Source organism: Carya illinoinensis, chromosome 8 (assembly GCF_018687715.1).
Source record: "Carya illinoinensis cultivar Pawnee chromosome 8, C.illinoinensisPawnee_v1, whole genome shotgun sequence".
In the NCBI taxonomy this organism is placed as follows: domain Eukaryota; kingdom Viridiplantae; phylum Streptophyta; class Magnoliopsida; order Fagales; family Juglandaceae; genus Carya; species Carya illinoinensis.
The window spans coordinates 4,539,049-4,678,855 of record NC_056759.1 but is presented as its reverse complement, the minus strand read 5'-3'; the positions used below and the strand labels follow the sequence as shown (position 1 = coordinate 4,678,855).

The 139,807-nt window shown below is 35.3% G+C and overlaps 16 protein-coding genes, 1 long non-coding RNA gene and 3 other non-coding genes across 29 annotated transcripts; 11 read left to right on the top strand and 9 right to left on the bottom strand.

Moving 5' to 3' along the window:
• Positions 1–479: 479 nt before the first annotated feature.
• On the bottom strand, positions 480–1,262 carry LOC122318742. Its single transcript, XM_043136334.1, has one exon. The coding sequence runs from the start codon at positions 1,260–1,262 to the stop codon at positions 480–482; it is 783 nt and encodes a 260-aa protein (XP_042992268.1).
• A 24,091-nt stretch (positions 1,263–25,353) lies between these two features.
• On the bottom strand, positions 25,354–28,573 carry LOC122319175 (probable trehalose-phosphate phosphatase J). Of its 4 annotated transcripts, none has more exons than XM_043137119.1 (13): positions 28,392–28,571; positions 28,042–28,131; positions 27,596–27,909; positions 27,335–27,475; positions 27,161–27,232; positions 26,971–27,066; positions 26,804–26,860; positions 26,604–26,705; positions 26,416–26,493; positions 26,189–26,258; positions 25,951–26,021; positions 25,748–25,840; positions 25,354–25,593 (listed from the first exon to the last, which is right to left on the bottom strand). In XM_043137119.1, the coding sequence occupies exons 3-13, from the start codon at positions 27,887–27,889 to the stop codon at positions 25,534–25,536; spliced, it is 1,134 nt and encodes a 377-aa protein (XP_042993053.1). In that variant the 5' UTR covers positions 27,890–27,909; positions 28,042–28,131; positions 28,392–28,571; the 3' UTR covers positions 25,354–25,533. The 4 variants fall into 4 exon arrangements, with proteins under 4 accessions (XP_042993053.1, XP_042993055.1, XP_042993057.1 ...); XM_043137121.1 differs by having other exon boundaries at positions 28,047–28,131; XM_043137123.1 differs by lacking the exon at positions 25,951–26,021 and having other exon boundaries at positions 28,392–28,573.
• Positions 28,574–40,280: 11,707 nt separating this feature from the next.
• Positions 40,281–47,542, top strand: LOC122318688 (endoplasmic reticulum-Golgi intermediate compartment protein 3-like). Its single transcript, XM_043136254.1, has 13 exons — positions 40,281–40,724; positions 41,628–41,701; positions 42,320–42,403; positions 42,722–42,802; positions 44,116–44,196; positions 44,549–44,641; positions 45,648–45,827; positions 45,972–46,039; positions 46,172–46,223; positions 46,430–46,483; positions 46,575–46,667; positions 46,830–46,896; positions 47,002–47,542. Exons 1-13 carry the CDS (start codon positions 40,583–40,585, stop codon positions 47,091–47,093), a joined length of 1,161 nt encoding a protein of 386 aa, XP_042992188.1. The 5' UTR covers positions 40,281–40,582; the 3' UTR covers positions 47,094–47,542.
• Positions 47,543–48,201: 659 nt separating this feature from the next.
• Positions 48,202–53,832, top strand: LOC122318687 (pentatricopeptide repeat-containing protein At3g18110, chloroplastic). 2 transcript variants are annotated; one of them, XM_043136253.1, is made up of 4 exons: positions 48,202–51,958; positions 52,071–52,271; positions 52,583–52,673; positions 53,153–53,362. In XM_043136253.1, exons 1-4 carry the CDS (start codon positions 48,306–48,308, stop codon positions 53,219–53,221), a joined length of 4,014 nt encoding a protein of 1,337 aa, XP_042992187.1. In that variant the 5' UTR covers positions 48,202–48,305; the 3' UTR covers positions 53,222–53,362. The 2 variants fall into 2 exon arrangements, with proteins under 2 accessions (XP_042992187.1, XP_042992186.1); XM_043136252.1 differs by having other exon boundaries at positions 48,204–51,958; positions 53,173–53,832.
• A 385-nt stretch (positions 53,833–54,217) lies between these two features.
• On the top strand, positions 54,218–55,934 carry LOC122318690. Of its 2 annotated transcripts, none has more exons than XM_043136257.1 (3): positions 54,218–54,415; positions 55,028–55,153; positions 55,236–55,934. In XM_043136257.1, the coding sequence occupies exons 1-3, from the start codon at positions 54,382–54,384 to the stop codon at positions 55,445–55,447; spliced, it is 372 nt and encodes a 123-aa protein (XP_042992191.1). In that variant the 5' UTR covers positions 54,218–54,381; the 3' UTR covers positions 55,448–55,934. The 2 variants fall into 2 exon arrangements, with proteins under 2 accessions (XP_042992191.1, XP_042992190.1); XM_043136256.1 differs by having other exon boundaries at positions 55,209–55,934.
• A 454-nt stretch (positions 55,935–56,388) lies between these two features.
• Positions 56,389–59,390, top strand: LOC122318689 (60S ribosomal protein L13-1). The gene is made up of 5 exons (XM_043136255.1): positions 56,389–56,538; positions 57,741–57,854; positions 58,018–58,151; positions 58,743–58,901; positions 58,988–59,390. The coding sequence occupies exons 2-5, from the start codon at positions 57,749–57,751 to the stop codon at positions 59,207–59,209; spliced, it is 621 nt and encodes a 206-aa protein (XP_042992189.1). The 5' UTR covers positions 56,389–56,538; positions 57,741–57,748; the 3' UTR covers positions 59,210–59,390.
• Positions 59,391–60,226: 836 nt separating this feature from the next.
• LOC122319285 lies at positions 60,227–64,108 on the top strand. The gene is made up of 4 exons (XM_043137278.1): positions 60,227–60,704; positions 61,659–61,712; positions 62,303–62,428; positions 63,642–64,108. Exons 1-4 carry the CDS (start codon positions 60,312–60,314, stop codon positions 63,822–63,824), a joined length of 756 nt encoding a protein of 251 aa, XP_042993212.1. The 5' UTR covers positions 60,227–60,311; the 3' UTR covers positions 63,825–64,108.
• Positions 64,109–65,937: 1,829 nt separating this feature from the next.
• Positions 65,938–69,757, top strand: LOC122319278 (metacaspase-1-like). The gene is made up of 5 exons (XM_043137272.1): positions 65,938–66,673; positions 67,479–67,809; positions 68,019–68,139; positions 68,222–68,425; positions 69,566–69,757. Exons 1-5 carry the CDS (start codon positions 66,277–66,279, stop codon positions 69,623–69,625), a joined length of 1,113 nt encoding a protein of 370 aa, XP_042993206.1. The 5' UTR covers positions 65,938–66,276; the 3' UTR covers positions 69,626–69,757.
• Positions 69,758–70,790: 1,033 nt separating this feature from the next.
• Positions 70,791–72,546, top strand: LOC122319283 (probable pterin-4-alpha-carbinolamine dehydratase, chloroplastic). Its single transcript, XM_043137277.1, has 3 exons — positions 70,791–71,252; positions 71,927–72,119; positions 72,286–72,546. Exons 1-3 carry the CDS (start codon positions 70,914–70,916, stop codon positions 72,375–72,377), a joined length of 624 nt encoding a protein of 207 aa, XP_042993211.1. The 5' UTR covers positions 70,791–70,913; the 3' UTR covers positions 72,378–72,546.
• A 1,402-nt stretch (positions 72,547–73,948) lies between these two features.
• Positions 73,949–76,858, top strand: LOC122319280 (superoxide dismutase [Fe], chloroplastic-like). Of its 2 annotated transcripts, none has more exons than XM_043137275.1 (9): positions 73,949–74,143; positions 74,219–74,271; positions 74,383–74,454; positions 75,079–75,267; positions 75,481–75,652; positions 75,795–75,913; positions 76,044–76,070; positions 76,190–76,213; positions 76,348–76,858. In XM_043137275.1, the coding sequence occupies exons 1-9, from the start codon at positions 74,080–74,082 to the stop codon at positions 76,555–76,557; spliced, it is 930 nt and encodes a 309-aa protein (XP_042993209.1). In that variant the 5' UTR covers positions 73,949–74,079; the 3' UTR covers positions 76,558–76,858. The 2 variants fall into 2 exon arrangements, with proteins under 2 accessions (XP_042993209.1, XP_042993208.1); XM_043137274.1 differs by having other exon boundaries at positions 74,219–74,289.
• A 1,187-nt stretch (positions 76,859–78,045) lies between these two features.
• Positions 78,046–79,376, bottom strand: LOC122319284. Of its 2 annotated transcripts, XR_006245045.1 has the most exons (3): positions 78,901–79,198; positions 78,371–78,483; positions 78,046–78,278 (listed from the first exon to the last, which is right to left on the bottom strand). It is a non-coding gene; the product is annotated as an uncharacterized LOC122319284 (long non-coding RNA). The 2 variants fall into 2 exon arrangements; XR_006245044.1 differs by having other exon boundaries at positions 78,371–79,376.
• A 1,596-nt stretch (positions 79,377–80,972) lies between these two features.
• Positions 80,973–86,857, top strand: LOC122319282 (polyadenylate-binding protein 2-like). The gene is made up of 6 exons (XM_043137276.1): positions 80,973–81,243; positions 81,328–81,430; positions 82,745–82,815; positions 85,520–85,711; positions 85,793–85,914; positions 86,557–86,857. The coding sequence occupies exons 1-6, from the start codon at positions 81,112–81,114 to the stop codon at positions 86,600–86,602; spliced, it is 666 nt and encodes a 221-aa protein (XP_042993210.1). The 5' UTR covers positions 80,973–81,111; the 3' UTR covers positions 86,603–86,857.
• Positions 86,858–89,671: 2,814 nt separating this feature from the next.
• Positions 89,672–93,509, top strand: LOC122319276 (glutamate dehydrogenase 2). The gene is made up of 9 exons (XM_043137271.1): positions 89,672–89,962; positions 90,078–90,191; positions 91,088–91,309; positions 91,386–91,460; positions 91,538–91,654; positions 91,770–92,020; positions 92,747–92,822; positions 92,901–92,987; positions 93,120–93,509. The coding sequence occupies exons 1-9, from the start codon at positions 89,855–89,857 to the stop codon at positions 93,303–93,305; spliced, it is 1,236 nt and encodes a 411-aa protein (XP_042993205.1). The 5' UTR covers positions 89,672–89,854; the 3' UTR covers positions 93,306–93,509.
• A 1,542-nt stretch (positions 93,510–95,051) lies between these two features.
• Positions 95,052–100,601, top strand: LOC122319275. 3 transcript variants are annotated; one of them, XM_043137268.1, is made up of 8 exons: positions 95,053–95,483; positions 95,801–95,940; positions 96,084–96,183; positions 96,354–96,452; positions 97,600–97,947; positions 98,893–98,985; positions 99,270–99,476; positions 100,021–100,601. In XM_043137268.1, exons 1-8 carry the CDS (start codon positions 95,139–95,141, stop codon positions 100,282–100,284), a joined length of 1,596 nt encoding a protein of 531 aa, XP_042993202.1. In that variant the 5' UTR covers positions 95,053–95,138; the 3' UTR covers positions 100,285–100,601. The 3 variants fall into 3 exon arrangements, with proteins under 3 accessions (XP_042993203.1, XP_042993204.1, XP_042993202.1); XM_043137269.1 differs by lacking the exon at positions 96,354–96,452 and having other exon boundaries at positions 95,052–95,483; XM_043137270.1 differs by lacking the exon at positions 99,270–99,476 and having other exon boundaries at positions 95,052–95,483.
• A 216-nt stretch (positions 100,602–100,817) lies between these two features.
• On the bottom strand, positions 100,818–105,621 carry LOC122319279 (protein ORANGE, chloroplastic). Its single transcript, XM_043137273.1, has 8 exons — positions 105,325–105,621; positions 105,127–105,241; positions 104,521–104,637; positions 104,256–104,342; positions 104,013–104,089; positions 102,376–102,503; positions 101,554–101,690; positions 100,818–101,177 (listed from the first exon to the last, which is right to left on the bottom strand). The coding sequence occupies exons 1-8, from the start codon at positions 105,543–105,545 to the stop codon at positions 101,100–101,102; spliced, it is 960 nt and encodes a 319-aa protein (XP_042993207.1). The 5' UTR covers positions 105,546–105,621; the 3' UTR covers positions 100,818–101,099.
• Positions 105,622–124,564: 18,943 nt separating this feature from the next.
• LOC122274890 lies at positions 124,565–124,655 on the bottom strand. Its single transcript, XR_006228428.1, has one exon. It is a non-coding gene; the product is annotated as a small nucleolar RNA snoR31 (small nucleolar RNA).
• A 117-nt stretch (positions 124,656–124,772) lies between these two features.
• Positions 124,773–124,873, bottom strand: LOC122274896. The gene has a single exon (XR_006228433.1). It is a non-coding gene; the product is annotated as a small nucleolar RNA R30/Z108 (small nucleolar RNA).
• Positions 124,874–125,043: 170 nt separating this feature from the next.
• On the bottom strand, positions 125,044–125,147 carry LOC122274881. The gene has a single exon (XR_006228420.1). It is a non-coding gene; the product is annotated as a small nucleolar RNA Z107/R87 (small nucleolar RNA).
• Positions 125,148–127,621: 2,474 nt separating this feature from the next.
• On the bottom strand, positions 127,622–130,194 carry LOC122318102 (cyclin-U4-1-like). The gene is made up of 2 exons (XM_043135241.1): positions 129,598–130,194; positions 127,622–128,130 (listed from the first exon to the last, which is right to left on the bottom strand). Exons 1-2 carry the CDS (start codon positions 129,930–129,932, stop codon positions 127,860–127,862), a joined length of 606 nt encoding a protein of 201 aa, XP_042991175.1. The 5' UTR covers positions 129,933–130,194; the 3' UTR covers positions 127,622–127,859.
• A 3,243-nt stretch (positions 130,195–133,437) lies between these two features.
• LOC122318549 (peptide methionine sulfoxide reductase A1-like) lies at positions 133,438–137,841 on the bottom strand. Its single transcript, XM_043136007.1, has 2 exons — positions 137,219–137,841; positions 133,438–133,941 (listed from the first exon to the last, which is right to left on the bottom strand). The coding sequence occupies exons 1-2, from the start codon at positions 137,759–137,761 to the stop codon at positions 133,690–133,692; spliced, it is 795 nt and encodes a 264-aa protein (XP_042991941.1). The 5' UTR covers positions 137,762–137,841; the 3' UTR covers positions 133,438–133,689.
• Between the last annotated feature and the right edge of the window lie 1,966 nt (positions 137,842–139,807).

The following is a 139,807-nucleotide window of genomic DNA, read 5'->3' as shown; positions in this document are numbered from 1 at the left end:
CTACGATATAAACTAACATTTAGTCTAAAGCTGACCGTAAACTGCATTGATGGTGCAATTAGATAACATTAATATGGATCGGTGCAGCTAACAAAATATTTATCAAACATGCACTGCACAGCTAAGATCATATGCATGAGAATGTTCTTAATTTTTTTTTTAAGGACATTAAAACTAGGTGACAGTAATTATTCATCACGAGAATGTACATGAAAAGCAAAATCTTCTCCAGGAAAAGGAAAGAAAAGCTAGCTGTACAAATGTGATGTGCTTCTCATGTCACGGCAGGAATATTAAAGACGACAAAGGTTACCATAATGGGACTGTTGGATCTTTCAGTTTTCCCACATGAGATGGGAAAAAAATAAAAGCCAAAGAAAACTTATATATATTCTTGAAAAGGGGTAAAAAGGTTAAAATATGAGTTGGGAAAATTTAAATTTGAAACAGATTAACAGGTGAAGTCAAGGCCAAGATCATCATCTTTTCCAACTTCGACTCCTTGAAAATGGCTGATCTCTCATTCCACCGGTAATCCATGTCTCCTTTGCTACATCAGACGACGAGATTTGGTAGAAATCAGAATCGTATTTCATCACAACCATGTTCTCTTTATTCGTTCTCTTTTCTCCCTCTATTGAACACTTTAAACTCTTTGCTTTTCTCTCTCCTTTTCCTGTACCCTTTTCGTCTTCGTCTTCGTCTTCGTCTTGCCTCTCTTCTTCTTTCTCTTCCAACCAACCTTTTGCAGGAGCAGATCTACAGCGCATAAGCAACAAAGCATTTGGTGGAGGAGCAGCAATACATTCATCATCAGATGGTCTCTCTATCTCCTTTTCATCATCTTCTTTGCACAACATATTATTCTGGTTTTCCTGTAGAACCACGAACCATTTGGAGAAGGCAGTTCTTGAAGCCTCATTGCCATCACTACAATCAAAGCCCACGTGATTTTCCCGATATTCACCATCTTCTTCGCCGTCTTCATCCTCAGTAGTTATATCTGACTTACGAAATGTCCCAAAGCACCGACAATCAAATCTTATGCTTCGTAAACACGTCAAGAATTGCATTATCTCTTTCTTTAACCCGAGCGTTTCAACCCAACTGGGTCTCTTTTTCTTTTTTCCGTTGATATGAATTCTTTCAACTTCTTCCATGACTGATTGCCAGCTATTGCATGCACTGGTCTTGGACCTGACCTTGATCTGCCCGGCGCACGTGACTTTCGGGGACGTCGGTTCCGAGATCTCCGAGCCCATTGGCTTGGTTTTGGACCATAGCAGAGGGCTGTCCTGGACGCCACCTCTGGTGCTCGATCTCCTGAGGTGGCAGCGATGGTGCCTGTGATTGTGGTGGCGCTTGTTCGTCTCGGAAGGTCTCGCTGGGCTGCATATGGGCTTGGGCATTAGGGTTAGGTGGGCTCGAGAAGGAAAACATACTAGCAGATCAGCCGAAGGAGCTGCTTTATTGGCTTCTCTTCCATTCATGGCACTTACTTAAATCTCTTCTATCTACCCTTTGCTTTTCTCTCTTTTGTTAGATCTTCTGCTTGATGAACTACTGCATCTGCAAATGGTTTTTGGTTCTTGTAATTGAGTGTGTTTGGATGGTTTTTAAAAGAAAGGAGTGACTGAGGGAGAGGGAGGCAAACTTTTGATCATTTGCTTTTCTCTTTAAAATGGGGTACAAGATCAGGGCTACTTTCTTATATAATAGCGGCCTCTACTTTCTTTGTAATGCTTGCAGCTAAAACATCTTAAAATACATATATATACAAAGAAAGGTGAATGGTAAAGTTAATCGAACCACGATCGAGCCTCGTTTCATGATTCAAATTATATCCAACTTTTACATGATGTTTTTATTAGTATAAATATTATACATTTATCCTCCTCTTGGGTAGATATTAGCTGTATAGAAGCATCAAGCATAATTGAGGAGTTCATGCAATGTGTCTCTGATCGGTACGGTATGATACGAGTAAAAGTTGGAGAACATATATAAAAAATGTGTTTCCTAATACAAGAAGGTAAAAGGAACGCCGAAAGTCGTAGAGGCGGCGAAAACGGGACTAACTAAAGTGAGGATGCCATTATTAAGGTAGTAATGCACTTGAGAGCAATGGTGGATATGGTCCCCGCCAAAGTCCAAACCACACATGACCCATCATCATGATAATAACGAATATAAATCATAGACGTCAAAAACAAATTATCATTATAAACATAGAGATTAGAGAGAGGCAAGATATATAAATATATATATATATATATATATATATATATATTTATATGCATGGCTTTGTGGGGACCTGCCATGCATGGTATCCTTAAAGGTTAATGTAGTTAAGGAGATTTTGATGCTTAAAAAATTCAAATATTTTCGTTAAAGTTTAAGAAGGATAGAAGACATGATTAGTGATGAATCTATTACTTACGTGTATAGATTTGAAGTAACGTATATGATAAATGATAGTCGTAATGATGAATGCACAAGTGCGACATAATTATTTTAAAAAAATAAATAAATATAGCTAAATTTACATAAAAATAAATTAATTTTTTAATAATAAATTTTACACTTTTTCAAAATTGCTAAATGGCGCTTGTATATTTTATAACAGTATGTAATATTATTCAATACATATATCGTTTAAATTTTGTTATTTGTACTTTTTTTTTTTTTTTCTATATAGCATCACTACTGGGCACCAAATTAATATCGTGGTAGGCCACTTCCGCAAAGTGGCAGTGTCTAGAAAATTATTAGCCCAACCTTCTTATGATAATGACATGACCTTGACAAAAGGGAATTGTGCTAGAGCTAGCTAATTTATTCTTAAAAAATTAAGGCTAGCTAATGGTTGCATGAGGGCGGGGAAGACTCACTACAAGAAAATTGACTTTTTGCAGTTAATTTATAGCAATAAAAAGATTATTGGTTGTTAATAATCTTTTCGCCGCTATAAATTGATCGTAAAAGGTCAATTTTCTTGTAGTGACTGTAATCGGTGAATATCCTAACAAAAATTGAAGAGCAATGAAAGAGGCGTAATCATTTATACTAGAAATAATATTTGCAATAGTGCAGTACGTACTATATAATTTATTTTTAAAAAATGAGTAACAACAGATTTTATGTAAAAATAATAATTTTTAAATAATAAATTTTACTATTTTTTAAAATGACTGCTCGACGCTTACTACTTTATGACTGTATCTAATATTTTTTAGAGAATTAATAATTACAGTCATAAGTGTGCAAGCTTTATGAAATCATTTTAAATAAATAAATAAAAATAAAACTGAGATATAAAAAAATTAATTTTTTAATATTAACTTTTACCCTTTTTTTTAAACAATTACACCAGACTTACTATAGATAGAATTGATCGTGCCTGTGTTTAGAGTTTTTCTAAGTGGTGTTAGCTATGAGAGCTAGGGAAAAGATGATACCCAAGACAATGAATTTGATGTGTCTACGATTAATGGCAGCAGCCCTATTCCTAGTCGTCTTTATAATTATTTAATTTTACCAATTTGTTAAAAGTAAAATTGTCTATGTCTATGGTCTTATCATTAGGAAATGTAGTTGAAATTAATAGTGTCGAATCAACTTCAATTTCACTCAAAATCCAAACATAAAATATGGAAAATCAGTTGGCAATAGCAGAAAACAATAATAAATTAAGAAAAAAGTAACCATAATTAAGAATGAAAAATAATAAAAAATTTACCTAACCACTATAATAAGTTGATGCCTTGGTCGTTCGTTTGGTAAAAATTTACCGGAAAAAGTATCAAAGCATTGGAAATTAAGGGACGCAACTAACCATCCCACATCCTCAACTACAGCTCTCTATCAAGGAAAATAGTAATATATTATATAGCTGGGGACCCATCCATTTTTTAAATCATTTTTTGACATGTTTATGTCTTGTAAGAAAAGGATGTTTGGGCTCTAAATGTATTTATACCCATGGGCCAACTACTTATTCTCAGGTAGTTAAATGGGCCTCGTTGAAATGAACTCTTCATGAGATGAACCCATTGTAATTGAAGTCAACAAGTCCACTAAGCATATCAGGCCTCACCCTGCTCGGGACTGTGACTAATTAACGGAGACGGAGATTCATGCATGCTAGATTACTGGATCCGAGCCCATGCCCTACAGAGCAACATCATAAACGGAGACGGAGATGAACCCATGGGCCAACTACTTATTCTCAGGTAGTTCGATGGGCCTCGTTGAAATGAACTCTTCATGAGATGAACCCATTGTAATTGAAGTCAACAAGTCCACTAAGCATATCAGGCCTCACCCTGCTCGGGACTGTGACTAATTAACGGAGATGGAGATTCATGCATGCTAGATTACTGGATCCGAGCCCATGCCCTACAGAGCAACATCATAAACCTGTGATTTTTTATAAATTAAACCTCACTGTAACAAAAATTATTTTTTGAGACGAAATTACTTTAAGATGAATTGGAAATTATTCCAAAAAGTGGAAATTTAGAACGAAATTTAAATTTCATTCCAAAATAACGACAGAATGCCAGACCGTTCGAACTCGTTTGAACGCTATTCTTAGGGACGAAATTTTTTGTCCCAAATAAGTTAACCGTTCGACCGTTAATGATTAACCATTCGAACGTTTAATTGTTACCGTTTGAACGTAATATTGGCGCGATAGGCAAAATTATTTTGGAGCGAAATTGACAAACCGTTCAAACGGTAAATTATAAACGTTCGAATCATGCATATTCACCGTTCAAACGTTATTTAAAGCGTTCGAACGGTATTAACTGAAAATTAATACCCTTCCCTAATTAATCCAAATTTTATGATAATAAATGTTATTTAAATGCAATATTCGGTATTAATTATATTAAATATAATAATTAATTCAATTATAATATATTTTAACTGTTAAATATATTAAATGTAATATATTTAATGCGCTTATATATTATTAAACACTATATATTATATTTATAATTTTTTATATATATAGTATATATTATATTATATTTAATTAAAATATATTATACTATTGAATATTATATAGTATATAGTATAAGTTATATTATATAGTATAATTAATATAATATAGACTACTATATACATGAAACTATGTTCATGTATTTATATAACATATATATTATATGTGATATTAACTAATATATATATTTAATAGTATATGTATTACATGACTTGTTTAGTATATTTTTCATATTAAATTGCAGTTATAGGCTAATTAGATGACACTCTCTATTATAGCACTATAAATGACACTATATATACTCAATTTTAGTTTTTGTATCATTATAATACACTCTAATTGCTAGTAGTATAGATGACACTATATATAATAGTAGATATCCTATTATTAAATAATATTATAATAATAATATAATATAATAAACACTATATATATATGCATATGATACATATAACCCTATGCTATGATACCATATATATGTTATATATAATAGGTTAATATATGTACTTGACTATAATACTAGATGTAATATGATATTTTATACTATATATGTTACTAAACTATATAATATATGTTTGATTATATATTATATAGTTATATTACTCTGTCTCTAAACTATAGTATATTTACAAGTTATTATATTAAAATATATAGTGCAAAAAAAATACAATAAGCAACATTTTAATTTGACGTTTAAACGGCTTAAAATAACCGTTCAAACGTATAAGAAAACGTTCGAACGGTAATTTTCACGTTCGAACGTTTAATTAGAGGGGGAAAATTTTCCCGCTAATCTATTTGACGTTCAAACGTTCATTAAATAACCGTTCGAACGTCAATGTTCTACATTTACACGACAGAACCTCACAATCTCACACTCGTTCCAGTCGACTTCCAATCTCTCCCACGCTCATTTTCTTCCAACCAACGCCATTATTCTTCAATCCAGCCCTCAAATATTACTAACTTCTATCAATCTCTTATATTTTCGGATTAAGAGGTTGTTTTTACCGTTTGGTGAAGAGTATTTAAGTTTTGGGCATTGGGTACGGGTGGATTTTCTGGTTTATCTCTCCAAATCAGGTATTCTCCTTAAATATATTCTCATTTTAGATTTTATATAAGTGTTTTCGTTTGCTATAATGAGTTTGTCATATAGTTTGCTGTCTTTTGATGTAATTTAGACTGTAAATGTTGAGGTTTTCGGAGGTTGAAGACGACTGTAATCTGGAATTAATCCGTTCGAACGGTATTCGTGTGCCGTTCGAACGTATGTCCTTAGATCGAACGGTGACTAGCACCGTTTGAACGTTATGTTGGTCAGTGTTAAAATAATTAATACTTTAAATGCAGGAATTGAATTAAAAATTAATTATTTATAATCTACATTTAATAATACTTAAATACTTAAAAGATTAAAGGAATCAAATGAATTAAATTACAAATCATCTAAGATTTAATAATACTTAAATATTTAATAGTTGAATTGTTCAACTATAGGTTAATACAAATAGTTTTGTTTTAATAACACAAAAATACTTAATCTTTGAATTAATAAAATGAATTTTAAATAAAATACAAATAATCTAGATTTAATAATACTTAAATACTTAAAAGTTAAAAGTAATCAAATGAATTTGAATTAAAATATAAATTCTGAATTATAATTAATAAAATGAATGTTAATTACAATACAAATAGTTATAATTATTAACTAGAATGTTAATTACAATACAAATAGTTATAATTATTAACTAAAATGTTAATTAAAATACAAATAGTTATAATTAATAAAATATTTTGAAAGATATAAAACAACTATCTAATTATTTAATAATATAAATACTTAATTAACATATCTTGCATTGTTTGTTTGATACATGTTATATTGAATAATTGGTTGCAAAACAACAAGAGTTAGAGGCTCAATTGGCGAGACAAGGAGACATGGAAATGCGCCTCAAACAACATGAAGAAGAACAAGCAGAGTTCAGGAGAGATATGCAACTCCAAATGCAACAGCTTATGCAACAGTACAGGCCTCCAACCAACTGATGGTTTTTTACGTCTAGCTTATGACATTATCTAATTATGTATGAACAATGCTAGTATCATGGTTATTTATTTCTTCGCACTTATTATAAAACTTTTGTGAGTAATTAAACAGTTCCTAATTTATGTTTTTCAAATATTATGGATGTCTATTTAGTTTTTTTTATAATTATTGATTTTAATAAAAATAATATCCGTTCGAACAACCGTGTCACGTTCGAACGATAATGTACCGGCCGTTCAAACGATAATGTACCGTTTAAACATTAATGACCAAACCGTTCGAACGATACCAGATGCTCAAAAAAACGTTCAAACGCAGGTCATTACCATAGCGTTTGAACGTTGATCAGCACCATTCGATCTCTTCTACCGTTCGATCTGTTCCTTTAACGTTCGAACGTAATTCTATTGATCGTTTGAACGTATCTTGATAACCGTTCAAAAGATACATTAACGTTCGAACGGTAACTAAGAAGCATTCGAACGCCATTCTGAAACGAATTTTAACCGTGACAAAAAAGGTCATCGTTCGAACGGTATCGAACGGTCAATTTCAAAATCATTCCAAAAGATATATTTTGGGACGAAATTGTGATTTTCGTCCCAATATATCTTTTGGGACAGTGATGTTGGGACGACCTTGGGACAAAATTTTTTCGTCCCAAAAAATCTTTCGGAATGAAATCTATATATTTTGAGACGAAAATTTTCATCCCAAAAAATGTTTTTTGTTGTAGTGCCTGTGATTAATACTTTCTTATAAATTGATGTAACAGAATTTTATATTAATAATATATTTAATATATCAATAATCAGACTTGAAAATAGATTTATTCTTTTTTTTTTTTTTGCAAACAATAAGTAGTAAAGTGGCCAAACGAAAAAAACACGTACAGTTGCTTGCTGCAAATTTTCAAATTAATATAAAACATCGTATTTTTTTTTTTATATTATTGATGTGATAATATAAATTAAATTTTGGAGATGTGTCCTCCATGATGTTATGCTATTATAAATTGTTTCTATAAGAATAGTCACGTTCTTTTGAATCAACTTTGAAAAAAAAATTAAAAAACTTATTTTCAAAAGAAAAATGCTTCTTGCAAGCGCATAATGCAAACGGCTTACGATTTAATAAATTTTTAATTTTTTTCTTTCCTCTTTCCCTCACAATGCCTCCCTCCCTTCATCTTTCCATAGTCCTTTTGGAATACGGCATTCCCATCATCAGGTGTGTATATTGTATAAGTTTTTCTTTGTACCTTAAATCTTCATGGCTTTTCATGATTAGATCTAGTTTCTAGCAAACCATATTCTCTTCTTTCCCCTTGCTTGTTTCCTGGGAAACAAACAAGTTCCTTATTTTCTTGTCTCACTACAATAGAAACATTTTTTTGGGATGAAAAATTTCGTCCCAAATTGTAGGTTTTTTGTCCCAAAAAATATTTTGGGACGAAAAAAAATCATCCCAAGGTCGTCCCAACATCACTGTCCCAGAAGGTATTTTGGGACGAAAATCACCATTTCATCCCAGAAAATATCTTTAGGGATGATTTTGAAATTGACCGTTCGATACAGTTCGAACGGGCTAGTTATTTGTCACGGTTCAATTTCATTCCTGAATGACATTAGAATGGCAATACATTGGGCGTTCGAATGAAATTACATTGATTGAACGGTTATGAAAACACGTTCAAACGATCCCAAATTTTTATAACGTTCAAACGGTACAAAAGAAATTTACGTTCGAACGTTAAAAGAAGAGATCGAACGGTAAATGGATTGAACGGTGTTGAGTTATATTCAAACGGTACGATAATGAATTGTGTTCAAACGTTTTTTGACCAATCTGATTTCGTTCGAACGACCATATCAATAATGTTCGAACGTTATATGATCGTTCGAACGAAAACTATTTTATTAAAATCCAGTAATAATAAAAAACCAATTTTATATTCATAAGATTTAAAAAATATATATTAGAAACAATTTAGTACTCACGAAAGTTTTATAATAAGTGCGAACTAATAAATAACCACGAGACTGACATTATTCATACATAATTAGATAATGTCATAATCTATACGTAAAAAACCATCAGTTGCTTGGAGGTCTGTATTGTTGCATAAGCTGTTGCATTTGGAGTTGCATTTCTCTCCTGAACTGTTCTTATTGTTCTTCATGTTGTTTGAGGCGCGTCTCTATCTTTCTTTGTTTCGCCAATTGAGCCTCTAACTCATGCTGCCTTACAACCAATTTTTCGATTCTGCAATTCGAATTCTCTTGCGCTATAGAGGCCGCATAAGCAGACCCGGAAGAGGGGTAAGGTTTGACACAGCGACCCAAACCCCTCAAATATCCTGAACGTTGACCCAGAACTTGTGTGAAAATCTCAACTTCATTTGTTGAGGAGTTTTGATCTTACGCAGATTCAGGACATATGGCAACCATTTTATCTTACACATAAGATAAATAGTTAATATCATCATAAATATTCTAATATATTTATTTAGAACAATTTATAATATTTACATAATTCTCACGGGCATGCAACAGGATGACTCCACTCTCCATTATGATCAGTATGTGATGCAGCATATAATTTTGTCAGATCATAATTGGCATCTGAATCTTGCTATAATAAATATTTGTTAAGATATAAAGTCATTAGAATTCATATATTCAGTTAACTATATACAAATAAAAAAAATTAGCAATACCAATTTCTTAGAGAGGCGGTGGAAAGATTTTGAGCCTGCATGATGAGTAATCTTCAGTTTCGATCTATTTGTTTTGTTTATAGAACTTCGCTCCTACGTAGAAATTGAAAATATTAGAAAGCGAAATTAAAAACTCTTAATGACTAAAATAATTAATATAATTATATCTTATATGATGGATCCTTAAACATCTCACAAAATTTTTTCCAATCAGAAGGTTTGATATCTTGAAAAGGATGTTGGCGTGCATCTTCCATATTTTCAAACTTATTATAGTGCTCATGACACTATAAGTAATATAGTATTTAAGTAATATTAAATCTTAATTATTTGTATTCTTTTAAAATTCAGTTGATTAATTTAAATTTTAAGTATATGTTCAATTATAAACTCTTAATTATTTGATAATTAAACTAAATTCATATACTTAATTTAAAGATTAAGTATTTAAGTATTATTGAATTTTAATTATTTGTAGTTTAATTAATATTGAAATTGATAGATTTCAAGATTAACATGGATATTCTAATTTGTAATTAACATTTTAACACTAACCAACATAACGTTCAAATGGTTAACTTGACCGTTCGAACATATGACGTACGTTCGAACGGTAAATGTGTACCGTTCGAACGGGTCTGGAATAGATTCCAGTCGTCTTCAACCTCCGAAAACCCCAACATATATTAAACTCATTACATCAAACGAAGGCACACAATATCACAAACTCAGTGTAGCAAACGAAAACACTTATATTCAAACCAAAATGAGTAAAATATAGCATAAATACCTGGTTTTGATAGATGAAATTGCAAGAGTATACGTAATGCCCAAAACCTTGAAAAAACAGTACAAATAACCCCTTAATCCGAAAATATACGAGATGGATGAATGCAAAAAATATTTGGAGGCTAGATTGAGAGAGAATGGCGTTGGTTATATGGGAAATGAACTGGGAGCTATTTTGGGAGCGGTGAGACGAGCGCGAGATTGTGAGGTTCTGTGGTCTAAATGTAGAACATTTACGTTCGAACGGTAACTTACTAACCATTCGAACATGAAATTATTTTGTGGGAAAGTTTTCCCCCGTGATTTTAACGTTCGAACGTGAAATATTTCATTCGAACGTTAATATCCTGGGTACAAAAACGTTTGAACGCATAATAGTACGCGTTCGAACGATATTCAAACTCAGATTTAGTGTAAATTTTTATTCGATTAAAAATTAGATTTGCACTAGATTATAGCTACTGATGTCCTATAAAAGTTCCAAGCCAAACTAAATCAAATTAAAGTGTATTTCTTTCTGAGAGTACAAAACTTAAGACATTCTATGTAATCAAAATGAACTGTTTTTTATCTGATTAGATTTACAAATTCGATATGTCAAGTAAAATAATAATGTTAAATTGCTAAATAAGACGGAGAAAATGCTTACAAGCTTCTGATCTCAGAGACAATGATTAAGAATTATTTTTAAAAAATGCATATCTTATTCACTGCAGAGTCTCTTTGCCATACGATTGTTTAGTTTGATTTAAAGAATAATTGACATCAATAGCTATAATATATATACTTGATTATATATTATAATCAAATATTACTATATATGTTAATATATTCTAATATATATAACATATATACTATCATATAATATAATGTCATCTATAGTGCTAGAATAGAGAGTGTTAGGTAATTAGCTTATAACTAAAATATAATTATCTTAATATACTAAACAACTCATAACATGCATTTATCATAACACTATTATATGTTACCTAATATTATTATATAGAGAACTCTATATAGTATACTATATTATACTACATCATATTCCCAATACTATATATAAGTTAATATAATATAATATAATATTATTACCTAAATGAAAATATACTATATACTATATTATAAATAATAAATATAGTAATAATGAAAAATTATTACTATAATAAACAAATCTTTTAATAATAACCGTAATTGGCAATAAATTACAGTTAATACGTTCGAACGGTATTAACTTACTATGCGAACGGTATTGCATATATAAATTGCCTCGGACGTCATTTTTATCATAGATTTGCTTTAATCCTTTGTACGAATGTTTATTTAGCTTTGCATTTGATTTATTTAGGTGAAAAATCCATGAAATCGAAGGATTCCATGGATTTCAATGGTTGAGTCGACTCGGCCTGGAAACCAAATAGATTCAAATATTGTTCGAACGATATTCACTAACCGGTTAAACGTTTGGTTGGGCATTCAAACGTTAATCCCAACCGTTCGACCGTTAATCCAAACCGTTCGAACGGTATTTGAATGTTTGAACGTTGTTTGAGATGTTCAAATGTTTGGGCCAAGTAGTAACCCGTTCGACCGTTCATTTAGACGTTCGAACATTAGATGGACCGTTCGACCTCTACGTTGAGTGTTCAAATGGTAAACGTTAAACATTCGAACGTTGTTTTACACGTTCAAAGGTACAGGTTTACCGTTCGATCACTATTCTAGAAGTTCGAACGGTATAAACTATTTTAGTAATATTTGTTAATTGTTTTTTTTTTCCATATTATAGTTCCAATCAATTTTAATTAAAAATAATTTCTATATTATAATACAATTAATGTCATAATTTAAAAATATAAAATTTAATATTAATATTTCTATTAATATTAATCACATTAATATTAAATAAAGTGATATTATTTATTAAAAGTTATTTTAATAGTATTATTTTATATTTTCTAAACTAATTATTAATTTATATTATTCCTATTATTTAATTAACCAATTTATTATATTTATTAGTTAATATAAATATAATTCTGCAAACAAATTAAAAAATAAAAAATTGGCTACCCCTGGTCACCGTTCGAACGATAAAAATAAAAAATTAACGTTCGAATGGTATATATTTAGTGTTTGAACGTTTAACTAATTTGGGAATGAAATTCATATTTCGTTCCAAAATCTAACTTTTTGGAACGATTTTCATTTCGTCCCAAACCAAAATCGTCCCAAAATCAATTTTTTATTGTAGTGTCTGTTCCTTACTTTCTTTTCAAGGACTTTAGTAAAAGATTATATTACTATTTTTGCTCTTTTATGTTTAATTTCTTTAAAAACTAACTTTTAATAAATATTTTCCGACAACCTTTTCTCTTGTTCACACTCAAAGCCTTACTCAAACCAGCCACCTTTCCACTAGTCATGCATTTCATGTAAGTTATTTAGATCTCCTTCTCGATAAAAACTCAGTCTCTTTCACTTGTTCTCACTTTCAATTAAATTTTGTAGATCAAAACTCCGTATCGTGCCAGGCAGAGACTCGATCATTCCTCCGAGGCATCGATGTGAACCTGCTACCTTCCTTGGGCGCTTAAGGAGAAGAAGCAGGTGTTTCATCCCCTAACAGTATCTAGCTTAAACAAGAAAAAAAAAACACACACGCTTGGTTGGTGAAGAAGGAGATTGAGGATTGTTGGGTTGGTGAAACGGGGATTGTTGTTGGGTTGATCGAAAAAGACCACAAGACCATATGAAGGACCAGACGAAGACTCTCTCCTTTAACTTACTCTCACACGAAGACCGACAAAGAACCAAAACAGATGGGCTTTGGCTGTTTTCATCTGCTTTCTTGACTGCTGTGTGTTTATATATATATGGGCTGAAGTGGCCCCATGCCACATTATCCGATTGCACAACGACTCTATTCAGTGCTTGTACGTAGAAAAACTGTTTTCAAAAAGTTTCCAACAAGTATAGTTGTGACACGTGCAATTTTAAGTGCTAGTGCGTTAATTGTAAGTATCAGACCTAGCTCACCTCTACGAGTTCCATATTGATTAGTACCTCTCTAGATCTATCTCTTGCTCTCTTTGCATGAGCATTATAATTTTAAGTGCCCATGCACATAGCTGCATCTCGATATATGCTTGTCCCAAATCACTAGGCCGGTAGCATGTAGGACTGTTTATCCAGGCTGGATTTTTCTGACCCGATCTGGAACTTGGATAATCGGGATCCGATTGTGGGTTCCAACTCAAGATTTTATCTAGGCCGATGACTATATCACAAATCTAGGTATAAGCCAGTCCGATTACGGGTTTTAAATTTGAGTATCTGGTTCTAAATTTGATACCCAATTTATTTTTATTTTTTTAAAAATCCACATCGCAAACCCCTTCGTTCTTTCCTTGTGTTTATTTTTACCTCCACTCTTCAATTTGGCCCCCAAATCTCTCTCTCTCTCTCTCTAGTCGTGTCGAAACCCTAGCTACTGCATCGAGTGCCTCTGCTGCTATTGTCTCTTACCGAACCACTGTAGTATCATGAATTCGCCATCGTTGCTCTCCATCCTGATGTTTCAACCACCACCTTTGATAGAAACTATCGCGAACCACTGTAGTATCATGAATTCGCCATCGTTGCTCTCCATCCTGATGTTTCAACCACCACCTTTGATAGAAACTATCGCTACTCTCTCTCTCTCTCTCTCTCTCTCTCTCTCTCTCTGTGTGTTTTGAGCACCGAAACCCTAGTCATCGTCGCCAGTGGCTAGTAGAGGTTGTTGTTTGGCTAGATCTAGTCCTTTCTTTTTGTTTTGGTTGATTTCACATGTGGTAATGCGTTAGTAGTGATTTGGTTCGCTAGATCTACCTAGATTGTTTTGTTTTTTTGAGGATCTGGGCTAGTCGAACTTGTTCCCTCTTGATACATAGATTTATGGATTGTTCTTCTTCTTCCTTTATTATTATTATTATTTTTTTTTATGGTTTTGTTTTATAGGGTGTGGTTGAGGCATATTGTATCTTCTTGTTATATGGATTGTGGGTTCAATGGTTAGAGATTTTATTTTCTGCTATCTTATTATTTTATCTTTTATATCAAGTGCTACTATATATTGGGTTGTGACTTTGGGGTGAAAGTCGAATCTTGGGATTAATTTTGGATTCAGTGGGTTAGGTTTGGAGAGGGAGTGAAAGTGATGGGTTTTGGTGGGAGAGGGTGAGTGCAAGGACAAACTGTGGAGAAAAAGCAGAAGCTCCTTTTAGACTCTATACCTGGTTGATGAATTAATCTCTCTACTCTAATATCTAGGTTTTAATTAGTTAATATTAGTTATTGTGACTTGGCTTTTGGTTATCTACCAGTTCCTGTAGCCGTTGTTTTTAATTTTATAATCATTTAAAAATATATATGTTATGATGTTGATGATTCAATATGATTATCTAATGTAGATTGATCATTTTGAAAATAAAATAGGCATATTCAATTATGATATGTCCTTCATGATTACAGTGTCTCAACCATTATTGGGGTAGATAGATTATGTTGTAGAACTGTAAAGATGTCATTACATGTAATCCTAGAAGCTTTACAAGAGTGAAAATCCTTCCATAATAATGTGAAATTGTGCTTAGAAAAGTTAATAGAACGATAAACTACCCAAATAAACAATTAGTCCAGCTCTCCATCATGTCCCCAATATTCACAATTAAGGCCCGGCAAATTTAAGAACACAAATTCTTAAACTGATGTAACCTCAAAGAAAAAAGTTTTTTTTCCAACTTAGTAGATAAACGGAACAAAGAAAAGTTTCACTTACTTTAATTTTTTTTCAACATGATTGGGAAGACTGATTCACAGCAGCCTGCTGTGAAGATAAAACTAGATAGTCATCTAAAAAAATATTAAAAAAAAAGAGTTAGATATATAATAAACTAAGTTAGATAGATATTAAAAAAATATTTCAAGTCTCAAACTTACCTTCAAGATCCATCAACTCTATGTATTCTTCCAACTCCCCGATGTCGATAGGTTTGGCTCTTAACCAATTTTGAGTGCAAATGAGAGTTTCGATAGTCTCTGAAGACAATGAACTCCTAAAAGGATCCAAGATGCGTCCTTCAGTGCTGAATGTGGACTCCGAGGCAATAGTGAAAATGTGGGTGGTTAATACATCACGTGCTACCTCAGCAAGAATAGGATAATGAGCCGCATTAACTCTCCACCAATCCAAGATATCAAAACTGAGTGATTTTGGTGCACATCCCTCCGACAAATACATATCTAGTTCTGATACAAACTCCATAAACCCTTACTCCTCAAGGTATTTCTCTAACTTGCTATCAAATTTAGTCGAACTATTAGAAGAAGTAGAAGTAGTGTTTGGCCTCTCTTGAGCCACATTAAAACTCCCTCAACTAGCCACATGAAATTTGTTATACTGCTCAATCAAACGGCTTAACAAGAGTTTAACCTTGGTCTCTATCTTATCCCCCAACTCATCCCCTTTGCATCGTCGCAACCAAAACCTCATTAACAACATTTTGTATCTTGGATCAAGCACAAATGCAACATATTCATCAAGTTAAACTTATCTGTACTATCCCAATACTTTTCAAACTTATTTTTCATATTCGTGCCCATGGTCCTAGTGATGCTATCATTACTCATGCACATATCAATTAATGTATGTTTGATTGTGCATAGTTCCTGAAAATATACATTAGTTGTCACATAGAAAGAACCAGAATTGTTCAATGTAACATCATAAAATATTTTCAGTAACTCTACAAAAATCTGTGCTTTTTTCCAATCATCACTAGTGGGGTTCAATAATTCATTATCCACATACATATAATAGCATTCAAAGGCCAATTTGTGTTTTATAGCGATGCTCAACATCAAGTATGTGGAGTTCCATCTAGTGGAAACATCCAAGCAAAGCATCCTCCTGCTAATATTTTCCTTTATTGCACAAGTCTGGAATTTATATGTGCTACCCCAATACTTTTCAAACTTATTTTTCATATTCGTGCCCATGGTCCTAGTGATGCTATCATTACTCATGCACATATCAATTAATGTATCTTCGATTATGCATAGTTCCTGAAAATATACATTAGCTGTTACATAAAAAGAATCATAAATGTTCAATGTAACATCATAAAATATTTTTAGTAACTCTACAAAAATCTGTGCTTTTTTCCAATCATCACTAGTGGGGCTCATGAATTCATTATCCACATACATATAATAGCATTCAAAGGCCAATTTGTGTTTTATAGCGGTGCTCAACATCAAGTATGTGGAGTTCCATCTAATGGAAACATCCAAGCAAAGCATCCTCCCGCTAATATTTTTCTCTATTGCACAAGTCTTGAACTTGGAAAACCTTGAAGGTGAAGACTTCACATATTTGACGGCTTTTCTAATCGTTGATATTAACTGATTAACCTCTCTCAAACCGTCATTAACAACCAAAGTTAATATATCGGCAGCACACTGCATGTGAAGGAACTAACCATCCAATATGGTACAATCACTATCCTTTATCATCCTCCTCACGTAATCAACATCAACATCATTAGAAGACGCGTTATCAACTGTGATGATCAAAATCAAATCATGCAACCCCAAGTCTAACACCCTCCCAATAATTTCGCCTTTATGATTGAGAATTTGATAAAATTTTATTATTTTATTATGCAATCTCCAATTACAATCAATAAAATGTGCAGTAATGCACATGTAGTTCATATTTTGCATCGATGTCCAGGTATCGGTTGTTAAACAAATTTTTTGATCATCTAATAATTTCTTTAGTTGTATCTCATTTTCGTCATACAGCTTAATACAATCATTTTTTAGAGTGAGTCAGGATGGCAATGTAAATTAAGACTCTAAATTAGCTACATATTCAATAAGCCCTAAGTGCTCCACTAGCCTAAAAGGCAATTCACACCTAATAAAAAACTTAGCGGTTGACACCCTAAGTTTTTCAGTGTCTACTTTACTTGTGGGCTACATACTCTTCCCTCCGCATCCCTTTTACCACTAGAGAATTTACTTTTTCCAACTCTTTTAATCTTAAGAATGGAATTTTCACATATATTATAAAGGTGGTGATTTATAGAAGAAGTGTCATTCCTATAGTGGCAACTATACTGCTTATCATAATAATTGCACTTAACTTTTGGGTTATTGGGGTCAATAGTTAGCACTTTCTCAAAATGTTCTCAAACCACCGATTGGTCACTATGTGTTTTCTTGAATTTTTTGAATAACGGTGGGATGGAATGAGTAGGCTATTGTGTGTATGTGGATGAAGGAGTTGGAAGATTCACATGCTCCTTCACATCAATTGAAAGAGAAAAGGAGTCACTACCAACCCCTTGAGTTGTACTGACATTATAACTCACATAATCTTCTTCCATCTGTTATTGAGTAACAAACATAATAGAATAAACAATCAAACACAGTAAACAAATAACTAAATTTGAAATTACTGATAAATGATATTTGAAATTAGTCTGTTTATTATTAACAAATTTGAAAATATTAGGTAGAACTCTGCAAATAAGCGTATTTAAATAAAGTAATATCAAGACGAGTGATCATCTCTTGATCAAAGTCCTCATATTACACGCCTTGTTTATTTATTAAAAAAATATTAGGTAAAGGATGCAACAAGCTGTAGTGTATTTACAATTTTATAGACATGACTGATCAATTTGTCGATCGAAATATTCATGTTAGACATGTTTTGCTTGGACCTGTGTAGAATCTATCTATGTACAGTACCATTTTATCTGCAAAGTTCTAACCCAATGCAATCAGGTTTCATCTATAAATATATATATAGACTCAGTAAAATATTTTTTAATGCTAGATAGCCTATGTCATATTTTTTTTTTTTTTATAGTGGTTAAGTAATATAATGCTAGATACATACTGATATTTTAAAATGGTAGGTCCTGCTTCATAAAGTGATGATCAGAGTGATAAATAAATAATTAAAAAAAAAAAGATAATGTAGATGAGTGTCTCACCAAGGGGGTAGAAAAAACAATGGATGCATTTTCAACAGGCCAATGGCCATCACTGGCCTGCAAGGCCGAGTAGAAATAATTTCTCATGCTCACTAGATGTATGAAAATTATTTAAGTTCCATGCTATATGAGTTTATTGTGGAATCAAACCATTCAAGAATAGCAGTAAAATATTTGAAAACAAACACAATTTGCATAGAAGTTCAGCTGAATCAGATTAAACTAGCATAAACTTAATACTTTATAAACCTTTACAGGCCATGATTTGCCCATTTCAGATTTGTCAATTATTTGTCCAGATGAGATACTCCACAGATTTTTTTTGCCTTGCAGATACATTGTGATCATGGATTTTCTGCTGACCATAAACATAAAAAGACTTATTTTTCCAAAAATACTTGTTATTGTTAGAGAGGACATATTTTTATTGTGTGTGTGTATAGTTTGATGTTGTTGGAGAGCACATGTTTTTATCCCTCAATCGATGATATGATTAATTTTTCTTGTGATTTCCCTATCAGATTTTGACTAATTAATTTATTTTCTTCTATGATGCACATTTCTTCTTGAAAATGTTTTATACTTCAAGCGTACTCAACTGGCAGTGGGTCCTATATAAATCAGTGAACCTCAATATATAAATATATATTTATATGTTGACCCATATTTAGGAACATAATAACCAACTTGAAGAGGTGTATCGATTTGCAGAAATCAATCAATGAACCAAAAATTGCTGACCCATATTTAGGAATATAATTTTCGTTAAAAATTTTTTACAAATAGTTGGTAGTATGTCTAAGTTTACTATATTATGAAACATTTTAACACAAAAATTAGTTAATTCATGGAGAAATTTTGGTTAAAAGTAATGCACACAAATCAAATGGATCTTCAACTCTTACAAGTTTTACAAAATCTTCAACTCTAAAGTTATCTAACTGATCAAATAGACAACAAAATATAGAGAACAGACAACCCACTTCAATATAAAACTAAAAAACCTTAGTCATTTCATCTCGCACAAGATTACAGCAAGTAAGCATCATTCCGTGAAGACCCAAGTAATAGAAGATTTAACGATAAAGCAGAGGGTAAGCAAAGAACATACCTTGGGCTCTTGAGAGTGAAGAATAAAAACTAGGGCTTCGGAAAGGCTAAGATTGAGAGAGGGACGACCCTAGGGTTTCGGACTGACTGGAAGAAATCTTTCGACTCAGAGATAAGAGAGCGGGAGAGAGAGAGTAATAAAAGAAACTAAAATGAGTCCCCATTTTCGCATTGGGAAAAAAAAAATCCAGGTTCCAGATTTTAAATCCGGTACCCAGCCCGGGTCCACCCGATTTTCATAATGAGGGTTTCGGCCCAGTTTAAAATCTCATCCAGGAGCCCAGTTATCCGGGTTCTAGGCCGGGTTGATTAAAAATGAACAGTCCTAGTTTAGATGTTAATGACGGTTTGAGAGAGGTTAATCAGTTAATATCAACGATTAGAGAAATCGTCAAATATGTAAAATCTTCACCTTCAAGGTTTTCCAAATTCAAGGCTGGTGCAATAGAGGAAAATATTAGCAGGATGATGCTTTGCTTGGATGTTTCCACTAGATGGAACTCCACATACTTGATGTTGAGCACCGCTATAAAACACAAATTGGCCTTTGAACACTATTATACGTATGTGAATAATTAATTCATGAACCCCACTAGTGATGATTAGAAAAAAACACAAATTTTTGTAGAGTTACTGAAAATATTTTATGATGTTGCATTGAACATTTCTGGTTCTTTCTATGTGACAGCTAATGTATATTTCCAGGGACTGTGCCCAATCGAAGGTACATTAATTGATATGTGCTTAAATAATGATAGCATCACTAGGACCATGGGCACGAATATGAAAAATAAGTTTGAAAAGTATTGGGGTAGCACAGATAAGTTTAACTTGATGATATATGTTACATTTGTGCTTGATCCAAGATACAAAATGTTGTTAATGAGGTTTTGGTTGCGATGATGAAAGGGGATGAATTGGGGGATAAGATAGAGGCCGAGGTTAAACTCTTGTTAAGCCGCTTGATTGAGCAATATAACAAATTTGATGTGGCTAGTGGGGGAGTTTTAATATGGCGCAAGAGAGGCCAATCACTACTTCTACTTCTTCTAATAATTCGACTAAATTTAATAGCAAGTTAGAGAAATACTTTGAAGAGTAAGGGTTTATGGAGTTTAGATCAGAAATAGATAGGTATTTGTCGGAGGGATGTGCACCAAAATCACTCAGTTTTGATATCTTGGATTGGTGGAAAGTTAATGCCACTCATTATCCTGTTCTTGCTAAAGTAGCACGTGATGTGCTAGCCACTCTTATTTCCATTGTTGCCTCGGAGTTCGCATTCAGCACTGGAGGACGCATCTTGGATCCTTTTAGGAATTCATTGTCTCCAGAGACTGTCGAAACTCTCATTTGCACTCAAAATTAGTTAAGGACCAAACCTATTGACATCCGGGAATTGGAAGAATATATAGAGTTGATGGACCTTGAAGGTAAGTTTGAAACTTGAAATATTTTTTTAATATCTATCTAACTTAGTTTATTATATATCTAACTCTGTTTTTTTAATATTTTTTAGATGACTATCTAGCTTTATCTTCACAGCATGCTGCTGTGAATCAGCCTTCCCACTCATGTTGAAAAAAAATTAGAGTAAGTGAAACTTTTCTTTGTTCTATTTATCTACTAAGTTGGAAGAAAAAAACTTTTTTCAATGAGGTTACATCAGTTTACGAATTTGTGTTCTTAAATTTGCCGGGCCTTAATTGTGAATATTGGGGACATGATGGAAAGCTGGACTAATTGTTTATTCGGGTAGTTTATCGTTCTATTAACTTCTCTAAGCACAATTTGCTGCAGCACTGATGAGATTTTATGGTTAGTTGGCTGGCTATTTACTTTGACATGCACCAAAGTAATCTTAAAAGTAAAGTAGTGAATCATGTAATTGTTTCCACTTGATCAGCCATGGAACGTCTGTGCTTATTCTTGAGATAATTTATTGTGACTGATTAGTTCTCTGTCATGAAGAATCACTTTGTTGATCCTCATTGCAAGGATTATATGTCATAGCCTTGATTTAACCATGCAAATCATATTTCTTTCCAGTAAACCTAATAACTTTTTACAAACAAAAACATAAATAATTTTCATGTCACTTTTTGTAGGGCTACAATGATGAATCATTAAGGCATCTAGATATCTCTCATGTTGAGAGGTTAGATGGGATTTAGTACTTCCCCTGCTCTGGGTACAAGACAACCCAGAAAAAAGAGTTAGCTTACATGACTATCTGTTAGTCACGAATTTAACTGTATCTATTGAACAATGAATAACTTATTATTCTTAAGACCACCTAGGCATTTTAGAAAAATGTAGGGAGTTCACATTTGGATGCTTGTTGTCCAAAAGATTATAAGGCAGTACAATAGTTTTTGGCTTGATTTGAGCTAATAGCTGATAGTTTTAGATGCCTTTTTGTCTTTCTTTCTTTTTCCTTTTTTTCGTCTTTTTTTTTTTTTTTTAGGAAGAGGAGTTTAAAATTTACCCATTTACTCTGTTTGCATATACACTACAAGTCTAGAGCAAGACATTTAGTTTTGTATGTTCTTACAGGTAATGGAGAGAGTAGGATTTAACTTCCCAATTTTTCTTACATTAATCCATTACGCTACAATATGGCTTTTACTTGCCATTTTTAAGGCATTCTCCACCCCATCTAAAATTTTGCAGTCTGCTCACAGGTTTTAAAAAAAAATACTGGAACCCAGAATCCAGTTTTTTCAAAACCCGGATACATCCGGGTGAATCCAGGTTGCGGTCTGGGTGTACCCGGGTTGGAACCAGGATGAACAGTCTTAGTTTTTACTGCCCAAGTCACAATTTTTCTTGATTATCAGCTTGCTAGGTATGTTTTATCCTTTTCAATCTTTTTTCTTCCCTGGCAGTTTAGGCTTCGTGTTATTACATAAATAAGATGAGATAAAATAAAATAAAAATTAAAAATTGAATAAAATATTAACGTTAGAATATAATTTTTATTTTAAGATTTAAAAATGTTGAATTATTTATTATATTTTATATGAGAGTTTGAAAAAATTAATGATTATATGAGCTAAGATCAGTTGGCAATTGATAACCAATATATGCATATATAGTGGTTAGACACAAAGGCAGTTTGGATTGAGAGACACTTACAATCCATCTCATCTCATCATTCAAACTTTTTCAAATTTTCATGTAAAATATAATAAATAATTCAACCTTTTAAAATCTTAATATAATAATAATATTACAAAAAAAATACTATTTTCATAATATTTTATTCATCTTTTAACTTTCTTTTAAAACCATGTCATCTTATCTCACCATACAAACAACATCGCAGGCATGCAAGACGTATGTGAACGTGAACTCATGTAATAAAGACCAAAATTTTGCATTCATCACGTACGGTTGGAATATACCAGTTGTTGTGAAACGTACAACAATTGCTGATGACTTGTATGAAATAGTCAAAAGAAAAAAATAATAGAAATCAATACAGAGATTTAACGTGGTTCGACGATATACCTACATCCACAAAAGCGAGCGATGCGAAATTTACTATTTATAAAATAGGATTACATAATATATATTTATACTAACCCTAGATGTACAAATGTATTTAAAAAATTATAAAAATACCCCTATACCATTCTGTGTATTCTGCACCCCCAACCAATTAGCGTCTCAAACAATATATCAATCTCGAAGGGTAGATGCCATGTCACTTCATTCGCTTCGACATCAACTTACTTTCAGTGTATGATTCATATACTTCATGACACGCCAAAAATTCTCTGAAATTTAGGTAAGTTGCTTATAGATACATAAGTGAAATAAAGCACGCTTTTGGATAATTAAAGATTTCTCATAAATTTATCAAAAAATTTCTTAGGAGTGGATTTTGGATAAATTACGAGAAAAAAGAATTTTTACAATTAAAATTTTATAATAAAAAGATTATTTTTTACGAAAATGTACTAAACATCATATACAAGTGACGTGTAATTTAATGTCTCTAAGGACAACATTAAATTATGTTTTGAATAAGTATTATATGATGTCGACGGCCCAGACATTATTTTTATTTTTTATTTTTTTTTTCACTTTCGAGTTTCGACCGTCATGTTGATGGAACTACCGCGCTGTATATTAATTTATTTGTATTATTAGAAGTCTATAACATCAACATCAGTCATTGTAGTGGTTCAAAATAGCCAGACAGGTTCTCGGGATCAACAAATTAGTCAAACGCTTTCACGCATGCGCGCGAGAAAATATATGTATTTTAAAATTCATAGAGCACCCGACTTTAATTGCTACTGTTGGAGAAGAAAGCAGAAGATGCTTTCTTCTATTATTGAGATTTTAACACACTACTAAGGACGGCGCACATGATCAGATATCACAAGTTTAAGTTGGTCATGAAACGAAATACTCGGTCCAAGAATTCACGACCGATGATCTGTTCTTTGACTGCATAGCAGTCTGTCCACGTAGTTATTACTATATCTGTAAACTAATAATTAATTAAATAATAATATAACTTAACTTTAGTAGGAAATGCACAAAAAATGTGGTTCTCTTGCACAGTTCTCAGGATCGATCGTCTTCTTGGGGTACGTATTCCACTGCATGTATATGCATGGGAAGACTCCAGCTTACAGGCTTTACGTGCATGAGTCCGTTCTTCTCCAAGTGTGAGTGTGCGTGCCCGTGCATGCATGTGGCCGGGAGTCATGTGCATCTCATGTGTCTGTCTTCTTCCCAGATAATTTACAACTAGATCAATATATATATATTAATCGATCTTATAATACTTTTTAAACCAATATGTATGCACAGTTGAAAACATTACTGATCTAAAATGTTTGCATATTGCAGTTCATGAATGACATATATATAGTGCAGAAATTAATGCAAATTTGAAAAGGTACGCGTAGAAATACATAAATAATTATATAGGAATGTGTTTAATAATTCATGTTCCTAATAATTTACTATCTATATATAGTCTAGATCAGTTGACGTTGTTCGTTAAGTACTGCTATATGTTCATTAAGAAGGGAATTAAATCAGGACTGTTTAAACATCGTATAGTACGTACGTACAGGTAGAAAGCTAATTTTAACATTAATAACCTATATTATTTATTGCAAAATACTTCAGCCGTAAATGTATTATACAAAATAATATATTAATTTAAAATGATTCTTCAGATTATAAAATTAGTTTTATTATAAAGTAAAACTAATAGATGAAATAAAACATATCAATTTATAATATTCCTTTTGTATAATCGGTTTATCACAGTAACATTCCTCTTATTTATTATCTGCAGCTTCAGCTTCATGATGCTGCACTTTGCTGAAAGATGATGCTGCACTTTGCTGAAAGCCCGGCCTGAATCACATGTCAAAGTACTCATATCCCAAGTTTACCGTGTACAATATGTACAACTCCCAATTATTACCTAATGCACGCAGGCAGGCATCATGCTGATCACGTGCTTGCTAGCTTCTGCCGTAATACTACTTCCAATAATGGGCATGCGTATAAAACGGTTGTGCATCTATCATGATACGTATGTATATTGTATGTATGAGAGAGAGAGAGAGAGAGAGAGAGTACTATATATGTTTTAACAATTTTAGGGAGAATTTCTTAATTTCTCACAATTTTGGCTAATTACAATCTCTAAAGAAAATACATATATAATTAGTTATCTCAAGACTTAATTGTAACACGACGCGTACGCAAAAGTTGATCCCACCCAAAGATATTCATGGGAACAATAATTGCCGTACGTAGGTCATGTTTAACCTTGCAGTAACCATCTATTCCTCTCCACCACCAAACGCCGTAAAAACTCCTTAACCTGCAATTGACACGACGAAGTATATGTCAACCTGACATGCAAATCGATCGAAACCCAAACCAAGGTTTCAGCCGGCCATAAGGTTAATTATAAGATAGATCAAACACAAAATTAGTGCGAGTGCATGCATCTTAATTTGGATTGAAAATCTTGCCTCGAATGGTTCTTGCAAAGAATAAGTGGCACTTGTTTCCTTTGCAACTCTAGAAACAAGGATCCCAAACCCTTGCCCTCTGTCGCGCAAAACCTAATCAATTATCGAGTGTAAACAAATGATGAGAGCTGCCGTTTAAAAAAAAATAAAAAATCTGATAACTTATAAGCTGGAGAGATACAGTTATAAAGATATTCAACCACCTTGAACGCATCCTCGTCTGTTTGGTCATCTCCAATATAGATAGGCAAAACGTTACTAGAATTGGCATATCCTTATAAAGAAAAACATTAATTGGGTTAAGATCAAGACTAATAGATCGTGATCTGGACAATAAGTCCTTTAGTCACCTATTTATTTGATACCAAGGTCGGGATTCATGAATCCCGACCTAGTAGCTAGCTGTTTTTTTTTAGAAGAAACTGCCTCAACAGTACTCACCTAGAGACTCCAGCAAGAATTCGAGGGCTTTGCCCTTGTCCCACATGATGGTTGGACGGATCTCCAGTACCTGTTTTAATAATATATTGCCCGCGGGCAGGCATATAATTAACGTACGGAAACTTTGTCCACAGTTACAAAAATCGCTGGATTTTTTCTGTGTCGAATTGTACCATCGATCTTTAAACGATCGAGAATCGAACAACTAAATATCAAGGTGTAAGTACCTTCCTCCCTCGAGTCAGTTTAAGTTTAGGATACGCACTGAGCACCATCTTAACTTGTTCTGTTAATGCAGCCCATCTCTAAGACGCACGCAAGAAAATAAAAAGACCAACTTTGTTATTGTCGTACGTAGGAATTAATTAGGATGTATGCCTGGAAAAAACAATCGAACAAAGTGGGTTTCGATTACCTTTTCTTCAACACAGCGGAAGTGTACGGATAGGCAAAACTTATTATTTTCCACCTTTGCTCCTGGGATGGAACTTGTTTTGTTTAACAAGGTTGTGTACACCTGAAGTAATAAAGTCACTATGAGTCTTTCAAATATTTAACTACCTTTTCTATTCTAGGTGATTTTTGCTTGGAGATCAGAAGTAATCGGATAAAAACCTCGTCAATCATGGGTAGAAACTCAGTAGCAGCTTGGAAGATGACTGCTTGATTTCCCTGGATCATCATAAAATCAAGAGGAAAAGTTGTATAAACGGCAAGAAGAACCGAAAACAAAAGGATTATTATTACTAGGATCATTAATTTTTGTACGCACTACAACTCACTTTATTCCATTTTCGACGCGGTTTGGATGGTCCCTTGATGTCCATTCCGTGGCTACCTGCATAGTATAGTTCTGCTAACTTTACAAAATTATAAACCTGCAAATTTGATTACCAACGAAAAAGGGGAATTAAAAATAATCGTGTGTAGCATAAAAGACTTCAAAACAATTTTATAGTTCTGGAAAATGACCTTATCCCTGCACCTCCCACTCACTATGGCCGTGGGGAAGTATGCAGCAACATCCCTTACAGCTTCTCTCATCTATTTAAAGAAAAGAAAATGTGCATGACATTTGAGTTTACAAATTCATATGATCAACCAAGCATGAATGACTCAGTAGAGAGGATATATAAAACTAATTACATCTTTCGACATAAATGCTTGATCTGGATCATCGACAATCGGAGAGAGGGTGCCATCATAATCCAGAAACATCACAATCTGCTTTCCCTTGGAAGCTGATATTATCTGCTCAAAAGTTTCTAATGCAGATGGATAACGGAGCTGTCGCCAAACCATTAAGAAACAAACACAATCCAAACTTACATGTTAATTAGACACAAATTATAACGGAAGACATTAATACAGTAGGATCATCATCTAGAGATAGAGACTGGCACATACAATCCAGGAGCTTTGCTCTTCCGTTTCAGGCAAAGAAGCCGTGGATTTGATTTGGGTAGGCGAGGAAGATCTCGTCGAATCAACCCAGGCACTGGCCCTGGCTCCTCCTCCTCCTCCTCCAGTTTCAAGACTCTTCAAGAGCTGCTTTTGGCATAAGGCGATGTGCCGGCCACCAAGTGCAGCCAGCGGCTCCGTGATGGCGGGCAAGAACAGGTCTGACTTCGACGCGGCCACTCTAACTTTTCCGATACACGATGTGCAATCCTCAAAAGCCACCACATTCTGCGTAGTCATTTTTTTTAATATCTTCAACCCTGCATTTATAAACACCAATAACCTATTCGGTAGATAGAAAGAAACTACAAAAAAAGGATAAAAATCAAAGATAGACGGCCCATTGGAATGGTTTAACCTAACCGACGTAAGAGTTGTGTTAATTCTAATACCTCACCGTTTTGAGTAGTTTCTGAGGTATGAGAGGTTAACGAAGCAGAGGTTAAAAAACAGAGCTGGAAATGTGTGAGCACGATCTTGAGCTGAAACACATGTATTACAGAAGAAACATCAAAAGCAAAGGAAAATAACAGCAAAAATTGAAAGCCAGTATAAAGGAACCGACGCTGTCTAGTCAGTATACAACTAGGTTTCGTGGCACTCTCACTACTAGGTTTCGATTCCAATAAATGCATTTTAATTATTTTTTCAATAAAAGTAGATATTTATTGTGATAATAAGATCAATTGATAGTGTTAAGATAATATATAAATAACTATGGAGGGAATAAAATATTTCATACCCAGATAAAGAATCCAGTCCATCAAAGAACCCCCACTAGATCGAAGATCGGTAGAGAGGAAGAAGAAAAAAGGAGAAGACAAAGACTGACGAAGGAAATGACAGTGTCAAGAGAAAAAGTAAAGATATGACGTAAATGAGAGAAGACAGGACATAAAGTAAGCAAGGGGGAGATGATAAAGAGAATAGACTAAACCACTTCTTCGACTGCTTTAGATTATTCATCCTCAAGACAGAAACTCCAGTGATGAGATCTTCTAAAAGATAGAGTTTCGATCTTTATTGTACAACGATGATGAGAGAATATAAAACAAAAATATTTATAGTTAGGAGTGAAATTGGTCCAGTCTGGTTCAATTTTGAACAAAATTTAAGATTGAATTGGTATGTACTGATTTTGTATTTTTTTAAAACTGATTACGCACCGATTATCCTCTCAAACCGGTACTCTGGTTTTACCGGTTTATGATCCAGTTCGATCCGATTTTTCAATTTTAATATACTATATACTATATTATATAATATAATACATTATAATATATAATATTATAGTGATAATATATTGTAGTATATTATAATATATATTATAATTGTATTATAGACTATAGTATATAATGATATAGTATCAGTATAACTATTAATACAAAAAATAAAATGATATAAGATTTTAAAATTTAATATTATATTAATTAGTAATTTATCATATAATACAAAATGATTTTATATATAATTATATATAAAAATTATATATAATAGGAAATTTAAAATATATATATAAACCGGTCCAGTTTTAGAAAAAAGAAATAGAACGGATCAATTTTGACCAGTTTTAAGAAAAACAAAACTGGTATCGGACCGAATCAAACTCGAGACCAAATCGATCCCATTGGTTTGGTCCAGTTTAGTCTGGTTTACCAATTCACCAATTGTTTTTCACCCGTCTTTATAGTGGATTCGCCTTCCCAAACAACCTGTGAACGTAGACTTAATGCTGAATCACGTAAATTTGTATGTTTCCTTTTCTTTTGTTTTCTCTGCATATATTTACTATTCATTGTCATGAATGAACGCACGAACGCCATACAACCATACCGGATCACCGTCGGGGACTCCATACAGTACCGATTGATGCCCGAATAATCTCGGCGGACCAGGAATGACTCTTTCTCTCATTTCTGCATGTCATGCCATTTTTATGCATTAACAAACTACATATATATTTTCCATCAATTTATGCTTTTGAGATAAATGACAATTTGATACGAGAATAATCATATTTAATTATTTATAGTTTGTCTTTAACAATAATAAGTACTTTCTCATGTAACAAGAGATCTTTGAATTATATAACTACCGATTAGTTGACACTGTTGTGTTGATATTAGTGCATCTATTGAAGGTGAAAACCTTTTTCATCGACAGTTGAGATCTAGTTTCACCAATTTCTCATTTTCCTTTCATCTCGCTCGTTTCACACGATAGTCGTGGTAATTAAAAGTTTTATATACATGAGGAACAAAGAAAAAAGAGGGCTGAAGTTTTTCCCCTTGGGTGTGCTCCTTTATGGTTTTTAACCCTTCTTAATTATATAAAAATTACAATAATAATTGGAATTAGATCATTACTTTGGCATGAAGATTGAACTGCGTGCAGCATGCCTAGCCTCCAACAAAGACCGCCACTGCATGCATGCATGCACCGAATCGATTTCATCCAATTAATTAGTGACCGACTTGCGACTTCCTAATACCAGACTAATTGATTGAATTTCCAAAAACCAGAATTCTTGAGATCGATGCTCTTTTCAATTTCGACCAATTTGTTTTCCGTAAGCACTACAATAAAAAGGATATATCTAAATAATTTACCATAAATAAAAAGGATGCTTTGATGGCAAACCCCGCCCACGTGACAGGGGGTTAAGGTTTTCAAAGTTAGGTACGTACCTAAAAGTTTTTCAAAAAGATAAGATATAGCTAGGCTATCAAAATAATTAATTATAAAACTCTCCTTGGCTCTCCATTATTGGTATAATGAATAGTGAAAGGAATCTTCCTAGTTAGTAGAGCCAAAAGCTGTTTTTGATACTGATATATATGGAATGAGAAATGAGTTTTGCTAAATACAGTCGGTAAATATAGTCGGCGTGTAGTCGGTTGTATGGAATGAATAAAAAAAATTATAAATTTTTTTTTATATTCAAAGGGACCTACATGAATAAAAAAAAGTTATAAAAATAATTTTTTTTTCATGTAGGTCCCGTATTAATTTACTTTTTTACAGTCGACTACATCTGCCGACTGCAAAAAGTATTTCTCATGGGAAATAATGTTTGCACCAGTGTGCTGATCTCCACAATTTTTTTTTAAAATAAACTAATACATATACATGTAACTCATATAAAAATATTGTTTTTTTTAATGTTAAAAAACTTTATATTTTTTTTAAAAAAATACATGAAACTTACATATCTAAAAATTATATCTAACATTATTTATATTATAGTATTAATTATTCTTGAAAAAGTAGGAGATTTTAATTAACAGCGGGTTGAAATTATTCTGTGGAAAATGTTAAGTAGTCCCTATTTTAATTTGTCTCTTAAGTTTGATAGTATATATTTTATTTTTTCTTAATAGTTAAGAAAGCGAGTACAAGTAAATGTATGTATTTTCTTAAATGTTTAAATATATTTAAAAAAATTTTAAGAAAAAGAAAATAAAAAATGCACTAGAAACACACCTAACAGTACATGCTGGCTGCCCCTAATTATCCTTATTCTATTCCCAACACAAGTAAATTCTGCTTCATATAAGATTAAAATAGAATATATATTTATATTGTATCACAGACTCATAGTTCTTAATTGCTGGACTTAAAAATCAGTCTTTTTGTTAGTAATTGGGTTGAAAATGAAAACAAAGTTATACAAGGCGGATTGAAAGGCAACACACGAAGAGAGAAATACAAATTTGTCGAATATAATAATGGAAAAAAAATGTATCATAAACAGTACATTAATGGTATCATACTGTTTGCCCTCAATCTTTTCGCTGCGTGCACTAGCTACACTACAACAAAATTGAACTTTCCTCACTAGTACTTTTTCCACTATATATGCTCATGAAGAATACTTCTTATTACAAATTGTATTTGTGGAAAAAAAAAAAATGTTCTTTTGCCATGACTGTCATTTCCACAGTTTTAAAATCGTGGGTAAAACTGCCTTTTGCCACTACTTCATGTAGTGAAAAACAAACTAAAAAATGGCCTTTTGCGACGACAAGAAGTCGCCGCAAATAAGTATTCCCTTCAGCTAGTTCCACTCATTATTTAACATTCATCGTTTGATTAAATTTGAAGATCAAACGGTTGACATTAAACTTGAAACCCTAAAATTCCCCCCCAAAACCCGTGCGCCCTTTGTTTAATTTATGTGTTCTCTCTCTCCTCCGACGCCGTAGCACGGACCCCCTCCCCATTCGCTCTTTCTCTCCTCAGCTCCATCCCAGGCCACCGTCGCCCCCACCGAGCACGACCACCTCACCGGACCCAACCACCCCACGCCTCCCTCTCCCTCCCTTCCCTTTCTCTCTCCCCGAGGCAAGCCCAAACCGAGTCCCCTCTCCCTCACTCAGTTCCTTGCTGTCGCCAACCAACTCTGCTGCCAGCGGTTGAGCCGCACCACCAACACTAGCCCCCCACCTCAGCGACGACCCCCTCCCTCCCTTTCCCACAGCCGAAGCCCCCACCTCGGCGATGACTCCTCTTCCTCCCTCGCGTTCGCTCTCTCTCACAGATCCCCTGTTCTGTGCCACCAGATCCAACGCCGTGAGCCACAACCGCCGCCTCTAGCTATGACGCCGCACCAACACGAGCAACCCACCGACACAACAGCAGCAGCTCCCGCATGCTTTCATCACTGTCGAAGCCCTTAAGGATGGTAAAATCCTACCTTCATATCTTTAGTGCTTTATTTTTGAGTAAATGGACGTGTATAGCGTGGTGTTGATTGCTTATACAGATTTATATTCATGGATATGTAGTATTTTGATTGTGTTGTTGTGGAAGTCGGAAGAGAAACAGATTTGGTTGTGATATTGTTGTTGGATTGTGAAGTGTTGGGTGTTGTGTTGTAGTTGTGAAGTTGGGATAAGTGTTGGAAGCACATGTACGTCGTGTTGAGGGTGTTGATGATGTGATTTGTGAAGTGTTGGGCCTTGTTGAGAATGTGTTCGTAGTCGGTAAAGCGTTGAGATTTCCTAACTTCCTTTTGTTTTCATTCTTTTAATTGTTCTGGGATACACTTAATGAAGAAATAATTTACGGCCCAATGAATGGTTGTTTCCATTGTTCTTGTGTTATCAAAAATAAAAGAAATGAATGTTGTGGAGCCCCTGGTTGCAGGATGTGGGTGGGAATTGTTTCTAGTTTGGGGGCTTATTTTTACCTATGTGGGGGGGAATTGTTTCTGGTTCGCTGCATATTACACTTTTTTTAGTTGAAATGAGTTAAAAACAAGCAATATATCAAGAGTTTTTTTTTTTTTTTACTGAAGTTAGCAAATGGGTTTTCCATGAACAAGAGGGCATCTCAAGGTCAGCATCTTATTCTCCCTCACTTATGTTTATTATTTAGTACTTATGTTTGTTATTTAACAATATCTTAAGATGTAGTTTGATCAATAGGCTGTGAATGTACAACACCATAAAGTGTGAATGTACTTATGTGGAGGATGGGTAATGTATCTTAGTGGTGATCTAATAGGGAGGAGAGATTAAATTGTAAGGCTTGATATTATGAAGAGGATTATATTTCAAGGATTAAGTGATGACTTGTATATGTATGAGTTGGAATGTGTTGTGTGAATGAAACTTATAAAGTTAGTGATTGTGTTTGAGTTGTTATATAATTGATATGGATGGAATTATATATTCTGAATATAGTTGTAGGTGAAGTACTTATAAAAAAAAATATATAGTTGTAGGTGAAGTATAATGTTAGCACTCTAATATCACTATAGTATAATGTGATGTGATTGTGTTAATTGAATTAAGTGATAGTAATATATGGATTGAGTATGAGTAGGTGTATGGATTTTAATAGAATTTTCAAATTTGTGTTTAAGTGATTATATGTTGCAAACTTGCACTTGATGAGTTTGAATTAAGTATGGGGTTCTTTTTGTTGGGATGTTTTGAATTATAAACTGTGATTATACTCTAATTAGAGCCTTGTAAACGGGTAATGCATGAGTAATTAACTTGGTGAAATATTTTTGGTGGTTCGACATTTAATTAGCTTGAAGCAAGATGAAATATTTTGAAACCCATGAGCTACTTTCTGACTGATCTGATCTGATCTGGAAGTTGCGTCAGTTTTATGTCAATCCCTTTTAGTGATAAGGCATTTACTTAAGTTCATCAAGCTCCATTAAATTATAACAAATTAACTTTGATTCTCGTCCTCCATTACGACTTTGATCATACAAATTATTTGTATTGGTTGCTCCACTTTAGATTGTTTAAACAGGTTACATCTTAAAAGAAAATAAATTAAGGGTTTTTTTTTTTTTTTTAATATTGAAGAATCACACAAACGATGTCCAGATGAATTGACTTTTCTTGCACAGGGCTGAAAGGAAATCTTTACTTTGTGTTGCTGATAATTATACCTACTGGCTTCATAACTTAGATGTCCATTTTATGTTATTCTAGATGCAGTAGAGGTGATTTTCTGTCAATTTCTTTCAAATGGGTATGTAGAAGAACTGATTCCTTTCATATATGCACCTATTTAAGTCCTAATCAGTCCTTCATTTTGTTAAATGGTAGCCAAACTTTCAATTTAAAACTGTGTTTAAATATTAAAGTGGGAATCAATAACATGCTCTTTTGAATTATGTTTTACTTTTTATTGGAATTAACTTGGATTTGGTTTTATGTTACCCTCATGAGCAAAAGGCCATACTGGAGAACTGGGCCTTGCCCCTGCACAAACAGGTGAGAATTAAAATTGATTCAACTATGCATACATACATATCAGATTAGTGTTATGTTATGCTTTTGGATGTCAGAAATAAATGGAACCTGATTTGGTGTTAGATTAGTGTTGGATTGGATTTGATTAATGTGTATGGAGGAAGGGTTGTATTGGTATGCTTGGTTGGGAAATGTGATTGTGTATGCTTGTGTTACCTGTTTGTTACTTCTAATGCATGATGCAATGCAGGATCTGAATACTTACTACAAAATTTGAGTGTTGTAATTTTGTTGAGTAATACTTGGGTCCTTTCTGTGTCTTAAGGTGCTTTCACTAAATTTAATTGATTTTTTTTTTTTGGATTTTATATAGACATTTTGCTCTCAAATATGCTACTAAAGCTGCTTGCACTATGTTTCGTGTATACCAAGTAATTGAACATGAGAAGGTGCCATTTCACTTTGGTTATATTCTTTTTGGTTGAATTTTTTGTTAGTGAAACTCAAGAAGTCTGATTTTTTTTTTCTTAGAACTATGTGCCATTTCTTTTCTTGAAGATGATGACAAGAGATGTCGTTGGAACTCAAGTATACATTCGAGATCAAAAGACCAGTTAGATGAGTTTTGTCAAAACAATTGTATTTTTGTTCTTTTATATTTCTCTCTTTCCTTCCCCTCTTGTGAACTGCATACATGTTTGTATTGTGATACTTGGTAATTTAGTTGAATGTTGATTAATAGGTGTGAAACAATATCAAATTTTTTTTTCTGCTTTTACAATTATTAATTTTTTTTCCTGAATTCTTTTACCATTTGCTGCGAATATGTCTAGCGGCAAATACTTTTTTTTTTGCCAGAAGACATTTTTTTCCACCAAATGCTCTACTAGACAATACTAATACCCACCAGCATATTTTGTCATAAAATATAGTATTTCTCACCAACCAATCTTATTTGAGTAACATTTTGTCATGAAATTTCTAGTCTTTCTCTACTATCTATTTGGTGAAAAAATGTCACAATTTCCCACGAGTTTGTGAATTGGTGGGAAAAAATACTTAGTGTCACCAACTTTAAGTCACTAGTCTCCCACGGACAAATTTAGTGGAAAAATATATTTTCCCACTAAGACCATAGCTATTACCTTTGCTTCAATCATTTTAGTTATGAAAAATGGTTAATTCATAGATAAATTGTTCTTTGACTACAAGAAAATGAATTTTTGTAAAAATAAAATTATAAATTGACGTGATATATCATATTATAAAATTATTTTTATTGTAAATTATATATAATCATTTATTATTTGAATTCATGTCAATTTAAAAATTTACTTTTATGAAATTTTTTTGTCATGATAAAACTTAGATATCTTTGTTATATATATCTGAATATAAACCTTAGCCTGGATTTGAACCAATCCAATTTCAAATGATTGCAAACCAAATCTATCTGATCAGTCACGTGTATGCACATATGTGTGTGTATATATATATATATATATATATATAGATGGTTGTGTATGTAAACGAACTAGTTTATCTCAAGAGGAGAGTTTTTGAAAGAAAAAATATATTTGTAAATTATCGTGAGGACTCCTCCAAATCATGAAATGGTAAAATTATAAAACTGTATTATAAGTTACATTTTACCTCGTCAGTAGGACGTCCTAGATTGTATCTTTTACCTCGATTTATAAGTATAATGTGAACATAAAGGTTTCATTTCGTGTCGCAATAAGGTTAATTAATCATGAATTCTTTCAAAGTTTCAAAATGATGGAATATTACAAATCTATTTATCTAATAGAAAGCTTTAACACATGATGAAAATAATTTGAGTGTATTATTTGTTGAAGGAGTAATGTTAGGTACAAATTTTAAATAGACAAGTTTAAGGTACAAGTTATTTATTAAAAAAAAAATGGATCATACTAATAATAAAAAAAAAAATTACACTTTTTTTAGATGGAGTTCACTCTTTTACAAGGATTTATATGTGATTTGTTTATTTAAAATTTGTATAAATTATTTATCAGAGCTACGAATGAAACTGAAAAGAGCTAAAATAACATCTTTTTGGTCATCTTTTTTAATCTTTTTCAATAAATAAAACATATTTGTTATGAAAGAGAAATTATATTTGTAATCAAGGAGTGCGTAAATACCGCATTATTCTTTTTAAAAAAATCAGAGATACAAAATTTACATAAAAATAATAATTTTTTAATAATAAATTTCACTATTTTTTAAAAATATTACAAAGAAGTTACATATTCTACAACTACCGTTTCTAACTTTAGAGCATCCTCAATGAATTAGTTAAATGTAAAATAAATGTATTTTTTAACTATTAGGATAACAAAATTGTTTACATTAGATTAGACAAAATGTAACTACAATAACTCTTATATATATTAATTCTAGAACTAAAATCAAATTTGATGTTAATTTTAACACTACGAAATCTTTATTTTATTATTATTTTTGTACACTCTCTCTCTTATCTGACAGATTCTGTGGCTCTTCATGTAGTGCTTGCATGCGAACTGTTTTTGGTATGCATCTTATTTTCATTTATAAATTAAGACATGCCTAGGTGACTTAATTCGTTTATGTCATGCTTTATTATCATATATTTTATTATCTTATTTTCGACGTTTACTAATTAATTTATAATAGGTACTGGAAAGCGGTTGGTGGGCCCGTGAAAGGACTCAGATGGCCACGTGGGTCTTTCTGCTCCAATTATCGCTTGATTTTTCACTAGGTCGGCCGATTAATCTTTTGGAACACTGGAAGGTACTTTTCGGCCTGATATGGATGGCACGGTCGATGATTCTCCAATTTTCTGTACCTTTATTTTCTTGGAGCTTTGCACTAAATATTAAATAAGTACCTTCACTTTTTCAAAAAATCTCTGTTTTATGGGACCCATCTGCCTGGCTTGGATTTCACATTTTTAATATTAAAAAAACCTTAATTATAAATATAATAATATTAATATTTATATCAATCTAATATAATTAATTAAAAAATAAATTTTATTAAAAATAATATTAATTTAAATTTTAAATATAAAAAAATTATTATTAATATCAATCTAATATAATTAATTAAAAAATAAATTTTATTAAAAATAATATTAATTTAGATTTTAAATATAAAAAAATTATTATTAATACATAAATTAATATATAATTTTACTTACATGGAACAAATTTCAAAATATATAACTTCTACAAACACTATTAAGTTTTGATTTGCTCAAATTAGTTCACCATATATCTATTTTTTTTTTAAAGCCAAATTTTTAATGAATATTATATCTTAAAATCAGATTTATAAAGGAATTTAAGGTCTAGAATTAAAAATATATAAAATTCTTTAAAATTAATTTTTATAATATTTATAATGATCCGGTGAATCTTATATTAAAGTGATATCAGCAGATGGGCCTCTTAAAGAGTTGGCCCAAAATAGAAACGGCAATATATAGAAACTGCCATATTTCGGGTTGGCACGTGGACCGCTCGAGAAGGAGGAAAACCGAACAGTGCACTGCGTGCATGGGCCTGCTCTGACCTCCTTGTATTTTTGATGCCATACCAATCATTCACCTTGCCACCTAAATGATGAGAAATAATATAAAATTAATAAATATTAAAAATTTTATATACAGTTATTTTTACATATTTTTTTATAAATTTTATTGATATAATTTATCAAATATTAAAAAAATTAATACAATCAATCATATTAATATAATACACAAAAAATATATAAAAATGACTATATATAATATTATTATAATAATACTCAAGACACCTTTCACAACACTTTTTACAACATATAAAATGAAATAAATGTATATTTATAAAGTGATGTTATTTTATATGGTATTTTACTATAATTCTTCTCATTTTAAAACATGATTATGGAATATATTGTAAAAAATATTGTGTATTTATTATTTTTCATCATATAATCAGAATGAAAAATGCTATTTTGACTCCTTATTTTGATTTTTTTTTCTACTTCATGTATTTTTTTTATTTGTGTATTTATATTTTTTAAAAAATATTTTAGAATGATAAAAAAAGTATGAATAAAAAAATTGATAAACTGATTTTAGCCTAGTAGTAACTTGTAGCGGGCACTTGCAAGCGGTAGAGTAGTACTGCTCAATCATAAATGTTAAAGTGATTTCAAAGATCAATAGTAATTTGCCAGGATCCCCATGTGTAGCTAGAGAGCCACTCATTTATAATCATGGAATCACACAATTTTTTTAAAAAGTAAGAAAATATAAGTATTGATGTTTTGAAAATCGCACAACATGTCAAAATAGAATAAATAGTCATTTTCGACCCATTATGATGATTTGAGTCTCGAGCGATATAGTTTAATGTCCTTGATAAATATTCGGTGTGACTATACGATATCGACGTATATATTCATGACAGTAAAAAAAAAACAAATATTGAAAAATAAAAGAGATGAACAAATGAGTTTACATGATTCAACATTATATTTACTTCTATAAATATTTGAGAAAGAAAAATTTACTATAATATTATTTTTTATAATTTTTCATGGCCTTTTATTTTTTATTGTTTAATAGTGACTTTGGATGTATTTAATGGAGAAAAATACTTTTACTGAAGCTCCTTGTCCGGAGGTGAAGGAGAAGTTGAGCAAGAAGACATCCTGACACCTGAGCTCTTCCTACCTTACCTTTGACCCGCTCTCCCCTCCCTACCTCCCTACTCCCCATCTTATCTCCTAGCTTCTGACCTAGTGGGGCAGGGCTTAATATTCTATCCCCTCATAATAATATTTACATAAAATAAATATTTAATAATAAATCTCTCTCTCTTTTTTTTTTTTTCTTTTTTTTTTTTTCTTTTAATTATACCATGTTGTCGAGTCTAACTGTCCAAACATAACCGCCTTGTTTAGGAAAAAGATCAATGTCACCTCTGTAAATGAATGGTGTATATTGTACACGGATCAAGAAATGGTTATTTACCCACAAAATATTACCGAAATCGTATAGAAAATTCAAAATATTAGAAAAAGAACAAAAGATGGGCAAGCAATGATACTAAATTAAATAACTTAGATCATGCTTACTGCTTAGTTACATGAATTCTTTTAGAATTTTGTAATTTTTTTTAAGTTTTCAACTTTGACCAAAATATATTTAAATCTTGATTTATATATATATATATATATATATATATTTATTCAAACAATTATTTACCTAATTATTTTCTAAATTCTAGTAAAGAATACAAAAATAGAAAATATAAAATAAGTGTTGTAAAAGCAAAGAAAAAAAGCAAGACAATTGATATAAAATAAAGACGACCAAGTGATAATTTGACTGATTTATTTACTAAATCATTACCAATTATAACATTTAAGAAGCTGGTATACAATATCAGAATGTATCAACTTAATAATCTTTTATTATAAACTATTGATGATCTTTTGAGTGAGCGAAATAATAATACAAATTGTACTTTTTTTTGTAATATTTTAACAGAGTAATTCTATAACATTCTATGACTGTATACTATTTTTTACCAGCCGTTATTTTTTATATCTAAATTTTATTTGACAAGATTTTAATGAGATATGTTTTTTATTTATGGTTATTTAATAGGAAGCATTATAAATAGATGCATGAACTTCGTGAATGACCATTAGATTTCATATTTTATAATTTTTTTATCATATTTTATAATTCTATTTCATCAATATATCAACTATTGATAATCTTAAATTCATTAATATATCTTATTAATTCAAGTATGACAATTTCATAAAAAATAAAATCAGTAAACCATAGGTTAATACAGCATTTCCCTTAGAATTTAGAAAGAACAGACATTTTTATTTTTTTAAAAACAGAGAGGGCTTGACAACGTTATCATACGGAAAATGCGGAACTCCGTTACCCCGGTCGGAGTTTAGGAGTAGAACTCCGTAGATTACATGGGGCTCTTGGCTCTGTGTGTTCATCGCCCGTTCGGGCCTTCTCCCCCACAATCCTCAACGCCCCGTTAAGTTATTCCCAGATAAAAAACCCGTCGTCAGGACCAACGAGGGCGTTAAAGCTCACCAATCAGAATTGTCTTTATTTTTCTTCATTTTCGTTCGATTGTAGTTAGTTCTATTTGCGTAAAGATTAGATCGAGGAGCAATGGACGGTTTTATCAATAAGCTTCGGAGCCTGGACGCGTACCCGAAAATCAACGATGATTTCTACAGCCGTACGCTCTCCGGTGGCGTTATCACTCTCGTCTCTTCTGTTGTCATGCTTTTGCTCTTCATCTCCGAGCTCCGTAACTCTCTTTCCATTTCTACGTATATTCGTTTGTTTGTTTTGGTAGGGTTTCAATTTTTGTTCCGTGCTCTGATTATCTTTTGTAGTATTGTGATATAAGCACGACATCTTCCTGATCTGAAATTGATGAGAACAATACAGCTGGAATTCCTCCCCCCCCCCCCCCCCTTTCTCTATTTTATTTTTATTTTTTTACCGTATGTAGTAACAACCAAGGGAATGAATCATTGAATAACCAGCCAAGACTCGGGATCTTTGTTAGTGTTTTTCCCTGCCTTATTTCTGATATATTGGATGTAGTCTATTTTTCTTTTTAAATGGAGAATTTGCATTGGTTTGAATGGTATTAGATTTATTGGTTTGACGTCATTTTTCTGTTCTTCCCAGTGAAAAATGTTTGGCTGGGAAGCAATGGTCCACAAAACTACTTAGTCAGAAGGTTCTAATGATGGTTTGTTCTAACCTTTGTTGCAATTCGAAAATAGTTTGAGGATTCTATGTACTATTGTTTATAGATGTAATGAAAGACGCATATACACATCCCTTAGCTTGTTTTGCTTACCACTTTTGTTGCATTCTCTTGCGTCTTGGTCATCAGTGACCAAGGACAGAATCAAACTGATACAGATAACAATGTTCTGATGAATGAATACTTCATCTCCCTAGGTAATTACTTCCAAGAGTAATGTCTGATTTTTTAGAAGTCAAGTGTGGTGTTGCTTCGAAGCAGATATTTAGAGCTTTTGTTTCCTTCATCTCTTTCTTTCTTTTGTTTTTCTTTAGTTTTATTAATATATTTAATTAAAGAGTAGAATGTATATTATTTGTCTAAATACTTAGAAAAAAAGTATATTATTTGTCTAAATTGCTAACTATTCTTATTGTCATGCAATGGCTACAGGATTGTATCTTCATACTGCAACTGAAACAAAGCTTGTAGTAGATACTTCCAGAGGTGAAACTCTACGGATCAACGTAATGTTTCTGTCTTCTTTAAAAATTCTAGCCTCTTGCTCTCTTTCTAGAAACCCTAGGATTCTGCATAAACTTTCTCTGAGTTTCCGCTGCAACTGTTTTGGATGACATTAGGAGTTACTCTTGTTCTTGAGAGCTCCTGATTCATTAATTTACATAACTTAACAATTTGGAAGATGGTTCCACTATGTTTGTTGTGGTGTATTTGGAAGGAGAGGAATGAAAGAAGCTTTGAAGATCGAGAGCAGTCAATGGATGAGCTTAGAAATCTCTTTCAATACATTACTCCATTGGTCGATTGTAATTGATTTTCATGGCATGAATCTTCATGAATTCCTTGTATCACTAAACTAGCACGTTTAGGCGTTGCTCTTGTTTATGTCGTGTATGCTTGGGCTGCCTATGCTCATGATCAATAAATTTTTGTTTACCAATCAAAAAAAAAAAAAAAAAATTGCACAACCTTCTTTCAATTAAAAATATCTTATCTTGGAGACTGTGATTAGTTATTTTCTGCATATTATCAGGTAATTTATCCAATAAAGTTTGTACTTTTGTAATGCACTTCGATTAACCACTTGAGTTGATTTGTGATCCACATGATGTTTGAAATTGCAGTTTGATGTCACATTTCCTGCCCTTCCATGCTCTATACTCAGTCTTGATGCCATGGACATAAGTGGAGAGCAACACCTTGATGTGGTAGGCCTTGCAAGCAGTATTTTTGCACTTTATGTCAATGACTGTGTATATACAAGCCATTATAAACAAAAAAAAGGATATTGGGGTACTGTCCTCTTCCTAAAAGAAGATTGAGTACCTACAAGCCTATTTATGTATGTATGTTCTCTTTTTTTTTTTTTTTCAATGTAGTTATAAATGCTGATGCTTCTAATTGTGTTTCCTCTCCCCCCTTCTCTCTCTGCACACGCGCCAAGGTGCAGAAAAGCACAAGAGACTGCTTAATGCTTGTGATCGTGTTAGTTATTAGCATTAATTGCTTGTCTATTTTACTTACAGAAACATGACATAATCAAGAAAAGATTAGATGCTCATGGAAATGTTATAGAATCAAGACAAGATGGCATTGGTGCTCCTAAGGTTAGTAATGCAGTATTCCTTGATTTCATCTCTGGCACTAACATCTGTTTTGCTTTTGTGGATATAACTGAGCTTTATATTGGTGGGTGGGCATTGGGGATTTTATCTAATGGCCTCTAGGATTCGTGACTATTGCCATGTTTGCCTGGAGTAGTTCTTTTGTACCCGTATTTTTTTACCTGCCTTTTACCAAGATGAGCCAGGAATTGAAACTCTCTATGCCGTGTTTGCCAGCCAAAATCAAAATCATATGATAAGTTTCTCTATGAAAATGCACTCAGGCACTTTGCTCCTTCTTGAATAAAATTTATTTGCTTTGATCTTGTTTGGCTTTCTGTCTCTAGGATCACTTAAAATTTAAATTTGTGGGAATCAGATAATTTTATTCCAATTATCACGAGTACAGCATCTCTATTCATGCATCTTTGTTCTTTCTAACAATTCATTGTTGGGGAAGTCACTTTGGAGGTATCTAAATAAGAGAGGCATTGTGGAGGTTAACTCTGGACTCTAAGTACTGGTTTTTGAGACAAGGAGGTGAAGACAACTTTCTTTGGCTTCCTTGTAAGAAAAGAATGTTCAATGTTTGTGCTTTCTATAATGTTTTTATTCGTCATAATAATTTACTTGGAAGAATATTACTTCAAAAAAAAAAAAAAAATTACTTGGAAGAGTATTTGGTGGACTAAAGTACCTTTGAGAGTTGCATTTTTTTCTGAGAGTTGCATTTTTTTCTTAGGATTCTCACAATGGATAATATACAGAAAAGACAATATTGTGATTAATTGGTGCTGCATATGTAAGAGCGGTGGGGAGTTCATGATCACCTTTTAATCCACTGTGAGATGGCTGGTGGTTTGTGGAGTGATTTTTCTTGTTGGGCTGGGTTGGGTTGGGTTGGCTTGGCTCGGGTTATGGCCATAAGAATAGTAAACCTTTTTACTCTTGGAGAGGGTTAGGTGGTAGCCCAAAAATCCCAGCAGGGTGGAAAATGGTTCTTGCCTTATATTGTGTTATTAGAGGAAAAAAATGATAAAAGTTTTAAGAATCGTGAACGGATGATGGTGGAATTCATGACTTACTTTTACAATACTATCCCCCTTTAGACAGCTTCTATACAATTTAACAGGCTTAATTTCCTTGATTTTATTCTATGTTTTTCTCTTTCTAGATATGTGTCTTTTTTGTATACATCCTATGTACTTGGATTGCGTCTTTTCCTTATTTTAATAATTTATTATATAAAAAAAATCCCACTCTCTTTCATTTATCTTTTTCTTCTTTCTGCTCATTTCCTTTTTTGCTCAACTCAGATTGAAAAGCCATTACAGAGACATGGTGGTAGGCTCGAGCACAATGAGACATATTGTGGCTCCTGTTACGGTGCAGAAACGGTATGCTTGTCTGGGTAGACCCTTTTGCAGATACGAAGTTTTTTAATCTAGTGTTGGAAGTTGTATCTTGTATGTAGCTTGTTGAACATAAATTGTTGGAAGCTGTTTGTGCATTGTGAGAATATCACCATATGGACTAGTGGATGAATGCCTGCCTATTATTTCAGTATTTTGGTACGCTTCTCTATTATTTTTGTCTAGATTATGGACACTCAAGCACGTTTGAAATCACTGGCTTCAGAGTAAAAATGCAATTGGATATGGAGGGTTGCTAGTTATTTGTTTCCATGAGGCATATTTTCTGTGTTATGTTTTTGGGTTCACCCCCCTTCACCTGTTTCTGTTACTGCAGTCAGATGAAGAATGTTGTAATTCCTGTGAAGATGTTCGTGAAGCATATCGAAAGAAAGGTTGGGGAATGTCAAACCCTGATCTGATTGACCAGGTTTGTCTTTCCTGGAAGCTTATTTGGAAATATCTATCTTGAATCTTCAAATATTTTGTAATGATCTTATGAGAATGGGAAAATTGCTTGATACTATCTTTATTTTTCACCTTAATGGGAAACTTTTATACGGAGCTAGAGATTATTTTTTCCCTGTTCATTTCCTCTGATATTTGATTAAGCATGCACATGACTTAGACTTAGATACTTCTACTGTACTCGATATGTATCTTTATTTTTCACCTTATCGGGAAACTTTTGTATGGGGTTAGAGATTATTTTTTCCCTTTTAATTTCCTCTGATATTTGATTAAGCATACTTTTTAGTATTTGGTTCTTTAGTCTTATATATGCTTGAAACAGACAGTGTCAACCCGCTTGGCCCCTCTCTTTGTAGCTTTCTTTATCTATCTTCTACAAACGTATTCTGTCTAAATAAACAAAAGATGGTCCGCAACTGCTCCCACTAGTTTGGTATTGGAATCTTGAGGGATATTAACTAGCTAAGAATGACTTGGGTTGAATTAAACATTCTTTTTCTAAAACTTGGGCTTTTACCAAAATGCAAGAAGTGTTGCCTTTTATTTACTAAATTTTGTCATGCCTGAACTATGCACACCTCATAAGTGGGGCACTTGATTCATTTGAATCATATAAAATCAGAGGTACATTGTATAGCAGTTCTCTGCAATCTTTACCTGTCAGCCTATCTGCTTTGGACATTGTGAGTTGTTCAATGTAATGCCAACATCATATACCGAATGCTTTAGTGGTCATGGTGCAAGGTGTATTATATATAATACCTAAAACTTGCACTCATACAACGACCCTTGCAAATGCAGTGAACAAGCTACAGTTTTGCCTTGGCTTGGTTGATTCAACTTCTGCATTATAACACAATGATCCTTATCCATATTATCGTTTTGTTAGATATTCCTATGGAAACATTTAATTCTCTTTTTGATCTTATGAGGTTTGTGGATTCTTTAATATTTGTGAAACTTAGTGCAAAAGAGAAGGGTTTCTACAAAGGATTAAAGATGAAGAAGGTGAAGGATGTAACATATATGGATTCTTGGAAGTCAATAAGGTGGCGGGAAATTTTCATTTTGCACCTGGAAAAAGCTTCCATCAATCTGGTGTTCATGTACACGATCTGCAAGTGTTTCAAAAGGATAGCTTCAATGTAAGTTATAGGCCAGACGCTTTTGAATAATTTTTTATTGATCACACTCCATGCATTTTCTTTGTTAATGTTTTTCCTTTGTCTAAACTTTTACCTCCATCATTCTTTATGAAGCATCTGATAAATGTGATATATGTGATATAGATAAGTCACAAGATCAATAGACTGACTTTTGGAGACTATTTCCCTGGTGTTGTGAATCCTCTGGACGGGTAGGCACTTTTTTCTTTTCTTTCATCCAAGTCCAGTGAGCCATCCCATTTACGAAAAACTTAGTTCTACTTTTTCCATATGTCACATTGTATATGTCAAAATGAAATTCTTTTATTCTGTCCAACTTTCAGTGTGCTATGGACACACCAAACACCAAGTGGCATGTATCAGTATTTTATCAAGGTTGGTGTCCTGGATGATAATAATTTCCTTGTTAATATTTTTAAATGTCGTGCATTTATACTAGTTCTAGATTTGGAAGGAGGCTCTCACATTTAAACCAGCTTACAGTTGGAAATGTACGCTGCTAATTGAGTGAAAATTAATGAAATCATTGAGAAACTCTATTGGTTCTAAGGACTTCTACATATTTGCTATTTATTTTGCAGGTTGTACCTACAGTATACACAGATGTGAGTGGGCACACTATCCAGTCAAATCAGGTGCAATTAAGCTCATAGAAGCCATTAGCTCGTGACTTTTCTGCTGTATATTGAAGATGACATGATACGAACTTCAATTTGACTTTTGCAGTTTTCGGTAACTGAACATTTTATGAGTGCAGAACAAGCCCACTTTCAAGCTCTTCCAGGAGTATTTTTCTTTTATGATCTCTCTCCAATTAAGGTGGGATTTTCTCATTATGTCAATTTACAAGAAAGGTCATTCAAATTTTCAAGGATACTGATGGTTCAGGAACTATTGTGTGCAAAGTTTTCCTGTCTGATTCTGGGGCATGGACTTTTACTTTTGGGCTCATTTTTCTTGTATCTGACTTGCACACTGCAGGTCACTTTCACGGAGGGGCATATTTCCTTTTTACACTTCCTAACTAATGTGTGCGCCATCGTTGGAGGTAACTCCAAAACATTCTCCTTGCTCTTTAGTTTATTGACAGAATATGTTTCTTTTTGAATGTTTGTTTTGATGCATAACAATGGTGTTTGAATGTTGTGTTCAGGAGTTTTCACTGTTTCAGGAATCTTGGATTCATTTATATATCATGGTCATAGGGCGATCAAGAAGAAGATGGAAATTGGCAAATTTAGTTGACGATGGATTTGGTTAGCAATTGCTGCAGTTGTATTTGGTTGCTTGGCCAGTAATGGCTTTATGGAGAGGGATTAAATTAAGAGAAGAGGAACTATGCAATTGACTCTCTCCAAATTGTTGAATGGGCCCCGCTGATCACAATTCACAGCTGAAGAGTTCTCATTTATGTGTTTGGTCACAGAAGGTTGAATTCCTTAGTGACAGCTCCTTTTTGCCCATTTTTACCAGTTTGTAACTTCTCTGTTAGGTACTGTTTGGATAGTGAGAGTTTCTTTAAATACCTCATGAATAGTTATGAGAAGTTTTTGATAGAGACCTATTAAGATCATCCGGTTGAAAGAGTTATAGGGTCTTTTCGTTTATTGTTGGTGAGCTAACAGAGGTTTCGAACCGAGACATGTTGAGGATAAATGAAGTTTTTCAAAGTATAATTGTGAATTATACTACAACACGTTTTCTCCTGGTGGAAATGGGAGAGGACAAGTGAGTTATAGTTCAATAACCCTCTGAATTTCAAAACATGGTCATTATATATTTGGGTTTTTTTCCCCTTTCTTTCTTTCTTGGGTAAACCCAGACAATTAAAATACATTGCTGATGTTCGATTTTGAATTTTTTGGCCAACCCAGCATTCTCTCTTATGTGTTGCAATTCGTGCTAAATAGGTAGCTATCTCCCGGAATCTCTCTATTCTGGTACTCCGGCTACAATGGAGTGTGCAAATTGCACCTTTTTCTAGTCCAAAGATAAAGATGTAATTTTAATTATTAATTTCGAAATGTGGATAGTGATATTCCCATTCTATCCTAAGTTGTTATGTTATGAAAATAATTAATTATATGAGTACTTAATAATTCTTGGTGTTAGTCCTTGGTGTTAGTCGGGATAAAAAGCCTACTTTTAAATAGAAATAAAATTCAAAAAAAGTTGAAACGAACTTCAAGCCCACCTTTTCAACTTGCCAAAGGCCTGATGGCTGATGGCATGAAGCCCCACCTCCGAAAGAGAGGTCTGGGTCCCTCCCCAAATCCCCAATATCCTGAAAAAAAACGGCCCACCTTTTCAACTTGACCCGAAGTCCACCGATTTTGTTTTGGTCAAACGCTGCTTCTCCCGTGCCACCAAGCATAAGACAAAGTGTTGTTAATATCTATCCCCCAAGCTTCGGCAGCGGAACCATCCCACCTCAGCCGAGAAACTGGGTCTGGGGCCATGGCTTGCTCCGGAGTGCTGACCTTTTCCTCATCGCCCTTGATACTGCAATCAGTAGACTCTTCTACTTCTAAGGTATGCAAATGCAAAGGCAAAGCCACCTCTCTTTCGTGCTCTTCGAATTCTGCTGCTACTACTACCGCCACTAAGAGTAACGGGAATTGTTCTCAGTCTGTGAATGTCAAGACTAGTAATGATAGTAACGAGAGTGGTGCTCGGAAATTTAGCTACAGTAGAGCCTCTCCATCAGTGAGATGGCCCCACCTAAAATTCACCGAGACGTACCCGTCTTCTCAGGCTCAGTCCACAGTTGCATCTCCTCCAATGACCCATGTCGTCGAGGATGTCGGTTTTCCGGATTCTGGGGCCAAAGAAGAAACCCGGGAGGGGGATGGTATGGAATCTTCGCCTATGAGTGGGAACGATGAAAACCAGCAGGTGTTGGGGAGGCCTAGCAAGACTAGGGTGAAGAAAATGTCCAAACTGGCCCTCAAGAGAGCCAAAGATTGGAGGGAAAGAGTGAAATTCTTGACTGAACGGATTATACGACTGAAGCCGGAGGAGTTTGTCGCCGATGTGTTGGATGACCGGCAGGTTCAGATGACGCCCACTGATTTTTGCTTTGTGGTGAAATGGGTGGGCCTGTCAAGCTGGCAGCGCGCATTGGAGGTGTACGAGTGGTTGAATTTGCGACACTGGTTCTCCCCGAATGCGCGGATGCTTGCGACCATCTTGTCCATTCTTGGAAAGGCTAATCAAGAAGCCATAGCCGTGGAAATATTCACCAGGGCGGAGCCTACGGTGGGTAATACAGTCCAAGTGTTTAATGCTATGATGGGTGTTTATGCAAGGAATGGTCGGTTCGACAAGGTCCAAGAACTGCTTGATACAATTCGCAAAAAAGGGTGTGAGCCTGACCTTGTGAGCTTCAATACCCTGATAAATGCCCGTTTGAAGTCCGGTGCTATGGTACCAAATTTGGCCATTGAACTCTTGAACGAGGTAAGGAGGTCACGGCTTCGGCCTGATATAATTACTTACAACACCCTTCTCAGTGCTTGTTCACGTGAATCAAATTTGGAGGAGGCTATGAAGGTTTACAATGATATGAAGATGCATAATTGTCAGCCTGATTTATGGACCTATAATGCCATGATTTCAGTGTATGGTAGATGTGGACTGCCTAGCAAAGCTGAGCAGCTCTTTAAGGATTTAGAGTCAAAAGGGTTTTTTCCTGATGCAGTGACGTACAATTCTTTGTTGTATGCTTTTGCGAGAGAAGGGAATGTAGAGAGGGTGAAGGAGATTTGTGAAGAGATGCGGAAAGTGGGGTTTGGTAACGATGAAATGACGTACAATACTGTTATCCACATGTATGGAAAGCAGGGCAAACATGATTTAGCGTTACAGCTTTACAAGGACATGAAAAATTCTGGCCGAAATCCTGATGCAATTACATACACAGTTTTAATTGATTCGCTTGGTAAAGAAAGTAAGATAATGGAGGCTGCAAATGTGATGTCAGAGATGTTGAATGCTGGAGTTAAACCCACTTTGCGGACTTATAGTGCTTTAATGTGTGGGTATGCCAAAGTGGGGAAGCTAGTAGAGGCTGAACAGACATTTGATTGTATGCTTAGATCTGGAATCAGACCTGATAATCTAGCATACTCAGTTATGTTGGATATCTTTCTGAGGTTCAATGAGACAAAGAAGGCATTAGTGTTGTATCAGGAAATGGTGCATGATGGCTTCATGCCGGATCATGCTCTTTATGAGGTGATGCTACGAGTACTTGTGAGGGATAACAAATTGGAGGCCATGGAAAAAGTGATCAGAGATATTGAAAAAGTATGCAATATGAATCCACAAGTTATCTCTTCTATCCTTGTCAAGGGGGGATGCTATGACCGTGCTGCTAGAATGTTGAGATTTGCTATCAGCAATGGCTATGAACTAGACCGTGATAATTTGTTATCTATCTTGAGCTCTTATAGTTTGTCTGGTAGGCACTTAGAAGCACGTGAATTGCTTGAATTCTTGAGAGAACATGCTCCTGGCTCAAAGCAGCTGTTAACTGAAGCTCTGGTTGTGATACTTTGCAAGGCAAATCAATTAAATGCTGCCTTGGGCGAATATAGTAATGCTAGGGGGTTTGGTTCATTTAGTGGAAGTTCTACCCTCTATGAAACCCTGATTCAAGGCTGCAAAGAAAATGAACTCTTTGGTGAAGCTTCTCAGATTTTCTCTGACATGAGATTCTTTGGTGTGGAACCTTCTGGATATATTTACCAAATTATGGTGCTCATATATTGTAAGATGGGCTTGCCCGAGACTGCTCACCATTTGGTTGATCAAGCAGAAACAAAAGGCATTTCGTTTGACAATGTCTCCATTTATGTAGATATTATTGAGGCATATGGGAAATTGAAGCTATGGCAGAAATCAGAAAGCTTGGTTGGCAATCTTAAGCAAAAAAGTGCAACAGTGGACAGAAAGATTTGGAATTCTTTAATACAAGCTTATGCTGCAAGCGGTTGCTATGAGCGAGCCAGGGCTATTTTTAATACAATGATGAGAGATGGCCCTTCCCCAACTGTGGATTCCATAAATGGTCTATTGCAAGCTTTAATTGTTGATGGGAGATTGACCGAGCTTTATGTGGTAATTGAGGAGTTGCAAGATATGGGTTTTAAGATAAGTAAAAGTTCTATTCTTTTGATGCTTGAATCATTCACTCAAGCCGGAGACATATTTGAAGTGAAGAAAATATACCAGGGAATGAAGGCTGCCGGTTATTTTCCAACCGTGCATCTTTATAGGATTATGATTGGGTTGTTTTGCAAGGGAAAACGAGTAAGGGATGTCGAAGCCATGGTCAAAGAGATGGAAGAGGCAGGGTTTAAACCTGATCTTTTAATATGGAATTCTATACTAAAGTTATATGCAGGAATTGAGGATTTCAAGAAGACTGTTCAAGTGTACCAGCAAATTAAAGAGGCTGGAATTAGTCCAGATGATGACACTTTCAATACTTTGATTATAATGTACTGCAGGGATCGCAGACCAGAAGAAGGTTTGTCACTGATGCATGAAATGAGAAGGCTGGGTCTGGAACCTAAGTTGGACACCTACAAAAGCATGATTGCAGCATTTGGCAAGCAGCAGCAGCTGGAGCAAGCAGAGGAACTTTTCGAAGAGTTGAGGTCAAATGGATGTAAATTGGACCGCTCATTTTATCATATAATGATGAAAATGTATAGAAATTCTGGAAAACATTCCAAAGCAGAAAAGCTATTGAGCATAATGAAAGAGGCAGGAGTAGAACCCACCATTGCGACAATGCACCTCCTCATGGTTTCTTATGGCAGCTCTGGACAGCCTCATGAAGCTGAAAAAGTGCTTGACAATTTGAAAGCAATGGGCTTAAGTCTTGATACGTTGCCATATAGTTCAGTTATTGATGCTTATGTCAAGAATGGAGATTATAATGCTGGAATCCAAAAGCTCATGGAGATGAAGGAAGCCAGCGTGGAGCCAGATCATAGAATATGGACATGCTTTATTAGGGCTGCAAGTTTGTGTGAGCGCACAAGTGAAGTCCTTGTCCTCTTAAATGCACTGCGGGATGCTGGGTTTGATCTTCCCATCAGGTAATCATTAGTTTGTCAAATGTTTGGATAAGGCAAGGTGTCAACAACGGAATTTTTGTTCTTTTCTATGCATTTTGTGCGTATCTATATCTAAGTGAATATTGTTTTGTAGGCTTCTGACAGAAAAATCTGAGTCACTGGTTTCAGAGGTAGACAATTGTCTTGAGAAACTAGAACCCATGGGAGATAATGCTGCCTTCAATTTTGTCAACGCTTTGGAGGATCTGTTGTGGGCATTTGAACTCCGGGCTACTGCTTCGTGGGTTTTCCAATTGGCGATCAAGAGGAACATTTATTGCCACAATGTATTCAGGTGGGTGCTAGCAAATGGGGTTCTTAAGTATCTATTCATCTAATTTGTTTTGCTTGTTTAGGAATTTGTTTATGCAAATTGATGCTTGAGTGGCTTGGAAGTAACCAAGAAAAATCTGTGGAAGTGAATTAACAAGTTTGTTGTCTGAAAGAGTCATACCACTTTGTAGTGAAGTGAAAATTATTTCATGCTAACTGCATTGGGTTACTTTTATATGGGTATGCCCATGTATATTTGTTTCCATTAGGATTGCTTATTTATTTATTTTTAAGTATTAGGATTGCTTATACCTTGTAGTTCATTGAATGCAGAGTAGCCGACAAGGATTGGGGTGCTGATTTTAGAAAGTTGTCTGCTGGTTCAGCTCTTGTTGGTCTCACTTTATGGCTTGACCATATGCAGGTAAGATCTCCTCTTGATTTCTGTTAAATTTAGGACCCTCTTTGGGTTGCCATGTCAAAAGTTTGGAATACATTTTTGTGGCTATTACTTCTTGTATACACAGGGAGTATTCAAGCTAGAGATACCCATTGTTGTGGCTATTACACTAAATGTCATTATTACTGCTAGGTGTTTTTTGTTTTTTGGGGATAACTTGTTATCACCAGCAGCATCGACATTGTTGTTGCTGTTGCTGTTGCTGCTGCTGTCATTAAGTCAAATCTTGAGCTTCAAAACCCTACTTTCCACGTTATCAAAGACTAGTTTTACAAATAATTTCAAGTATCAGATTTTTTTTCCTTTTTTGACAGAGGACCTACGGTAATATTTATTATATTCGAAATATGCGAAGGATGAAAATATATTTCATAATTGACGAAGGAAAGCTTTAATCCTAACTGCTGGGATCTGCTAATGAACCACTAGCATTGCTGATACAGGTTTTCCAATACTATGACAGGATGCATCGTTGCAGGGTTACCCAGAGTCTCCAAAATCGGTTGTTCTGATAACAGGGACGGCAGAATATAACATGGTTTCACTCAATAGCACACTGAAGGCTTGCCTTTGGGAGATGGGTTCCCCTTTTCTGCCTTGTAGAACAAGAAGCGGGCTCCTAGTAGCGAAGGCACACTCTCTTAGGATGTGGTTAAAAGACTCACCATTTTGTTTGGACCTTGAGTTGAAAGATGCCGCATCTCTTCCTGAGTCAAACTCGATGAAACTCGTTGAAGGATGCTTCATTAGACGTGGCCTAGTTCCTGCATTCAAGGAAATTACTGACAGACTTGGACTAGTTAGGCCCAAGAAGTTTGCCAGATTGGCTCTGCTATCGGATGAGAAAAGAGAGAGAGCTATTCGAGCTGACATAGATGGGGCAAGAGAGAAATTGGAAAAACTGAAGAAAAAGGCTGAGTTTGGGAGAATGAAGAAGAACAAGAAACTTAGAAATAGGAAATATATTGCGAGAGCCCATCTTTCAACTGCTGAAGAGATTTGATTGGAAAAACAAGCTTGGAAATATAGTTTCTCAATGAAAAGATGGCATGAATCTCTTGTAGTCTTACCAAGTCATTCCTTCTTCCTTTATATTTATATTTTACTGCTCAAAATTTACTTACAAAAAAATATATATATTTTACTGATCAAAAAGTTATTCCTTCTTCCATTTCACTTATGTTCTGAATGGAACCAGCAAGCCTTGACGCTGGGGGGTGTTTTCTTGTCTATCATATGATAGATGAGTAAACATGCAATTGAACTTCCAGGGAATCAACAAAATTGAGGAAAAGAGGTTTCCATTTATTCATCGTTGCAAAATTTTCTTTAAAAAGTTTTTGTTCATTCTTTGAATCTTTGGGTTTCTAACATTTTCCATGTTAACTTTTCCTTTCATGCTTTCTATTCATGTGGGTTGTCCTCTGTTTTTTATGACCCTTATCCATAAGAAAGGGAACAATCACTTTTTTTATCAGCCCAAATAGAAGACCTCTCTGTTGTATATTCCTTGGGAGAAATAAAAAAAGATAAAAATTGTTCTATCCCTCGTGATATCCATGTATCTTCTTCATTTTCATTGAAGATCCAACACTTCAGAATGTCTCTGACAATGCTGATGACAGTTAAGCCATGGCAGTTTTCTTGTTTTGAGCTTCAGCCCTGAAAGTCAATGCTAAGACGGTCTCCAACAATGCGAGTGACAGGTAAGCCATGTTGGTTTCCATTTTTAAGTCCAGCTCTACTTCCTGACGTCTTGCTCTAGTTCCAAGGTCCATATGAATGGAATGAATTATGTAACGGTCTAAAAAAAACTGAAGTTGCATCTTGACTTATGTTTAAAAAGAACTTGTGAAGATTACAGTTAGAGCTGCTTTAGAATTAAGTAGGTGTCAATGAACTCATCCTCCCAGACAATGTGGGATTTTATTCATCAAGTTTTATTCACCACTCTTATATATAACCCTCACTCGTATATCTCATGTCCTATCAATTCAATATGTTGTGACACAATTTAAGTCTCATATTTCTGATTGGAATCGACTTTGACATTGTTTGTAACCAACCACCCAAGAAAAACTCAAGCCACATCTAGGATTAGATTTCAAGAGAACTTTGACTAACAATCGAAGTTTTCTTGGAATCATTATGAATTTCAAGATCTTCTCCCTCCTATATCATGGGAGATCTCATTTACAATTCTCTTTCAGAGTTGGTGTATCAGAAATTATATTTGGAGAGACTGAACCAAAAATACTCTAAAGCAGTATGTTTCATAACTTGACGTGTTTTAATGATTCCTGACAGTAATTTAGCAGCACTTACAGTTGAACTTCTTTACTTTGAAAGTTTCCAAACAAGTTGGTGGATGCTTTTCGTTGAACCGGCATCAATCTTGAAATGCTCTGGGTGGGTGGCTTGCTTTACAAACATTCTCTCATTTGGTAAGCATTCTATTTTTCACAAGGTTGTTCTTATATTTACTTCATGATGATGTAGTTTTATGGTTGGCCTTGTGTATATTAGAGGATATGAGGAACAACGAAAAAAGAAAATGGAAGGCAGGTCTAAGGAAATGGCAGTGGCACATATTGATGGTTCCTTTGCCTTTCAGAGTAAAAGTAGGGTATGAAGCAGGTTATGAACCTTCATCAATTGCCACAGTAGCATTCGAAGAACTTACATGCTCCCCGGAATGCATGTTCCTATTCGAGGCATTGCTTGCTGCAATGAGATGACATGAGGCACACCCCGGACCACGTTCTGTTTCGCTGACGACAACAATCAGGATCCCTGTGCTTTCGATGCTGTATATGAAAAAGATAGCCGGGAAACAACATATAGAGGTCTTTATGGCCCGTAAAATGCACAAAAAATAACCAGATGTAGAGGTTCCAAGTCCAACAGATCAATCACAATCTATACTGCTTGTCAGATGTTCGTAAAAAAACTTCCTTTTTGTTTTAAAAGAAAGTGTGTAACTGCTCTCACCCACATAAGAAAGGATGTTGGAGATAAAGAAGACTAGGAGTCCAGTCCATGATTTTATTAACAGAGACAGCACGGCTTTCTCTCTTGGGTCGCTCCGAATCCTATTTGTAAGGCTACAAAGCAGGCTATTACTGCCTCCAACTACTCTATTTCAGGGTACGAGAACGTGTCTTTTTCGAGGCAACGTGAATTACATGTATGTGATGCTTTATACAGTAATAATGTTGGAAACAATATTCATCGTTATCCATATAACTAAATAAGATTTATTAAAATCGTTAAGTAAAATAAGACAGCATTAGAATGTTGATATAGTTTACAACAAAATTGATTTTCGGACAAATATCTTGGAATTTTAAAAAATAATTGGAATTTTTTTTAAATTATAATAAATTTCACTATAAATAGTGTATTAACACACGGATGTGTAGCAAAATTCAGTTCCACCAGAATCTATATTCTTGTGAAGGCGGTCGATATTTCGTTGGTATATGAGATGGTTGAATCGATCAGCCGGCATTCCTCGGTCTTCGGGTTCAGTCCATATGGTTGGGCTGGGTCACATTTTCTTGACCATAATTAATCTGCTAATGTTTTTTTTTTTTTTTTTTTTTCTAAAAAAAGGGGCACAACTGCGGCCCAGCTCTCCTCGATAGAGTTGGGCCGACTGATAAAAAGGGCCCAAAAGGGCGCTAGGGTTTTTCACTAAAATTGTATCCCGATTCCCGACCTTTCATATAAACTCAAGAAACCCTATCAAAGCTGCTTGTGCCCAAGCGGGAGCGAGAACGAGAGGTTGAGAGGCATTAAGTTTAAGCGTCATTTCGTCGGCGGCACTGTAAGTTCAACGTGCTCTCTCTCTCAATTTCTTTCTCATCACTTCGTTTCAATTATCTCTCTATCGTTCTCTACCTCTCTGTTTGGTTGCTGAGAACACTGTATTTGGTTAAGAAAATTTAAGGACCAAGACTTGGTTTCTTCATATTCTAGGGTATAATCGCGTAGCTTTTTGTGTTTTGTTTCTTGGGTTCTGACCCGTTTCTGGATCTCTGGGGCTAATGTCTCCAGATCTGTCATTGTCCTGGTTATGAATTCGTTGACGCCTTATCAGGTGTGCTTGCTAGATGAAACTCGATTCTTATGTTTTGATTAGCCCGCGTCTGGTTGCTGAGTAAAGGGGGGGAAATAGAAGGAAAGGGTGATATTGAATATAGAATTATAGATTCATTTTCCCAAATAGTGAAATAAGGTGGTGAATAAGGTACTTCTTTTATGGTCGTTATAACATAATAAATCTTTTTTGATGTGTCGAACATCACTTGGATAGTGTTGTAATCACGGTATGCTATGTGGTTCGGCTAACTTTAACTAGGTGTTCCTCTTGTATGCGGCATTGTACTTTGGGTATGGAAATTTTTGTTGTCAACTACATATTCCATTACGTATAAAAAAGTATTATGTATTTCGACATATAGCGTACTATCGGCTTTATTTTTCTGTGGCAGCATTCTTTTGTTCTGGTCATTTGACCTAATTAGCACAATTCGGATTAAAACATCTGAATATCTCATGCAGACTTTGCTTTAAATTGTATGCTGTATGAGTTAATTTTTCATTGAAACGTTAATGTGAAGAAACACGATGGTTATTACAGTTACCATGAAAAGCATGTTTGGACTTCCTTTCGAGGGTGCCTTTTAACATCCAATTAGGGACAAAGAGATCTTTATGTGTCCCTTGGACCCTTGTAACTTACATTAATTTCTGAGCACAAGAAAAAGATTTGCACGTTGTTGTATGGTTTTTCATTGTGTGTTTTTTTTATAAGTAAGAAAAAATATTAGTAATAGAAGAGAGGCATAGCCAAAGTACACAGGAAGTATACATGGAGTACACCTAGCAACAACTAGGAGATAGAAACTGACGTTGTTTGGTATTCACTGATTCAGAAGCCTTTCATTGCTCCATATATTGTTACTTCATTGTTCTAACTGTTTGCATATTATTTGAATTTGTTTCTCATCCATTCTGACTTTACAGGGTAAGAAATGAAGCACAACAATGTCATCCCTAATGGACACTTTAAGAAACAGTGGCAGAATTATGTAAAGACATGGTTTAATCAGCCAGCTCGGAAAACCAGAAGAAGAATTGGTGAGTATGTGTATACAACCATATACAAAAATATATTTGTTGCAAGTTCCCTTTTTCTGGTCATTGATAATCCACACAAAAGCACTATGCACCTATCCTTTGTGGTAAATGCTTTTGTTTGGAGATAGTTGATTATATGTTTTATTTGTTCAACTATTACCAGCTCGCCAGAAGAAGGCTGTCAAAATTTTTCCCCGCCCAACATCTGGGCCTCTTCGTCCTATCGTCCATGGACAGACATTGAAGTACAATATGAAAGTTAAGGCTGGGAGGGGCTTTTCTCTGGAAGAGTTGAAGGTAGGTATTTTATGTCAACTTTATGGTCTATGGTGACTTGTAACTACAGTTGAAGCTTTATTTGTCTCCACTGAACTTGTTATCCTTGACAGTCAAGTTATAGTATGTAACTACAACTATGAAAGTATTTATCTTATGAACTTATGTAATGTTTATAGAGAATGATTGTTTGGAAGGAGTCTTGAAGGATAAAATTGTCCTTTGACAACCTTACAGAAGGTTGAATTCTTATCTTCTTTTTCTTCCCTCTTAGTCATGCTTCATGGTGAATATATATATATTTAGCTTCTGCTGTTTTCGTCATGTTCTTTTTACCACATACCATACCAAGTTTACAATTGACTCGTTACTTATCAAAAATAAAAAAAAGTTTACAATTGACTCGTACTGTTGTGTTGGGTATTTAGGAATTTGCCTTTAAATTTTATATGATATATGGATATAGGCAAACCTTGCATATTCTTGCCTGTGTAGAAGATTGGTTTTAGCTTCTGTATTTTTGTAGTCTGTCTCTGTGACTCATCTACTGCCATATTGCTACTTTTATAATGGTAACAAGAGTGTATTTACCACTCTATTTTTCGTTAACAGGCTGCCAACATCCCCAAGAAACTTGCACCAACTATTGGGATAGCAGTTGATCATCGCAGGAGGAACCGTTCCCTGGAGAGTCTTCAGGCGAACGTGCAGAGGCTGAAGACATACAAGGCGAAGTTGGTAGTCTTCCCAAGGCGTGCTCGCAAATTTAAGGTTGGTTTAAATGACTGCAGCCCATTGATTGGACAATAAATATTTGCTTGTGTTGCAGACATTTAATTATCTTGCCTTTGCTGTAGGCTGGTGATTCTGCTCCCGAGGAACTTGCAACTGCAACCCAGGTCCAAGGCTCATACATGCCCATAGTACGCGAGAAGCCATCTGTTGAACTTGTGAAGATTACTGAAGAGATGAAATCATTCAAGGCATATGACAAACTCCGTATTGAGAGGACAAACACACGACATGTCGGTGCAAGAATGAAGAGAGCTGCAGAGGCTGAAAAGGAAGAGAAGAAATAGTTGGTTTGATACCTTCAAGCAGCCTTTGGAACTACTATTGTTGAGAGTTTTTCTGCATTTTGAGTTATATACACTTATCTGGACTCGATTAGAACCTTTTATTCTAAATTTTGTACGGTCTGTTGAATTCATGAATTTTCATGGCGTGATTATGTCGATCTCAATTTGGTAATTGATCCTACTTCTTCTTCCCTTCTTAGAAATGAGTATATTTTGGTGCTGGTAAAAGGTTTTGGCTGAAATTGATGAACGCTATGCCCTCGGATGCACTTAGGCGGGGAATTTCAGAAACTATGGTCTCTTTACCAATCATATTAAACTGCTTTAATTTTATAATTTTGTATAATATTTTTGTGTACCAATCATTTCTCTTTTAAATATTATCACTCATTGGGTCGCAAACTAATACCTAAGTCATCTTAAGGATGGCATTAACAATTGTTGTCTAAAGTGCTGCATGGCAGCTGTGAGATTTTAGGTATCGATGGGTTAATAGTTTGAACATACAAATAATTTTATTTATTTTAATAGTTATACTTAACATATCATTTAACTGAATTTCAGAAATATTATCCTTTTGTATTTCTTATTTATTTTTATTCATTTTTAAAAGACTTTTCAACTGGATTTAAAAAAAAAAAAAAGATCGAAACTGAAAGAATTGATTCGGTAATATAGAATTATCAAATAGTAGGAATTGATTATAAAGAAAAAGAGAAATGATATTTACAGTTGTGGTTGTGTAAGCGGCATGTAGTCGCTTTGAAAAAAATGAATTAATATGGAATCCACATGAAAAAAAATTAACTTTTTAATCGTGGACTCTATTCTTTTTCAGGTTTGCAATTCCACGACTGTATGTAGCATTGCTCAAAGAAAAATCTAACCTATTGCCAGCCGGCCCATCTCATGACCCGTTAAGTTTGCATAGGCCCATCTCATGACCCGTTAAGTTTGCATAGGGCCTTATTGACATTGACCCTTTGGATCCGATCCGATCGGATCGCTTGCATGTGGCGGATTCGATCATTTAACATCGTCTCGCACTCCAAACCTTCGCACAGCCTAGCACCGGACCCAAGACCGAACCAACCCATCCGTCATGGCCACAACTCTGACATGGCAACCCCTACTCTCCTTAAAGCCCCGCCTCCTCCATACCCCTTCCCCCTATCGTCCCCACCGAGCCACGCCCGTCCGCCGCTTCGCTCCCATCCGGGCCTTCAGGCGCAGCGACATCGACGGCTTCGCGCGGCGCATGGTCTCCGGCGAGTTATACGGGAACGCCTGGCGCAGCGCCAACGACGGGATCGAGCAGCTCGTCTTCGAGGCCAAGAAGGCTGCCGAGCGCCTTGACCGCCGCTACTCCGTCACGCGCCGCCTCAGTTCAGTCGCCCGCTCCGCCGCCGACCGCGCCCGCTACCTCGACAGGGAGCTCGAGATTAGGCTTCGATGGCGTACTTTCACCATGGACTTCAACAGAAACTTGCCAAGGGTTTGTTGGAAATGAAATTGAAATTGGAGTATTATGTTTTTTTATTATAGCTCAGAGGGTTTGTGTAGGTTTTTCTTTGTACAGTTTCTTTATCCAAACGACCTTACTTTTCCTAGCTGCGCATTCTATTTGTTTGGGAAGTAGTAGAAGTTACTAGTTTCAAGTTCACAGTTGTTCTTTCTCTCAAGGGAATAGAAAAAAAAAATCGTTATCCATTTGGTTTTTACTCTTTAAATTCGTTTAAACCCCACTTCCTATCCAATTTGTATACGGCCAGCATTCACCCTGGGCCATCGAAACCCCACGAGATTCATAATTGCATGACTCATATCCTTGTCTGTAAACGAGGAGGATTCGGAATTGCCTGTCGTTATATTGCATAACTTGTATCCATGCTCAAAAGACGAAGTAACGCAGAAGAACAAAGTTGAAGCTTGGGGAAGAGAACTTTACAAAATTACACTAAACACAATTTTAATGATGGAATTTATAAGCTCTCTCCCGCGTAGATCTAACTGATTTTTTGCATTGTCGTACTCTTTTGGATGTTTTCTCTCTGTTTAATTTTTTTTTTTTTTTTTTGGGGGCCTGGGGTGGGGGATTGTTATACTGGGCAAAAGAGGAGAGGAATACCTCGCCAGCTCGGACTTAGGAAACAGCAGTGTACGGACAAAATATCTCGAGGAACGATTATAGATGGCGGGCTCCACCCACTAGGCAATACAATATACTGCAGTTTACATTTGCATTTAATTGATCTAATTCTGCTTGAGATAAGGCTTCTAGTCAGGATCATTGGCATTTGTTTGTGCTCTGCATGAAATTGATGCTGTCAGTCTTTAGTTTTCTCTTGCCTTGTTGGGTCTTATGTTTTCTGCTGTCATTAAGGTCACTGATAAATAAATAAAAAAATTGTTGTGTTCACTCATAATTTTTTTCCTTGTCTACTTGCAGTACAGGAAGCAGCTCAATGATTTTCTGGATACTCCACTAGGAAGAAGTTTTGCAGTATGTATCAAGATTATTCTGCATGTTACACTTACAAGAGTTAATGTTTTCTATGACAACTGTTGTTGGGCACAGTTTATATTATACTATTAATTACCCTGATTGACGTTGATGTAGACCAGATTGCCCACAGTTTCATGGAGTACTGTTAATTTTATTGAGTTTTGTTCAATCCAAAGACTTTGCTCAACCTTCACTCGAGTCTGACTGGAGTGAATTTTCTGTATGAACTCAAATAAAAATTTGGCTCAACATTTGCTCAACCTTCATTTAAGCTAATTTTGTTAAGTGTGGGCAAAAAGTTGAAGGGTTGTTAATTTTATCCCGGAGTCATACCATTTCACACTTTGAACACTTGGGCAATTCATTATAAGAATTTTTATGCTTATCTTCTTTTTCTCTTCCACCATGTCTCTGTGGGAGGAGTGGGGTGGGGGTGAGGCAAAGACATTGCATTACTATGTTTCGGAAAAATGGTACTTGAATATGTATTCATGTTGTCTCTTTGTATACATTCTGGGTGCTGAGTGTGCAAACTTTATATTGGCTCACTCAACCTAGTTTTCAACTTTCTTGTTTTCTTTTTGTAGACAATTTTCTTCCTCTGGTTTGCATTATCAGGATGGCTTTTTCGGTTCTTGATATTTACAACATGGATACTGCCATTTGCTGGTCCTCTTCTCATTGGAACTATTGCCAATAACCTCGTTATAAAGGTATGACCAGTCCTTATATTCCTGTTTTTACCGGCAATGTGTGCGCATATCTGCATGTATAATTTTATCATGTTTCACATTACGCTTGGGCTAATTGCACTTCATACCATTATTTGGTTTCTCTTTGTACTTCATAATCTCAGATGAAACCCCAAGGGGTTGGCCCAAGTGGTGAAGGCCTTGGTCTTGGGGTCTCATTCCCTTCAAGGTCCAAAGTTCAACACCTCATGGGTGCAAACAATCCTTTGGGGCCACACCCCCTGGTGAAAAGCCAGCGATTTAACCAGTTCCGTGTAGGGAAACTTCAGAGGGTGCGGTGCACAGGACCGGGGTTTATTCTGCAGGGGTGGGTCCAAAGGGCCCTGCCTTGGAGAGGTTCCCCGACATCAAAAAAAAAATATCTCAGATGAATTTTAACTTGTCAAAAATCTCAGATGAATTTTAGGAATGAAGTCGGACTGATGAGATGACCAAGTGATCATTATTGCTTGTATGAACCTACCAGTTACTGTTAGCATTCTACAGAGATTGTGGTGTTTTTTTTGTATAGCTTTTGCACTCCCTAAATTAAAAGGGAGGCCCGCATTTTTTGTATTTTGGTTTTCCTTATTCTTTCTAGTCATATCTCTTGTATACATTCTGTGTACTTGGGTTGCACTGGGTTGCACCCCTTTTGCCTTTTAATAAAATTGACTTACATATACATACAAGTATATGTAGCTCTTTTTTATCAAACAATTCGTTTAGTTTTTTTTTTTTTTTAATATTTATTTTTATACAACAATTCATTTAGTTTTGAAAAATGATAAATGGTGGAAATAATTTCTGCTGATTCTGTGCCTTATCCTTTAGGTGGATATATTCCTAATATCTTTGGTAAGTAATTTTGTATAGCTTCCCACTCATAAGAAAAATATTTCATCCCACTTAATTATGTCCTCCAACTTGGTTCAATGACTGCATTTGAACTAAATTTCCATGTGTAGCATGTGCAAGTGTCAGATGCTGTCAAAGATAATCCTGTTTTGTTGTCATCAGAGTTGCTATCAATACAAGACAATGGCGATATAAATTTATATACTGCATTTACTGTTTGGCTGGTTTCTTGATGTGCCATGCTGATGAATCTACTATCACCACCTGTCCAAGTATACTTGTTTATTGTTGCAAGTGTTGATTGGCTTATGCATAATTTTGCACCAATAATGGACAGGGTGCTTGTCCAGCATGTAAGAGGCAATTTGCTGGTTACAAGAACCAAATGATTCGTTGTACAAGCTGTGGAAACGTCGTATGGCAGCCGGAAGGGGACGACTTCTTTTCAAGAGATGGGAGAGGCACCACTACTTCAAAGTCTGACCCTGAGATTATAGACGTGGAGTTTGAGGAGAAATGACTGGGATACACAAATGGTGCTGTGGCCACTCAAAGGTGGACTTTGTATACAAAGATTTTAGAAGAAGAGAAGAATGTCACAAACCGACCATGAAACAAACCGCCACAAACTAAACGTTGTGTAGATGTTTGATATATAAGAAAATAGTCAAGGAAGGGGTCGGAATTGGGTTCGATATATGCTTTGTTGATGTGTACTTCTGGGAAGATAATCAAAGATTTCACTGCACATTAGATCTGTATGTAGTCTTTTGTTATTTGTATATATTTCTTTGTTGATGTTAATTGTTCCTGTTGTAATTTGAGAGTGCTTATAAGATTTTGTTGGATAATGTCAATTTATAGACCATTCTTTTCACTAGGAATATCAGAGCCTCTTCTTCGGGATCAACATGATTATTATAACATTTGCCACACATTAAATATTGCAGAAGAAACTTCCAACAGTGTATTTTATTTGCTTACAGGATATTTGTTCATGTCTCGGATACACTTTTTTATTTGCTTACAGGATATTTGTCGGACAATGGCTTTGAGGTTGAGTTTAGATTGAAATTTGAATTGAGATAGAGTTGAATTTTTTATAAATAGTAATGAATTGAGAAATTGAAATGAGTTTTGTAGAATTTATCTAAGATGAATTTATATGTGTTTAGATATTAAGATGAGTTTAAATATTTTTATAAAAATTTAAAAATAGTTGTAAGTCTCGTATTTAAAAAGATTACGAGTCTTATATGTAAAAGGTATTAAGTGACGTTTAATAATTTAAAAATTATGTTTGAATATTGAGTTAAGTTTAAATTTGAATTCAACTCATATAATAGAAGTTGCTATGTTGCAAAGAAAATGTGTCTGGATTTGAAAATTTTTATCAGAAAAAAATAAAAAAAATGAAAAACTAAAAATTGTGTCATCTCACGCCAGATAGATAGATCTAATTTGTCTCCTGTCTCTGAAATTGGATAGATCTAGAAACAGAGCACTTTTGACTTGGCAAATGGATGACTCAAATCACATTTACTAAACGGATAAGATCCGATCATTACGTCAATGAAAATCGTCAAACATTTCATCATTCTTTAATTAGATGTTATTTAAAAAAATACTACTTGCACAATGCACACCAATTGAAGGTAAAAGTATAGCTAACGTAACATTTGAAAATTTTAGTTGTAACTATAAATGTGCATTAATATGTATATTAATTTATTATAATTTATTAAAAAATAAATTTTATTAAAAATAATTTTAATTTAAATTTTAAATATAAAAGAATCAGTATTAATATGCAGATTAATACGCGACTTTATTTGTACATAGGAAAACTCTATAACATGTGTTTAAGAAAACAATTAATAAAAAAATTATATTTAGAAGTTGGGATGGATAACACATATAATAAAGTATTTAGTAATATAATTTAATTTAAAAGAAAAATTTTAAAATTTATATTTTATAAATTAAATTTTATCATTCAAGTTATGTGGACGATATTTTCTATACATAATTAACTTGAAAAAAAGAATAATTCTTACTAAATAATTAAATAAAAAATTTATATACAAATTTATTTATTAATATAAAAAACATATTATTATCATGAAAGTTTCTTACTATAAGAAGGACAATATTAGGGATAGCCTTGTTCACTTTCATAAAATATTTAATCTTATTTCATCTCATCTTATTTAATCATTAAATCTTTTTCAAATTCTCATACAAAAATAAAATAAACAATTCGACATTTTCAAATCTCAATATAAAAATAATATCAAACAATATATTCTAATAATATTTTATTCAACTTTTAACTTTAATCTCAGCTGATCTCATATTTAAAAATAAATGAGGTCTAAATGTACACTTCAAATATGCACACTAATACAAATGACTTTTTTTTTTCTTTTAAGCATTTTTTAAATATTCTTGATTATTAAAAGAAATAAAAAATACAAAATTACTAATAATTATTCTCTTAATCATTAAAAAAAGAAAATAAATAAATTAAATGAATATATATATTTGAAAGTCGTATTTATATATATTAAAAAAAAAAACAAAAGGTAAACGCTGAAAATTCATATGACATCACTATCATTTTCTCTTTCCCGATGGCTCTCTCTCTCTCACTCTGCACAAACATTTGGAACACGAAAGCCTGATCCTAGTCTAGATTCCCGGGGCAGGTAGTGTGTGTCCAGTCAGCTTCCAATAGGCAATAGATTTCCTTCGAAAATTGAGCAAACATCCCAAACTACCTGCCCTTTACAAAGATCGTCTCTTCCCCGCATCTCTCTTCATGACAAACGGAAATGTTGAAAAGAATCAGCAGCCTACCCCCTCCCTCCCATTGATCTGTTATTTCCTAATAAAGCTTTTGATCACAATTCTCTCCGTCTCTCTTTCTATCTCAATTCCTTAAGCTTTTCATCATCATAATCACTTTGTTAATGGCAGTTAACTGCTCAAACTGCCACACCTCGCTACAGATTCCTTCAGGGGCCCAGTCCATTCGCTGCCCAATCTGCCATGCCATCAACCCCGTGATCGACCCAGCCCTCTGCCTCCCCCCGCCATCATCATCATCCTCTTCCTCCTCCTCCTCTGACCACCATAACCGTGATGATTACGCTCACGCCCCACCCCCCATGGCTCCATCCCCTTACAACCACGCGCCTCTCGGTCCCCCTCCCTCCGTCCATGGCCGCAAGCGGGCCGTCATCTGCGGCATTTCCTACAAGAACTCCCGGCGCGAGCTTAAGGGTTGTATCAACGATGCCAAGTACATGAAGTACTTGCTGGTCAAGCGGTTCAACTTTCCCGAATCATCCATTCTCATGCTCACTGGTAACTTCTATCGTAATACTTTGTTTCGTCTCTACGTGGTTATTTAATACTATTCATATCTATTTGTGATTTGGGATTGGAGTATGTTTCGGGGAATTTGTTAATTATTTATAACTGCCCAAAACATTCTCTGTGCAAATGGATCGTGAACGCTGCATCAAGAATATTAGCAATTACATTTTTCTCTCCTCCTATCTTTCTGAGAGACTGATCAGTTAACTTTATTATTCAAACAAACGGAAATTCAGCCATTAAAACGGACTGGATTCATAATGGAACATCCTCCATATCCACAATATTGGTTGACAAAATTAACTTGCCCAGATTAGGATCTGTCCGATGTAAAGCCACTTGCAGGGAATCGCCTTTGAGAAGAACTTTCCTCTAACCAAAATCATGACAGAAGCTTGATTGACAAACCAAGACCCACAATTAAGGGAAATCGGCATATATAAAATATCCTAAAATATGATTAATTGTCACGTTGCTGTCAAAATAGAAGCCTCGCTGCATGAGTGCTTTCTAGTTCCTAGTACTTCAATTTCTTCTCCTGCTATATAAGGAATTTAATGTTTGATTTGATTCTTATGCCGTGAACTGTGATGTTATTACAAGTCAGGTGTGAGGAACACATTTGTCAATACGATCCTCAACACATTGTGCAAGCAGATCCTTTGTGCCTCAAGCTTAGTGGCCCAATTTTCATTTATGCATCTTTCGTATCCAGCTGATGAGTTTTATTCACTTTTATGCACGAGTTATGATTGATTTTTAAGTTTTCAATTGACCAAAAGTTTGTTTACAGAAGAAGAAGATGACCCTTGCAGGCATCCAACCAAAAGCAACATCAGAATGGCACTGTGTTGGCTTGTGCAAGGTTGTCAAGCAGGGGACTCCTTGGTTTTTCACTATTCTGGTCATGGTTCACAGCAAAGGAACGACACTGGAGATGAGATTGATGGATATGATGAAACACTCTGCCCCGTAGATTATCAAACTCAGGGAATGATTGTTGATGATGAGATCAATGCAACAATTGTCCGACCTCTTCCCCTTGGAGTCAAGCTCCATGCAATTGTTGATGCTTGCCACAGCGGTACTGTATTAGATTTACCATTTCTCTGCAGGATGGAGAGGTTAGTCCTTGTTTTAACATTATTGTCATCAAAATTTATCACTTCCGTTTTGCAGTATAAAAAGTTGAAAATTATATGAGAAATACAAAACCATTGCCTGTATAAGTGTTTCTACTTTTTTGTAGGACAAGCTATTTTTCGCTACTACCATTCAATGTATCTTCTGGTTTACACATTCTATCTGTATTTGTTTCTGAGTATGAATGTAGGAATGGAAGCTACATGTGGGAGGACCAACGCCCTAGATCAGGTATGTGGAAAGGAACAAGTGGGGGGGAGGTCATATGCTTCAGTAGCTGTGATGATAGTCAGACCTCAGCAGACAGTTCGGTAAAGTTTTATACAGTTGTTTCGCCATTCCATCAAAAGACAATAGTGAACGAAGAATCAAAACTAATGCTTTTGTGGACAGGATCTATCTAGGATCACATCAAGTGGTGCCATGACTTATTCTTTCATCCAAGCCATTGAGCGTGGACATGGAACTACATATGGAGCTATGCTAAATGCAATGCGATCTAACATCGATAAAAGAGATAATCAAGGGGGTGGTGGTATAGTGTCATCTGTTCTCACCATGCTTTTGCCAGGAGGGAATGGTGGCGGGTTGAAACAGGTATGATTGTCGTGGCTACTGCATTGATTTTTCCAGGTGTATTATGATAACGTACACTGTCAGTTTTAGTTCCTTTTTTTTATTGGCAATCATCACGCAAATTCTGTAGTCTTAAGGTCCGGTTTAAATACACGGGACAGATGAGATGAGTTTTCATTATATGTACCGTACACTAATTTTTCTTATCTAAACACGTTATATTTCATTTTTAAATTTTAAAAATATTCACTTAAATAAACAGTACGTGAACCGTGTATAAACAGTAAAATTTGGCATGAACAGTGCATGAACAGTAGAAAATTCGGCTACCAACAGTGGGATCCACACATTTTTCCAATCATAAAAATTAAAAATTATCTCATCTCATCTCACTATCCAAACAGAATTTTTTTACAAATTATTTCATCTCATCTCATTTAAAAAATTTCACCATTATTCAAAATATCTCATCTCATCTTATCTGAATTGTATTCCAAACGAGGCATAAATAGTTGTAGCAGTTTTTGAATCACATCCCAACCTATTTTGGGATGATATAATGGTCATTATGAAACTTAAAACTCGTAAAAAAGTCTATGGTATGTCTGGTAAAGCCCGTATCTTATTTTTGAGTGTAAGGCTGCTGGAGTACATGAACTGACTCATAAGACTTTCAATGCACTTTCTATGGAGCCACTATATTCTTATGGGCTCATATCTGGAATCTTATATGCATTTGGGAAGTTTCACATGAAGCAACAAGCAAATATTAGAAAGCATGAACGCTCATCCGAGCATATGAGTTTTTATTAAAAGCTATCTGTTTATATCTTTGTATGTCTGCCGATATTTACTTGTAATAATATGTCAATCATGCTTGTTTCGATATGCCAAGAACTGCCCACATCAACTTGCAAGTTTCAACTAGACGGGCTGTTTCCTTTTCTTCTGTAACATTCATCAGAAACAAGGATGTAAATAACAAGATAAAACCTACACCCTCCTATTATGTCTGATAAACTTGGGAATTAATGCTTTTCTACCACATTTTTGTTATTAGTTATTTACGTATTTATAATTTTTGGGCTGAAGTGAAAAGTAGTATTCAGATTCACATTACCACTATCTTTTTAACAATTGCCAGTTTGTCTTTTGCTGCAGGAACCTCAGCTGTCTGCGAATGAAACATTCAATGTGTATTCGAAGCCTTTTTCCCTATAGACATCAAAACTATCTTTCCATCCTAAAGCTCATAATCTTTATTCAATGTGGTCCTTGAGTATGTATGAAAACCGGAAAACCCCATTTCTGCAATCTCGTAATGATTATTAATATGCATTGTTTGGATACAAAGATGGTTTTAATTCATATTATCTCATCATTACAACCTTTTCAAATCAAGCCTTGAGGGTGGTTTTGAAGTGAGTAGAAAACTCAAATGGGGATTGATATTTTGAAGGGGAGCTGACCATCGTTTCAGTTCTGGATTGCAGTTATCTAATTGAAGATCGAAGTTGTTCATCGGATTGGATAAGAATGTACTCACTGAAACTAGAAAAGAAAGTTGGATACGAAAATTTATTAGTTGGATAAGAAAGTTCACTAACAAGGGGAATAAAATGATCAGAGAAATATTATAAGTCCAGCCGCGAACACCTCCATAGATAACAACGCCTCAATCTGAATCGCCAGTTCTCTACCATGAGTTTCTACCCTTGTGCCCTACATGGCATATGCTACTTCAAATATTTAATATATGGATAATGAATAGAATAATTTAATTAGTTTAAAAATAATAAATTCAAATAAAAATAAAGAATAAATGTGATGTGTGGAGGTTGAGATGTTGTGTAGCATAGCTCGTTAAAAAAATCAATAGAAAATCTACATTGGACTAATAATCTTAAAGTTAAAATAATAATATAATATTATATATTTTAATAATAAATTTATAATTTTTTTTAATATTTTACAAATACATTTTATATATTAATTAATAATTTAGTTTTTACTTAAAATTGTTGTTTTCTATCTATTTTTTTCTCAATCTAATTATCCAATAAATACATTTTATTCAATAAAATAATGTTTAAAAGATGAATAGTGGCGGATTAAATTTAGAGAAATAGATGGAAATAATATAGCTTAAAGCTCAACTCATTGAGTTTTGACTAGTTTAATATAGACCAATTTTGACATAATTGACTATAATTGGACGAGTCACTTGCATCGGGCCTGTGCTTTATAGAATCTTAAAATTTTATCGGATACCATCTTTGAAAAATGACTCTTGTTTTAACTGAAACAGTAACTTTTCATGACCCACTAGGACTCGCAAGGACACGACCACCAGGTGGATAAGTGGTTCTATTTTTGGCACCAAACCCACGACGTTAGAACTTAGGCTTGGGCGATGAGCCAATCAGAATCAGAGGATAAAATCAAGATCGGACAATAGGGGTGGCGCAGAACCTCCGAATCCAAAGACAAGACCCACCCGCCAACTCGCATGGCACTCATCGCTCATCTCTCCTCTCCTCTTCTCCTCCCCCGTTATCTTCACAACCCCTACCTAAACCCCAAACCCAACCTCACTCTTGCTTTCAGAAATAGCAGAATCAGGGCCGTTGGGGGCGGTGACATGCTTGGTGACTTTGGGGCCCGGGACCCCTTCCCGGCAGAGGTAGAGAGTCGTTTTGCGGAGAAGGTGCTGGGCAACGTCGACACCGAGCACAAGATCCTCATCCCCAGCATCTCCACTCTCGCTCTTTCCCAGCAGGAGTGCGCCCCCCTCTCTCCTTTCCAGCCCCCCATGTCCACTGATGAGGCTCAGAAGCTCTTGAAAAAAGTCAGTTCCCAAATACCCATATGCTCTTACTTAGCCTTGAACACCAATGATATTGCTCTTTGTAGCTTTTGTATTGGGATCTTGTTTATGGCGTATGTGCTACTGTTGACACTTTTTACACATTTAAAACAACTTATAAATTTGATTTGTTGTGTTAACTGTTAAGTAAGCAGAAAGCTCAAATTTTGATAAATTCACACCTTTCCTAATAAGCCGTTTAATTTTTGCTTTGCTATTTGTGCGTTATATCGTTATTTTGTATGCTTGCGGAAACTAGAAAAGGCTTTGAGCATCAACCATATTTGTTATTTGTTATAATCCCTTGTAATGTAAAGAGTTTCTGCAATCGGCAGCGGTACCAGGACTTCAGGCTTGGGTCCAAGACTCCAAGTTGAAATTATGACTATGCTAACATTGACAAAAAAATTGGATGCCAACCACTTCTAGTACTTAAGTGAGAGTTGGTAATTTTAGACAAGATTTGTACATGTAAAAAATTTAATTTCTGATTGGAGCCACAAGTTCTAAATGTTTGAATCTATTTTTCAAAATAGCAGCTATGATGTATAAAGGGATTATTCAAAATTTTACGGAGAAGGGGGCATGGCTCCCTCACACACACAAACACACTTTTCCTATATGAAAAATATGATTTTTTATGAGTTTTTCGGTAGGTGGTTGGCTGGAGGCTATTGGATGAAGAAGGTGGTCTTAAACTACAATGCTTGTGGAAATTGAGAGATTTTAAATGTGGGGTTGAACTCATTAATAGGATTTATGAGGTTGCAGAAGCTGCAGGGCATTACCCAAACCTCCACTTGGAACAACCAAATCAAGTTAGGGCTGAACTTTGGACAGCTTCCATTGGTAAACTTCTAAACTTGAAAATTTTCCTTTAGCCAATTGAAAAAGATTCTTCTTTTGTATCTCATATACCGCAGTCTGTCATTTCCTAGTTTTATCGAGAATGGGAATGGTTAAGTTCCATATTCTTCTACATGGCCCTTGAAAAAATTTTCTATTTGAATTGCAGGGGGCTTGAGTATAAATGACTTCATTGTAGCTGCCAAAATAGATGAGATAAAAACGTCAGATCTTGTCCCAAGAAAAAGAATTTGGGCCTAGTTGAAGCATTATATTGCTTGGCTGAAGAGGTCACAAAAACAATTTGCTATATGGTTTGCCCGTGATTAGTAGGTTTGGCTTTATTGGAAGAAGAGGAGTCTTGTTGAATGCCTTGTTAGAACTTATCAACTTCAGAATTTTGATGACACAAAGTCAAGTTGTCCTTGAATCCGTAGCCTGATGGTTTGGATGATTTTAAGATTTGGGGTACATTTGGGTACACATTTTATTACAAGAGCACAAGAAATGTGTCAGGCTATATGTGAAATTTCAACTTCATTGAGCTTTTCAAAAACTTCTGCTTCTTTTTTTATAAGTACTTTTCAAAAACTTCTTGCACCATCGAGAGTGAGATTAGAATTTTACTTATAAAGATTATAAAGTTGGGGGACAGAGCCTTCATAGTTAACAATAGGAATAGTTGCTATTTTTTAGAAAAATTTTATTCATCATCTCATGATTTGGCATCAGATGAGGTTACAAGCAAAATATAATAAATAGTCTCCAATCATCTAATGCCACATAATTGGATAATGAGAATTTGAATGTTGAATAACATTACTCATTTTTTTAAGCGACTCAACATTGACATTGAGTTCAACTTCTACTCACGCATTCTAAATTCCTAAATTTTTATTATGTGATTCCTGAATCTGTGATTTGAACGATTCAAGCATTTCATTTATGGGTTAAAAGGGTCAAAACAAAAAACAAATATTTTCTTTTTACTAGATTGGAAGAAATTCATGTCTCCTTTAAACGTGTGAGAAGTATGCATTTCCCTCATAAGTTTAACAAAATGATAGACTGACCGAGAGAAATTTTTTAAAAAATATTATAGGGAAATGAGTTTATGATGAGCTAATTTTATTAATCTTTAAAAAATAGACATCTTTCAATGCTTAAAAATGATAATTTAATAAATTAAATTGGATCTAAAGAGTTAGGAGAAAAAGATGTCCTTAGACTGAACCCAAATATCAATTTGTCTTGCCTGACCCAACGACAAAACAAAGAAAGGGAGATCTCATTAAAAAAAGAAAAAAAAAAAAAAGGAAGTACAACTGTACTCTCATTCCTATTTTATATATTATATTTAATTTTTTATTTTAATTATTAAATATATGGCGTATAGATGATGATAAGAAGAATTTAAATAATTTTAAAAAAATAAAAAAAAAATAATTGTAATGTATGATTTTTAAAAGAGAAATAATATTTATAATTATAAATACATAAATTCTATATAATTATTTTAAAAATATAAATAAATATAAAATTTAATTTTATATTTTTTTAAAACAACTGTATAATACTTTTACACTATATAATATATGAGCATTTCTCTTTATTAAATAAATAAGAGAAATGATATTTATAATCGTGGTTGTGCAAGGGCATGCAGTCGCTTTGAAAAAAATGAATTAATATAGAACTCACATAAAAAAAAACTAATTTTTTAATCATAAATCTTATTTTTTTAAATAATTATACAATATTTATAATTTCACAACTTTATGTAACATTACAAATAATAAAGCTATTCGTTCAACCACTAGATGGCAGTACGAAAGAAATGGCGGTACCATTGTTGTACTTGGCTTGGCTATCATTTCAACCCCTTTTTCCCCCCGAATTCGAAAACTAGTTTGTCTAGCGAAAGAAAGAAAGAGGGAAAGTAAGATAACATTGAGCTTCTGAAATGGCGATACCGGTAGCTTTCTCTGCCAGTAGTTCGCCAACTTGCACCGTTCTACCTCGTCAAGGTCATCGCCCATTTACGATACACTATTCTATATCTCTCTGTTTGTGTTTGTCTCTAACGTGTGCTTTGTTAACAGGGCTTCCTGGAATTCTGGGTTCACCTCGTCCCCTCCAGTGGACAAAGAAAGAGGTCTGCACTCTGCTTTACGTATGTATATACTAGGAGCTGCTTATATTATTCATTGAGTTTTACAGTTAAAACTATGGTTTACCTGTGAGCAAAAAATTGGCATATCTACAGAGACGTTGTAGAAGAAAAATCGGTTTCATGGTTACTGCAAAGTTTGATCTGAAGCCTCCTCCATATGCACTGGTGAGATTTGAAGAGTCCCTTTTTGCACAACTTCTGCTACATAATTGTATCTTTTTTTCTTTCATGGACTTTTCATGAGTATCATCTTTTTTAAAGTTTTAGGGATTTAAGTTTTTAAGTTTTTTTTTTTTTAATATGAATAATGCTAGATACAAATCCTAAATGGTCCTGAACTAGACTAACGAGGACTAGCATGTAGCTTTGCTCACCTTCTACTTGATTATAATCCTCACCAAGATTCTTGTTTGGTATTACTTTGCAACCCTTTTACCATAACATTTTGCGCTTATTTATAGAGCAATGAGGACTTTATGGGATACTGTTCTCTTTAATAAAAAAATTATCAAAGCAATTTGTTCTACATTATCAAGCCTGACCTTTCACTAGGTTGCTCTTGATTCATCATTCCACTGCATTTTTCATTGCTAAATCAATGATTAAAAAAAAACCTGTCTATATCAAATTTCTTTGTTTATTATCAAAGATGAGTAGCCTTATGGATAAAGAAATATTGATAACTAATATCCACAACTGAAATTGGTGGAACTATTCATGGTGTACATGTTGACACTCCGTAACAATCTCAAGTCCTTGTTACTTATGTAATTATTCTACACTTGACAGAATTCTTTGGAGCCACATATGAGCCAGGAGACCCTTGAGTATCATTGGGGAAAGCACCATAGGGGTTACGTGGAGAACCTAAACAAGCAAATAGTAGGAACAGAGCTGGATGGAATGTCATTGGAAGATATCATAATTGTTTCATACAATAAAGGTGATCTTCTTCCAACTTTCAATAACGCAGGACAGGTAAGCTGTGCATTGGTGTTAATTTTCGTCCTTATTTTAAACTGTTTTGAGTTTATTATCTTGTGAGGTTAGATTTTTTTTTTTTTTTTTTTTTAAATTTCATGACAATATTAACGATATTGGAGAGACTACACTATGCACCTACTCATGTTTTCTCTCTTTCTCGTTGGTTTTTTTCACTGAAGTTTCTGATCATTTTTGGCCTATTTGCAGATTTGGAACCACAATTTCTTTTGGGAATCCATGAAACCTGGCGGTGGGGGGAAGCCAGATGGGGATCTTCTAAAACTGATTGAAAGGGACTTTGGTTCTTTTGAAAAATTTGTTGAAGAGTTCAAGTCAGCTGCAGCTACACAGTTTGGTTCTGGTTGGGCTTGGCTTGCATGTGAGTAGTTTCTTCCTCCCAAATCTGGGAATTCTTAGCTGGTGTTCCAAATTTTTTTGAGTGGAGCTTTTGTATTCCTAGATGATATGGAATAACGTATCCTGTTTTGTTGGTTTGTATTTTTTCCCTTTTTTGTTTCTAGATAAAGCGAATAGACTAGAAGTTGGAAATGCAGTAAATCCCCGCCCATCGGATGAAGACAAAAAGCTTGTGATAGTGAAGAGCCCCAATGCCGTCAATCCACTTGTTTGGGACTATTCTGTAAGTATTTGAAGGACTAAAATGTACCTCCCTCATTTCATGTATTGTGAAATCACAATATCACCTATGATACTAATTAGACTCTGATTGTTTGTTGTTGCATCTGATGATTTCTGTCGATTTCTTGCAGCCACTTCTTACCATTGATGTTTGGGAGGTATTTAACATTTTTACACGTTTGTCCTAATTTGATGGGTTTACATGTATGCTTCTTCTTGGACCGAGTTATTTTTTGCCGAGAAATGACTTGATTTCTGCATGTGATTTTCTCAACAGCATGCTTACTACCTCGACTTTCAGGTGAGGCTCAGTTAATAAAACCCGAAATACAATTTGCTCTCATCTAGTAGTAATGGTCATTTGTTCAGACTTATAGACCCATAGAACTGAGTGTAAAGTCTGACATCTGCCTGCTCTATTGTTTCTTCTCACAGAACCGTCGACCTGATTACATATCAATCTTCATTGAGAAGCTTGTATCATGGGATGCAGTCAGTTCTAGACTTGAAATTGCAAAGGCCCGAGCGGCCGAAAGAGAGAGAGAAGAAGAAAGGAAGAAAAAAGAGGAAGATGACAAAATGGCAGATGGCGAAACCGCTGAGATGTATGTGGACAATGAGACTGATGACTCTGAGGTTGAATGAATTCCTTTTGTTTTGCAGTGACAGTCACTGGAGAGGGATATTTTTGGTGAATTGTCTTATTTTCACTTCAATGTGATATAGAGGAAAGTTTCCACACCAGGTAGGTTTTACATTGTTTCCCTTTTCTGGCGTGGCTACCCTTGCTGAAGTCAAGATGGGAAGCACATTGTCTTGATTTACGATGTATTTCATAATAATCCATCCTCTCAATGTGAAGAGATGTGCACATTCTGAAGAGGTCCATTTTGGGCTATGTTTCGGTTCAATAAAAGACAATATCAGTATGTTAAAATTCAGTTAAGTCAATGGTTCTTCACCAGACTCTTTGTGCGATGGCTAGAATAGATCTAGATTTTCTTCCTCACATTTTATGTCTATCTTCCATCTCACTTACAGTACCCGGTTGAGTTTTTCTGTTGTCCTATGAAAGGAACTAAAGAAATCACTGTGCTGTTTTGTACAATAACTGAATATGAATGACAAGAAGGACCCCATATCTTAGGGGTGATGTATTCAGAGACAACAGGCTGTAAAGTTCTGAGATTGGTTTCAGAACTTAGGTGGTCCAAAAACCTCCTAAAAGCAAAGAATCTTATCCGTCCCAGCTGACACCACAGTTAAAACCATCAATCCTCTGCAACAAATCGGTAATTTGAACCAAGTTCAAGCTCTGAAAATACTTGTTAAGTGCCGGAAAGTTGTGCTGGGTGGTGGAGTTGCCGAGGAGGCGATCTAGTGGGAGAGCACAATCTGTTTGAAGTCTCCACACATTTGTGGGTTGATTTAGCAATATACACCAACAGGGTCTTCAAGAGTCCTTCCGAAGGAAAAGAGAATAGGATTTGGCCTTTCTCCTTTGAGTTTGTGGTATCTCCTGGCATCTCTTTTCTTTTACTTCTTTTCATTTATTCACGAGATGAAAAATATCAAATATTACATTGAGAAAACTTCGGTAAAAGAAGTTGTAAAACAGATATATGATTTTATATAAATGCCCTCCGTTTAGAGCAATATTATAAAAAAATTGTATGCATAATTACTCTTTTGTGCAGGTCACTTCTAAATTCGCCTATTCAATTAATGATCAATAGAGATGCTCAATGGAGAAATTTCTCTCCAAGTCTTTATCGAAAATTCTTAAAATCACAAGAGAGAAATATATGAAGTGAGTCCTAATCATTGTTATCCGGATACAATGAGTCTACTTCATGTATTTCTCTTTCGCTTAAGGCTTACTCGAGTTCCTTCTCTGCTTCTATGTTTGGCAAGTTATGAAGATCAATTAGTACTGTTCTGTCAACTATGATGAACACATGAGACCGGTCGAATGGCCGGAGTAAGTTATGCGGTATGTTTTGTTTTCTCGGGCTGCATGCTCAATTCATTCCTGATTTTCTTTTAGAACTTTCGATCTTGAACTTTTGTTTTACAGTTAAGACATTTCTGATTAATTTGTTGATCAGAAAAGAAGAAGAAGAAGAATATATGTACTTTTCAAGTGCCATCGATCATTGCGTACGTTAACATTGACAAGTTTAGATGAAAACTAAAGAACTTGAGCTAAAAATAATCATAATTATGATAAACATATATATTAGCGATGCAGGAAAAGTAAAGATCAGATGACTCCATTTCGCTCTCTCGTCCTAACACTTTTTTCTGCCAAAATGTATAATCTTCTGCGTTAATTGCTAACGATTCTGGTAAACAAGCCTGGAATCCTGAAACATATTTATGGAGGATATGAATTTTTCGTTGTAGTGGTGTGTACATATGCCTATAGTTCAACACTGAATGGGATCACGATCTCTACCTTTTCCATGTTCATCATACTGTGGAGCTCTAATCACCATTACTTTCAGATCTTTGAAATGGTTTCGTTTTCAAAACTCGAATAGTTGCTAACTTCCAATACTCTTTAATTCACTGCAGAACATGGGTGGTTAGATACTGTGTATTGACAAATCTTAAACCATATAACTAGTTGGAATAGCCGAATAGTGTAATGGGCTTTCTTTTTTTGATCAATCTCAATCCCACAGAAAGTATCGTGCGGTTTAAAGATGGAGCCATGCATATAGAGCAAGAAAAACGATATAAAATAAAGTACAAGCTGCAGGATCGAGACCTCGTGAAGTTCATGAGGATAAGAGCCATGCAGAGAAAATTACAATATTGGCTCGATCCATCAGCAATTGATATAAAGAAACAAGAAGAGAAAGAAGATATCGAATGTTCATAAATCTTCACTCGTACGATCGAATCATGCATGCAAAAATAAATATATATAGCAGTGTTCATGATGAGGGATGATCAGACGTTGCAGTTCGAAGAAGAGAAGACCTGGCATGAGAATGAAGAGACTGTAAGATTAGCCAAGGAGACTGCCTACGAATCACAGAAAGAGTTTCTAGGGATCCAAACACACGAGGAACTGCTAATTATATCTTGAAGCCGCTTGGAGGAGCAGGCAAGTCATCCTTGGCTACCAAACAAAGACTCTTATCCTCATGATAGATCTCTCTTCTCTCAAAAATATATTTCCTTATCCGAAAGGATGATGATGAGAAAAAACTACGCCTTTGGGTCTCTATTTATAGGAAATCATCATTCATGTGTATGTGAAAGCATCAAAGTTTGGACCACCACATAATAATCTTTTTATGTAGTACTCTCTCTAACCAAATTGCGTGGTCCTGAATTATATATTGTCTTCTCTTGCATCTGTCTTTCCATTTGTCAACTGCAATACCAAACAGCTGACCATACTGGGATATATTCTATACAATAAAGGAAAGCTGAAAAACGCTTCAACCCGTGCCAGCACTTCAGTGGGCAACTTGCATTGTATGTGTCAATTTGTAGCTTGCCCGCCCCGACGTATAATCTCATGCTACTTCAAATGACATGCAGTGGATTTCAGCTTTTAATTTAGCCCATTAATTGCAACGTTGACCAAATTGGTATGCATGCAGATCGAGCATTTTCTTCTTTGGAATAAAATCAATTTCCCATAATTATTCGATCGAGGTCGTTTAATATACAGTGATGGACCCAACATTAAATGCTCAGATAATTAAAGTCTAAATAGTTCAAAAAGTCTCGAATGGGAAATATTAAATGTACTGTATATTTCTCTCCAAATTGATGATCAAACAATGAGAGACAAATCTTTATTCCAAAATTCTCACTATAACAGGGATCATATTGATACTTGGAGTACTCCACCGAGAAAATGATCGCCGTCCATGCTTTCCCGCGGCTCCACAAAGGATTTAGCGCTTTTGAGCCCATATCCATCTTGCATTTATTTAAAGTTTTTTTTTTTAAGTCAATTTTTAGAATTATTTTATTTTTAAATCAGTGTATAGAATATAAAATCTATATTAATTAAATGGTAAAAGTTAATTTATAAGATTAAAATTTTAAAATTTCTCTTTAAAATTAAGATATGTCATGTAAATATTTTAACACGTGTGTTTTACATGCCGGTTTGAGAATATAATTTTTATTTATTTTTATTATAATTTTTGAATGACATGGCGGATTTATCCATCCCTCAAAAGAATCAAAATCTATATAGGAGAATATTATAATAAGAAAAATATTTATGATTATATCTCTAACAAATTCTCTATTTATACCTAAAATTGCAAAAATATTAATTTTTATTTCAAATTATTACTTTTGGACTATCTATACTACATCTGACTGAGAAGGTTGATGAAAAATAGTCACCATATCATTAGCCGAAAAGTGCATCCAATGGATGATTCATTTCATTTCTATTTTCAATTATCCTATAGTATTACCGCTACATGTAGTGTGGACTGTCTAAATATAAATATTTATTTATTTATTTTTTCTCTCTTTTCTTGTACTTTTTTTCCAATAATAATTTCTCTCTTTTTGTATATTTTCTCTCACAAAATATTAAAAAGTATAAAATTGAAATGATATAAAGAAAAAATAAATAAGCTGATATACGATATATTATAAAAATTAACATATAAAATTGAAATAATAGGTTTTGGTGATATATTTTGAAAGATAAGATAAAGAATCTATTGTGAATGCTCTTTTAAGATATAAATTTTTAAGGAAGAGGATATATAGCTTATGATATAAATTCTTGATTTTTAATAATTTTGAGAATATATATTTGTTTTTAAAATCGATAATCTAAAAATGTAAATATAATTTTTTTTCAATGACTAATAATAAAATATTTCTATTTTCAATTTATAAATGATAAATCAGTATAAAGAAATTGCATTTTCTCCCCTTCTATCAATGATAGATTTTACCCGTACACGTTACACCAATTTTTAATTATAATTTTTATTAATAATCCGACCGGATAATAGAATAAACCAAAAATACCCCTTCGATATTTACAAAATCACCGGTTTCAGCTTCGCTCTCCCAAATCCACAATTTGTCCCTTGGCCGCCTGATCCCAAAACTCAGCAACCAAAGAAATACGGAGGGTTGTGGCTGGAAGCTCGCACAGTGCTTAGTTGGAGAGAGCGAGAGAGAAAGACAGAGAGGGAGATGGAGCAGCAGCACGATGAACAAGAGCACGAAGTGTATGGAGGAGAGATCCCTGACGAGGGCGAGATGGACGCTGACGTTGAGATGTCTTCTAGGGCTGAGGAAGACGAACTTCAAGATCCTAACTCCAAGGTTTGCTTTCCTTTCCCTACAATCAATCATTCTCACCGTATCTCGATGGGATGTCTTATGAAATTGAATCTGCTTTGGTGATAGGACTTGGAGGACATGAAGAAGAGGCTTAAGGAGATCGAAGAAGAAGCTGGCGCCCTTCGTGAAATGCAGGCCAAGGTTGAGAAGGAGATGGGCGCTGTTCAAGGTCTCTCTCTTTTACACACACATGATTTCTTAAAGCCATAGTTAATTCTGTAAATGTTATGGTGTGCTTTATGGTCTGGTTAGTTGTCAAGTAAAGGTTGGGTAAGGTAAAGAAATTGAAATCTCAGCTGTATATTGGAAGGGTAAAATGAACTGAGTTGAGCATGACCTAGTTATTTAATTTACTTTAGTGGTTTCTTAGGAGCAGGCATAGGAGAACATCATCTGTAAGATGATGAATATGAAGAAGTAATGTTAAATAGGTTGTCACATCGGGAAGAAATTCCAACTCGTTTTAGATTATTGTTTGCTATTTCTTTTTTGGGATAAATGATATACTTAATTTAAACCTGAGAGAAATTATGAAACACCGAATGCGGACTTAGGCACCCAAACAAGCAAACTCCAAGGCATCTGAAGAACACAACAGCTTGAGCTAAAGCTCGACAACAAACAATTTTGGGACTTGTATAGTAATTCTTTTTTTTTCTTTTTTTTCTTTTTTCCTTTGGTGAACCCCCAGCAGACTTGAGTGTTCCCTTTTTCAATCGAATTTATCACACATTAAAAAAGAAAAGGAGACAGCTTTACCGAATTCAGGGCACCAGCAACATATCTTTATGTATACTTAGTCAAGGGAAAATTGGAAATTGTAAGCTTCTATAGAATCTTGTCAACTCGAGGAGCCCATTAGAAATATTAGGGAAGAGCACAAATGCTACAGAAATCATCAAAAATTAAAGTTTCATCTCACTTGCAGACATTCCATAAGTTGTGACTTTGGCTTTGTTTACATGATTTCTTGATATGAAAAAACTAATTAGGCTTTTTGTGAAATAGAATTGTAATGTTTATATTTTTTCATTCTTGTTTGTATTTAAAGCTTGATCCTAATGGGGAAAGAACCTGAAATAATCATTCTTGTCATGGGTTTGGCATCTAACAGCAGTGCAGAATTTTTGTTAATAATTGAAGGCTTTCTGTCTAGATTGTACTATATAAACTTCTATTGCTACAATTTTGGATGAGGTAATCCATTTATAAGCACAAAAAATGGTTGCAACTCTAGTAAACAAAATGTACACAACAAAAAACAGCAAGAAAAAGAAAAGAAAAGAAACAGAGTCTAGCCTCCAAATGCAGTAGATCTAAGTATTCAATCAATGAATGAAAAGTAATGCAGTCAGTGCAGCTAGATTAAGTACTTTTGAACAATATGTAACATGTATGCTCTACTGCACATTTCCTCTTGTTGTCTGGTGCTGCATTCAGTTTTTTCAGTTAATTAATATGTTCCTTTTGAACATGTTTGAAGATTCATCCAGTGCTTCTGCAACTCAGGCTGAAAAGGAGGAAGTGGATGCTCGGTCCATTTATGTTGGTAATGTGAGGTTCTAAAAATCCATTTCTTGCCCCATATCAATTGCTTTTGTTTTAAATTTTTTTATATATAACTATAAATTTAAATATGTTTTTGCATATTCTTCCCTTTATTTGTTTGATTTTTATGTAGACTGTCTTTCGTTTTTCTACTCAGTAAATAGGAATTTTATGTAGACTGTCTTTTGTACCAGAACTATCCATGTGAATGATGATTGATTGGATTTTCTTTCTTCTGAGCTGTACTGAGTTGAAAGAAGGAATTGTTGATTGAGAAACTACTCAACTGATTAAGCATGTATATCAATCAACTGGATAAGTTTAGTAATGGTGCTTATAGGAATACGAATAAGAATTCTGAGACACTAGACAGTGGGTATTTGATGGAGACAAAGATTAGAGAAATGGGAGAAGGTATAAAAAAGCGAGAGGGAGGGAGGGAGGGGGGGCCACTGTTCTGAATAGTGAGAAGGACTTTTCAAAATTCGATCAAATCGATCGAGAATCTCATCATTGTTAGGTAGGCCAACCGACTGACCGAGTTGGGCTAGGCGTCCATGTCACATATTCTTTCTTTTAGCCAAGAATCCCAATATTGATCGAATCAGGGTGGATCCAATTCATTGGCAAATGAAAAATATACCATTTTAACACTCAAGAAAAAAAACCTTGAAAAGAGGAGGAGTCACTAAGGCCCCGTTTGGATGTTGAGCTAAATTGAGTTCTTTATGAATAGTAGTGAGTTGAGATGGTATAGTGAGCTTTGTGGGGCCTATCTAAGATGAATTTAGATGTGTTTGGATGTTAAAATGAGTTTAGTTGTATTTATGGGAAGTTGAAAAAGGTTGTGGGTCCCACGTGTAATGAGGTGTTGAGTTGAAAAAGGTTGTGAGTCCCGCGTGTAAAGACGTTTTGAATTGAGATGAGTTTAGTGATAGTCCAACTTCCAAACGGGGCATAAGACGAGCTAGGTAAGCAAGCAAGAAGGAGAGGCTAGAAAAGGCGGTGTCCTAGAGAAGGAGGTGGATGTTCCCCCTAGAACTGAGGGAGCAAGGCCTAGGACTGTCTAGTACTTCACCCTACAAGTTCCTGTAATAGATAGTTCCAATATTGCTAGGGCTTAAAAGCGCCTCCAATTCGTTACTAATCTAATGCTGAAACTCAGGAAGAACCCGGTCTAACTAAGACAATATTCATTGCCTTCTGTTTTGATTGGTCTTCCATACGTAATAGACAGATTTGCCTCCACTTCACTACGGTAATTTCAATGGGTGGTGTGGAAGCGCCTAGAACGAGGAATGCCGCTTGCTGTTTAAAAGAGTCTTTATTACATCGGTTCAAAATTGATTACCAAACGAAGCTTTTATTCTGCTGGAGCACAAACTGACACCTGGGCACGGGTTGAGGGATAGATCGAAACAAGTACATGCTTTGAGACACAGGTCCAGGCTAGACCCGGTCTGAGGCTGAGGTGGGAATCCATCAGTGTAGGGTGGAATATCTTGAGGTGATATCAAGTACAAACTGACTGGCCCTACAAGTACTTTGGAAACCTTCTCAATCCTAAGTCTCACTCAGATCCCTACTCCGACCTGGTATGGGAGAATAGAACAAGAGAAGAACATTGAATCAATGTCAATGGGTATGCACGCATATCAGATCCGATGAAAATGAATGCAGTAGAGCAAGGTTGGCCAGGAGGGAGGGAGGGAGGGAGGGAGCACAAGCCCTTCCAAATATCAACTTCAATATCCAAAATGGAGACTATGAATGAATATTTCTTTGTGGTGATTTGAATTAGAAAGCTGAAGAAATATAGGAGGGAGGGAGGGAGCACAAGCCCTTCCAAATATCCACTTCAATATCCAAAATGGAGACTATGAATGAATGTTTCTTTGTGGTGATTTGAATTAGAAAGCTAAAGAAATATATATATTTTTTTAAAAAGAAGCAAATTCAGACTAGATATTCAAGGTTGGAGCTCTTGTTTGTGGATGAATTGTTTTGTAATCAAGAAAAGGGATAAAAGGGAATTGAGTGGAATAGATCAGTTGAGAGGGGGTTGGAGGAATTTTGGAACTCAGCAGTCTGTTTGGCTCTATTGAAAGACCTTTTTTCCTTTGAAGGTGTGTGGGAGTTCATCTGAGTGGTAAGAGAGGATGTAGGTCGAAAGGATTATTGATTAGTTTCTGGTAATTTAATTCGTACTGTGGATGATAAAAGTGAATCAAAAGAGTCAAAACCGTAAAATCGTTTTTTTCTTTCATAGGTAAAACCGTAAAATCCCCTGACGAATTTCACTCAAGACAACTTTTTCAATTAATGATTCTTGGATTTATTGCAATATTGTTTTCATGGAATACTCTTTTCCTGTAACCAATGCCTTTCATCTTCCCAAGTTATCTGTTGTGGTTTGGTCCCTCTCTATTGAAATTTTGGGTTACATGGGTATATTTGAAAGAAATCGAACATCAGGACTACCTTGTACGTATGTACTTTCTCTGATCCATGTTTAATTCGTTAAGGAGTGACTTAGACTTCAATATGTATTTTAAGAATAGTTTCAGTTCTGAATTGTATGATTCTTCATGCATGTGAAAGTGATGCTTCTAAAAAATTATGAAACTCTTTTTTTTTATTGGCACCGGGTGTCCAGAAACAACATCCCAACTAATCCCAGGGGCTGATAATCCTTTATTATTACTTTCAGGTTGACTATGCATGTACTCCGGAGGAAGTCCAGCAGCACTTTCAATCTTGTGGAACAGTAAACAGAGTGACGATTTTGACGGACAAGTTTGGTCAACCAAAAGGATTTGCTTATGTTGAGTTTGTTGAAATTGATGCTGTTCAGAATGCTGTCCTGTTAAATGAATCAGAATTGCATGGTCGTCAATTGAAGGTATTTAAGAGTTTTATGTGTATTTAATTACTCCCTGAAATTACATATTTACTTATAGTGGTGTGTTTTGGCTTTTTATAGGTCTCTGCTAAGCGAACAAACGTTCCGGGAATGAAACAATATAGGGGAAGGCGGTCTAATCCATATTTAGGTTTTCAATCCCGAAGGCCATTCATGCCTGTCTATGCTCCATATGGTTATGGGTAAGCATTAGAGCTTTTACTCAATTGGGATGCTAAAAAGAAGAAAAGACTTGGGCACCAATGGCCGAACACTTTCTCTGAAATTAAATGGACGTATTGTTCATTATATTTCAGTTGGATTATATGTTCCCTCGCTATAATTTCTGAGGGTGTAAAAAGTTAAGCTTTGGGATAGCTGAATTTTCAATCAACGTACTCATGAAAATAATTTTTTCTTGATGTTTTGCTGGGATAAAAGTTCTGGCTAATCGGGAGATGTGGTTTATGCAGCAATTACATCGTTTTTTGAAGGAAAACCTTAACACTTTGATTGGTTTGAATTAGATGGAAACAATTATGCACATAGAAATATAATCATGCAAATCTCTTTTTGGAAAATTGTTATATATGTATGTATCTTGGTTTTCAATTTGTTTTGATTTGGCTTCAGATTCTAGAATGTTTTCTGCAATTTAGAATGTTGCTAGTATAATCTAGCCTTCTGTTTTCTACTTTTAACAGATTTGCCTATTCATGATAAATTTGCATCATTGGGAAGGTAGAAGGCTACCTTCCCCGATCCTTGTTCTACTTTTGGTCCTTGTCACTTACACAACCTTTTCATATTACTCACTCTGAATTTTCATCTGTCCTTGTATGCAGAAGGGTTCCAAGGTTCAGACGACCCATGCGATACAGGCCATACTAATGGTTACATGGTTGATGTAATTTTTTACCCCCCAGAATTCAAGCTTGTAGTGTTACGTTTCTCGTACTATGAATTTTATCTGCTTGGGACGGGGGATAAAAGAGGCTAGTATGCAGATGTTTACTGTAGTCATAATTACCCCTAGGCCGCTATAAGTTCCTCTGCTAAATTTGTAATTTTCAATTCTGTATGGATGAGCTCAGACGTTTTAGAATTCAAATTAATCTAGCATTTGCATCCAGTTATGTACTCTAATTTTGGGCTTTAGAGAGTTAATCATACAAGTTTACTGCGGTATTCGAGCTTTTCCTAGGAACATGACATTTGTCACTTCGGCGTTGAAGCGCCTGCTGTTATAGAGATACTCCGTCACCCAACCAGCGCCGCTCGGCTGTGAGTCTCCTCCATTAACGTGCATATCTTATTTGGAATTGTGTAGGAAATATAGCTTATAAATTAAGTAATAAGTTATGTTATTAAAAAATTATTTACTGTTTGATAATTATATATTTAATTAAAACACTTCCAAACACGTGATGTTTGTTTGAAAATAAATTAAAAAAATATTTTCTGAGATAAAAATAAAAATTATTTGAATTTTTAAAAGTTGTAACCATATCTTTGAAAATTTGAAAATTATATGAATATTTTCGTTTATTTTTTAAAATTCAAATTCATTTTCACATTATTTAAAAGAAAAATTATATTAATCATTTTTACACATTATAAACCATATTTTTTTCTTTTACCAAAATGTGTGATATGTCTATGATGAATAAAAGAATTTAATTAGTTTAAGAAAAATAAAATAAAATGTAGTGTGATGTGTGGAAATGATGAGTAATAAAATTCTATTCAGAAAAGCACATTTGAAGAAAATTTTAAACGTTTTTTGTTAGTTTAGTTGAGATTAAAAGCACTATAATATGTAATATTCAAACAATTTAATTTTTTTTATTAAAAAATTTTTAAAACTATTTAAATATTTTTTAAGACTCGTATCACAATTCTAAAGAAACCCTTAGGACAGATGCCTATCCCTCTCTGCTACTAAGTCTCTAACAAACTTTGTTTTTTTTTTTTATTTTTTTAATCAAACTTGATTGAGAGAGATATGGTACCACAAAAATAACGTGGATGGCTTTAGATTACAAAGTCTTTACATGTTACGTGAATATCTTATTGAAAAAAAAATATGTATTTGTCACATGTTCACGAGACATAGATTAACAAGATATTATTAAAAAAAAAAAACTATATACATCTCATGTAATAAAATGATACACTGAATTAAAAGAAGAAAAAAATTTTATTAAAAAAATAAAAATTTTATGTGCAGTCATTTTTATATACTTTTTTATACACTCTAGTAATATGATTAGTTGTGTATTAAAAAAATTAATCCAACCAATCATATTAGTAAAGTGCATAAAAATAACTGTATGTAATATTATTCTTAAAAATATAAGAATCAGCAACTGATATTAATTTATTTGTTCAAATTGAGTAGTGACATGTTTTTCTTGTCTTTCCAAATATAAATTAACAAATATTTGATTAAACTATTGAGATCATTATGTGAACGTCTGTCCGGATACAAAGTTTGTCAGATATGATTAGGGATTCATGCTGACAATAATAAGATGACTAGGGATAAGAACCAAGATGCGGCATATCAAGGCGCCACCATGCCACCTATTTTCTTTATTTTTTTTTATTTGTTGGTCAGACTTAGCTAGCAGTTCATCGTCAGCCACGTCATCAAAACGCGGCGTAACGGACTAAAAGAGACCTCAGTCTCCGGATTTTGTGGTGAGCTCGTCGAGGGCGCGCCGCGTAACCGCCAAGACGAGATGATTGATTATTGGAGTGACAGTGACCATCAAAAGCGATGGCCTACCACGTGGATTGGATTTATTGGCGTGTCAGCTAAGCCATTCACAGCCTGTGTACAGTTGATATCTCCCTTGTTACGTGGAGATGACAAGGCCAGCTTGGGTGTTTGTCTCTTCGAATCAATGCCCCGTTCCAATATCAATGGCATTCCTTCACTCTTACAACTATTAACCATGTTCCCCCCTCTCCCAAGAAACAACGAATTCGCCTTAAAAAAAAAAACGCAGCTAATTAAATGTAAGAGCTATGTCAGTTTACGAAAAGCATATTGGAATAATAATAGCATTATTCCTTCCAACTTTTCCACCCCTCATTCCTAATAATTTCAAATATGGATAGATGGCGTGAGTTACATGGAAATACATATCTTATTACCATAGGCTAGATGTATTATGAAAATCCCCTATCTATCAATACTTTAATTAGTTTCTATATTTTTTATAATCATAAAAATAATTTAAGTATTGATAGGTAATATGACATTAATAGGGATGAGAGTGGTCCAAGAGTGTAAATAACACCATTCTCTAATGAACAGGATTGGAATATAGGGAAAATTTTGGGCTAATTAGTAAATGTTGTGTAAGCGGATTCATCATGCCTGTTTGGGTTTTATATAATTTATTAAAACCTTTATGTGTAATTATTTTTATGTGTTCTTTTTACACCTTACTAATATGAATCATGCCTTATTTGTGCACCCTTCATGTGGTATTACTGTCATACTAAAAAGAAGGTATTTGAGCATGCTATAGCTACGATGTTTAGAGAGAGAGAGACTGAGATATTCATAAAATTTTCCAAGAGTCCGATTCAATGAAATAAATGTTAAATGTCTATACGAATTCACACCGCACAAAAATATGATTCGGGTAGCATCAAATAGGCAAAACCCATTGAACATTCAATTCGACCGAACAACTAGTCAGATACATACTCATACTCGACCTCGACCTCGACCATCCAGTCTTTTAGGTTGCCATGTCGAGATTTCCAATCCACTCTCGCTCTGTCACCCAACCCTTCTGGTCTCTGCCCATGACTTCTATTTTTTTTTTAATTTCTTTTTAAAATCTCCTTGAGACGGTTTCCATGACCATTCAACGAATGGACACCAATGGCCAATGGATTATTATTCCTCTCCCTCTCCCTCTCCCCCCCCCCCCCCCCCCCCCCCCCCCCCCACCCTATGGCTATATAAAGCCACCAGCCCCAACCCCACTGCACCACAGCTCGTTATCCGTTCCTGTTCTCTCCGATCTTTCCATCACTCTCAGTCTCAGCGATTCCTTTCTTTCTTTCTTTTCAAGTCATTTTCTCCCTTTTTCTCAAACAATCTAGCCATCCGGTCCAACCATGAACGCTCTTGCCGCAACAAACCGCAATTTCCGCCATGCGGCGCGTTTACTTGGTTTGGACTCGAAGATTGAAAAGAGCTTGCTAATTCCTTTCAGGGAGATCAAGGTTCGGGAATTCTGAGTTTTCAGTTCATGGATTTTGTTTGTTTCCCGATGTGTTTTCTTTTTCCCAGAAAAGTTTATATGTGTTGGCGGTGGTGGTGTTGTTTTTGTGTGATTAGGTGGAGTGCACGATCCCAAAGGACGACGGGACTCTGGTGTCGTACGTTGGGTTCAGAGTTCAACATGACAATGCGCGTGGGCCCATGAAGGGTGGTATCAGATATCATCCTGAGGTGTGGCATCACTTTTTTGGTTTCCGTTGAAGCTTGGAATTTGTCATTTTGTCTCTTTTGAAAAATTTAGTTTGTTCCCCTGGAAATTGTGATCGATCGTTGTTTCAGTCTTCAGAAAATCTTTTTATTTTTCTTCTATTTAATTTACAGTCCTTAAAATTATGCCATTTAAACAAGGATTTTTCTTTTGGGGTACAAAAAGTAATAAAAATTAAGCACAACAATAAATCAAGTAAAGGTAAAAGGATTTTCTTTGGACCTTTGGTTGCCCTTTGCAATAGAAAAGTGCAGTGGATAGGCTGTTGATTTCCGTCTTGTTGCAGATCACGGGGAAAACTAAATTATCTCGATTATGTTAATTATGCTAATAACCATTTATTTCATACGCTCTTCCTCAACAAGTGGGCTTAACATGTAAAATATTTATATTTTGTAAAAGGTTGGTGGCTTGAAGGGATTTGCTATTGTCGTTTGTCATCGAGGTTAGCTTGGTCTGGCTAATTAGTTGATGAGGGCAAGATGGAAAATCTTGACATTTTCATGCAATCTCATGGTTCCAGTCCTCAAAACAGATCGTGATTTTGCCACTTAGTAGTAGAGCATTTTGATTTGTCCAGGAGCTAGTCGACCAGTTTGATTTTCTAAATATGTCTAGGACCTTTTGTCAAACTCTTCTGGATTTACATGAACGCCAGTAGGATAAAATGAAATGCCAGATCTCACACGAGCTCTGTGCAAACATTCTATCTGTCTTTCAATTTTTCCCCAAATTTCATGGCAGTATTTTGACCTGCAACCGTTTCGCTTATGATTTATCTTGATGAAAATTGGAGCCTAAGATTAGAACAGATTTGAGTAATTTTTCAGTGGATTTATGATAATTTTGTTTTGAAAAGGTTGACCCTGATGAAGTGAACGCACTGGCTCAATTAATGACTTGGAAGACTGCTGTAGCAAACATTCCATACGGAGGAGCAAAGGGTGGGATTGGGTGCAACCCAAAGGACTTGAGTAATAGTGAGTTGGAGCGTCTCACTCGTGTCTTTACCCAGAAAATCCATGATCTCATTGGAATTCATACCGATGTTCCTGCACCAGACATGGGCACTAACGCACAGGTTTTACGATCCCCACTGAATGTTTAATAATATACATCTTCCTAATCTCTTACATGTCTTAAAACTGTTTGGACAGACTATGGCATGGATTTTGGATGAGTACTCAAAATTTCATGGTCACTCACCAGCTATTGTGACGGGGAAGCCCATAGTGAGTACTTGAAACTGAAAAAACAATAACATTTTTGTTAGATTCTCCGTCTCATATGGTCATACTTCCAATTTTAGGATCTTGGTGGATCACTAGGTAGAGATGCTGCTACTGGGCGGGGTGTTGTATATGCAACAGAGGCTTTACTTGCTGAGCATGGGAAGTCGATTAGGGATCTGACATTTGTTATTCAGGTAGCTTTTTGACATTTTCTGTTCATTATCAATCCTCTCCTAACAATCAAAATTGCCTTTGTAGTCGGAATACTTTAGTGTCTTCTAAACTTTACCATTATGTATAATTTCCTAGGGATTTGGAAACGTGGGTTCTTGGGCAGCTAAGCTAATTCACGAGAGAGGTGGTAGAATCATTGCAGTGAGTGACATCACTGGTGCAGTTAGGAACCCAGAAGGAATTGATATAACGGATTTGCTTAGTCATAAAGAAAGCACTGGCAGTTTAAAAGGTTTCCACGGTGGAGAGGCAATGGATTCTAACGAGCTGCTTGTACATGATTGTGATGTTCTTATCCCATGTGCTTTGGGTGGAGTTCTGAACAGGTTAGAACATTCTGCCATGATTTCTTCCCACCTTTTAATATCTGCAGTACTTCCTGTTAGTAGTTTGTTAATAACTTAATGACCCCCTCTCACAATCTTTTCCCCCTCTAATTGTTTGGGAATCTGAGGATTGTTTATTTATGGAAAAAAAAAAAGAAGAAAAAACTAAAACTGATATTTTGCCAAATAATTTTGTTTTCGCCCATGCAGACTTATGCATGCTGTTACACACTTTCTGTTACTTAACAATACCTAACATGGTCCAGTTGGGATTCAGCCTAGTGGTACTTCTGGTAAATGTAGCCTGAGGTTCAACCAACAATGAGTACGGGATTTGTGGAATTAAGTGTTCTTTATGTATTTGTAAAAACTTTAAGATCAGCACGACCTCTCACTCTGGAGACAAGATATCTTATATGCCATGCGGTGCCATGCTGTATTTTTGTCATTTAATCAAGCAATTATATCACTGTTTTCTATGTTGGAATAAAAAACAGAAGATTAATAGATCCTCATATTTGATTAGATATCATATTCCCCACCACTAAATGTTTTTATATTTGAGAATGTTTTATGGTTGAAAACTTGTTGCTGGTTGGACTGACTGATGTTGTGGCTTTCGTTATTTGTGAGTGGAGAAGTAAAGCAAGATAAGTTGTTAGCCGAATTTTCTCAATGGCTGCATCCCAGGTTATTTGCCTAAATTTCTTTGTTTATCCTATGAAGGGAAAATGCTGCAGATGTGAGGGCCAAGTTCATAATCGAGGCAGCAAACCATCCTACTGATCCTGAAGCAGATGAGGTAAAGTTGCAATATTATTATTATTATTTTTTTGTCTTATATGTAAAGATTCTGATTCATGAGATTATCTTAGTGCAGATTCTATCAAAGAAAGGAGTTATAATACTCCCCGACATATACGCGAATGCCGGAGGAGTGACTGTCAGCTATTTTGAGTGGGTTCAGGTAACAGAGCAGATGTGTTTTCCTTGTGAAATTTCTGATATAGATATAAAAGTAGTTGTCATGTGGGCAAATAGATTCATAACATTTAAGGAAAGCATCGTTACGCGTTGCAATTTTGATTGAATTCTGCAGAATATTCAAGGTTTTATGTGGGATGAAGATAAGGTAAATGAGGAGCTTAGGAGGTACATGACTCGAGCTTTTCAAAACGTCAAGAACATGTGCAAGTTACATGATTGCAGTCTCCGGATGGGTGCCTTCACGCTGGGTGTAAACCGGGTTGCACGTGCCACCCTCTTAAGGGGTTGGGAAGCATAAATAGCTTTGTTTGATTTTCCAATTTTCCCTCTTTGTATCCTCAGATATGTCTTATTTGTTCAAGGTTTCCTTGGTCATTTATAACATGTCTTGTTTTGATTTAGCAGCAAATCTGTCTTGCTAGCCATTGGTTTAGAAGACTCAGTCATATCATTATTCTTGTTACCATTTTCATTAATGTTCGAGATAAATTCCCTCTTTCAATTGTTGTATTTTGAGTAAAAACTTCAGCAATTTAATTTTAAAAAATGCTGCTATTTACAAATCGACAGTATCAGCACACTGCTTAAACTTAAGACAGATCTCACGTATATTTCGAAATTATTTATTTATAGTGTGGAGTTGAGATGCTTTGCTTACATTTTCACAAACTATAAAAGTCTATTTAATAACAGTTATGATAGTAGCCAAGCCGACAGTATACTTTCACAAAATATTTTATAATTATATTTTAAAATAAAAATATGTAACATATTTTATAATTATATTTTGAGCAACACTACTTATCATTCGTTTAACTATTATCTTTTCATTATCTCATAATGTGATATTAAATGATTGAAAACTATTTATTATATTTTACTTGTAAGCTTATCATTTAGGTGCGGTTTGATAATGAGTTGAGATAAAAGTTGAAAATTAAATAAAATATTATTAGAGTATTATTTTTTAATAATATTATTATTTTGTAATTTAAAAAAGTTGAACTATTTATTATATTTTTTGTAAAAATTTGAGAAAATTGTAATGATGGATAATATGAGATGAAACACTTATTGTATGTAAATGGAGGCACATCAAGAGATGTTGAGAGAATATGATAAAAAAGATGATTATTAGATTTTTTATTTTTTAAAATAATAATATTTTTATAAAATGAGTTTTCTTTTGTGAGATATTTTATAAAAATATCTTTCATTTTAAAACATAATTATGTAAAGAATAATTCTAGATACAGTTTTAAGGTGTACAAGTCCTATACACTCATTTTGAAAAAAAAAAAAGGCTTACCATTTTTTTTATATAAGTTCTAGATTTACTCACTTTTTTTTTAAAAAATAAAGGTGGCTTACATATTCTAAGACTTTAAATTTGTTATTTTTTATTCAATATAGAAGTCCTATATTGCACATCTCTTCTTAATTAATATATAATTTATTATTTTTATAATTTTATTTTAATGCTTAAATATGTATATATTTAAATAATAAGATAAAAATGACAAATTTGATTGCAAAGCTTCTTGTAGCCTAGCGTGTATATTATATATCCTTTATCAGATAACGTCCGTTGCCAATTAAAAAAAAGATAATGCTAAAAGCCATCGATGGTGGCTACTTTTTTTTTTTTAACTTAATGATTTAAAAATGTTTTTAAATAATATTATGAGTTTCTAAAAATATATATTTAAAAATATAAAAAAAATGTATAAAAAAATAGAAAAAAATGATAAGTCTATTCGTGGTGGCTTTTGTCTCGCTGCAGAAGGATCCTTTCAAAAACAAAAGAATAATGACAGGTTACAATCCACTTACTACCCATCTTCTACTATTTTTATATTTAATTTTTTATTTTACTTAAGAATTAAAAAAATGAATATTAATAAAATTATATATTTTTTAATTTTTTTAATAATTAAAAATGTTAAAATTTTTTTTAAAAGAACATAATAAAAAAATTTAAAACAAATTATAGATGTAGGTGGATAGTAATAGAATAGTAATAGGGTACAACCCTATCACCTCCCAAAACAAAAACAAGCTCATTTTTACTTTCACTGGAACGCTCAAAAAAGTCAATTAAAGGCTGTCCCTCCTACTCTCTCGGACTAAAATGGCAACAGCGTCTCCGCCATCGCCGCCTTTACAGGAGAACGCCGACGCTGACAGCGACAGCAGGCTCCGGGAGGCCGAAGACCGCCTCCGCGAAGCCATCGAGGAGCTCCAGCGACGCCAGCGCAGGGCAGAGGCCGCGCGGGGCCCTCACCGTCACCAGCACCATCAGCATTGTCCGCCCTGCGACCACGCCGCCGAAGAGCCTTCGTGCGTGGCAAACGCCATCGGAAACCTCTGCCAGAGCTTCCTCCTCTCCTACGGCGTCCGCGTCGGTATCGGTATCCTCCTCCGCGCTTTCAAGCTCGCCCGCCGCCAGTCCTACTCCTCACTCCTCGATCTCAAGGTCAGAATCCTGCTTTCACACTTTCGTGGTTATCAGCATTCACTGTGTCCTTTCGTTGTCATTGTTGTGTATTAAATTGCCTCTTGAGTGATTCCTAATGAAATTGGTTTCAATTAGGGATTTTGAAATAGAAAAATATGTTATTAATTTGAAATCACGACTGCGTAATGAAATTCTTTGTAGAACTTGTCTTCTTATTCATGATTTTGTAAGCTGCGCCGTAGAAGTACTATCCATTAGCATTTTTTATGTGTTTGTGGTGGTAATTGTCAAGAATGTTCTCAAAGACGATGTGTGACATGCCTATTATGTTGCAGCAACTGGTCTCAGAAAAGGATTTAATAGTAAGAGAGGAAGCATGCCGTATCGGTTTATTTTTTGGTGGCTTCACTGGATCTTATCATGCCCTTAGATGTTTGTTGAGAAAGTTGAGAAAGAAAGAGACGCCATTGAATGCGTACGTTGGCACATAGAACACTATTATTTACTTATTTACATCTCGTGTCGCAATTAGTATTTTTTTTTTTTTTTTTTGGTTTTACTTTAAAATGCATTAGTCATATTTCTTATTCCCGCCTTTGTTTAAGGTGATGAGAGCAGCATTTTAGCAGGTTCAGTTGCTGGTCTGTCTATTTTAGCCCTAGAGGATTCTAACCGGAGGCGCACACTTGCTTTATATCTTCTTGCTAGACTAGGCCAGGTACGTCAATAAATGCCATATGGCATAATTAATTTTGAGTTGCTCTCTGACCCTCTGAAGGGTCATTAGTAGTTTTTGTATTTTTAGCTTTTTGTTTTTCCCCCTTTCTGCGTGTGTGCTTCTGTTTGTGCATGCATGCCAGTGTAATGGTCGTTTTCTCATCTAATCAGTGTGCTTATAATTCGGCAAAGTCTAAGAACAAGTTTCACCTTTGGGGAAGCCATTGGAGGCATGGAGATTCTTTGCTCTTTGCTTTGGCATGTGCACAGGTACCATAAAATTATTATTTTTTATTCTTGGAAAACTGTAATTAACTAGAGAAAAGAAATTTCATGCTGGTTGTGCCTGCCTACGGCCTACCTGAACCCACTATACAATTGTGGTTGAAATAGCTTTCGACTAGAAGTACAGAAGAGACTATGATTGATGAACAAGTCCTACCAAATGATTGTGATTTTTGTTGCTTTAACTGTATTATAACTAAGCAGGATGGTATTGATGTCGCCTGTGGAATTAGTTTATGATGGATGAAGTAGACAAATGCTGTGTGGCGAACCTGTCTCTATGATATGGTGAAATCAGCCATGATTTCATGGAAGAGTGATGGCTGATTCACTAAAAAACTTGTCCATGATTTTAGCCTAAGTTGTAAGCAAATCAGTGGTAAGCTGAGAAGAGAAGAAAGTAGTTCATGGTTGTATTTATTTAAAGTTGGGAGCATCAAACAGTTGGTGAAGTTTTTCTTTCTACGATGACAAAGTACTGCAACTGTGCTGAAAGAAGGAATTTGCATAGACTTGCTGAAGGTGCAGCACAGACAATGGTTAGGTTGGAAAGGATATGGATTGAGGCAGTGTGCAAGTTCGTGTCTACTTTGGCTTTGTGAACAAGTGTGGAATAGGAAATCTCATATGTTGAGTTGATAAAATTACCATCTAGAATGAATACCATCCAAAAAGAACTGAGGGCTAGTTTGGTATTGCTGTAACTTTGCAAAGCAAATTTGAAGCAATTACTGTGCACACAGTGCTGCCATTTTTTGGATAAAAATTGTTTAGTAATTTATTTATTTTTTACAAGTGGCGGCATGCAGTTCCATTGCTTTGCCAAGTGTTTGGCAAATATTGTTGTAGAAGTGTTGTAAAGGTCCACTCATTCAACTGATAACTTGTGACACAAGTTTGAGTTTGAGTCTGAGTATGACTCGACTCAGCTCATCGGCAATCTCAATTGACTTGTTCTATGGTATTGTTTACTTTTAAATTGATGGTCATTGGCAAGCTCATTCAACTTCATAAACAATCTGAAATTCTGGTTTTATTTAACTAACATTTTAACACTTGATCAGAATTTGATAGGGATTTTTATATTTCAATGAGCTTACCTTTATCTTATTGATTGATAAACTCATTTCAGGTTATGTATGCCTTTGTAATGCGCCCTGAGAGCTTGCCAAAATCATATCAAGACTTCATCCAGAAGACTGGTCCAGTTGCGCAGCCTGTATACAAGGCTGTAAGGGACAGTTGTAGAGGTTACCCTGTGGATGTGTTCTCACTCTCCACTTACTTATCTGACAGAAGGAATTCCAACTATGGAAAGTTGGAAGAGTTTCCCTCCATTGTTCCTTGTTCAGTTATTCACCCAGACACAAATTCGTGTTTAGCTCACAATGCAAATGCTACATCAGCTACATTCAGGAAAACATTTCCACTTTACTTCTCTTTGACCTTTGTACCATTTGTTGTTTTGCACCTACAAAAGGTACCTTCTTCACATAAGCTTTTATGTTACCACTACTGTAGCTCTACTGTTCTAGCCGCATGTTTTTTCATTGACAACACCATTTCTGTTATCTTCCCTACATTGATTTTACCACATACTATCAGTACTTCAATTGACAGCACTGTCTAACCCTCAGTCATCAACGCTACCATTCACACATTGCATATAACTGTCTTCATAGACATTATTGGCCAATAACTAACTTATCTAAAAAGATATTTCCATTTGCTCTGGGCTGTACTGGTAGTGATAAATATGCGTTTATGTTCTGCTACTGACAAAAATGCTTTTATGCTACACGGATAAAGATGGCCCTTGTGGTTGATTTTGTTTTATTCTGAACCTCCTCTGAAATATAGCAATTCACCCGCACCTATGTAATGATTGAACCTCCATTGATTTTGTGCACTGCTTCAGCATGAAGAATGTAGCAAGTAGTGATTTTATTCAAACTATAATTGTAGAAAGTGGATTCCTGTATTTCCAATCCCATTTGGCTTATTTCCAAGACATTAGGGCTCCCGGTTCTGAAATTTCTTAGCATGTAGTTTATCTAGATGACATGGCGGCTGGGTGTGACCCCCCCATTCCTTCTTTCTACTGTGGTTCCATATGTCTGATGTATGAGATTTGGCATCTTTTTTTTTTCCCCGAGATCATGCTAGTGAACATGCATGGTATTCATGCATTTGGTTGTCTTGTTCGTCATGTTGAATTCTTTTTGTAGATGTCTTTCATGTTAGGATCTTGTGGTGGTTGATTTAGATGTGCCATGGTATTCTGAATGGAAACAGAACAGATTAGCATTGTTTTGATTTCAATCTGCATCCACGGGAAAGGTTTTTCTTTATTTGGGAGAGCTATGGATGACATGTTACATGTCTGGAAAATATTGTTAATTTTAGTTGTATGGTGCCGTTGTAGTTCATGGATGCTCCTGCTCGTACCTGCGGGCTTGCTGTCAAGGGTTCTGTTCGCTCGACAGCATTTTTGTCAGCTTTTGTTGGAATTTTTCAGGTACCCGTAGTACTCATTGTTGTCCAAATCAATGGTTAAGGGACTGTTTGGATTCAGAAACCATCTCATCACATCATTACAACATTTTCAAATTCACACACAATAAACAATTCAATTTTTTCAAATGTCAAAACAATAATAATATCAAAAAAATAATATTTTAACAATATTTAATTCAACTTTCAACTTTTATCTAAAACCATTTCATCTCATCTCACTATCCAAACAGCCCCTAAATCTTACATGATTATGTTCTTAGTCTTGTGATGCTTGGGTGATGCAAGGGAGTCATATGTATGCATAGAAAAGTCGCATCAAAAGACCACAAGCTTGTATATTGGGTTGCAGGCGGTGTAGCTGCTCTTTCTGTTTTACTGGAGAAAAAAGCTAGACGTAGTGAACTTGCTTTATATGTTCTTCCACGAGCTGGAGATTCATTGTGGTATATCTTAGTGAACCGCAACCTGTTTCCAAATTTTAGGAATGCTGAGGTATTGCCACTGGTACCATACTGTTATGATTCTTCTGAAAGCATTTTTTGCATTGTTTTGGGAAACACATTTCAGATTCTGGTTTCTGTAAAACAGTTAACAGCCTGAGCCGATTCTAATCTGAATCTGAATCGAGGTTGTTTCTGGGGGCCCACATTTGACGCTTGCTTTCTGTTAGTGTACTTTTTCTTTAAAATTTAGTTAAATCCCTGGTCATACCAAAAAGAGGTTCCTTGGACTTTATAAATCGAGAAATAATATTTACAGTTGTAGAGTGCGTAAGTGCCGTGCAATTCCTTTAAAAAAAGTGAGTAAACACAGGACTCACATGAAAAAAATTAGTTTTTTAATAGTGAACTCCACTCTTTTTTCAAACAATTGCGCACTTCATGACTGTACATAGTATTATTCACAAATGGGAGTTTCAAACTGGAGTTTTCCATGATCATCAGCACACCAATTTGGTTGGCTTATGCATGTTGACAATCTTTTATTTGATAATATGCCAGGCATCTAAAGTTGACACTTACAAAAAATGTGACAGGTATTTTTATTTTGCTTCTGCATGGGAGGCATTATGTACTATTTGGAGCATGAACCAGAAACCATGGCTCCATTCCTGAGGGGCTTGATTCGACGCTTCCTCGCCAGCAGAATTAGCAGTCCTGGCCTTTCATCAAATCGTAATGCTTCATACACTCATTTGGAAACTCTCGATGCCATGAAGAAACCGAATTTGCAAGAGGGTCGGCCAGATGAAGGTTCACCTTCTCAGAAATATAATCTTGAATCCATACAAGGGCTATAAGTTACTCATAAGGAATTGAGGTTGGTGAGTGGAATATACCTCTTCCCTTTTTACTCTCCAACAGTTTTATTTAAAATCGCTGTTGTGAGTTATATTTTAAACGAAGGCAACGGATGTCGAATTAATAAATTCTCAGGCTGAATTTGTTTTGAAAGTTGAATTTAAACAAGTTCATTCTGTATAGACTATAGAAAGTCTGTCTGGACGGACTCTGGACGTGTAATTTTTAATTTTTTTGGTTTGTTAAACGTGTCAATTTGAAAATGCACGGTAGCTTGCTAGCGCTTGTCATATAAATGGATGAAAAATTAGACACAGATCTAAATTTCTTGAAGATTTTCAAAGCATTCATTATAGAAAGTGAATGGAGGCCATGAAAGCCACTCACATCCACCACCTCGACAATTTTCTCACAACCAAACTGAGCTGAAACAAAGTGATAACACCTTTCAATTATCTCCTATTCGTATCTATCCTCCTTCCCATCAACTTAAAACAGTCTATGAATAATACTTACAGATAAAAGCTTGGCATGGTATAATTCTTGCTTACTATATATACTCTTTACAGAGGAATGTTAGTTAATTCTCGATGGTAGAAGACAATTTATGCGCAAGATGTCCATAGTCACCGTGTTATCAACAAATACTGTATTGGTTTCTTCTGAACATTGGTGGCTCAAGCTCCATTTCCGAACATTATGTACTAATGGTTCTCGATAGCATAAATCTTGCTTATACTCTTTAGAGGAATGTTAATTCTCGAGTGCAAGAAGACAATTTATGGGCAAGATGTCCATACTCGAAGATGCAGCTCTAGTCAAAAGGATCAATCCGAGGATCATGTTCACTTGCCATTGCCATTCCAGTACATAGGCACGTGGGGCACATAACCTGCCAAATTAAAAACGGGGTTAAAAAACTGGACGTGATAGTTCAAAACATCCACACAAAAAATGGTGAGTACTGAGTTTATGTCTGTCTACAGTGTCATATGAACAGAATGATGGCTGAACGTGTTTTTCTTTGATTCCATTTGTTATTGGGGAAACCATAAAACTTCCCCAACTAGACTATATCTATCGAGAAGGTCTATCGATGCTACGTGACCAACATCATATCCTTGATAGTTCCATTTTCCCAAAAAAAAAAAAAAAAAAAAAGAAGTTGCATCACTTTTTCTTTCAATCTTATGGGCGAGAAAATCTACATCATGAAATCTCAGTCAATATAGCAAAAGATATTAAGATCAAGTTGTTTAATATCTAACCTTTCCAGCTCCTGAACAATTTGAGCATCTTTCTGTTTTCGGGGGCGATAGAGGCTGATCTCCACCACGGACTGTTGACACTGGTTCAATGAGAACTAGCGCTCCAGTGCTTGAACAGCGAGCGCAAGCAAGATATCCTCCATCAATCAATTAGAAAAATATAAGTGTGTATTTCCAGACAGGGTATATAACCTCAACTCACGTTTCAAAAAAATTAATTGTTTTGTAACTGTCTTAACGAGTTTTAAATGTTTGGGAAGGTAATAGAGTAACATTACTTATTTTTTCAACTAAACTATGAAAATAATTTAACTACAATATTTCCAGATTAAAAATATGTTACAACATTTATACCAAAAACAATAATTATTATGCTTAAATAAATATAAAAAATACATCCTGAAAAGTCACAGACACTCATTGCAAATAAAAGCCAAGCCATTAGGTCAATTGAATCACAAGATTTCACCAAACAATTTAATTCTTTACAAGGTTTGATTAATAGAGAAATAAATGAAAAAGAAAGTGAGAGGACCGTTCAATTCATTATAATGTTCTCATTTCTTTAAATAACCAACCCTAATTTGATACATTACAGTGGGTGGCATGAGATGAATATGCTTAACTTTTTCTAAAATTTTGAACAAATCCAAAGTCAATAAAAAAATTTGATGGGGGGACAATGTCCCCCCCACAAATATACGAGGCTCCTCCACCTCTGGCTCAGATATAATTAGCACAACCATCTCAAGCATATATAGAAGACGATAGTGAAAAAGTAACTAGGAATAAGCATTTGGGAGAGGATTCAAACATTGATACCAGTTCCAAGACAATATTTGCATCTTTTATGCTCCTGCAGTTTTACATTGTTTATTTCAACTACCATTAATGCTGAGATGACCCCAACTGCTCCTCCAGAGAATGATGCCACAATTGGATCAACCAGACTGCAGCATGTGACAAGAAAGATGGTTGATAAACAAACTACAAACAGCATTGTATTGCCACCATTTACAATATTCATACAAATGTAGATAACATGCAGCTAATTTTGAATTGATGACTAAAATTCCAGATCCCTGTAAATTATAACTGTTTCAGTTCCAAATTCAACCCAACCTTGCCAACTGAATTGAATGTGCTTTTACAAAGTTTGAGGTTTTGGACAAGAAAATACAATAATAGAAGGAAATAAATCAACTCTTTATTGTTAGAGTTTCAAAGCTTTGATCAACCATCTTAGGAATTCAGTGATGAGTTACCTATCAAAAGAAAAAAAGGTATCCAGTGATAAGTCATCTTGTACCCCACCCCATTTTTTTCATCTTTGATTTTCTTCATGAACACTTACTATGTACCAATTCTTTGGGAAAAAAAGACGAGTTCAAATTTTCAGGCAGTGGTTGGAGAAACTAAAATTTAATATATCTAGACAAAATTTGGAAGATGGTGGACCACATGGTGTCATACACAAAACAGGTTCACTTAACTTTTTGAAAGTCCGCTTGTAAGAAGTTTAGGCCAAAAGAAGTTTAGAGGGATAACCAACAGAAAGCTCTCTATTAATGACAACAAAACTACCCTTCATTTGATATAGAGTTATAAAAGAGTTCTGAGAAAGTTGTAAGTTAATCATTTTCCAAATAATTTTCCCTTATCCAAGCAAAACACATAAAGTATCACAGAAAACCAGGAGTATGCTTGACTCTAGTTTCCATCCCTCCAAAAATCTCTCAGATTGGAATAATATTCTAAAATATGTAATTACGAAACATAGATTTTTGAAATAGTACACCATAACATCCATAATTGTTTTCATTCAATTAGCACTTAAAAAGTGACATAATTTCAGTCCTTTTATAGGTCAGAAAGATACAAAAGTGCATCACTAAGAAAACCTAAAAGGAGCTGGCTGGAAGTACTAACTTCTAAACAAGGTGACACTTGACATCTTACATTAACATTAATCATGCAGATTATACTCCATTTGCAAAGTGCTTGAAATTTCTTCAATTTTGAGATATTCCAAACTACCTTTCACTTTAAAGTCAATTCATATAATATTGATCACTTTCCTAACTTGTGCTTTACTTTACTTGAAAACGATACCTTTTTCCTAAGGTGGACAAACATTTTGGGACTCAGATTACAAAAGGAAAGAAATTGATTTGTAGGATGGTGAATCAAGTTTCTAGGCCACCTATACAAGGCACTGAGGCACTAGTTTTGGGGTTGTGAACTTTATTTTTTTTACATGTAATCAAATAGTTTAATGAAAAAAGTAAAAGACATGGCCTAAGTACACAAGACATATACAAGAGTAACACCTAATTAGAAATAGAAGGGTTCATGAACATGTTCGTGGAAAAGTTTAACATATACAAGCAGTTGCAAATCAAACTCAAACCAATCAAAACTTGTAATTGACTGATAGGAGACCATGGTATAATTTGTACCTCAACTGCATTGGTAGATGCATACTTCGGATAAAATCTTCATATGATGTGCCTCCTATTCCCAACTTAAGCTCCAACTAAGATATGACAGGGGAAGTATAAAAGGGAAATAAAATTAAGATGCCAAAAGCATATTTCCCAAAAAACCATGAAGTCCAATTGTGATATATGCATAAAATGATAATCCATAGAAATGAACCATTGATTGAATTGATCATAACGTTTAGTGCAGATATAACTTACAGTGGGTGCTAGGAGGCCGCCAAAAATTATAATCCCGGCAATAAGAGAAAAACAGGAGGCATAATACAGCCTGAGGTTTGCTGAACTCTGCAGGCAATATATTGATTATCTACCACATGATCAACATCTTGAAGGAGAACACTTTAATTTTTTTGAATCAATAACAAAGAAAATATTCAGGTAAAATTGGTTCATTTAAACAAAATAGGCAAATTTAAAGTAATTAAAATATGTAGTCACCATAGGAAACTATTCTGGAGCTTACCAAAGGAGGCAAAAATGGAATGAATGATGGAAAATTAGGAAGTTCATTCTCTTGAGCTTCCTTGAAAATTCCAAGTTCTGCATTTTTAATCCTCTGTTGTATTCTCAGCCTGCGAACCTACGCATTTCGTAAGGATGCCAATCAAAAGAAAATGTCATCGGATATGAATGAAGTTAAAAAGAGGCAATTTATTCTCACTCATCATCTGAACTTTACTGAGGATAATAAATAGGATGTTGCACAATTATTTGTTATTTATAAATAGAAAAATGGAGCTGAATTATACCTAGAAATATTACGGAAATATTGAAAAAAAAAAACAAAAACAAAACAAAGAGCGGATAGCAGCTAATAATCATCAGATGTTAAATTCAAATCAATATTAAAAATTACAAAGATAAATTATAGCAGAAAAATAGCAACAAACAATAGTTTTACTTCTTCCATCGGGACCCAAGGGTGGAGCAGACAACAAATAAATGTATATTGTTGCTTTTTGATAATTTTGATAATTGTCTTTTATATTCAAAGTTCAATAGTGTCACACCATACAGCTGTGGAAGAGAGAAATGGAATCCGTTGTCTGATCCTGACTCACTGACTCACCTCCTCCATATGCAAGAAAATCTTGTTCCGACGACTACGAATATTATCCTGAATCTCTTGCAATTCCATTTTGACAAAGTCTTGCACAGTTTCAGGGCCTTCTATTATACAGAATCTGAATCAAAGACCACAAACGAACAAAAATGAATCAAAATCATCTCGAGCAGAGAGGGAGAGACACAGAGAGAGAAAGAGTACCCGGAGGCGTTCTTGTCGGTAGGATCGGATTCTATGGAGGCAGCAAATGAAGAAGAAGAAGACGATGAAGAGGAGGATTCGGGGTAGGCGGCCCTGGGTCGCCATCTCGTGTGGAGCTTAGGCTTTACATCACAAAATTTGGCGCTCCAATGAGGAAAACTGTACGGTAAAGGCGGCTTTACTGGGTACGAGACTCCCAACACTCGACCCGACCACAGCATCGTCTCGGAGTTTCGTCTGAACTCTCCCACTCTCTCTGTAACTCCCTTGATTCTTTGTGGTACAAATATATTTTTTAAGGCAGTGAAGTGGTCCGGAGAGTGTGCTACGTGGAAGGGGTTTGTTGGTTGGTTTCCTTCTTTTTGGAAAATGTAATATGGATGTTTTGAGTGGACTGAGTTCCGTTGGATCCAACCACAAGATCCAATCCAACCCCACGATCATGTCCTTATCCTTCATCTTGGCAAGTATTCTATGTTGAGAAAACTCTGATTTCTGTTCTACGTTTCTCCTTCGGATATTTGTACTTGGTGTTTGGAATTTGGAAAAAGTTATTGGGTTGATTGATGGAAATTTATAAGATTTATTTTATTAGTTTTTTTTTTAATTCATATTTCATATTTTTTAATATCTCAATAAATGACATATGAATAATAAAATATTTAAATACATTTAATATTTTCTTAAATAAAATATTTTCATAACTTCTTTTTAGAGTTTGCTTATAAAAGTATCTATTTAACAAGACAATGAAAAGTACTGTTAGGCCATCTAAAACTTATTGTTTGAATATGCTCCTGACGTGGCACACCTCCAAGTACCACATACACTACTAAAATAAAAAACAAAAAGTATATTCAAGCCATCAAGACCTTCAAAAACATAAAAAGAGAGAGACTGAAAATTTTTAAGTTTTTTTTATTCTTTTTATTTTTAAAATAATAGTAATATTAAATACAGTTCTAAAATATGTATATTTCACATACTATTCCATTTGCAAAAAAATGTAATTCATTATTAAAAAATATTTTTTATATAAATTTTAAATTTATTCATTTTTTTAAAAAAATGTACGCACAAAATTTACATATTCTAATATTACACATATAATTTTTCTTTTTAATAATCCACCTAATATGGTGATGTCATATCAAGAGGGTTATCTGAGTAATAAGTTTGGACAAAATAGCATTAACCAATTATGAATAATAGATACATGCCTTACTCGGAACAATTATCATGCAATCCGCTTTCTTTTCTTTTTTTTCTTTTTTCTTTTAAAAAAAGGGGGATCTATGAAATCCGAGTTCTTGAGCTTCCATTAAAGCTCTTGCTTCACCCTCAAATGGGATTAAAGATGAAAACAAGATGATTCATACTTCATGCATGTAAAGGATTTCTGAATTCACGAGCAGTACAATGAATTGCTGCAACAACTTTCTTTAGGGGAATGGCAATCCCTTAATTGCGTCAGCTCGTAAAAATACATTGGAACGGCTGCGTAATGCCATGCCAATGCTGATCAAGACCAGGCACCTTTCCCAGACCATGCAAGGATCTCAAAGAGAAATCAAGGGGATTGCCTGACAGAAGAAATTACAATCCTTTCAAGTTTTATGCACGCACCAAGGAGATTAGAACGAAGCTTTTCAATAAAAAAAAAAATGTATTAATCATTCTATGATATGGTATTAGATGATATATTCACAAGTTAAATTGTTTATTATATTTTATTTAAAATTTTGAAAAAATTATAATAATAAGATGAAATAAAACACTTCTTATATACAAACGGGATCATAATTAACATTACTTGCCTGGCTGACGAGCACTCATAATTCAAATGTTCAGCACAGCCCATTAAATAGTAATGCCGTAAAACAAGCTCCCAAATAGAATCCTACATTATAACCTCTTCCATTTTATAATGATTCAAACAAGCTCTCGCTATGCTATTCCAAGAAATTGTACCCACCCGGCCCCTCTGATGGAATTATCCAATGAAATCATCAAGAATTTACGGGAAATTCGCATGTTGAATGAATATAGATGGTGCATAAAATCTCACAATGCTTGAGTGAGAGAGGTTCAAACTACTGGTTCCTATTATAACTCTAATGATTTTTACCAATCCCTTGCATCCTCTCGTGCAAATGTCTGCAAAGCCTCCATACCCTTAGCCCCTTCAAAAAATATAAAACCGTGATTTCAAAAACTCTCTTCCCAACAGAACAAAATCAGCAATCACGATAGGGAAATGGTAGTTGCAACAAAATCCAAACACATGCTTGCATAACTTTGCCTCAAACAAGAGAGGAAGAAGTCGACTCAGCCTGTTGGAATTATTTTACGCCAGTCCACCAAAGAATTCCACCTAGACTTCCCCACTACAAGAGAATCCATGAATTCCGGGCATCTGCAGCAGCAGCAGCAGGGCCAACAGTCTTAGTTGAAGAGGTTAGCTTGGCGGTTGATCAATAAAAAGCATGGGAAATTGAATTGAATAATAAGAGCATGGGGTGAAAACTTAACTTTGCTCTGTTCAAGAGATTTTTTCAAAGCCACAAAAAGATTAAGGGCTTCTTCAGCAGACTGATAAATGAATGTCATTTCTTCATCTGAACAAACCTACAAAATGCGGGTGAGCAAAAGAGTAGTGCTAGGCTTCTAGCAATCAAGACCATGGTTTTGTGCCAAATTGCCCTGGAGGAATAAACTCCTGGTTAAACAGGAAACAGATGTAAACATTTGCAATCTCCCTTGCTACTGCAGCCTGGCAAAGTTAATGGAGAACTGGTCATCATCATCAGAATGGAGATGTTATTCTCATCCACAGCTTATCTAAACTGTGTTGGAAGTGCAAACTATAGAATGATTCATAATGCTAAATAAACAATTAAAATAAATCTTAAAACCAAAATATACAATTAAAGCATACCTCCGGCCATTGATGCTATTCTATGTTTCTCACTGTTTTCTTCCTCGTTTTGGCACTTCCAGACTCTACTAAACTCACTTTAAATGGTGTAAGACTTAAATGAATTGAGTTAAGTGAGTTTGGGGACCAATTGGTGGTATTTATAGCCAAAGCTTCCATCAAATTTCGGCAACACGTGTCCCACATTTTCAGATTATCATGGAGGCAGTTCCAACATTCTGAAACATGAAGCACCACTTTAAAACTCTTGAGATGAAGGGGAGCTGGAGACCCGTTCTGTTAACCACTTCCGAGAGAAAATGTTAACATTATCCCATTTGGTCCACACTTCACATCTTAAACCCATCGATAATTTATATTAAGAAATAAATACATGATAATAAATGGAAGATAATACTCATCATAAGAGGACTTATCACCATGGTTCATGTACTTATTACTTAATACAAATTAAATGTTGATTGTTTCTCTCGAAAGTGGTTAAGAGAATGGGTCTCCAGCTCCCCTTCATTTCAGGAGTTTTGAAGTGGTCCACTCCACGTTTCAGAACATTGGAACTGCCTCCATGATAATCTAAGAACATGGGACAAGTGTTGCCGAAGCCTAATGGAAGCTTTGGCTATAAATACCACCGTTTGGTCCCCAAACTCAAAAAACTCAATTCTCTTCAGTCTTACACCATCTAAAGTGAGTTTAGTAGAGTCTAGAAGTGCCAAAATGAGGAAGAAAACAGTGAAAAACATAGAATAATATGCTTTAATTGTATATTTCAATTTTACTATTCATTTTAATTGTTTATTCCACATTATGAATCGTTTTATAGTTTGCATTTAATATCAGAGCCAGGTTTCATCTCTGTCTTGGTGTTTTATCACTCTCTATTTATCTTTGTCTTTTACTGAAACTTTCTAAGAAATTGAGTTTTTTTTTTTTTTGTCATTTTTTATTCAGAACAACATTGAAATCATATTCAAAACAACATTTCGGAGCTTTGAGATGAAAATAATAATTTTTGACGTCAAAAAAGTGATTTTTGAAATTACTATTCATCATGTCTAAAGGTTGAAGATAATGTAAACGACATGTCATTTAGATAAGTAGCTTTCATTCGACATGGGCTAAACGACACGTCATTTTTATTTTTTAGAAAAACGACTTGTCGTTTTAGTGGGGGCATTTGATTCTGTATGATGTAAATGACACGTCGTTTTTCATTTTTTTTATTTTTAAGGAAAAAAAAAACGACCTGTTGTTTATTTAGCATGTTTATTTGTTTGGTCATGCTATAAATTTTTGCTCATTTTTTGCATATAGTTATTATTTGATTTAATTGTGTGCAATTTAGATAATTGTTGTGCAAATTTTACAATTATGCTCATATTTAGTTTGCATGAATTGATTATTCATGTTCTAAATTAATACATGCAATTTTGATAAGTATATATATATAGTTGATAGCATGAAATTAAATGTTGTACATAATATTTTAGTTTTAATTATGTAATGTTTATGCTTAAATTGTGAAAAAATAATTTGTGCATAATAATATCATGTTAATTTTAGTTAGAATTATGCAATTATCTCATTTTTAGTTAATCCTTATGTATAAAAGGTATAATATTTAGTGATCAATATGATTTTTGGTTAATTAGAAAATAGCCACAACATCTTTAATTAAATAAAAATCATATATTATGATTGATTAGGATCACATAAATAATATTTATATATTAATTGTAATTAATCATACTTAGTATAATAAATTTTATCCTACAGGAATTTTTATTATATGATTAATTAAGATAAAATATCAAATTATTTATAACTTACCCACAGGAATTATGAACTAATTTAATAAATTGATAGTTTTATCATAAAGTTTAATATTATATAGAATATATATCAAATTATACTCATTACTGGACTATTTGCTGTAAGAGTATAAATGTGTACATCTAAGAAGGTTCTCTCTAAGAGACTGGATTTTAAACGGGACCATTGTGACCCCTCCAATCTTTCTTGAGAATCTTGAAATTCTATCTAGGAAAGAAAAATCTTTCCTGACAACTTACTTAGTAGTATTATTTCTTTCGGCGGTAAAATGGACCTTATACATGATCATTGAGTAAATAATTTAATAAAATTCTTTTATAAAGAATAATTGAATCTGTATGAATTAAAAATTTAGCTCACATACATTTTTACGTCATTAAATTCAATTTTTTAAGCATGATTTACATTGTTAATGCATGATATTTTAATTTAGGCCTCAGTTTTTAACATAAATATGTAATCTATAATTTTATGCAGTTGTTCAACCTGCAAATTTCTCTGATATTTATAATGATATCCCTAATCTTAAGGGAGATATCTATAAGGTCTGGAAGGAGAGAGTTCTTCTTCAATTATGGTGGATGGACATAGACTATGCCATTAGGAGAGACAAACCACTAGCACTCACTGACACCAGCACTGCAACGGACATCACGCTTTATGAACAATGAGAGCGATCTAATCGCCTCAGCATGATGTTCATTAAGATTAGAATTTCTGTTGGTATTCGTGGTTCTGTTGATCAGTATGAAAAGATTCGAGACTTGCTGAAAGCCATTGATGATCAATTTGTCACTTCAGACAATGCACTAGCAAGCACCCTAATCATAAGTCAAAATAGGCTACTAATACCAAAATAACGTACAATGAATCTTTCTTAGATCCACGAGAGAAATTCTCCGTGTAATCAATTCCTTCTTTCTAAGTAAATCATTTAATAACTAGTCTTGATTTGTATCTTTCAATATTGCCCAATGAGTATTTCTTTGTTTTAAAAACTCATTCACATCCAATGGCTTTTACCTCATTAGGCAACACAATAAGATCCCAGACTTCGTTACTCTTCATATAATTCATCTCTTCCTTCATGGCACTGTACCATAATTCTGATTCTTTGCAACTCATGGCTTGTGAAAAGAATTCGGGATCATTTTCAGCTTCAGTGTGGTAGTCAAATTGTTGCAGTCAAATTCTAGCAAATACACAACATAATCATCAGGAATTACTGATCTCTTTGGTCTAATAGATCTTCTTAATGTTGCACCATCATGTTCCTAAGATGTATGTGGTTTAACTCGTTGTTCTTGGCAACTCTTGAACTACTTGATCTACTGGAATGTTGTCAGCATCTTGTGAAATTTCAACGATTGGTTGTTCAAAACAATTTGTACTTAAGGGGTATTGTAAACAATAATCAATTTATCACTTGAGGTGGAAAGTTGAGATTCTGAATGATCATTCTCAGAAACTATGTTCCTGGTTTGATTGCTCCTACTGATCTAGTAATTTTCAAGAAACTTTGCATTTATTGATTCCACAATCCTAGCGTTGTAAGATGGACAATAAAATTTATAACATTTAGACCTTTCAGCATATCTTATGAATACCCACTAATGGTCCTTGGGTCTAGCTCATTCTCTTGTGGATTATAAATTCTCATTTCAGACGGACATTCCCAAATGCACATATGTCGCAAACTCATTTTTCAACATTTTCATAATTCAAATGGTGTTTTAGGAACAGCCTTGGTTGGAACTCGATTTAATATATATACTGTCATCTTAAATGCTTCAACCCACAAGGATTTAGGAAGATTGGAGTTGCTAAGCATACTCCGCATCATATCCAATAATGTTCAATTTCTTCTTTTTGCTACAGCATTCTGGTCCGGTGAATTAAGCATGGTGTATTGGGCAACAATTTCATGCTCTTGAAGAAATTTTGTAAATGGCTCAGGTACTTATCCATTCTCTATATATCTACCATAACATTCTCAATCTCTATCTGATTTCATAATCTTAATTTGCTTACCGCATTGTTTCTCTTCTTCAACCTTAAAGATCTTAAAGGCATCTAATTCTTCGTTCTTATTATAAAGCATGTAGAGATATATATATCATAAGTAATCATCTATAAAAGAGATGAAGTATTCCTGATCATGTGAGTCCATGTTTGAACTACATATATAAGTATGTATAATTTCTAATATGTCTGAACTCCTATTTGCACCTTTCTTTGACTTGTTGGTCTGCTTTCCCTTCATGCAGTCCACACAAATCTCAAAATCAGTAAAATTTAAAGTATTTAGTACCCCTTCATTTACTAACATTTTAATCCTTTCATGTCCGACCTTTCCATGCTAATCAATAGAATCACGAATACCAACAGAAATTCTAGTCTTAATGAACATCATGTTAAGGCGATTAGATCACTCTCATTGTTCATAAAGCATGATATTCGCTGCAGTGCTGGTGTCAATGAGTGCTGGTGGTTCGTCTCTCCTAATAGCATAGTCTATGTCCATCCACCCTAATTGAATAAGAACTCTCTCCTTCAAGACCTTATAGTTATCTCCCTTAAGATCAATGATATCATTACGAATATCAAAAAAATTTGCAAGTTGAACAACTGCATAAAATTATAGATTACATGCTTATGTTAAAAATTGAGACCTAAATTAAAATATCGTGCTTTAACAATGTAAATCATGCTTAAAAAATTGAATCTAATGAAATAAAAATGCCTGTGGGCTAAATTTTTAATTCATGCAGATTCAATTATTCTTTATGAAAGAATTTTATCAAATTATTTATTCAATAATCATGTATAAGGCATATTTTTCCGCAGGAAGAAATAGTACTACTAAGTAAGTTTCTAGAAAAGATTTTTCTTTCCTAGACATAACTTCAAGATTCTTAAGAAATATTGGAGGGGTCACAATGGTCCTACTTAAAATCCAGTCTCCTAAACAGAACTTCCTTAAATGTACACATTCATACTCCCATAGCAAATAGTCCATTAATGATTATAATTTAATATATATTCTATCTAATATTAAATTTTATGATAAAACTATTAAATTATTAAATTAATTCATAATTCCTGTGAGTAAGTTATGAAAAATTGGATATCTTATCCTAATTAATCATATAATAAAAACCCTGTAGGATAAAATTTATTATACTAAATATGATTAATTACAATTAATGTCTAAATATTATTTATATGATCCTAATCAATTGTGATGACCCGCTTTTAAGTGTATTTTTGCTTAAATGGTTGTTTTTATTTTAATTAATATATCAGTTATTTATTTTAATTTATTTGCGTTTTAAAATTGGTTTTGATTTAATTTAATTTATTTGAGGTTGTGTTTTCTTTCTTTTAGTTGTTTTGTGGTTTTAATCTTTTTGGCGGTTTGTTTCGTTTTCCCGGAGTGAGGACTGGACCTCATCTCTTTTCACATCATTTTCCTTTTTTCTCTTTTTCCTTTTTCTTTTTCCCTTCTTTTCTTTTTTCTTTTTTCTTTTTCTTTTTTTCTTCTTTTTCTTTTTTCTTTCTCTCTCCCCGATCCGGACCCCCCCGAGCTCTCTCTCTCTCTCTCTCCTCCCTCTCCCTCACGCCGGCGTCCTCTTCTCTCTACCCTACCGCCGCCGTCCGGCCACCGTTCGGCCTCCCATCGGTCTCATTCTCTTCCTCTCCCTCCGGTGCACCACCCCTCCAAAACCCACCCCCAATCGGCCGGCCGTTTGGCCAGAAAAGCTTCCAGAATGGCGCACGGATTTTGCTCCGATCTGCCGCCATCGCTCCACCTCCGGCCATCATTTCTTCACCACTTCATCACCGACTCCTTGCCGTCCTAACCCACCCATTTCCGGCCTCCAACGACCACCGGAACAGCTCCTACGAGCTTAGTTTCCGTTTTGGGTAATCCGGCCATTTCCGGCGATTCCGCCGCCACCCACGGCCAACCACCACTTCCAATAGTTTCACAACCATCCCTAGACCATTCCCTATCAATCTCGTGTCCTAGTTTGTCCCCGTTCAAAAGTGGGTTTTTCAAACCCACGGCCACAGTGAATTTTCACTGTGACGTTGCTGTTTTTCCGCCTTTTGCAACGCCGCTTGTTTTCTAAAATTGCCATATAGCGCTGTAAGTATTTTCCAAACCCTATTTTCAGATTTTAATATATATTTCTCATTCAATTATTTACTGTTGTTGGTTGTTGATTCCGGACTGAGTCCGAGGAGTTTCAGGGGTCGGATGGATGGAGGACGGAGTTGCCTGTTTATGTGATTTATGTTTGTTGGATTATTTTATTATGCATTGTTATGGCATTACATGGTGCATGCACGTGTGTTTGTGGAATTGTGTGAAAAGCCTGTGTATTGGCGTGAGTGGTTTTACGGGTGTGTGTGTATCACGAGCCCAAGCCGGGATGGGTTATTATCTCGGTGGAGCTCCTCTGGTCACTCGGGAGCGGAATAAACTGAGTGATGTCCCCTGAGTTGTCGAGAGAGATGACGGGAGCGGGGCTAGGGGATGCTTGGCTACGAACGCGCCGGGCGCGAAACCGGGCATCGCCCTACTCACCGACTCCGTGGCCCTTCGCTGGCGAGGGCTAGAGGATGCTTGGCTACGCACGCGCGGGGCGCGGAACTGGGCATCGCTCGTTAGGTGTCACATGCGTGGTGGTACTCTACGGTGTGACACTGGAGCCAGGGTGTGCGGATGACTCCTAGGGGAGGTCATGGTGCATACGGTTAAAATTGGATAATGGTTTATGAGGCCAAATGGGACTTTTGGCGTGGGCCAGATGGACTTCTGGCGAGATATTGGGCCGGATGGACTTCTGGCGAGATATTGGGCCAAATGGACTTTTGGCGGCCAAATGTGACTTTTGGCGTTGTTTTTGGAAAGGATGTGTTTTTGGGCCAAATGGGTTTTTTGGCGTGTGTGGAAAACTGGTGTTTTTGGGCTTTGTGCATTGGGCATAGTTCATGCATCTTGTTTGAGTTTTATATGTTTTTATCTGATAGTGTTTGGGTTTTACTCACCTGCAGTAGTGTTCGTGGTTCCGTAGCTTTTGGTGCAGAGTTAGAGGACGATGAGGAGGAGGCTGAGCCCGAGGATGCGGCTCCGCCGGGTTGCTGATGCTATCTTTTTATTTGTTAAAACTGTATTTGTGTTTTGTAATATTTTATCTATGTATGTTTTAAACAGCTTGTATTAAGTTAAGAAAAATATTATGGTACTTAGTTGTGACTTTCGTTATCCGCTGCGTGTTTCTCTGTACACATCTGTCGCCTTACACACACTCGGCACCCGTCGATGGGATGGTGACCCGGGTTGTCACCATCCGGACGTCTCGATTTCCCCGTGTTCGGGCGTGGGAATTTGGGGGCTTCACAGGTGGTATCAGAGCGGTTTGGCTCTGGGTAAAACCACATATCCCGTAGGTAGTACCAGAATGTTTTTAAAGTTGTGTTTTGAAAATTATGTTGAGTATAGTTGTTTTATTTGTTTTATTTGTGTGAGCTTGTTTGTTTGTTTTTATTTATTTAGTTATGTTTTGGCATGCTGGTTTCTTTTGTTTCTTGCTGAGTAGTGCTGTTTTTGTTTTTGTTGGTTTTATGATGGTTTTATTTGTTTTCTTAAAGGAGGGTCAAGAGTAGTGTTGTGACAGGAATATGGGGAGACCAGGGAGACCAAGGAAAAATACTCAGGAACGACAGGAAAATACCTCCAGAGATGACTCCATAGCCGAAGCAATTCGGCAGATGACGGAGTTTATGCAACAGAGTGCGAGGTCTCAACAGGCAGGGCCTTGGCCACCACAAGGACCTTGGCCACCACAAGGGGGTCCTTGGCCACCATCAGGAGGGCCTTGTCCACCATCAGGAGGACCTTATCCACCGTCAGGAGAACCTTGTCCGCAACAAGGAGGGTATTGGCCACAACCAGGAGGTCCTTGGCCATATCAGGGAGGGCCTTGGATGTATCCAGGAGGGTCCAGCAGCATGGTGCAAGCCGGATGCACCTATGAGCGCTTCCTAGCGCATCGGACTCCACACTTCACTGGAAATGAGGATCCAATTCAGGCTGGAAAATGGATCAAAGATCTGGAGAAGACTTTTGAGGTGTGTGGGTGCACTGAGGCACAGCAAGTACTTTACGCCAGCTACCTCTTGCAAGGTACCGCTTCTGATTGGTGGGATACCAAGAGAGTGCTATTGGAATCTGAACTGGGATCTTTCGCTGCGGTGACCTGGCAGCGTTTCAAGAAGGAGTTCAATGACCGCTTCTTTCCTGCATCGGCAAGGAAGCAGAAGGCAAGAGAGTTCTCCAATCTGGTCCAAGGGGGCGCAACAGTGGAGCTGTACGCCCGGAGGTTCATAGAACTTGAGCGGTTTGCTCCTCACCTTGTCGCCACTGAGGAGATGCGAGCAGATCGTTTCCAGGAGGGGCTGCGTCAGGACATACGCCGTATGGTGGTCAGCCATCGGATATCCACTTTTCAGGAGTTAGTGGATGTGGCCACCCTTATAGAGCGGGAAAATAATCTGAGTATGGGCTCCCCTCCAGGGCAAAAGAGGCGGAGTTTTTCTGGTGAAGGAAGTAGCTCGGGTTCGCCTCAGAAGTTTGTTCAGCGGACCGGAACCCGATCTCAAGCATCCTCAAGTGTTCGCATGGGAGGACGTATGCCTGTTTGTGGAGCTTGTAATAGAGCTCATGAGGGCGAGTGTCGGACGAGTAGCGGACCCCAGTGTTATCGGTGCGGCCAAGTGGGACATATTGCTCGGGATTGCCCCGTTAGAGCTCAAGGAAGCCGTGGAGGTAGACACGGTGGAAGAACCAACCCGAGACAAGCAGTGCAAGCCCGGGTTTATGCTGTCACACCCGGAGAGGTGGATGATGAGGCACCAGCGACCCATGATGCTGGAGTAATCACAGGAAGAGTCCGTTTGTATGAGTTTTATGCTTGTACTTTGTTTGATTCCGGTGCTTCACGATCGTTTGTGTCTTCCACGTTTGCTCGGGTGTGTAACTTGGTCACGGAACCGTTGCCGAAGGCTATGGTAGTGGCGCTACCCGATGGCGAGATGGTGTGGTGTTCTAAGGTTGCTTTAGGATGCCCGTTAAATTTTGAGGGAAGATTTTTGGATGCTGATTTGGTGGTGTTCAAGCTGTTGGGTTTTGATATTATCCTCGGAATGGATTGGCTATACCGATATTCTGCGAGTATTAATTGCAGAAGTCGGATAATTAGCTTTCAGCTTCCAGATGGTGATTGTCTGGAATTTATGGGGAGTAGATTAAAGGAGAAACCGATAATTATATCGGCGATTCAGGCAAGACGAGAGATTGCATGGGGAGCGGATGCATTCTTGGTGCAGATGGTGTCCACGCCGTCTGAGAAGAAGTCTTTGGCAGACATTCCAGTTGTGGAAGAGTTCCCCGATGTGTTTGTGGATGACTTGCCCGGACTACCCCCTGTTCGGGAGATGGAGTTTGTCATAGACTTGGAACCTGGAGCGGCTCCTGTGCATAAAGCTCCTTATCGCATGGCATCGGCTGAATTGAAAGAGTTGAAGACTCAGTTGCAAGAACTGGTAGAGAAGGGATTTATTCAGCCTAGTACGTCGTCGTGGGGTGCACCGGTTTTATTTGTTAAGAAGAAAGATGGAACCCTCCGTATGTGCATTGACTATCGGGAATTGAACAAGGTGACCATCAAAAATAAATACCCTCTCCCGCGGATTGATGATTTGTTTGACCAGCTTCAAGGAGCAGCCGTGTTCTCTAAGATTGATCTGAGGTCGGGATACTACCAGCTGAGAATCAGAGACCAGGATGTGCCTAAAACTGCTTTCAGGTCGAGGTATGGGCATTATGAATTTAAGGTGATGCCGTTTGGGTTAGCTAATGCCCCTGCAGCGTTCATGGATTTGATGAATAGGGTGTTTCAACCTTACCTGGATTCCTTTGTAGTAGTATTTATCGATGATATACTGATTTATTCCCGAGATGTTGAAGAGCATGTGTATCATCTTAGTCTGGTACTTGAGAGATTGAGAGAACACCAGCTATACGCCAAGCTTAGCAAGTGTGAGTTCTGGTTGGAAGAAGTTAAATTTCTTGGGCATGTAATTTCCCGGGGCGGAGTGGCAGTTGATCCTAGTAAGGTAGAAGCCATTTTGTCATGGCCACGCCCAACTACGGTACGCGAGATCAGGAGTTTCTTGGGGCTCGCCGGTTACTGCCGAAGATTTGTAGAGGGTTTTGCTCGCCTATCCGGACCTCTCATAGCTTTGACTCGGAAGAATACAGAGTTTGTATGGTCAGAGAAGTGTGAGAGAAGCTTCCAGGAATTGAAGAACAGGTTGACAACGGCACCAGTGTTAGCACTCCCAGAACCGCATAAGCCATTCGTAGTCTTCAGTGATGCGTCTAAGTTCGGTTTGGGTTGTGTCCTTATGCAGGAAGGACGGGTTGTAGCCTATGCATCTCGTCAGCTTAAGGACCATGAGAAGAATTATCCGACGCATGATCTAGAATTGGCTGCGATTGTTTTTGCACTCAAGATCTGGCGGCATTTCTTGTATGGGGAAGCTTGTGAGGTATTTACTGATCATAAGAGCTTGAAGCATTTGTTTTCCCAGAAAAATATGAACATGAGGCAGAGGCGATGGCTGGAGCTAATCAGTGACTATCAGTGTGAGATCAAGTACCACCCGGGGGAAGGCTAATATAGTTGCTGATGCTTTGAGCCGGAAGTCACATTTGGAGGATGAAGCCGAACCGTCAGAATTGGAATCGTTGCTTTATGGGATGAGAAGGCTCCTTATAGAGAGTTCGCAGCAAGTAGAGATTTTGTCTTCAGTTCTTGATATTCGGGTAACTGACTTTGAAGAATTGAAAGCTCTCCAAAGAAAGGATCCGAAGCTGCTGAACATCAGGAAAAGAGTCCGAAAATCTCGAGGGCCGTTGCACTATAGCATGGATAGTGATGGGATACTTCGGTTCCGAGATCGCAGAGTGGTCCCAAAGGACTCAGATTTCAAAGAACGGATCATGGCGGAAGCTCATGCGGCCCCGTATTCAGTTCATCCCGGCAGTACAAAGATGTATCGAGACTTGAAGAAAAATTACTGGTGGGATGGAATGAAGAAGGACGTTGCCTTATATGTGGAGAAATGCCACACATGCCGTCAGGTAAAGGCCGAGCATCAGAGACCTGCAGGTATGCTCCAACCCCTCCCAATTCCTGAGTGGAAATGGGATGACATCACGATGGACTTCGTAGTGGGTTTGCCAAGAACGCCTAGTGGGAAGAATTCTGTTTGGGTGATCGTGGACCGGTTAACGAAGAGTGCTCATTTTCTGCCTGTTAACAACACCGACTCTTTGGGTAAGTTGACCCGTTTGTATGTCAAAGAGATAGTGTGACTACATGGCATACCAAAGAGTATAGTGTCGGATCGAGACCCGAGGTTTACGTCGCAGTTCTGGAAGAGTTTGCAGGCAGCTTTGGGTACTAAGTTGAAGTTCAGTACTGCTTATCACCCGTAGACAGACGGCCAGTCAGAGCGCACCATACAGACCCTGGAAGACATGCTGCGAGCATGTGTCCTGGAATTCCAAGGGAGTTGGGAAAATCATTTGCCGCTCATTGAGTTTGTCTACAATAACAGCTACCATGCGACCATTCAGATGGCTCCCTATGAAGCTCTTTATGGGAGAAAGTGTAGGTCGCCCTTGTGTTGGGATGAAGTTGGGGAGAGTAGGGTAATTGGACCCGAAATAATTCAAGAAATGCAAAGCCAAGTCCGGATCATCAGAGACAAAATGGCGGCAGCTCAGAGTCGCCAGAAAAGCTACGCTGATACCAGGAGGAGAGAATTGTCATTTGAAGTTGGTGATTGGGTTTATCTTAAAGTCTCTCCCATGAGAGGTGTTAAGCGTTTTGGTAAGAAAAGGAAATTAGATCCGAGGTACGTCGGCCCTTTTCAGATTCTGGAGAGAGTAGGGTCCGTCGCCTATAGGGTTGCTTTGCCAGTTTATTTTGGGGATGTTCATGATGTCTTCCACGTATCATCCCTGAAGAAGAGCTTTGGACAGCAAGAGCCACGTTTCATCGACCCAGCAGGTATTCAGTTGCAACCGGATCTCACTTACGAAGTTGTTCCGTCGCAGATTTTGGATTGGAAGGAGCAACAGTTGAGGTCCAAGACGATACCTTTAGTTAAAGTGGCTTGGGGAGATTCGTTAGCTCAAGACTTCTCTTGGGAGCGAGCAGCGGCCATGAGGGAGCAGTACCCGTATTTGTTCGAATGATGAAGGTATGTATTTTAATCTTGATCTCAGTTGGTTTATGAGCGTTTAAGTGGCTTGCTTTAAGTTGGTGGTTGATTTGCAATTTCGAGGACGAAATTGTTTTTAAGGAGGGGAGGATGTGATGACCCGCTTTTAAGTGTATTTTCGCTTAAATGGTTGTTTTTATTTTAATTAATATATCAGTTATTTATTTTAATTTATTTGCGTTTTAAAATTGGTTTTGATTTAATTTAATTTATTTGAGGTTGTGTTTTATTTCTTTTAGTTGTTTTGTGGTTTTAATCTTTTTGGCGGTTTGTTTCGTTTTCCCGGAGTGAGGACTGGACCTCATCTCTTTTCACATCATTTTCCTTTTTTCTCTTTTTCCTTTTTCTTTTTCCCTTATTTTCTTTTTTCTTTTTTCTTTTTCTTTTTTTCTTCTTTTTCTTTTTTCTTTCTCTCTCCCCGATCCGGACCCCCCCGAGCTCTCTCTCTCTCCTCCCTCTCCCTCACGCCGGCGTCCTCTTCTCTCTACCCTACCGCCGCCGTCCGGCCACCGTTCGGCCTCCCACCGGTCCCATTCTCTTCCTCTCCCTCCGGTGCACCACCCCTCCAAAACCCACCCCCAACCGGCCGGCCGTTTGGCCAGAAAAGCTTCCAGAAGGGCGCACGGATTTTGCTCCGATCCGCCGCCGTCGCTCCACCTCCGGCCACCATTTCTTCACTACTTCATCACCGAATCCTTGTCGTCCTAACCCACCCATTTCCGGCCTCCAACGACCACCGGAACAGCTCCTACGAGCTTAGTTTCTGTTTTGGGTAATCCGGCCATTTCCGGCAATTCCGCCGCCACCCACGGCCAACCACCACTTCCAATAGCTTCACAACCATCCCTAGACCATTCTCTATCAATCTCGTGTCCTAGTTTGTCCCCGTTCAAAAGTGGGTTTTTCAAACCCACGGCCACAGTGAATTTTCACTGTGACGTTGCTGTTTTTCCGCCGTTTGCAACGCCGCTTGTTTTCTAAAATTGTCATATAGCGCTGTAAGTATTTTCCAAACCCTATTTTTAGATTTTAATATATATTGCTCATTCAATTATTTACTGTTGTTGGTTGTTGATTCCGGACTGAGTCCGAGGAGTTTCGGGGGTCGGATGGATGGAGGACGGAGTTGCCTGTTTATGTGATTTATGTTTGTTGGATTATTTTATTATGCATTGTTATGGCATTACATGGTGCATGCACGTGTGTTTGTGGAATTGTGTGAAAAGCCTGTGTATTGGCGTGAGTGGTTTTACGGGTGTGTGTGTATCACGAGCCCAAGCCAGGATGGGTTATTATCTCGGTGGAGCTCCTCTGGTCACTCGGGAGCGGAATAAACTGAGTGATGTCCCCTGAGTTGTCGAGAGAGATGACGGGAGCGGGGCTAGGGGATGCTTGGCTACGAACGCGCCGGGCGCGAAACCGGCATCGCCCTACTCACCGACTCCGTGACCCTTCGCTGGCGAGGGCTAGAGGATGCTTGGCTACGCACGCGCGGGGCGCGGAACTGGGCATCGCTCGTTAGGTGTCACATGCGTGGTGGTACTCTACGGTGTGACACTGGAGCCAGGGTGTGCGGATGACCCCTAGGGGAGGTCATGGTGCATACGGTTAAAATTGGATAATGGTTTATGAGGCCAAATGGGACTTTTGGCGTGGGCCAGATGGACTTCTGGCGAGATATTGGGCCGAATGGACTTCTGGCGAGATATTGGGCCAAATGGACTTTTGGCGGCCAAATGTGACTTTTGGCGTTGTTTTTGGAAAGGATGTGTTTTTGGGCCAAATGGGTTTTTTGGCGTGTGTGGAAAACTGGTGTTTTTGGGCTTTGTGCATTGGGCATGGTTCATGCATCTTGTTTGAGTTTTATGTGTTTTTATCTGGTAGTGTTTGGGTTTTACTGACCTGCGGTACCATTCGTGGTTCCGTAGCTTTTGGTGCAGAGTTAGAGGACGATGAGGAGGAGGCTGAGCCCGAGGATGCGGTTCCGCCGGGTTGCTGATGCTATCTTTTTATTTGTTAAAACTGTATTTGTGTTTTGTAATATTTTATCTATGTATGTTTTAAACAGCTTGTATTAAGTTAAGAAAAAAATTCTGGTACTTAGTTGTGACTTTCGTTATCCGCTGCGTGTTTCTCTGTACACATCTGTCGCCTTACACACACTCGGCACCCGTCGATGGGATGGTGACCCGGGTTGTCACCATCCGGACGTCTCGATTTCCCCGTGTTCGGGCGTGGGAATTTGGGGACGTCACATCAATCATAATATATGATTTTTATTTAATTAAAGATGTTGTGGCTATTCTCTAATTAACTAAAAATCATATTGATCACTAGACATTATACCTTTTATGCATAAGGATTAACTAAAAATAAGATAATTGCATAATTGTAACTAAAATTAACATGTTATTATTATGCACAAATTATCTTTTCACAATTTAGGCATAAACATTGCATAATTAAAACTATAATATTATGCACAACATTTAATTTCATGCTATCAACTATATATATACTCATCAAAATTGCATGTATTAATTTAAAACAAGAATAATCAATTCATGCAAATTAAATATGAGCATAATTATTAAATTTGCACAACAATCATCTAAATTGAACACAATTAAATCAATAATAACTATATGCAAAAAATGAGCAAAAATTTATAACATGACCAAACAAATAAATATGCTAAATAAACGACATGTCTTTTTCTTTTCTTTTCTTTGAAAGAATTGAACGAGGAGCCGTATGAGGTGAAAATCTCATGTACGGTTCTGTAGAGTGGCAGTAAGGGCGACTTATCTTTCAACTTTTCCACTATCACTCCCAAAAAACCAAACTCTGCCTTACGTAAGGTTGCCAGAGTACGCTTAATCTCTGGATTTGAAATCACTGTTTATATACTTGGTATTGGCCATAATTTACAAGAACATTATGTTGTCTTAGTAAGAGGGAGAAGGGTTAAGGATTTACCCAGTGTGAGATATCGCATTGTTCGAGGAACCCTAGATGCTTTTCTTCTTCTTCTTCTTCTTTTTAAATGAAAAACAACGTGTCATTTACACCATACAAAATCAACGTGTCATTTAGCCCATGCCGAATGAAAGCTACTCATCTAAACGTCATGTCGTTTAGATCGTCTTTAATCTCTAGATGTGATGAATAGTAACTCTAAAAACCACGTTTTTTACGTCAAAAATTATTATTTTCATCTCAAAAAGCTGAAAAATGCTGTTTTGAATATGATTTCAATGTTGTTTTGAATAAAAAATGACCCAAAAACAAAACTCAATTTCTTAAAAAGTTTCGGCAAAAATCAAAGCTAAATAGAGAGAGTGATAAAACACTAAGGTAGAGATGAAACCTAACTCTGATACCAAATGCAAACTATAGAACGATTCATAATGAAAAATAAACAATTAAAATGAATGGTAAAACCGAAATATACAATTAAAGTATACCACCAACCATTGATGCTATTCTCTGTTTCTCACTATTTTCTTCCTCGTTTTGGCACTTCCAGATTCTACTAAACTTACTTTAGATGGTGTAAAATTAAAGGGAATTGAGTTAAATGAGTTTGGGGACCAAACGGTGGTATTATAACTGAAGCTTCCATCAAGTTTCGGCAACACGTGTCCCACATTCTTAGGTTATGATGAAGGCAATTCTAATGTTCTGAAACATGAAATAGACCACTTCAAAACTCTTGAAATGAAAGAGAGCTAGAGAACATTCTCTTAAGCACTTTCAAGAGAAACAGTCAACAAAAAGGTGTCCTAAGATTTTCCATACTCCAATCACACAATGATATCAATTCAAACGGGCTTATGACTAAATATAATCGTCATATAAAATCAAGTAATGTTCAACACCATAGTCCTACTAAATAGGAGTATAATCCTTTATTTCATTAAAATGATGAAATGAAATCTTATTGCCCACGAAGGACCCATCGCTAGCTTGTGGGAATCAAGATTCAAAAATCACGTGATTTGTGTCAAATTCGATGCGCGTAAACTCGTACTTTGCATAACGTAGACCCAATAGTTGAGTGAAAAGACCAAAACATAGAACTAAAAAAGTGGGAAAAACAATGTAGATTCAGAAGCTAATAATTTACAATCACTCGACAATGAATGTCTCAGATCAAGTGTTGGATTACGTTGTTTTGCTTCGTCCCAATCTTGATTTCACACACACAAACACATTTAAACGTCGGAACTCAAAATAAATTCATAGAAAACAAAATCCCATAATAGCATATCATTGAAAACTTCAGGGAGTATACGAAGTGGGAAGAAAATTACTCAGTGGTGGCGATCAAGTTATAGGTTCGATTCTGCCAGCCATCTCTCTTCAAACTTACCTCAGAAGAGGGAGCTAAGAATCCTCATCGTAACCTTCAAATTCCCCGCAACATAAACTTGAAAAAAATAAAAAAACTAACGCGACCAATGCACTCGACCAATAGTCTTTTTGGTTTCCAAGAAAAATATCGAACCCTAGGAATTGGTGATTTATGATTAAAAATGCTTTGGAAAACCAAAACAATCAAAAGAAGAGAGAAATGGAAAGATCGCTCAGTTCAGCGGGGTGTTCGACACGCAAACTTCTACAGAGAGAGAAGCCTGCATTCCGGTCTGTTGAGCTTGAATTTATTGAAGTCATCACTGCGATTTTTTTCTCTTATACCCAATAACATACAGATGGAAGAAATTCATTAAACATCGAAAAGAAACAAAAATAATACATGAAGAGAAATATTTACAGGACAGAATGGAAACCCCGAATGGGAGAGAAGGGTGCCAGTGGCATAATCTCCAAATTTATAGGAGTTCTGAGTTAGGGTTGGGGGGATTCGGGTGGGTTATCTCGTGCCACCATAATGACCATATTCGATCCGAATAGTACCCGACATAAATCCAGAGTCACTGGGTGGTCCAGGCCGAGCATGATCTATTCTAAACCTTTTGAAAAATATTATTCACTCACTATACAATAAGCCATCCCATACGGCCCAATTCCCCACCCACTAAATTATTGGTCAACATATACCATAATTTCGGGCACATTCTACTGTAGTGTAATCTTCCTACAAAGATTTATTTTTAAAAAAATTTTAATGCTACATATGATTTAAGAATATAATATAAATAATTAAAATTATATTTTTTTATTAATTTAAATTTTTGAGATAAGTAATGATTTCATATGATATTAGAGTAAAAATTCTAATTTCGATCTTTTAAGACAAATGATAATTTTATATGATATCAAAGTAAATGTTTGAGATCGAATTATGACTCTATATTATTCTATTTAATTAAATATTTCACATATTAGACTTATTCATTAAAAGAGAATTTGGCCTACATTTGAAAAAAAATATTAAAAATATAATATAAATAATTAAATCTACATCTTAATTTAAACTTTTGAGATAAATTTTAATTTTATGTGTTTACAATATTATTATCTTATTTTTATATTATATTTTTATTTTTAAATCAGTTTTTATTTCATTTTTAACAATAAAAATTACAAATTAATAGACTATAGGTCAATGTCACATTATTATGGTAAGAGAAGATTGAGATAAGAGTGCAACATGCAAAATCAGAATTTTGCAGTCTTCCCAAAAATACCGAGAGTTTTGGCAAATGTGCTTTTTTGTCATTAATAATGATACCGTGCATCTCATTTAATACTGATTTACTATTTTTTTTCTTTTTATTTTTTAAGTCTGAATTAAAAATCTTATAATATGACTTTATTGTATAATTTAAAAGAAAATAAATTCAATCAATTAATATAATTATGTAATTTAATTGTCAATAAATTTAATTTTAGAAAAATTGACTAGAATGTCAAATTTTATAAAATTAAATTTATTTTTAATTAAATTACATTATTATGTTAATTGATTGAATTTTTTATTTTTTAGGTTATGTAAAAAGTCATGTTACAGGTTTTTAATCTAACTTCAAGAGTTAAATGAAAAAAAATAACTGAATGGTAAAACTACGTGTAAGTCGTATCATTACTCTCCCACTTGCATGCCACTTTTACAACCAGTGGTTCTGCGTCCGTACTGGGTTGGTTGCACGTTTGATGGCCAATTGGAAGCGTGCCCTTCCCCCCGCCATGAAATGCCAGCCTGGCCCAGCCAGAGGAGCACCAAGAGCTCGACACGACGGGTCTGACCACCCCAAAATAAAAAAGCCGGAACTGGTCATCAGAAATCTTGAACTAATTTTGACGTCTTGTTGGATTTTCTCAAGCTTTACGGTTCCCGAAGCTGCTTCGTTGCTGTAAAGACGGAAAGGAAATGGTCGGGGAGGGTGAGAGTTGGGACGGGATCACGCCTTTGCAGCCTTTGGAGAGCCCGTGGACTTGGGGGAGTATAGGAAGTTCTTATAATAATTAATAAGGATGTTTTTAATCTTGTTAAATATACTTTAGGCTGTGTTAGATGCTTCAATCATTCTCAATATATTTCACTATTATTTATTATTTTATTATTATTTATTATTTATTTTTTATTACTATTTATTATTTTTTATAATTATTTTATTATTCTTTACATACTTTTTTATTATTATTCACAACATATTTCAACAATTTTCAACGTCTAAACTCAAGCTTAACTAATCTGTTCCTATGTCCCACCTCCCGAGTCCCATCCCGCTCCTGAATTATTGTTCTCCTCGGGAATCTGAAAGAGATCGAGGAAAAAGAGAGAAGGAAACCAGTAGTCTACTCTCTAACCTGTTCAACAAATTTAGTTCTTATGTAATGGAGAAAAGACAAAGCTCTGTACAAGAAACTTTGCTACCAATACAGGCAACCTTGTCTCCACCATATATGATGATTAATTGATTATAAGTCCATAACACGTGCGAATATTATTCAATGTTTTATGTTTTTTGGTCCTGTACCCATGGGGCCAAATATGGCTTTGTGTCAACTAGACATTTCAATTTTTTTCTTTTCTTTTTTTGGGTGTGCGCCCCAAGCAACTACATAGGCTTGTATTTCACTTGAAAACAACCTTTACCTGGTTGGCAATGGCACCAGTGATGTCCTGGCGCCAGCACTAACCAGCAGCGCATTTAACCAGTAAATTCAGAACAAAATCTAAGCTTCATCATGTTAGCCAGGCTGTAAACACTAATGTCCTTCTATACATAATGGCCACCAACAATGTACTATGAACCCAAACAGAAGGAAAAAAAAATAAAGTTTCAAAATTCAAAACAAAACATAATATTAAAAATCGAAAAAGTACATTGGGAAAATGTACGAACTGATCAAGCAAACCTAGCTGGACTATATATGCAGTATAGTGAGAGCATGGGATGGGGGTCATGCATGATCCCAAAAGAAGTGCCTAAACAGCAAGTTCATGTTTTTGGTGGGTGGATTCATCTTCCTTGAAGCGATGGATTTTCAGATGTCTCCCCAGTTTTTGAGGATGTTCGGCCAAATTTAGAGGGGGGTGGAGCAGCATTTCTCTTTGGAGGTGAGAGCAGTAGGAGTAAAAGGTTGTGGGTGTCACGTTTAATTGGAATCCCAAACCAAATAAGAAGTCCACCTCAAGAAGGTTCATTTCTGTGGTGCTAATTCCTCCAACTTTACCATAGTAAGCATTGTTGTAATACCTTAAGAAAGAAACAAAGACAGTATGAGAAACTACATCGTTAGGAATAAAACTATATATGTCTGTCTGTCCATTTGGATAGAGAATATAACCACGTCATTGGACTCGCAAAATCATCGGCGAATCACGTGCATCGCATGATGATTTAGTTAAAAAAAGGGAACTTAAGTGACTATTTAATGTGGGTGTATTGAATTACACAATTAATACTTTAAAAACAAAAAAACAAAAAACAAAAAAATGGCAATCCTTGGATGTTCCTAGTGTAAAATGAGAGAAATAAGGGAAATTTGTTGTGTGGTTAAAGCAAGCACGAGAAGGGTTGACAATTAAAGGGAGTTTAGAGTCAAATCTCACCATGATTTGGTGCTAAAATTAAGGTGTATTATCATGCACATCATAAACGCAAACACAGCCAAAGTGGGCAGTGTGCTTTTGGACAGACTGCATGGCCTTGAAGAGGCTGTCATTGCCTCTTTATTATCTGTCATAAGCATTGTCTGCATTTTTTTTTCCACGTCTCTGAAATTCTCTGGCATGCCTTCAAAGAAAGAGACAGCAAGACCACATCTTTGGTGGGATGCCTGGCTAAAGACATTTTTTCACGTTGTCTGTCTTCTTTTTTTACTTGGCAATGGTGATTTCCAAACAGTATTGTTATCAAGCACCTAATTTGCACAGTAATTCATTTATTTCATACTTTTTTAACCCTATTTGGTTATCACCCTGCGGCCTGCCCAAAAGCAGATGGGCATTTGAGATTCATAAACAGAAGCAATAAGAGATAGAGGTTTTACTTCAATCAAACATAGTAGGGATTAAAGTCACTCATCCAAGAAAATATTATAAAAGGTGAAAAGAAAATCTCAATCAAGATGTTAATAAATATTGGGATTGCAACCTTCGTGCGTGCGTTTGTGTGCATGCTTGGGATGAGGAGTACTCCCAGAGAAGCTTACGGGAATTTGGAGCAGAAAAATCGAAATGCATTACCTAGAAGTTCCAAACGGCAAAGGATTCAAGAACTTTTGCACAAATAAACAAATAATTACAAACCAAGAAAATTTCAGTGGAGACTTCACTAACGAAGATGAAGAAATTCATCGCAAGAAAAGGAAACCCAAAATCAAATCTCAACTACTAGAAATCAAAGTGCACAGGAAGAAGCTGAAAAACATCCATTCTCATGTCAAAATTAAGAAGGGTGCATGTGAAACTTTTCAATTTACAAGTGAAACTCAACCAAAATATATACAGACAGAGTGAGACATAATTTAAACCTTTTCTTTTTCTACTAGATTCATCAAGACAGCAGTAGATTTCAATAACGCTAAATGGCCATTTGATCAATCACAAAGAAGAAAATTAATCGCTAGAAAGTCAGAATTGTAAAAGAAAAACCAATCTCAAAGATCATATTAAAAAAGGAAAAATTAGAAAAAAGAAGGAAACTTTGAAGAGAACATACATGTCATCCATGAACTTCGCAGAGACCAAGACGCTAGTAATAAGCAACCGATGCACGTTGAAAGAATTGATGGGCAGAAAGGGCTGCCTCTGCGTGAATCTGTCGAGATAAACATATGCAACGATGAAACAAGAGGGGCTACAATTGGCGTACTTGAAGATCCTCTCAAGGTAGGTCTTGATGGAGATGGTGGGCCTAGTGAGGCCGTGAAAGACCGAGATCTTCTGTGTTTCGAACAGGCAGGCAACGTCGTTGGACTCGGCCACCCGCTGGAGGAGTGAGGAGAGGGAGTCTATGATTTTGGGCATCACCTCAGGGCTCTCAAGCTCAGCCATGGTTGAGGGAAGAGCTTTCTTTGCGTGTGTTGCTATGGAGGTTGGTTAATTGAACTTTGAGTTGGTTGTTGGCTACTATATATATCCAATGGGCTACAACTTGATTCGTTTACTTCCTTTTTGTATTGCATTACGTAAGCTAAAGGGTTACTGCTCTATTCTCTGGTAATAAAGCCAGGTGACTGTCTGCAGGTCACCTCTCTCTCTCTCTCTCTGTGAACCCTCGGAATTTTCTAAAATCTTTTTACCAGGGATTTGGGAAATTGGTAAGTTGGAGAAGATGAGATTTTTTATGGAAGACTGATTCGATTTAATTTATATTTTTTATTTTAAAAATGACCTTTAGAGAACAAGAAAAAATGATGACATGAGAAGATATGTCCCCACAAACTGGATCTATCGATGACAGAAAAGTTGGAGTTGGGTATCAATAGGTGTGATATTAATGATACTGATAAAGCTATATTTTTTATTTTTTATTTTTTATTTCTAAAAATAGCAATGATTCTTTCTATTTTTTTTTGATGGAATGATTCTTTCTATTTTAAATTTGTTATTTCTAAATTAAAAATTTTAGGTCTAATCATTTTTATATATTTATTTCACATTCTATTAATGTGAATAGTTACGTCATTTTATTTTAATATAAAATATCTACTTTTACCAACATATTAATAAAATATATAAAAAATACTTAAAAATAATTATACGTAGCATAACTTTTCCAAATAGACCAATTTATCAAACATCTTTTAAGCTATTTATTCTTTCATTTCCTTGAACAAATAAGAAAAACATTTATCTTTCCTCAAATGATATTGAACGGTTCCGATTGAATCTCGTGCTGTAAATTATATTTTTCTATATTTCCTTCCCGACTTAAACAGTTTCTTGGCAGGTTTGGAGAAAAGGAATTGTCATGGTAAAAGTATCCCACCAAACTCTTTCTTTTTTTTATTTTCTTTTTTGTGCCGGAAAAAGGATTCTCATTTTCACTTCTCAAAATTAGGATGTCCAAAGTGTGGACTACGATTGGCAAAACATTGAGTGTAGAACAACTTTGCATGAAAACTAATATATATATACTATATATATACACACACACCTGTGTGTCTGATGACATGTACTGAATGATTGAACATTAATAAGAATATGAAAGTCAATTATTAATTTTGGCGTCAAGCTAGCATATATCCAACCCAAAAGCAAGATCACATGGCTTATGCTTTGGATCTGGATCGTGCATCGAAGATAAGAGGTAGATTTTTCAAAACATTTTGTCCACCTTTGGGAAAAAAAGAGGAAGTGATGCCAAGAACATTAGATCTGCTCTAGATCCACTTCAATACGTAGCTATTTAACTATTTTTAATTTAAGAGTTGTATTACATACAATTATTTTGCATATTTTCTATATATTTTATTGATGTGATTGGTCAAAATAGTTATTTTATATTAAAGAGAAGTGAAGCAGTCAATCACATTAATAGAGTACGTAAAGACTACGTAAAAGTGACTAGACATAATTTTTGAAAATAAACAAAAGGAGAAGATATTGGGCAACTGCCAAGTGAAATTCCATTTATAAACTGGTTGGCTCTTTGGAGTTGATATGGACTTTAATCACCATAATTAATACCAGCTTTCAGTGGTAAAAGATGAACCATTACGAATCATTCTCTCTATGGGGGAAAAAAAAAATTGATGCCAAAAAAGGCATTGTTTTGTGAGATTCTGAAAGCAATTTTTTCAGATTATATTCAAAATAAAGTATCATTATCTTCGAGAATTGGAATAATTTTCTTTGTTTGTAATGATTTTGGCAGAGTAACCATCAAAATCGACAAGAAAAACCGACATTGATCATCATTGGCAACATTACCGATGTTGAGATCCTACACTTAGAGCAATATTGTCTTGTATTTGTGCTAGCCAGGGAGATCCTCCACTTAAAATTAAGCAAGTGATAGTCCTAATCCATACCCCATGGGCCTATACTTTTTCACGTTCTGAATTGAAATCAAAAGTCTAGCTTCCGGCACCATACATAATCCATGCTATATAAAAATATATATGCACGAATAGCATTAAATATTGCAAGGCCTGCACAATATATTTATCTCAATATAATTGAACAATTCAATTTACATCTAGTTTGTTTTTACAACTCTTCTTAACTCATTTCTTCTAATTATTACAATTTTTTAAAATTTTTACACAAAATAAAATAAAGAATTTATTTTTTTTTCAAATTTTAAAACAAAAATAATATTAAAAAATATATTTTAATTTTAATATCAACTTATTTTATTTCATCTACGAAAACCTCTATTCTTAAATAAATAAAACTCTAGAGTGCGAGTCACTGCAAGGCATGTAAAATTTTTAATCCAAACTTCTATTACACTCAAGACTAAAATGGACATGTATCTGTAATGCGCTATAGTGCTACTCTTAAGAGAAATACTTTAGCCATAAATAAATTACATAAAAAATCTGACAAACTAATGTGATTTCATGTAATTCGTCAATTTGTAAAATTACTTTTATTGTAAAATAGATCTAACAAATTATATTAAGCTACATAAATATGTGAAATTACTTTTGTGTAAATCTCTTTGTAGTTATAACAGTCTTATTCTTGAAAACTACACCAACCACACATGCGTATGCCCCATCAAATTCATGTGCCAGAAGAAGAAGCCAGAAACAAATTCCAGTGATCTTCGGATAGAAAGAGAAGCCTGGAACACTACACTTCTAATTTTTTTTTCACAATTTTTTACTTAATCATGCCTTGAATTATAAAATAATTTATAAAAATAACACCGTATTACAAAAATACTTCATTTTAAAATATAAATGAATAAAAAATTGTAAAAAAATTATTCTCAGTTTTATACAATATATATATATATATATTTATGTATGCATGTATTATTACAGTACTTCTTTCTTTAACGTGCTGGGAATGCCCGGTTATGCTGCTCCACCATGACCACGCTAGCGTGGTCGGTGGTCCATAAAAGAAGATGATTATTTGATTTTGGGGTGTATTCCAGCAGCACTATGAGGTGAGTTGATTATGCCAAGATGATGTGCAAAAACAAAAACTTCCCGACAATCATGGTGTCGACTGATTATCCCTCCCATGCCAGGATTAGACAAAGATTCCTATCAGCTATGCCCATCTCCAAAGAAATTTTAACTGTTTTTCTTTGTTAAGCCCAAAAATAAATTCTTCCAAATACCTAAACAACCATACACGGTAAAAGAATGTAAGGAGCTTCGTGTACCATGGCATCATTCAGAAAATGGTGCATGCATTGCTCTTGGGACAGAACACCAAAAAACTCCATCGTATCGTTTAAGCCCTTCACTCCAGAGGCAAATATGAATGAGATGAGACTTTATTTTATCAGAACAGAACGACACCCCTTAATTTTATTGATATATATATATATAAACTATTCAAACTAGCAGAGACTAAACCTTGGAACAAAAGATAAAACATGCCACCAGTGCAGATGCAATAGTTGATGATTGTAGGAAAACACACGTCTAATTTCAGATCCACGTCCAATAGGTAAATACACTCGGCATTCTTTATTACAGCAGCGTTTCATAAAAGCTCAGGCATATGAATATATATATATATAAATATTAGACAGAAGGACAAACCTTATAGACAGTCACAGTCTCAGGACCCGTAACAAGAATATCCACTCTGGCTGGGGCTTGCTCCTAAGGGAAACTAATTAGCCATAGCATCGGATAGGATCATTGCAGCCTTTGGCAGCAGATTGTTGAAAGCCAAATCGGCCACCTTTTTCAAGGTACTGCTGATGGTATTCTTCTGCTCGGTAAAACTTCTTGGCAGGCAGAATCTCAGTCACGATCTTCCTGTTCAAGAGCTTCTGCTGACGCTCCAGAGACTCTCTTGCTGCCTTCTCTTGCTCAGGCGTGTAGAAGTATATACCAGATCTGTACTGCGTCCCCACATCACCCCCCTGCGCATCAAGCATTTCCAAGCCGTTAGGTTCTGCAAAGTGGTTTGACATGAGAAAAATGTATTTAACATGGTAGAATAGAGATGGCAGAACATCAGATATAGAAGTATAACAGGAATCTCTCTAGTACAAGCTTGAATGTTCAGATTTAGCATACGGGCCTGCAAAAAGTGGAAGCCTCACAAGTTCAGCTCTTTATTTTAGCATTTGTTGCTCTTCTGGTTCTCTTGCAGTCCCCTATTTCTTGAATTCTTGCTCATCTTTTCATCTTTCTATAATTTTTCTTCATACACCATTATTTTTGCCGGTTGTCTCAAAGTGGGCTGTGGGCATACCAAAAGGCATCTAGATACGATCATGGAATTCACTAATTTAGTACGAAGTAGGAGCTCCCAAGATCCAAATCCTTGCACTAACACTCAGCAACCTGAGACTTCAAGTGTATGTTTATTTAAAATAGGCAAGTTTGAAAGCATTCTAGTGGCAATGGTTAGAATTCAGAAGGCAAGAGCCTGAAAGCCACTGGGCGAAAAACCCATGGGCCACCGACCACAGAGAACATGCCCTGAATAATTTTCATCCAAGCAACCTAAAATTTTAATATATGAACTTGATCTGTTATACCTTCCAGAGCATCATAACACAATACACAATTGTTTTCATAGCCTTAGGAGTACTTGTCCATAGTGTATACATAGAGAAACCAAATCCAACACGAGAAGGAGACATCCTTTATTTTTCTTCTTTTATTCTTTTTTCCCCTCCAAGCGAGAGAGAAGGAAATTGAAAAAGGTAAAAGGAGGAGGAGATCTCCTTACATCAATGACACAAGGGAGTGCAGTCCTCACACCAACTAGAAGCCGACCAAAGGTAATCACTATTATAACAGAACAAACTATATATATAGAACCCCATCTAAGTATTTAACAATTAAGTCTCAAATTAAGCTTGTCATTACTAAGCCTACTTGAAACCAGAAAATGTGCTTGCCTTCAACTGTAATTGGTCATCCAGACAGTAGATAAACCATGCAAAGAAATCACGCTGATGGTAGAACAAGCACAAATGGGGAGCAACCCAGGTCGTGTGAGTAAAATACCCCATATCCTCGTGACCACATGTAGCATGGTAATACCCACATACCCTAAATTCACATTCTAGTTGAGATTCATATACCTCGTCAGGGGGAAGGTAACCATCAACAAGCAATACACCAATGCCAAAAAGACATGGGTTATGGTTTACCACTTTTCTGGCCTTAAAAGATTTTCTCCATCTTCCCCCGTATGGACCATGTGGGAGAGATTTTCCAGCATCTTTTTCCTTACACAACACACCACACCTTGCCCAAACACTGTAACCCAGAAGGTTCAAAATCATGGAGAGCTTCGAAATAACAACATGACTAAAATATGCAAGCGGGGCAATGGCCATTAACAATAACAATAACAACCAAATGTCAAAAAAGACTACAGATTCTCTCTCTTTCCTCTAGTTATCCATGTAAGAATTGCGATAATATCTTATCAGTAACTGGCACATGTATTTTTTTACCATTTTTAGAGCAGATGGTCAAAGCATAAGATTAGCCTAGGAGATACCATAATGGTCTGGTCATACACTGTCTTGCGATAAAATAGTTTGTAGATCACAGATGCTGATCCTTACTCCTCCCTAAAAAACAACCAATGAAAGGAGAATAGAAGCTGCCTGAATATCAACAAATTTCAGGCAAACCTAGTGCCTCTTATCCAATCCGTCCTTTTCTTAGAGAAGCAACCAATCGAAAGAGTGAAATTTAAGAGTGGAACCCAATTCCAATATGCCCCCAGATACCTCAAACCACATTAAAGATTCAGTGGAAATTAACAACACAACTAAAAGAAGATGATTGATATGACTTTCACTTATCCATCTAACCCATGTCCATCTCCTCAAGGACAAAAATAATCACCCTTAAAAGCCATTTTTTAAATGAATGTGGCATCCTTTGTGAGGCACTCATGCTTATTGATAGCTTATCATCTTGTGGTAATATAAATCAAATATACTTGCATGTATCTCAAAAAATGCCAATGAGTAGACAACATGTCAAAGAAAATTCAGATCACCATGTGAACGAAATGAGAAAAAATGCACCTCCCAATTGTCATATTTCACAAAGAATATATCACTCATACAACACCATGTGTACAAAAGTAAAATTTCACACGCAAAGAACACATGGAGAGGAGCATTCTCGTAAGTAGTCCCAATTTTTTTTTTTTTTTGAAAAGTAAAAGGAAGGAATAAAGCAGTCCCAATTATTAATTTATTACCATTGGCATTAATTGCTTATCAATATCACGAAAAAGATAGAAGGCATTAAATTTTCTCTACAGTCAGTAACCAGCTTCAATTCTTCCCCAAGTAAAATCAGACAACATTCAGAAGTGGACATCCACCCAACAGGACGATTGGAAGCACCTAGCTAAGGACAGCTAAACAATAGGGGCACAACAGTAAAAACACATCTTCCTATTAAATTGATAGTAACATCAAAGGGAACGTCTAAATAAAATCAAAACTGTTTCTGTATAGACAAATATGACAAAAAAAAAAGATGGTTCTGAAGTTTTTTTCTCCTGATCAACTAATCGGTAGAGTTTCAAATAAAGAAAAACATAATGCGATATTAAACTGGGAGGATCAGGAAGCGCATTGACAAACAGACATAGGTCCAATGCACTTCATCACTACTCTTTCATTTCAGATAAAAACTAGATAAGCCAAAGCCAGGAAAATCCCAAACAAGCCCAGGTTTATACACCGTATCTATCCACAAGAAAGGATAACGTACTATATATATATAAACACTGCCTAGAAGACATTACAGAGTAACCAGAAATGCGTAGAGTCGTCCACAGAGCTAACCAACTAAATATGTGGAAATTTTGGTGAAAACAACCATCGACCCAGCTTAGTATAAGCTTAGTATAATAACAAGGAAACGACCACATAGCAGAGCGTGGACATATTAACAAGGAAAACAACCGTAACCTATAAAATATTAATCTAAGGAGAACTCAATCAAAACCCCAGAATTATCCGTCAAATCACGGTCAAATTCAATCTGCATCCCTAGAATGATCAATTAAACCACAACAATTCAAAGCACCCATCAGAAATCAGAGCAGACATGAATAGAAAATCAATTACAGCAAGTCAAAACAAGAGAGACGCATATCCGATTTCTTTCCAAATTTAACAGAGAAACCCAAAACCTAAACATACCCACCTGGCGATTAAGCGTGGTTGGGTCATGCCTGGCCCAGAACGTGTCAAGGAGAGCGTCGAAGCTGCACTGCTTGGGGTCGAACTGGACCCTGACAACCTCGGAGTGGTTGGTGGTACCCGAGCACACGTCTTCGTAGCTGGGACTATGCACGAACCCCTGGGTGTACCCGACCTCGGTCTTGGTCACGCCTGGGACTCTCTGGAAGGCCAGCTCAACCCCCCAGAAGCAACCGGCCCCGAACTGTGCGAACTCCTGGCCAGGGGCGGGAACGTCGTCGTCCGGTCCCTGCGCAATCGACGCATCGGCTGCGGATTGTGTGGCCCTGGGGGAGCCGAAGCCGAGCTTGTTCAAGAGGTTCATGGTAGTCGTAAATCGTTTGGAGAGATGTCCGAGGGGCCTGTATTTGGGTTTGGAGAGAGGATTAAGGAAAGGTTTGCAGAGAAAGGATGAGACGTGGAGGAGGGGTGAGGTAATGGTGGTGGAGCTGCTGCTGGTGGTGGCCGTGGTGAGGGTGAGCGTGGAAGAGGCTAAGGTCTTGAGCATTGTATTTGACAATTTGTGGATGATGTCTTCTTGTGTTGGCCTTTGGGCAATTTTTTTTAGCAATTTATGAGGGGAAGTGGATATTTTCATCTAGGAATTTGGGATTTTAATATTGTTTCGTACTAACGACCACTAATCTGGTATAGAAATTTTATCTGTTTCGTACCAATTCAAATATCGACTGATATTTTAGTCTATATCAACTTACGTACTAATTGGTATTTTGGTATTTACATTTTGTTTTTTCATTTCTTTAAACTATAAGCTTATTTTTTAACTCCCAATTTATATCAGATTATTTATAATATATATGTATTTATGTATAATTTATTCATATATAAACTATTATTTTAAAATATAATTAATATATATATATATAATTTATTCATATATCAACTATCTTAAAACGGTACACAAAACAATACTGGTATCGAAATATTTAATTTCAGTGCGTTGACTGGTACGATATCCGATACGGTATTCAAAACATTGGATTTTACGTCGCCTCCTCTCGTTCAACTCTCATTTCAAAATAATTATTATAATTTTTTTAAATTTTTATACAAAATAAAATAAATAATTTAACTTTTTCAAATCTTAATATAAAAATAAAATAAACAATTCAACTTTTTAAATTTTAAAATAAAAATAATATTAAAATAATATATTTTAATAATATTTTATTTAACTTTTAATTTTAATCTCATCTTATTTAGATCATTTCTAAAAACAAACAAAAAATTGAAAAATGCATTACCTAAATTTCAGTAAAAATGAGCATTTATGGTAGTAGTTTATCCACATGGTAATTTTTTAAAACATCTTATATCCTCCTTGTATTTTTGAGAATCATTCAATTGAAATCAATTTAATTCAATTTAATTTTAACTTAAAATTTAATATTTAAATATTTATTTCTTAAATTACTAAATTCATATCAATTCAAAACTTATTTACATGTAGAATTTACAATTTTTTTCAACTTCTCATAAATATATATAAATTTATCTTAATATCTAAACTCATTTTATGTAAACTTCATAAAATTTATTCCACCATCTCAACTCATTACTATTCATAAAAAGCTCAACTTATCTCAATTTGACTCAATATCTAAACGAAATCTTAAATAATGAGTTGAGTCGAGATCAAATCAAATGAGATGAGATGAAAGTTAAATAAAATGTTGTTATAATATTATTTTTTAACATTATTTTTATTTTAAAATTTAAAAAAATTAATTATTTATTGTATTTTATATGTAAGTTTGAAAAAATTGTAATAATGAGATGAGATAAGTTATAATAAAAAAATTGAAATGAGGTAAATTGAGTTGAAATGAAAAAGTTGATATTTATCTGTGTTTTTTTACCTTATATAATTTACACCAAAGTTAGGTTTATAGTTATCATCCACATAGTTTTTAAGTGTAATCTTCAAGCTCGAGTTTTGCTATTTTTTATTTCCACATACCATATATTACAATTTTTTTTAATTTTTAAACTAAACCAATTATTCTATTCATCATCCTTTTATTACACATTTGATAAGAAAAAATAAATAGCTATAATATGTCGGGATGATAAGTAAGAATTATCAATAACGTTAAAATATTAGCCTTTCCTTGAAAAAAAAAAATCTATAGTGATTATTTTTCTTTCTCAATCACCACTAATCCTTTAGGGATCTCTAATATCCCAAATTATGTGTGGTTGGATTTTTCATGTTAGCTTTTTCTCCTTTTTTATCGCATTTGTTAATTCTGGTTCAATTAGTTTGTTCTGGTTCTTCTGTACATGTTTCATCGGCCGTACAAATTTGGTTACAGTCATTCAATGCATATTTGGTGCCTCCAACGCCAATAATAAATGGTACTCGATCCTAATTTGGTTAGCATTTAATATGTTTTTTATTTAATTTTGTAAAAGTTGCTTGATTTTAATTTTTTTTTCAATAATTTAGAAAAATAATAATATAGATTTTTGTTTGAAAATATTTATTTTTAAATTTGAAAAGATGTTTTGATTATAACGAACTATTTTAAAA

Excerpts from the sequence above, each read along its gene's own strand:
- LOC122318742 (XM_043136334.1), bottom strand. The coding sequence starts at position 1,262 with ATGGGCTCGGAGATCTCGGAACCGACGTCCCCGAAAGTCACGTGCGCC.
- LOC122319175 (XM_043137119.1), bottom strand. The coding sequence starts at position 27,889 with ATGACTACGCAGAATGTGGTGGCTTTTGAGGATTGCACATCGTGTATC. Across the intron at positions 27,233-27,334 it reads AAGCATTTATGTCGAAAGAT|ATGAGAGAAGCTGTAAGGGA; the intron begins GTAATTAGTTTT and ends TTCTTTAAATAG. Across the intron at positions 26,706-26,803 it reads TTCTACCCATGATTGACGAG|GTGTACACAACCTTGTTAAA; the intron begins GTTTTTATCCGA and ends TTATTACTTCAG.
- LOC122318688 (XM_043136254.1), top strand. The coding sequence starts at position 40,583 with ATGGACGGTTTTATCAATAAGCTTCGGAGCCTGGACGCGTACCCGAAA. Across the intron at positions 40,725-41,627 it reads GCTCTTCATCTCCGAGCTCC|GATTGTATCTTCATACTGCA; the intron begins GTAACTCTCTTT and ends CAATGGCTACAG. Across the intron at positions 44,197-44,548 it reads CCTGTTACGGTGCAGAAACG|TCAGATGAAGAATGTTGTAA; the intron begins GTATGCTTGTCT and ends CTGTTACTGCAG.
- LOC122318687 (XM_043136252.1), top strand. The coding sequence starts at position 48,306 with ATGGCTTGCTCCGGAGTGCTGACCTTTTCCTCATCGCCCTTGATACTG. Across the intron at positions 52,272-52,582 it reads TATTGCCACAATGTATTCAG|AGTAGCCGACAAGGATTGGG; the intron begins GTGGGTGCTAGC and ends CATTGAATGCAG. Across the intron at positions 52,674-53,172 it reads TATGGCTTGACCATATGCAG|GATGCATCGTTGCAGGGTTA; the intron begins GTAAGATCTCCT and ends ATACTATGACAG.
- LOC122318690 (XM_043136256.1), top strand. The coding sequence starts at position 54,382 with ATGCTAAGACGGTCTCCAACAATGCGAGTGACAG. Across the intron at positions 54,416-55,027 it reads TCCAACAATGCGAGTGACAG|CACTTACAGTTGAACTTCTT; the intron begins GTAAGCCATGTT and ends GTAATTTAGCAG. Across the intron at positions 55,154-55,208 it reads TACAAACATTCTCTCATTTG|TTTTATGGTTGGCCTTGTGT; the intron begins GTAAGCATTCTA and ends ATGATGATGTAG.
- LOC122318689 (XM_043136255.1), top strand. The coding sequence starts at position 57,749 with ATGAAGCACAACAATGTCATCCCTAATGGACACTTTAAGAAACAGTGG. Across the intron at positions 58,152-58,742 it reads TTTCTCTGGAAGAGTTGAAG|GCTGCCAACATCCCCAAGAA; the intron begins GTAGGTATTTTA and ends TTTCGTTAACAG. Across the intron at positions 58,902-58,987 it reads GGCGTGCTCGCAAATTTAAG|GCTGGTGATTCTGCTCCCGA; the intron begins GTTGGTTTAAAT and ends CCTTTGCTGTAG.
- LOC122319285 (XM_043137278.1), top strand. The coding sequence starts at position 60,312 with ATGGCCACAACTCTGACATGGCAACCCCTACTCTCCTTAAAGCCCCGC. Across the intron at positions 61,713-62,302 it reads CACTAGGAAGAAGTTTTGCA|ACAATTTTCTTCCTCTGGTT; the intron begins GTATGTATCAAG and ends TTCTTTTTGTAG. Across the intron at positions 62,429-63,641 it reads CCAATAACCTCGTTATAAAG|GGTGCTTGTCCAGCATGTAA; the intron begins GTATGACCAGTC and ends AATAATGGACAG.
- LOC122319278 (XM_043137272.1), top strand. The coding sequence starts at position 66,277 with ATGGCAGTTAACTGCTCAAACTGCCACACCTCGCTACAGATTCCTTCA. Across the intron at positions 67,810-68,018 it reads TTTCTCTGCAGGATGGAGAG|GAATGGAAGCTACATGTGGG; the intron begins GTTAGTCCTTGT and ends GTATGAATGTAG. Across the intron at positions 68,426-69,565 it reads ATGGTGGCGGGTTGAAACAG|GAACCTCAGCTGTCTGCGAA; the intron begins GTATGATTGTCG and ends CTTTTGCTGCAG.
- LOC122319283 (XM_043137277.1), top strand. The coding sequence starts at position 70,914 with ATGGCACTCATCGCTCATCTCTCCTCTCCTCTTCTCCTCCCCCGTTAT. Across the intron at positions 71,253-71,926 it reads CTCAGAAGCTCTTGAAAAAA|GTGGTTGGCTGGAGGCTATT; the intron begins GTCAGTTCCCAA and ends GTTTTTCGGTAG. Across the intron at positions 72,120-72,285 it reads ACTTTGGACAGCTTCCATTG|GGGGCTTGAGTATAAATGAC; the intron begins GTAAACTTCTAA and ends TTTGAATTGCAG.
- LOC122319280 (XM_043137274.1), top strand. The coding sequence starts at position 74,080 with ATGGCGATACCGGTAGCTTTCTCTGCCAGTAGTTCGCCAACTTGCACC. Across the intron at positions 74,290-74,382 it reads AGGTCTGCACTCTGCTTTAC|AGACGTTGTAGAAGAAAAAT; the intron begins GTATGTATATAC and ends GCATATCTACAG. Across the intron at positions 76,071-76,189 it reads TTACCATTGATGTTTGGGAG|CATGCTTACTACCTCGACTT; the intron begins GTATTTAACATT and ends TTTTCTCAACAG.
- LOC122319282 (XM_043137276.1), top strand. The coding sequence starts at position 81,112 with ATGGAGCAGCAGCACGATGAACAAGAGCACGAAGTGTATGGAGGAGAG. Across the intron at positions 81,244-81,327 it reads TTCAAGATCCTAACTCCAAG|GACTTGGAGGACATGAAGAA; the intron begins GTTTGCTTTCCT and ends CTTTGGTGATAG. Across the intron at positions 82,816-85,519 it reads GGTCCATTTATGTTGGTAAT|GTTGACTATGCATGTACTCC; the intron begins GTGAGGTTCTAA and ends TATTACTTTCAG.
- LOC122319276 (XM_043137271.1), top strand. The coding sequence starts at position 89,855 with ATGAACGCTCTTGCCGCAACAAACCGCAATTTCCGCCATGCGGCGCGT. Across the intron at positions 91,310-91,385 it reads ACATGGGCACTAACGCACAG|ACTATGGCATGGATTTTGGA; the intron begins GTTTTACGATCC and ends CTGTTTGGACAG. Across the intron at positions 91,461-91,537 it reads TTGTGACGGGGAAGCCCATA|GATCTTGGTGGATCACTAGG; the intron begins GTGAGTACTTGA and ends TTCCAATTTTAG.
- LOC122319275 (XM_043137268.1), top strand. The coding sequence starts at position 95,139 with ATGGCAACAGCGTCTCCGCCATCGCCGCCTTTACAGGAGAACGCCGAC. Across the intron at positions 96,453-97,599 it reads TTGCTTTGGCATGTGCACAG|GTTATGTATGCCTTTGTAAT; the intron begins GTACCATAAAAT and ends AACTCATTTCAG. Across the intron at positions 99,477-100,020 it reads CAAATTTTAGGAATGCTGAG|GTATTTTTATTTTGCTTCTG; the intron begins GTATTGCCACTG and ends AAAATGTGACAG.
- LOC122319279 (XM_043137273.1), bottom strand. The coding sequence starts at position 105,545 with ATGCTGTGGTCGGGTCGAGTGTTGGGAGTCTCGTACCCAGTAAAGCCG. Across the intron at positions 104,638-105,126 it reads TTTTCTTGCATATGGAGGAG|GTTCGCAGGCTGAGAATACA; the intron begins GTGAGTCAGTGA and ends CGAAATGCGTAG. Across the intron at positions 101,178-101,553 it reads ATTGTTCAGGAGCTGGAAAG|GTTATGTGCCCCACGTGCCT; the intron begins GTTAGATATTAA and ends TTAATTTGGCAG.
- LOC122318102 (XM_043135241.1), bottom strand. The coding sequence starts at position 129,932 with ATGGCTGAGCTTGAGAGCCCTGAGGTGATGCCCAAAATCATAGACTCC. Across the intron at positions 128,131-129,597 it reads GCGAAGTTCATGGATGACAT|GTATTACAACAATGCTTACT; the intron begins GTATGTTCTCTT and ends TTCTTTCTTAAG.
- LOC122318549 (XM_043136007.1), bottom strand. The coding sequence starts at position 137,761 with ATGCTCAAGACCTTAGCCTCTTCCACGCTCACCCTCACCACGGCCACC. Across the intron at positions 133,942-137,218 it reads CAACCACGCTTAATCGCCAG|GGGGGTGATGTGGGGACGCA; the intron begins GTGGGTATGTTT and ends CTTGATGCGCAG.